This window comes from Mesoplodon bidens, assembly GCF_964165515.1.
Source record: "Mesoplodon bidens genome assembly, chromosome: 7".
In the NCBI taxonomy this organism is placed as follows: Eukaryota; Metazoa; Chordata; class Mammalia; order Artiodactyla; family Ziphiidae; genus Mesoplodon; species Mesoplodon bidens.
The window spans coordinates 85202791-85346969 of record NC_138164.1 but is presented as its reverse complement, the minus strand read 5'-3'; the positions used below and the strand labels follow the sequence as shown (position 1 = coordinate 85346969).

Sequence of the window (144179 nt, the reverse complement as noted above, 5' to 3'; positions counted from 1 at the left end):
GACCAAATGTCTTAAGGCATTTCAACTGTATCCTAAGAGTGTTATGCTAACAAGGATATCAAGCAGGAGAATGACAATCCTTCTGTCAAGTGTGGATAGGATCGGATGGGAACAAGATGAAATTTGGTAGATTGAGGAAAGAGGCAGGTTCCAGAGGATTCTTGCTTTGTGGGTTATTCTAATAAAAAGAGGAGGAATGATCCTCATCATCTCAAAGCTCTTAGTGGGGGCTTCAGCCACAAAGATTGCTAGTCTGGGGTGGTCATCTCTCCCCCGATTACCAGGAAAAGGTGGTGTCCCAGGGAGAGGATCAACAAAGAAAGACCCTAGCTTTTCACCTTGAATAAATATCCCAGATAACTGAAACATCCCTTTAAAGAGACATGTACCAAAATATTCATTGCAGCTCTATTTACAATAGCCTGGAGATGGAAACAACCTAAGTGTCCGTCATCGGATGAATGGATAAAGAAGAGCTAAATTCTCTTTTGGATGAAAGTCTCTTTCAATTCAATACAAATTTAGCTACCTTCTCACACTGGGGCCTGTTAGGTATAATACAACCCTTTTGTAAACTGAGCACTATCACAAGAATATAATTATTCTTTAAATGAACACCAACAACCGAAAAGAGCATCAGTATTAATTAATGAATGGGGTAACAATATGAGTTGTATAAAACAATTTGCTCCCTATTTTTTTTAAAAGATAAGACCTGATACTTGTTCCTCATGATATGGTTTTCAAAGGATGTTTGCCTCCATGATCTCATCTGATCCTCACAACACCCTGTGTGTCAAGTCAGGGCCTCCTGGAAGCAGAGGCTAAGATGAAATTAAAAGTGCAAGAGATTTATTGAGGGAAATGTCTGTGAAAGATGATGGAGAGCGAGAGCACAAGTAAGCAAGGGGAACCGTCAACTGAAATGCAGGTCTGACAGCCGTCAGTGGACAAGAGGAGGAAGGAGGTTTGGGTAGGAAGAGCCTCAGACTGCAGTGTAGCTCTGCGTAGGTCTCTATGGGCTGACGGGGACCTCCACGGAGGAATCCTGTGACAAGCAGAAATGGTCTGGCTCTAGTTCACTGCCATACTCAGTCGCTAGCTAGAAGCAGCCTGGGGAGGGTGTGGCCCTGGCATGAATACTATCACAGATGCTCAAGGTGCAGCTGCTGGAAGTTGCTGGCTAGTTGTATTCCTCCTGGAAGTTTTTCTTCTTTAAGCAAGATCTTAGCAACAATGCTCCATGGCTGCCACACACTGTGAAGTAGGCAGAGCAGGTACTACTAGCCCTATTTTAAAAAGGTTTCAGATAATTAAAGACGTTCAGTGTGATAATGGCAGATTCCCAGGTTTCATGGTTGTCTCGTTAAGCAGATTTTTAAAGTATTTTTCAAAACCCTGTTGTGATAGATGGTCTTCAAAGATGGCCACCATCTATTACTTCCATTGCTGGAGGTCAATCAGCTCCTTGCATCCAGCTCCTCTCCTTGAATCTGGGATGGCTCTATGCCTTGTTTTGAATGCAGCCAAGTGTTGCTTGGCAGGCTTTAAGAGGACTGGCAGCTTCTCTCTTCCTTCTTAGAAGCCAGATATCATGTATGTAGTTTGACGGTATTCCAATTATGAGGAAACATCAGATAAAACCAAATTGAGGGACGTTCTACAAAATAACTGACTAGTACTTGTCAAAAGTGTGTGAAGAGCATGAAAGACAAGGCTGATGCACTGTTACAGGTTGGAAGAGACTAAGGAGAAATAATAATTAAATATAATGTGGGATCCTGGATAGGATTCTGGGATAGAAAAAGATCATTAGTAGGTCAACTGACAAAAGTTAAATAGTGTCTGTAGTTTAGTCAGTAGCATTGTACCACATTAGTTTAGCTGTGGTCATGTATTAAGGTTAGGGGAACCTGGGTGATGGGTGTGTAGGAACCCTCTATACTATTTTTGTAACAGTGTCAGAGTGACCTGTAATGTATCAGTAGATACCTGAAACACCAGAACAGAGGCAGCAGCTCAGGTCACTCCAGCAGGGTTCTTCTTGAGTTGCGGATCTTGGAAAAAAAGTGCTGAACTCAAGATTGGGTAGTTGGTGGCTTTTCTGTAATGTTCTCTAAGGGGGCCAAATGATGTTTGGTTTACAAACAACCTCTTCACTGGTCTATTTTGAAGCTGAAATTCCTATTCTTCTGGTAACCCACTAATTTAAGGCAAGTATCATAAAAGGCATCTAGTGTGACATCAATTCTTGGAGATTCATCACAAAAGAAAAATGTTTGGTTAAATGTTTGGAAAATAATTGCACAGTTTACTATTTCTTGAAGATTATCTATGAATATTAGTATGTGAAAGGCTCTGAGAAATTCTGCAGTAAAGAAATCTATGTAACTATTTAACTTAGCAGTTATTCTCCAAATGTAACCAACCACGGAATCCTAAATGTGTATATGCAAAAATTTTCTTATGGAAGACATGTTAGGGAATGCCAGATGAAAACATTGTGTACTGTGAAGGATTTCAAGCAGCAAAAGTGAATCCCCTTTTCCTAGAAGGAATAAGAAGGAGGCTGAATGTCAAGATTACTCTAAAAAGTTCTCTCACATTAGGAGATAGTTCAAATTCCGTAACCTCTACATATTCTTTCCCACTTCAAAAGTCTGTCAGCCAGTGGAAGCATGTGTATTAGTCAAGAATCTTAGTAATAAATAGCAGAATCCACTCTGGGAATGGGATTTGTTATAGGACATTAATAAGTTTATTACATTTACATGAGGTCCAGGAAACTTGTTTTAATGTTACACAGCTGGAAGAACATAGCAAGGAGAAACTCCCAGCTGCAAAATGAAGTCATCTAGAAGAAATTCCCTTGCCAGTGATGTCTGGCTCTTATCATCTGAGATGCCAGAACCTTAATTATAGCTACCCAGAAGGACCAAGTACCCCAGATATGGTCTCATGGAGTGCGATGACTATACAATGTTACTCTACCTTGTGTCGTTTCTGCTTTCCAAGGACTGATCTCATCTGATCCTCACAACACCCTGTGTGTCAAGTCAGGGTTCCTCATCTGTAAAAATGATGATAACAATAATATCTACCTGACAGGATGCTGTAAGGATTAACATAATTAATATTTAAAAGTGTTTAAGGAGAGGACCTGCCACGTAGTAATATATGTAAAAATTTATTGTTATTAATAACAATATAGTTATAATATAGTTATGTAACTGTTATCTATAAGAGGGGTATTCATGAATACATATTTTGTACTTTGGGTAATAATCTAATACTATGTTATTTTGATGAAAGTGTTCCAGCTTTGGCCATTGCAAGCTCTTTCAGTTTGACTCCTGTTTTTTTTTTTAATTTTTTAAATTGAAGTATAGTTAATTTACAATGTTGTGTTAGTTTCAAGTGTACAGCAAAGTGATTCAGTTACACACACACACACACACACACACACACACACACACACATATATATATATATATATATATATATTCTTTTTCAGATTCTTTTCCCTTACAGGTTATCACAGGATATTGAGTATAGTTCCCTGTGCTATACAGGAGGTCCTTGTTTATCTATTTTATATATAGTAGTGTGCATCTGTTAATCCCAAACTCCTAAATTTTGACATACCTCCTCCCCCCACCCCTTTTTTTTTTTGTTTTTTGTTTTTTTTTTTTGAGCACTTATTTACTTTCTGTCACTGCAACATTCTCCACTTCTGCAGATTCTCCAAGACCCACTTTGTATTTCCCCTGCCCCACCTCTGGAATTGGCCATTCCACCAAGGAGCCCTTGTTCTTTTACTGAAGAATGGTATCTGAAACCAAGGTGTGAGGGCTGGAGGAGCCACTAGATTTTAATGCAAATACTTCTGCTCTCATGTTAATGTCTGTTAAATTAAACACTAAGTTGAGTGGGTCTGAGAGGCCCTGTAGGGCAGGGTGTAGGATAATAATATCAAGCCAGGGTCCAAGAAAGAGTATTTACTGGAGCTTGAGTATCTTCCAAAGTGAACACTGCTGAGGGGAGTCTGTGGAAGAAATTGAGCATATTTTTGTAGCCAGTGTGAGGCATGATGGTTGTGTAGCAGTGACTACCTTCTAATGATTCCTGACTTGTTCAGTATTGGTTTATGTCTTTCATTCTGTTCCAACCACCTGCTGCTGTACAGTAAATTACTCCAAAACTTAGTGGTTTAAAACAACAATTATTTTATTATTTCTCTTGGTTTCTGTGGGTTAATGATTTGGGGGAAAGATTCTGTTGAATGGTTCTGGAGCCTTTCCTTAGGTTTCAGTCACTTGGCAGCTGCCGCTGGAACAGCAGGGGCCTGAAGCAGCTGGGGACCACTCAGGTATCTCTCGTCCTTGTATCCCTCCTTCTTGAGAAGTCTCGGGGCTTCTCCATGTGGTCTCTTCACATGAACTAGTTTGGTTTCCACACAGCATGGCAGCTTCAGAACAGTTGGGCTGCTTGCACACTGACTAACAGCCCCAGTGCAGGTATTTCAGTGGACAAGGCAGAGGGAACCTCACCTTTTCTGAGCCAGCTTTGGATTTACTACCATTGCATCCTATTGGTTCTGAGTCACAGACGACGCATATTCAAGGGCAGGGGACATAGACCCACCTTTCACTGGGTGAAGTCACATTTTAAGAAGAGTCTGTGGAATGACATGGTTTTGGTTATCTTTGCAAAAAAAAAAAAATTCTGCCACACATTCACCTCAGCTATGCTGCCAAAAACTAGCATTTGTAAATGTGCCATAAACTCACAAAAGCTGAAAGCTGCTGCCCTAAAATTGATGGGTTTTTATCTGATGTATTTCTGTATTTCTCTCCATTTTCACACCTTCATGGCTTCTTAGAACTCCTTCCCTACCTACTATCATTCATCTTCTTTCTCATGTCGTGTTTTCTGATTCTCCCTTGGTGGGCGAAAAGATTTCCTTTAAAAACGCTTCTGCTTGGGCTTCCCTGATGGCGCAGTGGTTGAGAGTCCGCCTGCCGATGCATGGGACACGGGTTCGTGCCCCAGTCTGGGAAGATCCCATATGCCACGGAGCAGCTGGGCCCGTGAGCCATGGCCACTGAGCCTGCGCATCCGGAGCCTGTGCTCCTCAACAGGAGAGGCCACAACAGAGAGGCCCGCGTATCGCAAAAACAAACAAACAAACAAAAAACCCCCCAAACCCTTCTGCTTTTCGTGTGGCTAAAAGGAGGCGTGTCAAATAAAGGAAGCACGTAGATGGAGAGAAAAGACACGAACGATTAATGGGAAACACAAGTAGAAACAATGAAGGGGAAAACAGAGTCACTGGTGTTGAATGATATGTGAGAGCACACGAAGAAGACACTGAAAAACAGTGAAGGGTGGAAGTGAGGAAATATTAAAGAACGGGGAAAACTGCACCAGTGCTAAGAATTGTCACAGGCATATTATTTACAGAAGAGTGAGCCTAGAGATCTGGGATGGTTTGGGGAGGCATCCTGAAACCATCAAAATTGTGTACCAAATTATATATATATATATACACACACACACATAGAAGAAGAGGGTCCATAGCACTTAGAACTGCCAAGTGGTATGTGGCCAAAGAATCTTTGAAATACACTGATGGAATGTCAGAAGCTCAGTCAGAGAAGGATGTGATCACAGTCACATGCAGGTAGGAGGAGGGGGGCTCTGGAAACCCGAGGTCACTTGCTCAGGGCTATGAATCACACATGTCCTGGCTGATACTGGTCGCATTTCGGCCACACTCTGCTTCGCAGTCCTGCGAGGCACCATGCTGTCCCTACCCTGAGTGTTTGTGTATCTACTTGTATCTCATTGCCCACTCATTCATTCTCATTCATTCCTTCTCCTGTTTTTCTTACTGATCTGTATCCTACATCCCCACCTTTAGCAATTGCCATAGCCCACTCTGTTTCGCAACTGAACTCGTCCTCGGCACACCCCAGCCCAACAGACACACAGACACACAGACACACACACACACACACCACTACATACTACAAACACAATACACACCCACACAGCTTTGCTCCTCTAGGTCGTAGAAATCACTTTTCTTCTATGTGCAAAGAGGTAAACTGGATGACATCACCATGAATGAAGAGGGTATGACAAAATCGAGAGGTTAAGAAATCTTCAGTCCTTAGGGATGGAGGGACAGGGTCCAGTGGGTTCAAGGAGAACTCTGCCAGGCAACAAGAGAGAAATCTATTTTTCTATTTGCAACAAGTTTGTGTAAGGAAATTGTGTGTGTGTGTGTGTTTGTGTGTGTGTGAGATCAAGGCTGTGGGACAATTTCCAGGGCAAACCACTAGATGGAGGTCTTGCCTAAAGAACACACTCGAAGGCCCAGGCACTGCAATCTGCAAGCTTCCTCCTCTAGATGGAAACGTGAGTTGGGGGCACCGGGTGAAGCCCTAATCTACCCAAAGGGCCCTATGATCTTGTTTCATCGTGGAACACACTTCCTCTCAATCTGCTTCAGCAAGTCTCCATTTTCTTACTCAGAAATTGCTCTAAATATGGGTCATTTGGTGCCACATGGTTCATTACACTTAGACAACCATAAGAATGTTTACTTTTTCCATGCTTTATTCCTCTGAATGTCAGAATGGCCAGTTTTGTCTTTTATTCTCCATTTTATGAGCTTTAAGTGCTCCCTGTGTAGCGTTCTTTGTTCCTTGAAAGGAAACCTTGCAAACGGAGGTAATTCTCTCAATATGAGAATTTTGAGTGCAAGCAAGGCAGTAAATGAACTCAGATAAATCTGAAGGTAGCTAACCTCTCTTTCTGGGGGTTGAGTTGAGTTTTCTTGACTGATGCCAATTACCCCATAGCTAAGGAACTCGGGACAGATTTTATTTTTATTGCGAGCATTACTAGAAGCAAGTGCACATTTATTCTGCAAATAAAACCCCATAAATTTAAACATACTATAGATCGATTTAATGAGCTATAAATTCAGAAATATTTGACACTTTTTCCAACAAAAAGCTTCAAACTTGAGATTTATGAGTGAACTGACAATTCACAGGGTCTGCCTGTTTCCCTTTTGTGTGTCAGAAAGTGACAACTTTACACTTGACAAAGAATGATTTGTTTGCTTGCTTAGCCTGCTGGAGAATTAGGTTACATTAATGTTAGCCAGGGGAAATATTATACCAAATGGCCTCTGAATCCCTCTTTGCTGGGCTGACCAATGTCAAGATGGCTGAAAGACAACGGGGGACTGAAGATGCTTCTTTCCAGTGTCCTCAGTGCTCAGGTAGGGTCCCTGCCACTGTTTTGTCTCTCTTTATCTCGTTACTTCCTGCAAGTCAGCAGCAGGGGACATGGTTGTCAGTTGCATGATCACTTCATTCCCTGTCCAAGGCTGGGAAGAGGGCAGCAGTATCCTACCATCCCAGCCAACTAGACCAGGGCAATACCACCAGGATCTACCAGGATAACTTAAGCTACTCTGAGTTCATATTTAAAACATAGAAAACAATTCAGGTAATTGGTTACACAAGTGATGAAAGAGCTATGATGCCTAAGAGGGAAGTAAGGCAACCCAGAGATCAACAATAACAAGAAATCATTACTATCCCCAGGCTGGAAGGAACAAAGAGAGAAGGTGGTACCTGAGCCCAAGGGCTAGGATCACCATTCAGAGCCTGGAGCCAGAGAAGGCTGACAACAGGAGCCTGAGCCATGGGGAAGAGGCATACCCCATCTGAGATGATACCCAAGGCAGAGCAGGATGGAGAAATACCCTGGCTTTTCCCTTCATTGGCTCTTCAGTCTCCCAGTAATGGCTCCCATTGGCTGAACTCACCATATGCCAGAAGCTGGCAAACATTTTCTGTAAAGGTCTGATAGTAAACATTTTTGGCTTTGTGGGTCTTATATCTGTACAGAGGTCTTCTACCCCTGTAAGCTTGTAGGGTTAATTTATTTGCTTCTTAGATATTTTCTCTCCTCCCCTCACCCACCCCCCGCCCCAAAAAAGATTTGCATCACTGTGTGATAAGGAAATATGTGACTGCTATGCTACATAGTTGCAAGCTCTCAGAAGACATGGCACCTGTGACAGGGCTCGTTTTCTGGCCCCTCCATCTGTCCACTGACTCTGCCTCTGGACCTAGTCTCACTGAGGACTTGATATTCTATAAACACTTATGGCTCCTTGCATGACCCTAAATATTAGTGTTTCCTTGAGTTCTCTACTAGGTCACCTTCTTTTTCTCTTCCCCATCTCCTGACACAGGGTCAGTGTTCAGTAATACTTGTAGAATAAAGAGGGGACAATAGGATCCCCTTGATTTTAGAACCTGAAATTCTTGTTGCCTTCCTAAAGGTGAGCAGCTATGGGGTCATGGAAATAGTCTTGGACCTGGAGTCTGGAGATCCAAGTTTTTATTCCCATTCTACTGCTTATCAGCTGTGTGATCTAGGCAAGTAGTTATATCATTTGGATCTCAAGTCCCTCATCTGTTGTAAGGGGTTGATAATTGGAGTTGTTGTGAGGACTAGTTGAGGGACTGCTCCTAGCATAGTGGCAGCTGACCTTGAAAAGACTCTTCTCTTTTCAAGAGTCCTGCTCTTCTGTTAAAAAAGTCTCAGTGTTTCTTGAACAGGCCTCATGCTGTCATGGGGCCTCTAGAAGTCTCAGTGCTCAGACCCATAAATCTAAGCTGTAATAGGATATACGCCTCCAGTACTGTGTGCTTTCCTGTCTCACCACCTGGGCTTAAGCACTTCCCTTGTCTTCAGTCTCTGCTGATCAGAAATGCATGTCTTTATCCCAGATCTAAGTCCATTTCTTCTAGACTGTGTTGGGTTTGCTTACAACAGACCACCTCCCTACAGAAAAATACTAGAAAGGGTGGAAGATGTTTTAAAAATCTGTTTTAAGGGATCAGATTGTTACTAAAGCAGTCAGGACTCAAGGAGCCAAGATCCCAGAGAGAAGGGAAGCCCATGGAGGTGGTCAAGCATTCTAAATTGCCTTTCCCCTGGAGGTCTTCACTGATTTCTAAGTGGCCAGATAGAGAGGCAGAGAAGTCAAGAGAAACATGCATCTAAGGGGATGAGGGGAGAAGCAACAGCTGTTGGCAATCTTACAGTGCTGGTGCTGGGGATATAGAAATTAGACATAGAGTTTGCCAAGGACTAAATGTTCCAAATGAAAGACAAAATCATAGGAGAAACTGAATGGTGTTTGGTAATATCTTGACTTTGGGAAGAATATTTTTGAAGGAGATTCTAAATTTTAATGGGGTATGTTTGTATTCTGTTCCAGAATGGAGTAAAAACAAGAAGGCCTATAATTTTGTAGACTCTAAATTTGGTGACACATTCAAAAGAATCAGAGACAAGTTTTTTGATAACGGTTGCCTTATAATAAAATATTTATCAAATAAAGATGATTTAAATAGAGGCAAAAATAAAGTGCCTTTGGTCACATTTGGGCTGAACTTTTATACATTTAATAAAAAATAAAATGCTAATGTTCTCTATTTAGTAGATTTTGCCCTGAGTTTTCTAGGAACCTTAGCACCTGTAGAAAAAAAGTATTTTCAAATTAAATATATGACGACCTACTGAGAAGAGTCAGTTAAGCTATTATCAATTTAATAACCATAAAATGCTACTTTGAAGTTTTCAGACAATTTTATGAAAAAATTCAAACTAAGATTATGCAAAACAAAGTGTTCAGTAGCATATTGTGTGACACAGGATTAGACCCAGGTGCATATTCTTAGAATATTCTGTTCATTTTTTTTACAGTTTCACATTATCAGTTTAAAGAAGATTTAACAATTGTTGCATGTACACAGACAAATGTCATGTTAGCTTTTTAAAATGAATTTAAATATAGTTTTAAAATTAGTCTATTTTATAGATCCAGTCATGCAATAAAACCAATTTGTTGATCAATCAATAAGTATTAAAAAATAATCAGACTCACTTTTCCGAAGAAGGCCTTTGTGGCAGTCAGGCTCAGAAGTGTGCTTTGTTGACTCTGAGCTCCCGACAGCACCCGCAGGGGAAGGTCATAGCCTCTCATCTCATTGTCCCCTTAATTCTAACCACTTATGGACAGTTAATCTCCACAGGAAGGGGATTCAAGCTCCTAGTTCTCAGAGAGAGACTCTGTATTGCACTTTATTTTAGTTTTCCACACTGAGAGCAGACAACTGGTAATTCTTACTAACATCTCAGAAATTACCCACAGAACAAATTGGTAGGTCCCTGGAGAGGAAAATATATTCCACTTTTCTTGCTTGGACTATGGGTTATTCCTGCAGATGTTAGCCTTATACTTTCCAATTATGTAACTTAGAAAACCAGAAAGGATAAAACACCTTCCTAAATGATCCTTTTCCTTGTACCTGAAATTTAGGAATTGACACAAGCTTGTTTGATGTGCCTGGTGGATTGGTTGTAGCGAGCTGAGCTGCACAGCTGAGATGGGTCCAAGAACAGGATTTTCTCATCAAGGACACAGGGAGCCCTGCTGGCCTGGTGTGAGTCAAGGCTGATGGGGAGGTGAGGAGTGGGGAGGATAGTCCTGCAGAAGCCTTGGCTGGGCTGGGTTTGCTGGAGCAGATGGAGAACGCTCCCAAAGGGGAAGAAAGATGCAGAGCACAGCACGATCCTGGGCTGGCCCCCGCTTCGTCCAGCCTCTCTGGTGGTGCCTGGGCATCTCTGCATATCTGCCTCTGGAGCAGGGGCCACAAGCACAGAGCTGGCATGGTGGGTCTGGTCATCTACGGTAAGACCCAAAAGACCTGCAGGCGTCTTCAGAGTTGTGCCAGCTCTGGCGTGAGGGACCGTAATCATTTCCTATTACTGCTATAACACATTGCCACAGGCTTAAAACAACACAGATTTATTATTTTACAGGTCTGAAGATCAGAAGTCTGAAATGAGTCTTATGGGGTTAAAATCAAGGTATAGGAAGGGTGAGTTTCTTCTGGAGGTTCTAGGGGAGAATAACTTCCTTGCCTTTTCTAGTTTCTAGGGACTATCTGTGCTCCTTGGCTCCTGGCTCCTTACTCCATCTTCAAGGCCAACAACATAGCATCTTCAAATCTCCCTCCTGACCTTTCACCCCCTCCCTTTTTCTCTCTCCTACCTCTGCTCCCTACTTTGACCCTCTGGAATCCCTCTTAGAAGGGCCCTTATGATTAGATTGGGCCCACTTGGGTCATCCAGGATAATCTCCCCATCTCAAAATCCTTCATTTAATCACATCTGCAAAGTTCACAGGTTCAGGGGATTAAGATGTGGATAAATTTGGGGGTCTTTATTCAGCTTACCATAAAAGCACTTATCCCTTGTCATTTCAGCAGGTGGTACAGTGTTCTGGAGAATCACCCACACTGAAGATGGCTGTTCTCCAGCTCCTGGTCCTCAACACTCTCTTGGTGGGGGCTGAAGGCAGGTACTGCCTTGTGGCTTCAGTAAATGATGAGTGATTGAGCCAGCTGCTTTAGGGCCAGCTTGGGGATCCACTTTCTGTTAGAATTCTCAGCAGCTTAGGCCCCTGGCTGCTTAGGAATAGGGGCACTGAGGGTCGAGTGTAAACTTCCTAGTACCAAACATGTTCATTGAATAAAAGTATTCTCAGTCCTTATGGGTATTGAATGCTAGGCCAGGAAGCTGAACCTCATTGGTCAATTAGACTGATTGCTCTCAGATTTTATTGATTTTTGCTTATTTACTCTCTCCCCATGTGTTAGAATCTAGGCTGCATTAGAGCACAGATTTTATCTTATTCACTATTAAACCCCGTTGCTCAGCTTTTCAGGAATATTGATGGTAAATTCTCAATAAATTTTTGCTAAATTAGAAAAAGATACCATCTTTGACTTCAGTGAACTAATAGTTTAATATGCTGAACTGGGTGGGGGGGGGGTGTTGGAAAAATCTGGCCCTGGGCCAAACCTGGCTCACCACTTTGGCTCCTAAGTAAAGTTCTGTTGGAACAGGGTTACACCCATTATTTATTTACATTGTCTTTAGCTGTTTCATGCAACTTTAGTAGAGTTGAGTGGCTGCAACAGACTGTGTAGATTGTGATTTGGGGCTAAAATATTTACTATCCGGCCCTTTACAAAGAAAGGTTGCCATCTACTGGGCTGACAAATAAATAGTAATTGCATTGAGAGTAAAAACAGTGAAAGGAAATATACTGTAGGATGCCTTAGGAGGGCATAAGGGAGGCAACAATTTAGATATTCTTGAAGCATCCCATGCTTGCAGGGTCATGCCATTACTGAGGCCTCTTAGGGTATCAGTCATGTGTCCACAGTGGTTGTCATGGAGAACCCATTGCTTCAGCCTTCATGGTTCCCGCGCGTATGCTGCTTTCCCGTCACCCAGGAGAATCTTTGTTGAGGTGGGAACTCTAGTGTCTAGGATCCGGATTCCCAGATTAAGCCGTTCTGCTTTCCTTCTCAAGGTCTTTCCACTTTCTTGCTTTACTGTTGAGGTGTAGGGCTTGGATCCCTACTGTTCAAAAACTTCTCTCCTTCCCCCCAGTGTCCTACAATTGTTTCCTGTGACTTTATCACTTCCCCCTTCCCCTAACCTTCCAGGAAGTCTAACATAATCTAATTTCTTTAAAAGTTTAGACATTTACAAAACACTTCAGCTTCTAATTTTCTTCCTTGGGAATTCCCAAAGCAAGAAATTACAAAGCTTGGTTACCTGTTTGGATCAAGCATTAGGTGGAAATGGTAATAACAAACAAAAGTTGATATTTTAGGAAATTATCTTGCCTTATTTGTATTGCTAAGCAGTTTGGACTATATCCTGAAGGCAATAAATCTTAGATAAGAGAATGGTTTTAAGGAAGAGAGTGACAAGATTAGCAATCCGGCTGATATTCAGTGTTTAACAACTGGTAAAATGCAGTGACCACTCAGTCTGAAAGAACTGTTATGGCAATACGGCTACATAATAGCTAAGGATGAGCTGGATTTGTGTGTTGTAAGTTGACCTAGCTGTTAAGGGCAGAATAGATGGGGGGGGCATCCCTACAAGATTCAAGGGAGGCTGGGGAGGAGAGTATTAGACTAGGAAAGAGATGATGGAACCTCTACTTGGGAAGTGACAAGGGGAATGTAGGAGAGTGTGCAGAGTTTAACTCCATTTTAAATGTAGAATCAAAGGGGTTTAGGTAAGTGATTGGATGCTGAGATTGAGGGAGAGGGAGAGCCATGGAATTGCTCCTAGGGCTTGGGCAATGGGATGAATGATGGAGTTCTTCACTGAGTTAGGAGACAGGGTAAAGAAGCAGGTATGAAGTATGCAGGGAAGATGTAGGATTAACTTGGCTGGGGTATTAGACCTTCTGGCAACCTCTGGGGTTCTTTCCTTTAATGGCTTAGTGAATAACTTAGGTACTCAAGGAAAGGGAAAACCCCTTATGCAGGAATGGAAAAGATCTCTGCATCAAGGGTACCATTTTGTGCAAGTCCATCTTAGGGGGCTTGTAATTGTGCCTACTGTGATGGGGACATAACTGTTGACTAAGACCCTTTTTGCTAGTCTGCCAGCACTTCTGTATGTAGGTTTTGTTTTATTAAATTTGGAGCCCTCTAGTCTAATCTCTTTCTCCTTTGTATTAGGTCCAGATAGTTCTTAGGTGGCATTTAAGATCACTTAAAAAAAAACTTTTCCATTATGATTCTATTAAGAGTTATGTTTTCTTTATTTTTTTCCTTCAAAATAAGTTTTTATAAACCCTATTAAATACAACATATGCTGGTTTCATTTGCTGTGATTCTACAGAGAGATTTCTTGATAGTACAACACAGATAAGGCACCTGGCAAAATTGGCCTATATTTTTTCCAAATGCAAATATTATGAAAAAGCCATTTTCCATAAGGACGGGATCTGACAATTGTAAAATGGTTATTTTTAGGCTATCAAATTATAATCTGTTGTAGAAGCCGAGGGCAAAGTTATAAAAAGAGAGTACTTAAAACTACATTTTCCTTCTTTCTCTCCTTCCCTCCCTTCCCCACGGGGTCCTTCTCTTCCTCCCCGTCTTCTTTCTTCCTATATCAGTATGCACTGATGACCACACAGTAGCCTAAACACCTTCTCTACCTAGAATTCCCCAAATAGAAAATCAGGGAGTGGTTAAGGGATGCATTTATAAAGAATCAAATGATGGAAACTGTTCAAACCTCTTCCAAATAAAATTTAGTTTCTGATTCAGTCCAGATTCTTTTTCATTTAAGTGGTTGGATCAAAGTTAGGACCTCTTTAAATAAAATATTAAAAAGCAAAATCTTGGGAATTTAACAATACTAGAGCCTGCTGTTTTTGTATTTCCATTAGACCCATAGCTAGAGGAGGACAGATGTATTGAACATGTAAATGTGCTTTTAGAGTTTATTTATTATTTTTTAAATTAGTAAACAATTTTTAAGAGTTCTAATTTCACAGCACAATGGAGTGGAAAGGACAGATCATTCCTCCTCACCCACAGCCTCCTGCACCGCATGGTGCATTTGTAATAATTGATGAACTAACATGGACTTGTCATTGTCACCCAAAGCCCATAGTTTACATTAGGGTTCACTCTTGATGTTTTACATTCTATGGGTTTTGACAAACATATAATGACATGTATCCACCCCTATAGTATCATACAGAAAACTTCCACTGTCCTCAAAATTCCAGAAACACCTTCAAAGACTCACTCAGAGATACTGTCTTACCAGTTACCTGACATCTCACAGCCCAGTCAAGTTGGCACAAAAAATTAAGTATCACAAGAATATTTGCCTTAAGTATTTATATGTATTTGGAGGACATTAAGAAAGAAAACTTGGATTTTAATTTACTCAGTTTTTACTATTTTGGATGCTTTTTGCTCATTCTTAAAGAACTGTGTTTTCCTATGTTATCAAATCTGTTTAGTCTGAAGAAGTTATTGTAGTACCTCTTCCACTGTAGATTTGCCAGCAATCAATTCTCTTAGTTAATGTTATAAAAAAGTGGCTTTTTTTCACTTTCAATCTTGAAAAATGTGTTCATTGGCTATAGAATTCTAGATTGACAGTTTTATTTCAGTGATTTAAAGATGTTGTTCTACTGGTTTCTGGTCCCCATAAGTTTTGATAAGAAGTTCTTGGTTATTTGCATCCTTGTTTCCCTTTATGAAATATATTTTTCTCTGGTTGCTTTCGATTTTTTCTCTTTATCTTTGGCTTCAGGTGTTTGACTATTATATGCCTAGATGTGATTTTATTCATACTTATCCTGTTTAGTGTTTGCTGAGGTTCTTGAAACTGTGGATCAGTACATATATCCTCAACTATGGGAATTTTTCAGTATTCTTTCTTCAAATAAGTTTTTCTTCTCCATTCTCTCTTTTCTTCATTTGGATTAAAATTACCCACATGCTAGGACATTTTAAGTTTTTCCTACAAGTTCCTAAAGCTCTGTGCATTTTTTGCCAATTTTTTTTTTATCTCTTCTTCAGCTGGGATAATTTCTATTAATTTATCTTTAAGTTTACTGAGTATTTTCTTTGTTATTACCATTATAATCATAAGCACATTCAGCTAATTTTATTTCAGATGTTGTATATTTTGGTTCTAAAATATCAGTCTAGTCCACTTAAAATTTTTCTATTTCTCTGATGAGATTTCCTCTTTTTCTTTTTTTTGCAAGAGTAAAGTTTTTTTTTTTAATTGAGGTATAGTTGCTGTACACTATTATATAAGTTATACAATTAGTGATTCAAAAATTTTATAGGTTATACTTCATTTGTAGTTATTATAAAATATTGGCTCTATTCCCCATGTTGTACAATATATCCTTGTAGCTTATTTTATACCTAGTAGTTTGTACCTCTTACTCCCCTACCCCTATATTGCCCCTCCCCCCTTCCTTCTCTCCCCTGGTAACTATTAGTTTGTTCTCTATATCTGTGACTCTGTTTTTTCTTATATTCACTAGTTTGTTGTAGTTTTTAGATTCCACATATAAGTGACATGATACAGTATTTGTCTTTCTCTGTCTGACTTATTTCACTCAGTGTAATGCCCTCCAAGTCCATCCATGTTGCTGCAAATGGCAAAATGTTTTCTTTTTTATGGTTGAGTAGTATTACATTGCATGTATATACCACATCTTCTTTATCCATTCATCTATTGATGGACATAGGTTGTGTCCATATCTTGAGATTTCCTTATTTTGATTTATTAAGGCATATTTTCTTTTATCTCTTGAGCATAGTCATAATCGTTTTTTGAAAATCATTGTTTGATAATCCCTGAATCTAGGTCATTTTGGGGTTGACTTTTTTTCTTACAATTTTATTGAGATATAGTTGACAAACAGCACTGTATAAGTTTAAGGTGTACAGCATAATGATTTGACTTATATTCATCATGAAATGATTACCACAATAAGGTTAGTAAACATCCATTATCTCATATAGACATAAAGTAAAAGAAAAAAAATTTCCTTGTGATGAGAACTCTTAGGATTTACTCTCAACAACTTTCATATATAACACACAGTAATGTTAATTATATTTATCATGTTGTACATTACATCCCTGGTACTTACTAAAGTATTTACTAAATCATGTAGCAAGTTCTGGGAACACCAGAGGTACAAGGCCAAGGAGTTGAAATCTGGACTTTAGAGTAGAAAGACTGGGTTTCTCTAGCAACTCTCCACCTGAGTCACCCAATGACCATGGGCAAGCTATTTAGCATCTGTTTCCTTACCTGTTAAGGATAATTTAAAAACATAATGTGGAATGCTAAACAGTGTTTTTCACATTAGATGTACTCAGTATATGCTCGTTTCTCTCACTTTGTATGGCTCCACCAAGTAAGGGGGATTACATATATGAGGTAAAATGAAATAGATTTTAACAGAGGGTTATACAGAGGAGCCATGAAGAAGGACTATCTCCCAGAGTATGGAAAGAAATGGGAGTGCTTCTTGGAGAAGATATGTCCAAGCTGAGGCTTAGAGGATGAGAAGGAAGGACAGACTCAAAAGCACAGAGGTTCCAAAGCATATGACATATCTGGGAGATTGGAAATTGTTATACGTAGAGTATAGGGGTCATAGGTGGTAGGGGAAGGATTAGAAAATGTGGCTTTGATGTTTGTTCAGGATTTTAGACTTCATCTTGAATGTAATGAAAAATCAGAAAATTTTAAAATAGGGAGTTGCCATAACTGTTATTTTGGAAAGGAAATTTTGTCATAGTGAGACTAGATGGTGGTGAGATTAGAGGTAGGGGGTCAGTTAGGAATTTCTTACAGTATCAATAGTTACCATATACTGAGCATTAAGTATGGTATATTAATATAAGTATTAAGTATTTGTACTATCATAAGTATTCAGTGTTAAATATTTATATTAAGCATAAGGATTGAGACACTGGGCTAATTTTCAAACAAAATGTCATTTGTTTCTTGCATAATATCTAACTTGCACAATAATATCTAGAGGTAAATATAACAATATTAACCTCAGTTTACAAGTGAGGAAATTTAGGCTCAGAAAAGCTAAGTAACTTGCCCAATATCACACAGCCAATAAGAAACCAGAGTAAAGAACTGAATCAAGTTCTGACTGATTCCAACAGTTCAGGTGAGAAATGATGAGGACATGAGTTAGGATGGAATCTTTCCTTCTTTGTTATTTGAATAAGATATGGTTTTGTTAGCCTCAGAATCATTCTTCCTTCTTTCTTTTAATTCATTATGCCACAGAATTAATCTGCTGCAATTTAGTAACAATTGCTTAAGAACCACTGTTGAAAGAGACGTACAATTCTTGAGAATTCCCACCTTCCCACTTCCTTCTCCAGAGGAAACCTCTGGCAACAATTTAGTTGTATCTTTTTAGTATATGTATATATTCATACACATATAATACATATATTATTTATATATGTATACAATGGTTACTAAACATAACTCATAGATAATCATAGAGCAATTTTATTTGTATTCCCACTGGTCCTTATCTGGGGAGCTAGGTCTTCCCCTGCCCTGGATGAGAGCGCATTTAGGTCTTGTGCCTTCTCTAGTCAATTCAAGTCACAAAATACCATCTCAGTGCACTAATTACCATGCTAAATTCCAAGTAATAATACAAAAATCTGGCTTTGATTTAAAGTTGAGGCTTCATCCCTATTTCATCTTGGCCTTCCTTCAGGAAAGGAAGCGTGGTTGTTTTTATTCATCTTTCCTCATCTAGAACTTCTGCTTGTCCTCCCACATCTCACCAGCCTTGTCTTTCTGACTCCTCTGGGTAAGAGTATCCTTTTCCTCATTTCTGACTCATTATTTGATATTAGTCTTTTAAAAAAATTCTGCCAATCTGATAGATACAAATATCTCACTGTTGTTTAATTTATAATTTCCCAATTACTAGTGAGATAGAGTATTGTTTATATATTTATTGGCCAATCACATTTTTTCTTCTGTGAGCTGCTTGTTCATGTCTTTTTACCATTTCCTTATTAGTAATTTTTAAGAAATGATTTGCAATTTTTTATATTTTCCCTATAATGTCATTTGTTAAATATTTTGCAAATATTTGCTTTCAGTCCGTCATCTGATTTTTGTCTTTGTGTATAATGATGTTTCTTGTATAGAAGTTTTACATTTTGGGGAGGTCCAATCTTTCTTTTATTTTCCACGTTTTGTGTCTTGTCAAGGAAGGTCTTTCCTCCTCCATGGTTATAAAATATTCTCCTATAGTTCTTATTATATGTTCATATTTTGTGCATTTATCTTAACCCCATAATGTATCTGGAGTTTAGTTTTGTATACAGAGTGAGGTGGGGGGGTGTCTAAATTTAATGCTTTCAAAATGGATGGCCAATAGTTTTTGATGCTACTTATTGAAAAGAGCATATTTTCCCCATTGATATGAAATGTCACCTTTATCACAAATAAAATTATAGATATGTTTCTGGAATCTATCTTATACCATGAAAGAGTCTTCTTTTCTTGTGTCAATACCATTGTTTTTGTCACTACAACACAATTTGCTTTGACATCTGGTAGGGAAGAATCCCCCTTCCTCCCCTTGTTCTATTTTTAATGTTCTTGGCTATACTTACACATTTTATCTTTACATAAATTTTAGAATTAACTTGTCACAGTTTATAGGTGATCCAGTTGGAATTATGGTTCTAATTGCATTTTATTATGAATTTATTAACTGGAACAGAACTGACATTTTTATAATATTGAACTTTTATATCCAGGACCATGGTATCTCTACAGTGTTCAGGTCTTTTAAAGCATTTTAATGAAGTTAACATTGCTTTTTATCTAAATCTTTCATGTTCATTGCTAGATTTATTTATTCCTATATAGTCTAGTTTCCTTTTAAATTGTCTTCTCTAAATGGTACTGCCAGTCTTGTTTCAGCAAGATTTTACTCACCTCAGATGAACTAATTTGTTTGAGTTATATAATATTCTGTCATGCTGAACAATATGGTAACATTAATTCTAAGTAGAAGAAAACATGCTAGATTTAGAGTCATGAAACATGAGATTGCACCCACTATTTATTATATGTAAATCATTTACATATAATATGTAATCATAAGGTTTTTTTGTTAGATTATTATCTGTAAAATGGGAGAAATAATTTTAACTACACACAGGGTCATTATGAGTATCCAGTGAGATGGTATTTGGGAATATGCATTATATGAATGTAAAGGACTGTCAGTAGAAATCTTTTCACTAAAACATTTGGGAAAATGGTGAGTTAGCACACATTTTTATGGACTTAATAAACTCTGGAAGATTCCTATAACTCAAATATCCCTGTATGTTACAATATCCTTTTAAGTTAAAGAGAAGTAAAACTTGTCAGAAACCTTTTTCAAAAGTCCATTAGAACCACTGCATAGGTATATTATGAGAGCTTCAGGCTGTAAAATAGCTATCATTTATTGAGCATCTTCTAGATTCTAGTCACAGCACAAAGCACTTTACACATATTACTTAAATCTACAAGGTAGATATTATTATCTTCATTTCAAAGATTCCTTCCTTCTTTCCTTTCTCCTTTCAAATTTACTGAAAAGTTGCAAGAATAGTAAAAAGGAAATCTGTATAATCTTAACTCAAATCCTCCAAAAGTTAACATTTTACTATATTTATCTTTTCATTTTTCCTCTATGTATTTAATTTATAATTTTTATTATTGTATTATTATTTCTCAAACATTAGAGGATAAGTTGAAGATTTAATGCCTTATTATTCTTAAGTGCTTAAAGGACCCCCTCCTACAGAACCATTGGACATCTATTAGAATCAAATAACATTGATATAATACTGCTATTCAAACCCAGACCCCATTGAAATTTTGGCAATTGCCTCAATAATGTGTTTGTAAATGGCACCCTTTCCTTTTTCTCCAGGATCTAGGATCAACTGTTGCATTCAGTTGTGATCTTTTTAGTTTCCTTCATTCTGGAAGAGTTTCTCATTTTTACCTTGTTGTTCATGACGTTGGCATTTTTGAGAAGTAAAAACAAGTTACTTTGTAGAATGTTACTCAGTTAGGGTTATCTAATATTTTCTCATGTTTAATTAATGTTTTACACTTTTTGTCCTTGGGCACGTATATCACAGAATGATGCCGTGTTCTCATTTCTTCATATAAGGAAGCAGATGGTGTCTATTTTAATCATCACTTTTGATATTGACTTTTATTACTTGGTTAAGATGGTGTCTGTAAGATTTCTCTATGTTAGAGTCTACTTATAAGTATTTTACTTATTAATCAATAAACAATTATATTCATAAGTAATTAATAAATAACCTATAGGAAACTACTTTGAGATTATGTAAATATCCTGTTCTTCAACAAATTTTCACCCATTAGTTTCAATATTAATTGATGATTTTTTATCTGAATCAGTTATTACTATCATAGTAGTTTTCTAATTCCATTATTCCTTCTACATTATTATTATTTTTTTGAGAAGATCATTTTTTTTTTTTTTTTTTTTTTTTTTGCAGTACGCGGGCCTCTCACCGCTGTGGCCTCCCCCGCTGCGGAGCACAGACTCCGGACACGCAGGCCCAGAGGCCATGGCTCACGGGCCCAGCCGCTCCGCGGCATATGGGATCCTCCCAGACCGGGGCACGAACCCGTATCCCCTGCATCGGCAGGCGGACTCCCAACCACCGCGCCACCAGGGAGGCCCGATCATTTTTTTTTAATTCTATTTTTGGCTGCGTTGGGTCTTCGTTGCTGTGTGTGGGCTTTCTCTAGTTGTGGCAGGTGGGTGCTACTCTTCATTGCAGTGTGCAGGCTTCTCATTGTGGTGGCTTCCCTTGTTGAGAAGCATGGGCTCCAGTCACATGGGCTTCAGTAGTTGCAGCACGTGGGCTCAGTAATTGCAATGCATGGGCTCAGTTGTGGTGTGTTGGCTCAGTAGTTGCAGTGTGTTGGCTCTAGGGCATGTAGGCTTCAGTAGTTTTGGCCCATAGGCTCAGTAGTTGTGGCTCGTGGGCTCTAGATCATGGGCTCAGTTGTTATGGCATATGGGCTTAGTTGCTCCATGGCATGTGGGATCTTCCCAGACCAGGGATTGAGCCCATGTCCCCTGCATTGGCAGATGGATTCTTAACCACTGCCCCACTAGGGAAGTCCCCCTTCTACGTTATTAATTGACATTCTGTTGCAATGTAGAGATTTCCATTAATCTCCATCTATTTATTTATATTAATAGGGACTCAGATATTACTCTTTATGCAATCTGTCACCATAATAATTTATTTGATACTCAAATCGTCCCATATTGTCAGTGGAATCCTTTCGAGCTGGCTCTTATATCACTTTGACATGACTATGATGCTTAAAGCATGTCTTTCTTTCTGGCACAAGATATTCTAGCTTAACCTGTACTTTCCCTCTGGATCTGGAATTATTTTTCTCTGATGGCTCTGGAATCAACCACTTTTCCTAGAATTCCTAATTTATTTTAGTGGATAATGACACTCAGCTGTGAGCTGTTAGAAGCTAATACTCTTGGTAATGGAGTGAATGAATGTCTTTTTTCTGAAGGGGAATATTGGTGGTGGTCCACAGTGTATACTGCTATGCATACGTTAGTATAGTGCTCCTCTTTGTGTCTTGTGGGTTATTTTGGTCTTAAACACTATTTTTACAGGTTGTTGTCACATTTTATTTTGTCCAATATCTTCTTCATATATCATTTTTTCATTCTTTCTGTGTTTTTTTTCCTTTTAAATGTCTTTGATAAATGACATATTGTTAGATTAAAAAAACTTTAAAAATTCCCATTTGAGGAGATTGGTTCAAGATGGCGGAGTAGAAGGATGTGTGCTCACTCCCTCTTGAGAGACACTGGGATCACAACTAACTGCTGAACAATCATCGACAGGAAGACACTGGAACTCACCAAAAAAGATACGCACATTCAGAGACAAATGAGAAGCTGCAGTGAGATGGTAGGAGAGGTGTAATCACAATAAAATCAAATCCCATAACCACTGGATGGTTGACTCACAAACCGGAGAACAATTATACCACAGAAGTCCACACGCTGGAATGAAGTTTCAAGCCTCATGTGAGGCTTCCAAACCTGGGGGTCCGGCAATGGGAGGAGGAATTCCCAGAAAATCAGACTTTGAAGCCTAGCGAGTTTTGATTGCAGGAATTCAACAGGACTGGGGGATACAGAAACTCCACTATTGGAGGGCACACACAAAGTAGTGTGCACATCAGGACCCTGGGGGAAGGAGCAGTGACCCCACAGGAGACTGAACCAGACCTATCTGCTAGGGTTGGAGGGTGTACTGCAGAGGTGGGGGGTGGCTGTGGCTCACTGTGGGGATAAGGACACTGACATCAGAAGCTCTGGGGAGTACTCCTTGGCATGAGCCCTCCTGGAGTCCGCCATTATCCCCACCAAAGAGCCTGTTGCCTCCAGTGCTGGGTTGCCTCAGGCCAAACAACCAACAGCAGGGAACTCAGCCCCACCCATCAGCAGACAAACGGATTAAAGTTTTACTGAGCTCTGCCCACCAGAGCCACACCCAGATCTACCTACCACCAGTGCCTCCCACCAGGAAGCTTGCACAAGCCTCTTAGGTAGCCTCATCCACCAGAGGGCAGAAAGCAGAAGCAAGAAGAACTACAGTCCTGCAGCCTGTGGAATGAAACCACAATCACAGAGAGATAGACAAAATGAAAGGGCAGAGGACAATGTACCAGATGAAGGGACAAGATAAAACCCCAGAAAAACAACTAAATGAAGTGGAGAGAGACAACCTTCCAGAAAAAGAATTCAGAATAATGATAGTGAAGATGACCCAGAACCTCAGAAAAAGAATGGAGGCAAAGATCGAGAAGATGCAAGAAATGTTTAACAAAGACCTAGAAGAATCAAAGAACAAACAAACAGAGATGAAAAATACAATAACTGAAATGAAAAATACAGTAGGAGGAATCAGTAGCAGAATAACTGAAGCAGAAGAACGGATAAGTAACCTGGAAGACAGAATGGTGGAATTCACTGTTGCAGACAATAATAAAGAAAAAAGAATGAAAAGAGATGAAGACAGCCTAAGAGACCTCAGGTACAACAGTAAAAGCACCAACATTCACATTATAGGGGTTCCAGAAAGAGAAGAGAGAGGGAAAGGACCCAAGAGAATATTTAAAGAGATTACAGTTGAAAACTTCCCTAACATGGGAAAGGAAATAGCCACCCAAGTCCAGGAAGCACAGAGAGTCCCAGGCAGGATAAACATAAGGAGAAACATGCTGAGACACATAGTAATTAAACTGACAAAAATTAAAGACAAAGGAAAATTATTAAAAGCAACAAGGTAAAAAAGACAAATAACATACAAGGGAACTCCCATAAGGTTAACAACAGATTTCTCAGCAGAAACTCTATAAGCCAGAAGGGCGTGACATGATATATTTAAAGTGATGAAAAGGAGGAACCTATGACCGAGTTTACTCTACCTGGCAAGGACCTCATTCAGATTCAACAGAGAAATTAAAATATTTACAGACAAGCAAAAGCTAAGAGAATTCAGCACTACTAAACCAGCTCTACAACAAATGCTAAAAGAAGCTTTCTAAGTGGGTAACACAAGAGGAGAAAAAGACCTACAAAAGCAAACCCAAAACAATTAAGAAAATGGTAATAGGAACATACATATCGATAATTACCTGAAATGTGAATGGATTAAATGCTCCAACCAAAAGACACAGGCTCACTGAATGGATACACAAACAAGACCCATATATATGCTGTCTACAAGACAGGCACTTCAGACCTAGGGACACATACAGACTGAAAGTGAGGAGGTGGAAAAACATATTCCATGAAATGGAAATCAAAAGAAAGCTGGAGTAGCAATACTCATATCAGATAAAATAGACATTAAAATAAAGAATGTTACACGAGACAAGGAAGGACATACATAATGAACAAGGGATCAATCCAAGAAGAAGATATAACAATTATAAATATATATGCACCTAACCTAGGAGCACCTCAATACATAAGGTAAATGCTAACAGCTACAAAAGAGGAAATCGACAGTAACACAATAATAGTAGGGGATTTTAACACTTCACTTACACCAATGGACAATTATCCAGACAGAAAATTAATAAGGAAACATAAGCTTAATGACACAATAGACCAGATAGATTTAATTGATATTTATAGGACATTCCATCTGAAAACAGCAGATTACACTTTCTTCTCAAGTGCAGATGGAACATTCTCCAGGATAGATCACATGTTGGATTATAAATCAAGCCTTGGTAAATTTAAGAAAATTGAAATCATATCAAGCATCTTTTCTGACCAAGATGTTATTAGATTAGCAATAAATTACAAGGACAAATAATGTAAAAAACACAAACACATGGAGGCTAAACAATATGTCACTAAATAACAAAGAGATCAGTGGAGAAATCAAAGAGGAAATAAAAAAATACCTAGAGATGAATGACAATGAAAACATGATGATCCAAAACCTATGGGAGGCAGCAAAAGCAGTTCTAAGAGGGAAGTTTATAGCAATACAATCTTACCTCAAGGAACAAGAAAAATCTCAAATAAACAATCTAACACTACACCTAAACACTACAATCTAACACTACACCTAAGCAATCTAACACTACACCTAAAGGGTCTTTTTTGACCCACCCACTAGAGTAATGGAAATTTAAAAAACCAAACAAATGAGACCTAATGAAACTGAAAAGATTTTGCACAGCAAAGGAAACTGTAAACAAGATGAAAAGACAACCCTCAGAGTGGGAAAAATATTTGCAAGTGAATTAATGGACAAAGGATTAATCTCCTAAATATGTAAACAGCTCATACAGCTCAATATTAAAAAAGCAAACAAGCCAATCAAAAAATGGGCAGAAGGGCTTCCCTGGTGGCGCAGTGGTTGGGAGTCCGCCTGCCGATGCAGGGGACACGGGTTCGTGCCCCGGTCTGGGAGGATCCCACATGCCGCGGAGTGGCTGGGCCCGTGAGCCATGGCCACTGAGCCTGCGCGTCCGGAGCCTGTGCTTTGCAACGGGAGAGGCCACAACAGTGAGAGGCCTGCATACAGCACACACACAAAAAAAATGGGCAGAAGACCTAAATAAACATTTCTCCAAAGAAGACATACAGATCGCCAAGAGGCACATGAAAGCTGCTCAACATCACTAATTATTAGAGAAATGCAAATCAAAAGTACAGTGAGGTAGTACCTCACACCAGTTAGAATGGGCATCATCAGAAAATTTACAAACAACAAATGCTATAGAGGGTGTGGAGAAAAGGGAACCCTGTTGCACTGATGGTGGGAATGTAAATTGGTACAGCCACTATGGAGAACAGAATGGAGGTTTTTTAAAAAACTAAAAATAGAATTACCATATGACCCAGAAATCCCACTACTGGGCATATACCCTGAGAAAACCATAATTCAAAGAGATACATGCACCCCAATGTTCATTGCAGCACTATTTACAATAGCCAGCTCATGAAAGCAATCTAAATGTCCATCGACAAACGAATGGATAAGGAAGATGTGGTACATATACACAATGGAATATTACTCATCCATAAAAGAACAAAATTAGGTCATTTGTAGAGACAAGGATGGACCCAGAGACTGTCATACAGAGTGAAGTAAGTCAGAAAGAGAAAAACAAATATTGTATATTAACACATATGTGGAACCTAGAAAAATGGTACAGATGAACCAGTTTGCAAGGCAGAAATGAAACACAGATGTAGAGAACAAACGTATAGAAACCAAGAGGGGAAAGTGGGGTGGTGGGGTGGAGGTGGTGGGATGAATTGGGAGACTGGGATTGACATGTATACACTAATATGTATAAAATAGGTAACTAACAAGAACCTGCTTTATAAAAAAATAAAATTCAAAAACTTAAATTAAAAAAAATTCCCATTTGATAGTCCCTTTTTTTTAAATTTGTGAGCTTAATCCATTTATATTTATTCTTTTTTTAAAATTTTTATTTTATTTTATTTTTTTTTGCTTTATAACAAATTTAATCAGTTATACATATACATATGTTTCCATATCCCCTCCCTTTTGCGTCTCCCTCCCACCCTCCCTATCCCACCCCTCCAGGCGGTCACAAAGCACCGAGCTGATCTCCCTGTGCTATGCGGCTGCTTCCCACTAGCTATCTACCTTACATTTGGTAGTGTATATATGTCCATGCTGCTCTTTCACTTTGTCACAGCTTACCCTTCCCCCTCCCCATATCCTCAAGTCCATTCTCTAGTAGGTCTGTGTCTTTATTCCTGTCTTACCCCTATGTTCTTCATGACATTTTTTTTCTTAAATTCCATATATATGTGTTAGCATACAGTATTTGTCTTTCTCTTTCTGACTTACTTCACTCTGTATGACAGACTCTAGGTCTATCCACCTCATTACAAATAGCTCAATTTCATTTCTTTTTATGGCTGAGTAATATTCCATTGTATATATGTGCCACATCTTCTTTATCCATTCATCCGATGATGGACACTTAGGTTGTTTCCATCTCTGGGCTATTGTAAATAGGGCTGCTATGAACATTTTGGTACATGTCTCTTTTTGAATTATGGTTTTCTCAGGGTATATGCCCAATAGTGGGATTGCTGGGTCATATGGTAGTTCTATTTGTAGTTTTTTAAGGAACCTCCATACTGTTCTCCATAGTGGCTGTACCAATTCACATTCCCACCAGCAGTGCAAGAGTGTTCCCTTTTTTCCGCACCCTCTCCAGCATTTATTGTTTCTAGATTTTTTGATGATGGCCATTCTGACTGGTGTGAGATGATATCTCATTGTAGTTTTGATTTGCATTTCTCTAATGATTAATGATGTTGAGCATTCTTTCATGTGTTTGTTGGCAGTCTGTATATCTTCTTTGGAGAAATGTCTATTTAGGTCTTCTGCCCATTTTTGGATTGGGTTGTTTGTTTTTTTGTTATTGAGCTGCATGAGCTGCTTATAAATTTTGGAGATTAATCCTTTGACAGTTGCTTCATTTGCAAATATTTTCTCCCATTCTGAGGGTTGTCTTTTGGTCTTGTTTATGGTTTCCTTTGCTGTGCAAAAGCTTTGAAGTTTCATTAGGTCCCATGTGTTTATTTTTGTCTTTATTTCCATTTCTCTAGGAGGTGGGTCAAAAAGGATCTTGCTGTGATTTATGTCATAGAGTGTTCTGCCTATGTTTTCCTCTAAGAGTTTGATAGTGTCTGGTCTTACATTTAGGTCTTTAATCCATTTTGAGCTTATTTTTGTGTATGGTGTTAGGGAGTGATCTAATCTCATACTTTTTCATGTCCCTATCCAGTTTTCCCAGCACCACTTATTGAAGAGACTGTCCTTTCTCCACTGTACATTCCTGCCTCCTTTATCAAAGATAAGGTGACCATATGTCCGTGGGTTTAACTCTGGGCTTTCTATCCTGTTCCATTGATCAATCTTTCTGTTTTTGTGCCAGTACCATACTGTCTTGATTACTGTAGCTTTGTAGTATAGTCCGAAGTCAGGGAGCCTGATTCCTCCAGCTCCATTTTTCGTTCTCAAGATTGCTTTGGCTATTCGGGGTCTTTTGTGTTTCCATACAAATTGTGAAATTTTTTGTTCTAGTTCTGTGAAAAAGGCCAGTGGTAGTTTGATAGGGATTGCATTGAATCTATAGATTGCTTTGGGTAGTAGAGTCATTTTCACAATGTTGATTCTTCCAATCCAAGAGCATGGTACATCTCTCCATCTATTTGTATCATCTTTAATTTCTTTCATCAGTGTCTTATAATTTTCTGCATACAGGTCTTTTGTCTCCTTAGGTAGGTTTATTCCTAGATATTTTATTCTTTTTGTTGCAATGGTAAATGGGAGTGTTTCCTTGATTTCATTTTCAGATTTTTCATCATTACTATATAGGAATGCCAGAGATTTCTGTGCATTAATTTTGTATCCTGCAACTTTACCAAATTCATTGATTAACTCTAGTAGTTTTCTGGTAGCATCTTTAGGATTCTCTATGTATAGTATCATGTCATCTGCAAACAGTGACAGCTTTACTTCTTCTTTTCCAATTTGGATTCCTTTTATTTCCTTTTCTTCTCTGATTGCTGTGGCTAAAACTTCCAAAACTATGTTGAATAAGAGTGGTGATAGTGGGCAACCTTGTCTTGTTCCTGATCTTAGTGGAAATGGTTTCAGTTTTTCACCATTGAGGACAATGCTGGCTGTGGGTTTGTCATATATGGCCTTTATTATGTTGAGGAAAGTTCCCTCTATGCCTACTTTCTGCAGGGTTTTTATCATGAATGGGTGTTGAATTTTGTCGAAAGCTTTCTCTGCATCTATTGAGATGATCATACGGTTTCTCTCCTTCAATTTGTTAATATGGTGTATCACGTTGATTGATTTGCATATATTGAAGAATCCTTGCATTCCTGGAATAAACCCCACTTGATCATGGTGTATGATCCTTTTAATGTGCTGTTGGATGCTGTTTGCTAGTATTTTGTTGAGGATTTTTGCATCTCTGTTCATCAGTGATATTGGCCTGTAGTTTTCTTTCTTTGTGATATCCTTATCTGGTTTTGGTATCAAGGTGATGGTGGCCTCGTAGAATGAGTTTGGGAGTGTTCCTCCCCCTGCTATATTTTGGAAGAGTTTCAGAAGGATAGGTGTTAGCTCTTCTCTAAATGCTTGATAGAATTCGCCTGTGAAGCCATCTGGTCCTGGGCTTTTGTTTGTTGGAAGATTTTTTATCATAGTTTCAATTTCAGTGCTTGTGATTGGTCTGTTCATATTTTCTATTTCTTCCTGATTCAGTCTTGGCAGGTTGTGCATTTCTAAGAATTTGTCCATTTCTTCCAGGTTGTCCATTTTATTGGCATAGAGTTGCTTATAGTAATCTCTCATGATCTTTTGTATTTCTGCAGTGTCAGTTGTTACTTCTCCTTTTTCATTTCTAATTCTATTGATTTGAGTCTTCTCCCTTTTTTTCTTGATGAGTCTGGCTAATGGTTTATCAATTTTGTTTATCTTCTCAAAGAACCAGGTTTTAGTTTTATTGATCTTTGCTATCGTTTCCTTCATTTCTTTTTCATTTATTTCTGATCTGATTTTTATGATTTCTTTCCTTCTGCTAACTTTGGGATGTTTTTGTTCTTCTTTCTCTAATTGCTTTAGGTGCAAGGTTAGGTTGTTTATTCGAGATGTTTCCTGTTTCTTAAGGTGGGATTGTATTGCTATAAACTTCCCTCTTAGAACTGCTTTTGCTGCATCCCATAGGTTTTGGGTCATCGTGTCTCCATTGTCATTTGTTTCTAGGTATTTTTTAATTTCCTCTTTGATTTCTTCAGTGATCACTTCGTTATTAAGTAGTGTATTGTTTAGCCTCCATGTGTTTGTATTTTTTACACTCTTTTCCTGTAATTGATATCTAGTCTCATAGCATTGTGGTCGGAAAAGATACTTGATACAATTTCAATTTTCTTAAATTTACCAAGGCTTGATTTGTGACCCAAGATATGATCTATCCTGGAGAATGTTCCATGAGCACTTGAGAAAAATGTGTTTTCTGTTGTTTTTGGATGGAATGTCCTATAAATATCAATTAAGTCCATCTTGTTTAATGTATCATTTAAAGCTTGTGTTTCCTTATTTATTTTCATTTTGGATGATCTGTCCATTGGTGAAAGTGGGGTGTTAAAGTCCCCTACTATGAGGGTGTTACTGATGATTTCTCCTTTTATGGCTGTTAGTATTTGCCTTATGTATTGAGGTGCTCCTATGTTTGGTGCATAAATATTTACAATTGTTATATCTTCTTCTTGGATCGATCCCTTGATCATTATGTAGTGTCCTTCTTTGTCTCTTCTAGTAGTCTTTATTTTAAAGTCTATTTTGTCTGATATGAGAATTGCTACTCCAGCTTTCTTTTGGTTTCCATTTGCATGGAATATCTTTTTCCATCCCCTTACTTTCAGTCTGTATCTGTCCCTAGGTCTGAAGTGGGTCTCTTGTAGACAGCATATATATGGGTCTTGTTTTTGTATCCATTCAGCCGATCTGTATCTTTTGGTGGGAGCATTTAGTCCATTTACATTTAAGGTAATTATCGATATGTATGTTCCTATTCCCATTTTCTTAATTGTTTTGGGTTCGTTATTGTAGGTCTTTTACTTCTGTTGTGTTTCTTGCCTAGAGAATTTCCTTTAGCATTTGTTGTAAAGCTGGTTTGGTGGTGCTGAACTCTCTCAGCTTTTGCTTGTCTGTAAACGTTTTAATTTCTCCATCAAATCTGAATGAGATCCTTGCTGGGTAGAGTAATCTTGGTTGCAGGTTTTTCTCCTTCATCACTTTAATTATGTCCTGCCACTCCCTTCTGGCTTGTAGAGTTTCTGCTGAGAGATCAGCTGTTATCCTGATGGGGATTCCCTTGTGTGTTATTTGTTGTTTTTGCCTTGCTGCTTTTAATATGATTTCTTTGTGTTTAATTTTTGACAGTTTGATTAATATGTGTCTTGGCGTATTTCTCCTTGGATTTATTCTGTATGGGACTCTCTGTGCTTCCTGGACTTGATTAACTATTTCCTTTCCCATATTAGGGAAGTTTTCAACTATAATCTCTTCAAATATTTTCTCAGTCCCTTTCTTTTTCTCTTCTTCTTCTGGAACCCCTATAATTCGAATGTTGGTGCGTTTAATGTTGTCCCAGAGGTCTCTGAGACTGTCCTCTGTTCTTTTCATTCTTTTTTCTTTATTTTGCTCTGCATCAGTTATTTCCACTATTTTATCTTCCACCTCACTTATCCGTTCTTCTGCCTCAGTTATTCTGCTATTGATCCCATCTAGAGTATTTTTTATTTCATGTATTGTGTTTTTAATCGATGCTTGATTCATCTTTAGTTCTTCTAGGTCCTTGTTAACTGTTTCTTGCATTTTGTCTATTCTATTTCCAAGATTTTGGATCTGGGAAATAGAATCTTGGATCATCTTTACCATCATTATTCTGAATTCTTTTTCAGGTAGACTGCCTATTACCTCTTCATTTGTTAGATCTGGTGGGTTTTTATCTTGCTCCTTCTCCTGCTGTGTGTTTTTCTGTCTTCTCATTTTGCTTATGTTACTGTGTTTGGGGTCTCCTTTTTGCAGGCTGCAGGTTCGTAGTTCCCGTTGTTTTTGGTGTCTGTCCCCAGTGGCTAAGGTTGGTTTAGTGGGTTGTGTAGGCTTCCTGGTGGAGGGGACTAGTGCCTGTGTTCTGGTGGATGAGGCTGGATCTTGTCTTTCTGGTGGGCAGGTCCACGTTTGGTGGTGTGTTTTGGGGTGTCTGCGGACTTTTTATGATTTTAGGCCACCTCTCTGCCAATGGGTGGCGTTGTGTTCCTGTCTTGCTAGTTGTTTGGCTTAGGGTGTCCAGCACTGTAGCTTGCTGGTCGTTGAGTGAAGCTGGGTGCTGGTGTTGAGATGGATATCTCTGGAAGATTTTCGCCATTTGATATTATGTGGAGCTGGGAGGTCTGCTGTGGACCAGTGTCCTGAAGTTGGCTCTCCCACCTCAGAGGCACAGCCCTGACTCCGGGCTCCTCAATTTGGGATGATGTGTTGTCTATTCCTGTATTCCACAGATGCAGGGTACATCAAGTTGATTGTGGAGCTTTAATCCGCTGCTTCTGAGGCTGCTGGGAGAGGTTTCCCTTTCTCTTCTTTGTTCTCACAGCTCCTGGGTCTCAGCTTTGGATTTGGCCCCGCCTCTGCGTGTAGGTCGCCGGAGGGCGTCTGTTCTTCGCTCAGACAGGACAGGGTAAAGGAGCAGCCTCTTCGGGGACTCTGGCTCACTCAGGCCGGGCGGGAGGGAGGGGCACGGAGTGCGGGGCGAGCCTGCAGCGGCAGAGGTCGGCGTGACGTTGCACCAGCCCGAGGCGCGCCGTGCGTTCTCCCAGGGAAGGCGCCCCTGGATCCCGGGAACCCGGCAGTGGCGGGCTGCACAGGCTCCCGGAAGGGCGGTGTGGGCAGTGACCTGCGCTCGCACACAGGCTTCTTGGCGGCGGCAGCAGCAGCCCCAGCGTCCCACGCCCGTCTCTGGGCTCCGCGCTTTCAGTCGCGACTCGGGCCCGTCTGTGGAGCCCCTTTAAGCAGCGCTCTTAATCCCCTTTCCTCGCGCACCAGGAAACCAAGAGGGAAGAAAAAGTCTCTTGCCTCTTCGGCAGCTCCAGAGTTTTCCCGGACTCCCTGCCGGCTAGCTGTGGCACATTAGCCCCCTTCAGGCTGAGTTCTTGCCGCCAGCCCCAGTCCTCTCCCTGCGCTCTGACCGAAGCCCGAGCCTCAGCTTCCAGCGCTGCGCGCCCCGGCGGACGAGCAGACAAGCCTCTCGGGCTGGTGAGTGCCGGTGGGCACCGATCCTCTGTGCGGGAATCTCTCCGCTTTGCCCTACCCAGGTATGTGGGGAGTTTCTTGCCTTTTGGGAGGTCTGGGGTCTTCTGCCAGCGTTCAGTAGGTGTTCTGTAGGAGTTGTTCCACGTGTAGCTGTATTTCTGTTGTATCCGTGGGGAGGAAGGTGATCTCCGCGTCTTCTATATTTATTCTAATTGCAGTTAAATTGGGACTGATTTTTGTCAATTTCATTTAAAAATTTTACTATATTGTCTTTTTATTTCTATTTAATTGAATTGTCCTAATGATGAATTCCCTAGTTTATTATTATTATTTTTTTTGCGGTACACGGGTCTCTCACTGTTGTGGCCTCTCCCGTTGTGGAGCACAGGCTCCGGACGCACAGCCTCAGCGGCCATGGCTCACGGGCCCAGCCGCTCCATGGCATGTGGGATCTTCCCGGACTGGGACACGAACCTGTGTCCCCTGCATCGGCAGGAGGACTCTCAACCACTGCGCCACCAGGGAAGCCCCCTAGTTTATTTTTAACTGAAGTCATCCTGCTGTTTGTCTCATATATTATGCTCTCAATTTTAAATACTGTGTTTATTCATATCTGTTATTTTTCTTAATATCTTTTTATGAATATTATTATTACTCTATTACTACTATCTTTCCTTATCTCCTTAAATATATATTTTCATTTTTATTTCAAATTATTAGCCATTTGTTCTGGCTGTTTCTTTAGTTGCTGCCTTTCTTTTATAATGGCCATATCTTCAGGTGACTTATTATTTTATCTTGTGAGATCACATTGACCTAGGGATAACAATTACACTGGAAATGAATATTAATGAAGGGCCACAGGTCAGGTCCTAGTCTGTGTCCACCTCAGTGAGTTTGAGGAGAGGGGAAGAAAGAGGGCTTACAACATAGCACCATAAGATCATTCTTGTTTAGTGCCACTCTACCAGGTAACTTCTCTTTTAACTCTTAGGAAAAAATAGCATGGTGAGGATGTCAACACTATAGGTGGTAATATTGCCAATCCTGGGGTTTTAGAGTAGAAGGATAGCATCTGGCAGCTGTACCCATTTTCAATAATTCTTCATCTCATTATGGCTACTGAGCTGCCATAAAATCAAGATTTTACCTAGCTGACCCCTGTGGCTGTGCTATTGCTGTAGATTTGGGTGTTGAAGGGACAGGCCATGACTTTTTCAAAGTAACAGCCTGAGAACAAGAAGAGAACTTTAAAGATTTTCTCCAATTTATCTTCTCACTGCTTTTCAGACCATCTTTGGCCCCAGGCTGCATTGATCTGTTTCTTATACAATCGGGTCAAGACAGTCATCATGCTCTCCAGGGTTTCTCACGTTTTCTTGATGATTCTGGGAATCCATATTTCCTTCTTATGTCTATGGTTTTATCAAGTTTGACATTTGGCAAGAAGCCAGCAACAACACCTGCTGGTTTTCTATTCAGACAAAAAACTTGTAAAATTTTTTCTACATAGTCAAATGGCTATAATTTCTATTTTATAACTTCTGGCTTTTCAATGCAGATTGTGCATGCAGTTTCCTAGGTTTATTTTCAAGATTTTATTCTTTTTAAAGAATTAAAGTCATTTATCCATCTATAATTTATTTTTGTGGATGATGTAAGATTAGGATAGGGATGTCTCTATTTTATTTTTCCATAAAGACAGTCAGTTGTTTTATCATCACTTAATAAGGTATTGATCCTTTTATTTCTGTTTGACTATTTCAGTACCAATACCATAATAAATAAAGTGGCTTTGTTATTAAGCTCTTGAATCAGTAGTAACTTAGCTGCAGTTACTCTCAGGACAGTCCTATCACCAAGAATGAGACTCATATCCAGCATCACTAATGTTGGCTATGGCTCCCTATTTTAATTGGATATACTTGCTGAATCATTTTTTATATGCCAAAATATTTAAAATAAAATTTACCAAAAATTAGCTTTTGATGTAAGGGTCATCTAGTTTGGTTGACTTATTGATAAGTGAATCATACCTTTTTCTGTTTTTCTTTTTAAATACCACATTGTTTTTTAAAGTTAATTTAAAAAGCTACATTATTAGTGGTTGCTGCTAAGGAAAAGCAAATGGTATCTTAGATTGTCTTATTTAAGAGGCTTTCCAGTTGGATCCTGGTTCAGTTTCTTCAGCAGATAATCCCAGTGGGGAACACCTTGGTGATGGCTTCAGATGTGGGCTTCTGTAAACTTGATATCAGGTGTTCCTTTGGTTCCTGGGAAAGAAGGTACATTATTTATCACCACCAATAATTTCAGTGGTATCCAAGAAAGAGTGCAGGACTTTCCAGAAATCATTAAATGATAGCTTTCACAAGGGTTTCATTTTAATGCTGGTTGAATCCCACATTTCAAAGACTCTGCCTAAAATTTGAAAGCAAATTGTATGGGGGAAAACAGAAACCACTAAATACGGTTTCTTTTCATGTGCATATTTATATTCATTGCATCCTGTTGCCATCTGTCCCTGACCCACTACTGGTCCAAGAATTAAATCTCTCTATGTATGTCTTAACTCGAAACAACTAGGACTGCAATTTTGCCCGTGTATTAAAAAGGAAATGCTTGATTTATGTCTTAAAATGAAAACACATATCTATATGAATTGCATCTTCTGTACCCTGCTTCCTCACTACCTAGCTCCTTATGATGATTTAGGTTTCTCTGAATATGACTTAACCTAGAAAATCTCAGGTGGTAAGATCTGTAATTTTGCATAGATGTATTAAAAGGGAAACCTTGTGATTTGTATTTTTAAATACATAATGAACACTAAGCAGCTGGGTCAGCACACTGCTATTTCCTGGAGAGAAACCATAGCAATATTTGGGCTCATCAAGCATCATAGACAGTGATATTTTCCATATGGTCTCCAAGGAATGTAAAGCTTAGCTCAGTGCCGCTGCTTACATCATACATAAACAAGCCAAAATACCATTTTTGCATGCATGGTAAATGTTTTTTCTTTATATAGATTTCAACAATTTGAGAATATTTATAACCAATATCTTCCAGGCCATATCACAGTATCACATTTGGAAATGTCACTTTCTCCAAAAATAAAAGGAAGGGAAATTTTCTTCTCTCTACCTACAAAGTGTGAAATTTGGATCATTTTCAAAAGTTTGTATCCCAAAGTGATACTCTGCTTGTTTATTCGGCAACCCTTCATTGAGTGTCTTCTGGGTGCCATGTATACTGTGTATTATGAGTATAACGATGTCCAGGGGGGAAAATAAACCCAAATAATTAATTATTCAGAAAACCCTGTATTGCAGCTATGGTAAATGCTTCCAAGGAAATGTTCAGTTTATAAAGAAAATGTGTGGTAGACAAGAGGCTGAGGAAGAAATATGACTTCTTGGGGCTGACAGACAGATGTAGTTGCTGACATCTACTAACATAGAATAGGGTAGGGAGACCCTCTCTGTGATACTTCTTTTGCTACTGGTATACCAAAGGAAAATAAAGGAAATCTTTGAGAGAGGACAGTGAAACAAGTGCAGACAATGTGTGGCTATTAAAAGTCCCAGAGGCCTTTTCAGTCAGGGTTGCAATGCCTCCTTTGGGCCATGTGTTCAGAACAGTGTTTCTTAAAGTGTGATCCATGGACCACCTACAGCCAGTTCCCTGGTATGCTTGTTAAATATCAAGACTCCAAGACCTAGGTCTACTGAATCTAAATGGGGGTGTATCGGGAGTCAGCATTTTACACAAGCTCCCCAGTGATTTTTATGTGCTCCATAATTTGAGAATTTTGCACTGATTTAGATTCTCATGTTTATTAGACCCTCAAATGACCTTTGTGCCCTTTCACTTTTGTCTCTGAGTCAATTCTGGGATTACTTCACAGGGAAAGTAAAGTGAAGCCATTGGTCAGAAATCTGGAAGCAGCAAGGAGCCAGCCTAATTCCATGTGAAACTGAAATCCTCACAATGTGAAAAAGAAAGAAACCTGAACAGGAAACCAAAATATCTGTTTGAATTCTGGCTCTGTCACTCATTATGTATAACCATGGAAAGTAATTTCTCCTCTCTTTCTGTTTGCTTGTTCATAAGATGATCCACATTTTCCCAACTTCAGTCAGTGGAGTATCACCTTGAAAATAGTATCACCTGTGCTATTAGAAATATTTTTTCTTGGGCTTCCCTGGTGGCACAGTGGTTAAAAATCCACCTGCCAATGCAGGGGCCACGGGTTCGAGCCCTGGTCTGGGAAGATCCCACATGCCGCAGAGCAACTAAGCCCGTGAAACACAACTACTGAGCCTGCGTGCCACAACTACTGAAGCCTGCGCGCCTAGAGCCTGTGCTCTGCAACAAGAGAAGCCAGTGCAATGAGAAGCCTGTGCACCACAATGAAGAGTAGCCCCTGCTTGCTGCAACCAGAGAAAAGTCCGCATGCAGGAACAAAGATGCAATGCAGCCAAAAATAAAATAAATAAAATTTATTTTAAAAAACCCCACAAGAAAACACAAAAAAACAAAATCCCAATCCAAGCAACTTAAAAAAATAGAAATATTTTTCTTTTAATTGTTATTTAAGTTTAGTTTGAAAAGAGAACTTCATATCATTACCATAAATGGAAAACCAATCATCACTATAATTAGAAAGTTGTAAGTATAAAATATATAACAACTAAAAATTTAAAAAGTCTATCCCTGAAGTGCTAAAATAATCAAATCTACTTTTAATATTATTGTTACCATACATGGGGAAACAGCTAATTAAATGGTATTTAAGACCATTTTCTGTTTTATAAATCTAAGGACTTATTGGAGTGTCATGCAAATTATTTCATTATTTCTGGGAGGAAAAAGAAGTTTAAACTTTAGAAGCAGTTTCTGAAAAATCAACCTTGGGTGATTATCAGGCAAAAATTTCATAACAAAAGCTATGAAAAAAATGACCTTTTTTTCCTCAAAATAAATGGCATTTAATGCTACTCAAATATTTAATTAAATGCTTATATTAAGTATACAGTATTTAAGCAAGAAATATTTTCCTTAATTACATCTGTTAACTCCATCTGTTTCTTTTTTCAAATGATTAAAACTAGAACAGAATTAGAAAAAAAAATTACAGTTTTAGCATAAATGAAATTTGAAATCTGTTCACAGTATACTTGTGCATCATTTTTTCAGCTTTATTGAGATATAATGGACATATTGTGTAAGTTTGAGGTGTACAACATATGGATTTGATATGCATATATTGCAATATGATTACCACCATAGTGTTATCTAATGCTTCCATCACATCACATAATTAACATTTCTTTTTGTAATGAGAACATCTATGATCTAATCTTTTAACAACTTTCAAGTAAATATTAATAATACAGTATTGTTATCTATAATGACAATGCTGTGTATTAGATGTGGTCTATATATATATATATAGACCACATCTTTTTTATCCATTCATCTGTTGATGGACACTTAGGATGCTTCCATATCTTGGCTATTATAAATAATGCTGCTATGAACTTTGGGATGCATGTATCTTTTCAAATTAGTGTTTTCATTTTGTTCAGATATATACCCAGGAGTGGAATTGCTGGGTCATATGGTAGTTCTACTTTTAGTTTTTTGAGGAACCTTCATAATGTTTTCCACAGTGGATGCACCAATTTACAACCCACCAATAGGGTATGAGGATTCCGTTTTCTCCACATCTTCCCCAACATTTGTCATTTGTGGTCTTTTTGATGATAGCCATTCTGAGAGGTGTGAGGTGATATCTTATTGTTGTTTTGATTTGCATTTCTCTAATAATTAGCAATGTTGAGTATCTTTTCATGTGCCTATTAGCCATTTGTATGTCTTCTTTGGAAAAATGCCCATTTTTTGATTGGGTTGTTCAGTTTTTTGATATTGAGTTGTATGAGCTGTTTATATATCTTGGATATTAACACCTTATTTGTTAGATCATTTGCAAATGCTTTCTCCCATTCAATAGGTTGCCTTTTTGTTTTGTTGATGGTTTTCTTTGCTGTGCAAAAGCTTTTAAGTTTAGTTAGGTGTTTATTATTGCTTTTGTTTCCTTTGCCTTAGGAGACAGATCCAAAAAAATTGCTATAATTTATGTCAAAGAGTTCTGCCTATGTTTTTTTCTAGGAGTTTTATGGTTTCAGGTTTTACATTTAGGTATTTAATCCATTTTGATTTTATTTTTGTATATGGTATGAGAAAATTTATTCTTTTACATATAGCTGTACAGTTTGAAGAGACTATCTTTTCTCCATTGTATATTCTTGCCTCTTTTGTCATAGACTAATTGAGCATAAGTGTGTGGGTCTATTTCTGGGCTCTGTACTGTTCCAATGATCTATGTGTCTGTTTCTGTGCCAGTACCATAATGTTTTGATTACTATAGATTTGAAGTACAGTCTGAAGTCAGGGAGCATGATTCTTCCAGCTTCATTTTTCTTTCTCAAGATTGTTTTTGCTACTCAGAGTCTTTTGTGTTTCCATACAGATTTTAAAATTATTTGTTCTAGTTCTGTGAAAATGCCATTGGTATTTTGATAGGGATTGCACTGACTTTGTAGATTGCTTTGGGTAGTATGGTCATTTTAACAATATTAATTCTTTCAGTCCAAGGACATGGTATATCATTCCATCTCTTTGTGTTGTGTTCAGTTTCTTTCATCAGAGTCTTATAGTTTTCCGAGTATAGGTCTTTTATCTCCTTCATCAAAGGAATTCATTTTGGTTCTGTAATAACCAAACAATAACATAATAATTGGTTTATTTAGTAAAAATAAAAAGGATAGTCAAAACTACCTATGGTAAAGACTAACAACTCTCTATGGGACTGAATTTTTTTCTGTTAACTGGCAGTATTGAAAAAGTAAAGAGGAACACAAATTCATCTTATTTGGATGTAGTGTTCTACTAAATAAGATGAGAAGGCTGTATTATCTACTGGGAAAAAGGTAGAACAGTTTCTGCCTTTTTCAGAGAACTGTTGGGGGGATAAGATAATAGGTTGAAAGTGTTTTCAAAAGTTTTAAAAGACTAATAGCCTAAGAGACTATATATTTTTTTCTTTTAAGGACATAATGAGAATTTATAAGAATAGTTCCTTAATTTTTACAAGGGATCTAAGTGATCTATGAAAATCTGATAAAATTATGATCCTTTGACTCAGAAAAATGTGCACACATACCACACACATAAATACACCCAGACTTTTACATATACTTTCAGGGTATTCATGTAATTCTCAAAGTCAAATCACTGGACCTAGAAGTCCATGAAAGAGACAGTAAGATTCTTTGGTTTTACAATATAATGACTAGAGTCTGATATCAACAGGCTAATACTATAGCCCTGTATCAACATTATCAATATGGAAAGCCCTCAGTGCTATCTACTTATATTAGATTCAAGAAAAATGTTTTGTGAGAAGATGATTGGATCAAATTGTTTCAGGTCCTGACTAAAAGAGTCTAGTAAAAAGTGGACTCTCATCAGAGACAGAGGCTGAGGGATTAATTTAACCAAATACTTGAGGACCTACCTGCTGCTTCAGGTGCTGGAATATTATATTTGACCTTCACTTATCCATTCTCCAATGCTCTTCCTTTATTTCTGTAGAGCTGAGTGTCTGACATATCATTCTCCTTCTCTCTGGAGAACTTCTTAACATTCCTTGCAAGGCAGACTACTTGCAGCAAATCTCCTCAAATTTTGTTTGTCTGAGAAAGTTCTTACTTCTCCTTAATTTTTGAAAGAAAATTTTGCATTCTGTAGAATTTTAGTGTTTTTTTTTTTTCTTTTCAACCCCTTAAATATTTCACCCCAATCTCTTGCTTTCATGGGTTCTGAGGAGTAGTTACATGTAATTCTTATCCTTACTGTTCTATAGGTAAGTTGTTTCCTTCCTCTGGCTTCTTTCAAGATTTCTTCTTTTTCTTTGATTTTCTGAAGTTTGAATATGATATGACTGTGTGTAGTTTTTTGATATTTATCCTGCTTGGTGTTCTTTGAGCTTCCTGGATTTGTGGTTTGATGTCCGACATTAATTTGGGAAAATTTCTTATTCCTTATTGCTTTAAATATTGTTTCTATTCCTTTCTCTCTTTCTTCTCCTATTTCCATTACATATATGTTATATCTTTTGTAGTTGTATCACAGTTTTGGGATATTCTGTTCTCTTTTTATTCATTCCTTTTACTCTTTGATTAATACTCTTGGAAATTTCTATTTTCATATCCCCAAGCTCAGAGATTCTTTCCTCAGCTGTGTCCCCTCTACTAATGAGCCCATCAAAGATATTATTCATTTCCATTATAGTATTTTTTATCTCTAGTATTTATTTTTGATTGTTTCTTAGAATTTCCATCTCTGTGCTTATATTATCCATCTGTTCTGGCAAGTTTTCTCGTTTTATCATTAAAGCCCTTAGCATATTAATCATAACTTTAAAAAATTCCTGGTCTGATAATTCCAACTGCCATATCTGACTCTGGTTCTGATACTTGATCAGTCCCTTCAAACTGTGTTTTTTTCTTTTAGTATGCCTTGTAACTTTCTGTTGAAATGTGGTCATGATACACTAGGTAAAAGAAACTAGTAAATAGGTCTTTAATAATGTAATGGTAAGATAGTGAGTGAGGAAAGGGTTCCTTAGTCTTATGATTAGGTCTCAGTCTCTTGGTGAATTTATGCCCCTGGACTGTGAACTTCACCAGTATATCTCAGTTTCACTCTCTTAGGTGAGACAGGTTGGCTGGAGGGGTCTGGAGCTCTGTGTTTCCCTTCCCTCAGGTAGGTTAGGCTCTGATATAGCACCAACAGATTAGGCTCTGGTAACATAGTTTCCCCTGAGGGAAGGCTTTGTTAAGAACAGAATAATCTGGCACATTTTAAAATGGTTCCTTTTCCCTCCCCCTGCTGGAAGAGCAGGGGATTTTTCTCTGATATTCACTATGAGAACTTGTAGAGCTCCTGAAGGTAAAACTCACAAAAATGTGAGGACCTCCCTATGACTGGGGTCCCCTAGAGATTTTGCCTCTTAGATATGTCCACTCTGAGCCTCCAACAATTTGTCAATTATAAATTAGGGTTTCCTACCCTGGCACTGGTCCTGTGGATATTTCTGCTCTTATAAGCTGTGATTTTCTGTACTTGCTTGTTTGTCTGTAGAGTTTGTCACAGCAGTTTGCCCTGTGACCTCACTTGTTTGATGGATCTAGGAAGTGTTGTTGATTTTTCAGTTTGTTTTACTTTTTACTTGTTGTAAAGAGAGCAAGGGCTTTGAAGCTCCTTGCATGCTGGTCTGAAAACTGAAAGTTCCCTGCTGGGATGTTTTAAATTGGTGAATGGACTGATCCTGGTAGAGAATGAAAAAGCTTCTGAGGCTAAAATTGGGTATGTGCACAGATAAAATGCGTTATACAAGTGGAAGAGGGAAAAGAAATGAGGTCCCACCTGGCACAAAAACTGAGGTTTTTCTAGATGACTGAGGTTCTGGGGTTGTGACCTAGGATATAAAATGGAGAGTACTAGTATGCCCTAGCTTCACTCATTTATTTCACATACTTAGGCACTGGGGTTACACTAATGAAATATATCTCTGTCTAAAGAGTGTATAATCTATTGGACACTGTTGGTTGGCTACTCAGCTTCTAAACTCATGGCGCTCATCTATTTCTTCAGAGGTACCATATTGCCTTCCATATCAGAGCCCTTACTCTTTTTGGTCTGCCTGCCATGCTCTCCTTCCCTGCTTTTCTCCTTCACCTAGACAAGTCTCTCCTATCTAGAGCAGACACTGGTGGTTGCCTACACATCATCTAACCTTAATCTTCATCCTGATGTTTTAGTTATTTGCTCTTCTCCACACAACAACCTGCACCAGTGATAGAGACTACCTCCCCTGTCCAAGGGCAGATACTGATTCATCTAAGTTAAACATGGAAATCTCATTTTCTTTTTCAGTCACTAGCTTAGGAGATTGTATTTGACACAATTGTGGTTGAGAAGGCATGAGAGGAAGCCTGTAGGGGGTTCTAGGAAAAGTTTCTCTGCTTCCAAGAAAGAGAGCTTTCTAGGAAAAGTTTCTCTGCTTCCAAGAAAAATATGACTTTTTATTCCTTTTCACACAGCCATGTCTGGATGTGATGCCTGGAACTTCTGTAGCCATTTTACCAACTTGAGGATGAAGCACACATATGAAGTAAGGCAGAAGCAAGAGAGCTACAGAGGAGTGGGACTGAGGAAATGTGATATGGGGAGACTGCCTCATTCCTGGACTTCATGTTCTGTGAGATAAAAAGTTTCTTTATTTTTAGATTAAGAGTTTCTCTTGATGTCAAAAGTACCATTAGTGTATATCATTCTTCATCAAACAACTCAAAAGTCAATTCCTCAAGGAAGGCTGAGCCCCACTCCCTTCAAATTAGTCCTATTCTCTTATTTTATGCTTTTGTATCTTAGACTTTTCACCTATAGCATTTACTACAATTTGTAATTAATTACTTCTGTGATTACTTGATCAATGCCTGATATTACCACTAGGCCATTAGCTCTATGAGGGCCTTTATGTCTGTCTTGCTCACCACTGTGTTACCAATGCCTTGAATAGTGTCTAGCACATAGTAGGTGCTCATGAATATTGATAGAATAAATAGATGAATATACAAACATTTATGTAAAGCTCACTGGGAGCCAGAGGAAAGGGTGCTTAAGCCTGACTGGGAGAATCAGGGAAGGATTCACAAGAGAGGTGAAAGGAGGAAGACGAGTTTTCCTGGCATAAAAGGTCGTAGGGAAGAATAGTCCAGACAGTTGGAAAAGTATGTGCAGAGACACCGAGGTATGTTCTAAGCCATTTAGTCTGAACAGATCACATTTTCATTGCAAGAACTTTTGGTTCAAATCTATCCTCAAAATGATATTTAACATAAAATGGTATTTTTGTTCATAAAGTGTCTTCTGTTTCTTAGTTTAAATTCTGAACAGAGAAATTACCCTCAGTGTCACTCAGCTTTTCCATGGATTTCCTTCTTTTGCATAAATTCCCTCTAATGAAACTCACTTATTTACCTTTTAATGGTCCATTGGGGGGGTGGGTGGGAAATAGAGAACAACAAAGATACCTTGTGACAGGTCATTCTGGTGACCTGTGAAGTTATTCTGATTAACCAGCCAAGAAGCTAATATTCTGCAAGTCAAATCTGAGAAATAGAACAGACAGTAAGAGTCCATGCTGCCAAATAGGGGTAAATTCTAATCCAAGTTGCATCAGATCTATTATGAGTTTGGAGGAAAGTCAAATCTTTAGACTATTATATCCAGGAAACCTAATCATCTTCAGTCAGCACCAGCTGCCATAGCCCATAATATGTCATGTCCTATATAATGCTTCAGAAATTGTTGCAATGGCATCCAATCCTTTTGTCCCTTCTTTCCAAGGCAGAAATAATTTTTCAGCAGAGAAGGAAGCAGCCAGTCCATGGGGAGCTGGTTTGGAATGTTGTCGTCTAGTGACAAAATACGATATGTAAGAGGTCTAGCTGATTTTGAATGTAAGCCACCGCTGATATGTTCAGGGTGTAACTGATTCCACAAACTAGGCCAATATCATTAGTTTATCATCATATCATGAGGCTTGTAATTTTGGTCATGATCACTAAATGTCTCCAGGAAAACAATAATGATTTCATCCATCATTTATATACTTTCCACATGCAGATCTCCAGTCCAGGTCTCTGTCCTGAGCTGTATGTATATACAGAGCCAACTGTCAAATGGACTAGTCCAAGGACAATTCAAGTTCAGTCTGTTCAAAACTGGATTCATTGTCTTACCCACAAGCTTTCTTCTGCTCTTGTGGTTTCTCTTCTTAAGCATGGAATCACTGTTAATCCATTTTTCTTAACTAGAAACCCAGCAGGCATCCTGGACATCTCATTCATTCTCTACATACAGAGAGGCACCAAGTTCTCTAGATTTAGCCTTCTAAGTATCTCTCTATTCCCTCTCCTAGCATTCTGATTCAATCTTTCTTAACCTCTCATCTGGCTTCCTACAGTAAGTAGATTTATAACCTCATAAGTGGATGTATAGCTTCTAGCCTTGCTCATTTACAATTTCCTCCACAATGTAGCCAGGTGGATCTTTAAAAAAATGAATATCTGACCAAGGCACTTTATTGTTTAAAAACCTTTAAATGGCTCCTCATTGCTTTCAAGATAACATGTCAGCTCTTTAGTGCAACATACATTTTGACATTTCATGACTTGGTCCCTATATCCCTCTCTGGCATCATATATCTCTTTACATCCTTATCTACCCTCTCCCTCTACAACCTCTGTTATTATATCTAATTATAGTTAACATCTATTGAGTGTGTACCCTCAGCTAGGAACCATGCTAAATGCTTTACATTAATATTTTCCAAACTTCTCTGCTGATGCCTATCACCTGGGATCTTTGCTCAAAATACAGTCCCTAGTTCTTAGCCCAGATCCACTGAGTCATAGTCTTCAGGGACTGAGTCTGGGAAGTTGTATTAAACACACACACACACACACACACACACACACACACACGACTCTTATCATCTGAGAAGCTTGGGAAAACACTGCTCTACATGAACTTTTACTTAATCCACATAAAAATTTAATGAGATAAGAACTGTTATTAGTCTCATATATAGACAGAAATCTGAGGCTTAAGGGAAGAAGTTATTTGTCCAAAGACACATAGTTAACTGATTATCATTATTACAATTTGAACCTAGGCATCCAATCCCAGGATTTACAACCCTGCTATGTTCTACTCTCTCAGTGCCTGCACTGTGACCACTTTCAATTCTCTGTGCCTTTTCTGCCCTTTGACTTGGAAAGTCATTTTCCCATCTTTGCCAGGAAAACTACTGTTAACACTCATTCAATTTACACTGAAGCTTTCATTAACCTCCCCAGTATTGGTTGCCTTCCTATGAACGGTTCTGTTAACATAATACATCGTCATCTACATCCTTATCTGTTCCTCTACCAGACTATAAGCAGGAACATCCCAAGTCCTTCTATGTCCTTAGTCTAGCAGTGTGCCTGATATATACCAGGTATGTGATTAAATATCTGTCGAATGAATAAAAGTGTAACAAGTCACTTTAGTGTTGCAAGTGCTTGTGGTTTAGATGCTGTAAATGGATGGAGCTAGGGTTAGTCCAGAAACTTATTTGTTTTCAGGTATTGAATGCAGCCTCTTCAAATCAAGCCATGCCCCCATTGAACTTACCTGTTTTCATTCTAGGAGTCTCTTAGGAGAGGTGGGACTGAGAACCCAACCCACTTCATTTGAAGTATAGAGGAATCAAACATGTGTGGTGTACTATAGTAGCCTCAGGCAAGACCAGATGATGGGAAAGGACAAAGAAGGCCCCAGAAAAGGGCAGCGTTCCAAGAGAAAGAGGAGCCTTGGCAGGCGATGTGGACTTACTACCAGAGTTCAGAAAATAGAGGAGTGTGCTGACATAGGCCTAAGACACTTTTGATCCAGACTCCCAGTGCCATGGGCGCACTATGAGTGTGAAACAAAAGTTAAAGCATGGATGGATGTAGTGTTTTCACTCGGTCTTAAGGTGACAGGTAGAGCTCTACAGCGGTGGCAGTGATTAAGACTTTTGAAATAGGAGGCTTGGTTAGGTCCCAAAATGTATGGACTAAAAATCTATGTACTACCAGGATTTCAGCAAATGGAAATGCTGAGACTCCCCTTTTCGGCAGAGGTAGGGAAGGGACTGGGCACAACCGGAGTGGAACTTTCATGGCTGGTGGTGACACCTGTGTTCCATCACTGGAGGCAAGGCAGTGGCCATAAAGAAGCCAAGACCAGCAAGTCAAGCTGTCCAGAGGTTAACAAACATCATGTCCACTTATGAGTGTTGCATGCATCTTGGTTCTACCTTTTCTAGTTATTAGTTAAAGGCAAGGAGTGAGGAGAACTGATCCACGGACAGGGGTAAGCTATGCTGGCAGTGCTTGGGAGTATTTATTTGGGGCAAGAGCAACTTGGTGGGGGGTGGAACTAGATTTTCTTTTCATTTGGCATATTCTTGGATTTGGTATCATAATTTAGGTATTAAAAGAAATGCTGAGATCACCAGGTTGGTGAGGTCTGGAAATTGGGGTCATGTAATTCTGTAATAAGAGTAAACAAAAGAGATCTTTGAAAATATGAAGCCTCTTCCCAAGCATGCTAAAGACAGTCATATGAAGTCATGGAATATGAGACCCTCCAGGCAACAGAGCAGAAATATGTTTTGAGACAAGTTTTGTTTGAAACACAACCTTTATTTGAAACAAAAGCTTTATTTAAAAGAAGCCTTACTTGAAGAAAGACTTTGATACAAAACTATTTGAAGGCATTCTGGAGACTCTCACAGATGGGCAAAATAAATTAGATCATATAAGCAATTGGACAGAAGAGATGCTTTATTTGAAAAAGAGAGAGCATGGCTACAACATCTAAAAAGTTGGCAGTGTATATGACTACAAAGAAAAGAGAACTCTTGTGTTAAAGAAATTAATGTGTTACTGACATGGCTCATGGCCTGTGAAGACAAATAACCTTGCCATATCTTATAAAATACACTCACTGGAATCTTATCGACAGGAGATTCAGTTTCTATTCCGGACACTCTGCCTTAAGATACGAAGCCTTGACATGACCACATCCCAGTCGGCATAAGCTCCTTCTAGATGGCGGGATATCTCAGTTCCTGCTTCATAGCTCCGTCGGCCATGAAGTAAGCGCCAGTTATCAAAGGTAATCACATCACCTAGACAGAAGATTTTTTTCAATATGAATATAATTCTGTGTGTAAATGATTTGCTGAGCTAGAAAATGTAAACTGCAAAACAGCATTGCTACTTGGTTCACATCAAGACGCAACATGTTTATTTCTTTACATAAAACTGCACATTTGCTTTTTCATACAAATCAGGCCCACTGAATGGAGACTGCTTTAGACCTTTTGACATTTGAACTACATAGCTTGGGGGGTCCTTTTAGACACTTTTTATAATTCTTACTTAAAGTATTATCTCTGTATAAAACTTTTGAATTGTTCTTCCTGATGGTTACTTATCTCTTACTCAGAAGTGCTTTTTTTTTAATTGAAGTATAGTTGATTTATAATATTGTGTTAATTTCTGCTGTACAACAAAGTGATTCACTTATATATACATTCTTTTTTATATTCTTTTCCATTATGGTTTATTACAGGATATTGAATATAATTCCCTGTGATATATAGTAGGACCTTGTTGTTCATCCATTCTATATATAATAGTTTTCATCTGCTAACCCCAAATGTCCAATCCATCCCTTTCCCCAACCTTCTCCCCATTGACAATCACAAGTCTGTTCTCTATGTCTGTGAGTCTGTTTCATTTGTGTCACAATTTAGATTCCACATATAAGTGATATCATATGGTATTTGTTTTTCTCCTCCTGACTTAAGAAGTATTTATTTCTACTTTAACAGCTTCAAACAATTATAAGGGTAGTGACATTCTTGGTTTGTCTTTCATGTTCCTAGTATTTTATGTACATAATTTCTTTGCCTCATAAAAATCTTGAAAGGAGAGTATTATCTCATATTTTCATACATGAGAAAACTGAAGCTCTGAGCAGTTGAGGCACTTGCCATGAGACACACTGCCATTGAATGGTGAAGCTTGAATTCCAACTCCTATTTTGGGGGTATTTTTCTCCCATGGTATTTCCATTTTACATGTTGCTGCTCTTAAACTCAACTTGGTGTTGACTTCATAGCAGCGGATTTATGGAGATTTCTAGTATTATCTTATTATACCAAAGATCAATTCAAAAAATAATCACACATGAAAAGTATCTTCCACTTGGCCCAATCAGCAGGAGGGAGAAATTATGCTTTTTATTTTAGATATCAAAAGCCTCAAGTTTGATGTCACTTTATTGAGTAGAGATGGTCCAGACAAACCATAGTGCTTTCTGCTCCTTTATCCAAGTGGCTGGAATACTTCAAGTACTACTTTATTTCAGGTAGCACCATGTTTACCAGATCAGATAAGAGTAATGAGTAAACCCTACTCATGTACTTTAGAGTGAGGCTCATGGAGATAATTTTATGTATTTGCCAAGATAGAAGAATTAAGTACAGGTTTCAGTTTGTATTGATTGGCTATCAAAATAGAAAATATAAGTCATCAGTCTTAATATCAGGCATGAGATTTTATTTGGTCTGTAGCTTGTCTTTCAATATTTATTCTTTAGGTTAGAGGTTATTAAATTTTGGTGTGCTTAAGGATTACCTAGGGACTTATTAAAATAAGTATTTTAAAGTCTGGAGAGTCAATTTAGAGGAAGGGTAGGGGCCAGGAGTCTGCTATTTAAGCAAGTTGGCTGCTCACCAAGACTCTGTTGTTAGTGTTCCACATGCCATGTTTGAGAAACACTGCTCTAGATATTGTGCTAAATGGTTAAGGTTGAAGAAAATCCATTCTTTCAGTTGTCTGAGAAAATGTGTTCACTGACCTGGGTTCATCTTGAAAGTAAACTTGAATTCTTTACAATTCATGAGGTCAACAAACTCCTTCAGAGCAGCATAAAAAGGCTGAACTCTTTCAACAGGTACGTCAAATATTGTGTCTCTAGTTGCATTATTGAAGTTGATGCGAGCCACTTGGCCTTTATCATCTAATCTATTTTTCAAAGAGAAAAAGTTAAAATATAGAAGTCATAAAGTATCTGTTTCCATTTGTAAGGGTCATTTCATCTTGGAAGATATTTCTGAAATACAATATTAAAGAATCCAAACACATGTACAGAAGATATTAAGGTTATCTGTGGTACAATGTACTCATTTGTTTTTTTCACATATTCATTTAGCAAGAATTTTTTGAAATCTTACTACATAAGTGCCAGAATTGATTCAAATTAATTTAAAATAAATGTTTCTGAGAAATTCCAGCTAAAATTTGTTTGTTTAGAAAATAAATTCATTCTTTATTCTTTAAAATAGTAGCTTTTACATATTAAAATATTTTTGTTACAGTTCATAGGTCAATCACTTTATATGTTTCATCTATGGAAGTTTTAAATATGATTTTACTGGAACAATATGGGGAAGAAAAAATTGTTTTTTTTTTTTTTTTGCTGTACGTGGGCCTCTCACTGTTGTGGCCTCTCCCGTTGCGGAGCACAGGCTCCGGACGCGCAGGCTCAGCAGCCATGGCTCACGGGCCCAGCTGCTCCGCGGCATGTGGGATCTTCCCGGACCAGGACACGAACTCGTGTCCCCTGCATCGGCAGGCGGACTCCCAACCACTGCGCCACCAGGGAAGCCCTGAAAAAATTGTTTTTTAAAAATTGGAAATACTCTGTTCTATTTCAATCCCTAGTTTATAGATGGGGAAACTGAGGCACAGAGAAAGAAGAATCTAGCCTGAGGCACATTCTTTGGATCTTTCCATCTATACTATGTATCTTGGTGTATAGGCTTCTAGAAGACTGATACTGAATGTCATTTAACGTTGTATTCCCAGCAATTAACATAGATCCTGGATATAACAGGCAGTTATTAAATATTTGTTGCATATATAACTTTGTATGTATTTTTTCAGTACATTTAGAGAGTACCAAGGTCTTTTTAGTAACTTGGGAGATCCTAATATTGTGATCTCTATATTCTTTCTTAGAATATAAATCATGATCATGACAATGTAACATAATACTGTTTTCAATGTAACAAATGATAACATTATTTCTAACTTTAAGTTTGCTGGTTATAATTAGTGAGGCATGCCCATTTAGACACAGAGACAAAAGGAAGAGACAAAATTTTTTTTTTAACTTATTCGGAAGGTGAACTTTTCTCCAGTTCTAAAACATCAACCAACTTTACCTTTTCTTTAGGTACAGGAGGGATGGATATAAACTGAAGGTGGGCAAGGATGGTGACAAAGTGCCAAGAATTACTCCTGGGCCAGCTTAGGAGGTGGTAATGTGAACCAACAGCTGACTGATGGGTCAAACCGAACAGACTGTCACACGTTGCAGGGGTTGATGACACTGATTTGGGGTCTAGGTTACACTTAGCTAGCTGCTCATACAGAGTGAACCATTATCAACAAGCTAGGTTATGGGAGGAAGGATGCAATGGCCTGTGATACACAAAGTATGGCTATCTGGGCCCCTGTGCTTTGTGCCTCAGATAATAGTCAATCCTCTGAGCCAATGGCAAGTGTAATGATAAACTCTAAGAAATACTGATTAGCAGCAACTCTTTGCTTATTGAATAGTGACTGAAAACTACCTATTGAACCATATAGGGAAAGAATGTAAGAAAGGAACAGGTTTTCAGAAAAGGCTCTTAGAACTTGAATTTATATATATTGATAAAATACAAATATGACTGAATAGGCAGTGAAGGGCCCTCCCCTGTTGCCCCATCTTCTCCACATAGATAAAGAATGCTCTGTGGCCTGCAGGTTGTGGCTTTATGAACAAAGAATCAAGGAAGAGGTCAGTCAGCAGAAGAGACTGTGGACCTCTGGGTTTGAGGGGTACAAAGGGCAGTGCTTGGCCTTTCAATTGCCCCATTAGTGTTCATACTGCTGGTTTCAGACCCCTTTCACAGTTTCTGAGGGCATTTTGCCTTTTCATCTTATCTTTAAAGTTCTAGCCTGACTGCTCCTGACCCACATTCCCTCCTCTCCCCCTGTATTATTTTCTGTACATATACCAATGACACCCTTTGTGTCATCCTCCATGACACTGACAAGTTTGTCACATCTTTGAAACTTCTTGGGGTCTTCCATCCCAGCCACTCTGGTGATGTTTTTTTTTCCCACTAACACCGTAATTCTTGCATGGGAATGGTTATGCTAGTTATGAGCTCTCTCTTTTGGAGTCCAGGTATGTATCCTCACATATCTTTAAAGGAACTTCGTGATTCATTAATCTCATGAAATCAGAATTGTGTGTCCCATGGTACATTGTATTAAGTTTTAACTTCCAAGAGTTCACACATGTGGGCAAAAATAAGCAATTTCTCTGTGTGTGTACATGTGTGTAACACAGCCTCTGTCTCTTTTCACCTGGTATCTACTTTCTATATGAGAAAATAAGAAACACATTTTTTATTTAACATTCTCAGTAATGACCTGAGGAGAAATAGAAAGTAAATTTAGTTTTGAGGTCTAGAGATGTTATCCTGAGGATTGAAGAATGTTAGGGGAGATGAGTGGCTAGCATCTTGAAGATCAACCTAAAATGCAAAATTGAATCTTAGTAAGCAGGATATTCTGTGTGCAAAAACAGAATGAAAGGAAGGTCTTGATGCAGGATTATATGCTGAGGAAGGGTGAAAAGCCCCCAAAGATAAGGAATAACCAGCTATGTATTAGCTATGCATAAAGGACAAGCATTTAAACAGAAACAAACAACATGGTGACTGCAAATTAGTAAAAGCAAAACATCATCAGTGATGTCAATAAAAGAACCCAAGGAAAAGACTGTAGAATCATCTTCTACAATCCAAGTGGATGCTGTGGATACGACTCATTAGTTAAAATATTATTTCTCATTGAGAGATGTGATGTGAATTTGTTGTGAGAATATCACTATGGTCTTGCCCACCACATCACATTTTATGCAAGAAAAATTTATTTCAGACTTTAAAAGCATCTCAAATCTTGCAAACAGATTATGTTCCCTCCTTGCTTTGGTCTTTAGAAACTCAGAGCTGAAATTAAAATCTATCACCAGTAAATGTGTTGGATTATGAAAATTATGGCTAGCTAAAATTTATTCTGCCCTTTCTGATCCAGGCACTTTGACAGGGCTATCTGTATATTATCTCTATAACTCCCACTATAATTGTTATGTAGTAAGTATTAATATCACTTTTTCTTTTTTTTTAACTGACAATTACTCCTTTTCGTGGCTTAGCAAGAATAAGTCACTTGACCAACAACTCACAGACAACAAGAGGAGTTGTGTTCATGTGACTGAATTTTTAACCAGTAGGATGCAACACTGTAGCTTAATCTCACTATTATTTTCGTCCTAGTTACTTTGTTTTTTATTGTACTGCATGATACTTAACTTTCTCAGCAGCCTCCAAGATCTTTTTGTATTAGATAGGACATAAGCATCTCAAAAGACTTAAAAGATTTAACCACCAGGAAAATTAACCCAAACACTCAGGGGACTGAGGCCCTTGATTAACTGAAAACTCACTTTGTTTCATCTCCTGTTGTTAAAAATACATTTTAAGTGAATTAATGTTAACCACTTGATATTCTCTATGGATATCCCTGAGACCTTGATAATGGCCAAATTCTAGAATGTTATTGCAAAAAATAACAAAAGCAAATTATGATGATAGATATTCAGTTAATCTCACTCAAGGAGACCTTCAAGATGGCGGAAGAGTAAGACGCGGAGATCACCTTCCTCCCCACAAATACATCAGAAATACATCTACACGTGGAACAACTCCTACAGATCACCTACTGAACGCTGACAGAAGACCTCAGACCTCCCAAAAGGCAAGAAACTCCCCACGTACCTGGGTAGGGCAAAAGAAAAAAGAAATAACAGAGATAAAAGGATAGGGATGGGACCTGAACCAGTGGGAGGGAACCCTGAAGGAGGAAAGGTTTCCACACACTAGGAAGCCCCTTCCCGGGCGGAGACTGCGGGTGGCGGAGGGGGGAAGCTTCGGAGCCACGGAGGAGAGCGCAGCAACAGGAGTGCAGAGGGCAAAGCAGAGAGATTTCCGCACAGAGGACCAGTGCCGACCGGCACTCACCAGCCCGAGAGGCTTGTCTGCTCACCCGCCAGGGTGGGCGGGGCTGGGAGCTGAGGCTTGGGCTTCTGTCGGTGCGCAGGGAGAGGACTGGCAGCGTGAACACAGCCTGAAGGGGTTAGTGCGCCACGGCTAGCCGGGAGGGAGTCCGGGAAAAAGTCTGGAGCTGCCAAAGAGGGAAGAGACCTTTTCTTGCCTCTTTGTTTCCTGGTGCGCGAGGAGAGGGGGTTCAGAGCGCCGCTTAAAGGAGCTCCAGAGACGGGCGCGAGCTGCGGCTGAAAGAGCGGACCCCAGAGACGGGCGTGGGACGCTGGGGCTGCTGCTGCCGCTGCCAAGAGGCCTGTGTGCGAGCGCAGGTCACTGCCCACGCCCCCTTTCCGGGGAGCCTGTGCAGCCCATCACTGCCAGGGTCCTGGGATCCAGGGACAACTTCCCCGGGAGAATGCATGCCGCGCCTCAGGCTGGTGCAACGTCACGCTGGCCTCTGCCACCGCAGGATCTTCCCGCATCTGTACCCCTCCCTCACTCCAGCCTGAGTGAGCCAGAGCCCCCGAATCAGCAGCTCCTTTAACCCCGTCCTGTCTGAGCGAAGAACAGACGCCCTCAGGCGACCTACACGCAGAGGCGGGTTCAAATCCAAAGCTGAATCCCGGGAGCTGTGCGAACAAAGAAGAGAAAGGGAAATCTCTCCCAGCAGCCTCAAGAGAGGTGGATTAAATATCCACAAACAACGTGATGTACCCTGCATCTCTGGAATACCTGAATAGACAACGAATCATCCAAAATTGAGTCAGTGGACTTTGGGAGCAATGATATATATATATATATATATATATATATATATATATATATACACACACACACACACATATATATATATATACATATACATATATATATGTATATATATATATATTTTCCTTTTTCTCTTTCTGTGACTGTGTATGTGTATGCTTCTGTGTGTGATTTTGTCTTATAGCTTTGATTTGACCATTTGTCCTAGCTTCTGTCTGTCCATTTTTTTTTTTTTTTTTAGTATAGTTTTTAGCAGTTGTTATCATTGGTATATTTGTTTTTTCATTTGGTTGCTCTCTTCTTTCTTTTTCTTTCTTTTTTGGTTACTTTTTAATTATTTAATTTTTAATGATTATTTCTTATTTTAATAGCTTTATTTTATTTTATTTATTTTATTCCTATCTTTCTTTCTTTTTTCCTTCCTTTTCTTTTGAGCCGAGAAGGTGGGAGAGCTGAGGTCAGGACACTGGTCCACTAGAGAACTCCTGGCTCCACATAATATCAAATGGCGAAAGCTCTCCCAGAGATCTCCATCTCAACATTAAGACCCAGCTCCATTCAACAAACAGCAAGCTACAGTCCTGGATATCCTATGCCAAAAAATAGAAAGACAGGAACACAACCTCACCCATTAGCAGTGAGGCTGCCTAAGATCATAATAAGGTCACAGACACCCCAAAACACACCACTGGATGTGGACCTGCCCGCCAGAAAGACAAATCCAGCCTCAACCACCAGAACACAGGCACTAGTCCCTTCCACCAGGAAGCCTACACAACCCACTGAGCCAACCCTAGCCACTGGGGGCAGACACCACAAACAATAGGAGCTATGAACCTGCAGCCTGCGAAAAGGAAACCACAAACACAGTAAGTTAAGCAAAATGAGAAGACAAAGAAACACACAACAGATGGAGGAGCAAGATAAAAAGCCACCAGACCAAAGAAATGAAGAGGAAATAGGCAGTCTACCTGAAAAAGAATTCAGAGTATTGATAATAAAGATAATCCAAAATCTTGGAAATAGAATGGAGAAAATAGAAGAAACGTTTAACAAGGACTTAGAAGAACTAAAGAGCAAACAAACAATGATGAACAACACAATAAATGAAATTAAAAATTCTCTAGAAGGAAACGGTAGCAGAATAACCTAGGCAGAAGAATGGATAACTGATCTGGAAGATAAAATAGGGGAAAAAACTACTGCAGAGCAGAATAAAGACAAAAGAATAAAAGCAATTGAGGACAGTCCCAGAGACCTCTGGGACAACAATAAACTCACCAACATTCGAATTATAGGGGTCCCAGAAGAAGAAGAGAAAAAGAAAAGAATTGAGAAAATATTTGAAGAGATTATAGTTGAAAACTTCCCTAATATGGGAAAGGAAATAGTTAATCAAGTCCAGAAAGCACAGAGAGTCAAATACAGGATAAATCCAAGCAGAAACATGCCAAGACACATACTAATCAAACTATCAAAAATTAAATACAAAGAAAAAACACTAAAAGCAGCAAGGGAAAAACAACAAATAACCTACAAAGGAATCCCCATCAGGTTAACAGCTGATCCTTCAGCAGAAACACTGCAAGCCTGAAGGAAGTGGCAGGACATATTTAAAGTGATGAAAGGGAAAACCTACAACCAAGGTTACTCTACCCGGCAAGGATCTCATTCAGATTTGACAGAGAAATTAAAACATTTACAGACAAGCAAAAGCTAAGAGAATTCAGCACCACCAAACCAGCTTTACAACAAATGCTAAAGGAACTTCTCTAGGAAGGAAACACAAGAGAAGGAAAAGACCTACAATAACAAACCCAAATGAATTAAGAAAATGGTACTAGGAACATACATATTGATAATTACCTTAAATGTAAATGGATTAAATGCTCCAACCAAAAGACAGACTGGCTGAATGGATACAAAAACAAGGCCTGTATATATGCTGTCTACAGGAGACACACTTCAGACCTAGGGACACATACAGACTGAAAGTAAGGGGATGGAAAAAGATATTCCATGCAAATGGAAATCAAAAGTAAGCTGGAGTAGCAATTCTCATATCAGACAAAATAGACTTTAAAATAAAGACTATTACAAGAGACAAAGAAGGGCACTACATAATGATCAAGGGATCAAGCCAAGAAGAAGTTATAACAATTGTAAATATTTATGCACCCAACAAAGGAGAACCTCAATATATAAGGCAAATGCTAATAGCCACAAAAGGGTAAATTGACAGTATCAGAATCATAGCAGGGGACATTAACACCCCACTTTCATAAATGGACAGATGATCTAAAATAAAAATAAATAAGGAAACACAAGCTTTAAATGATACATTAAACAAGATTCACTTAATTGATATTTATAAGACATTCCATCACAAAATAATAGCATACACTTTCTTTTCAAGTGCTCAAGGAACATTCTCCAGGATACATCATAACTTAGGTCACAAATCAAGCCTTGGTATATTTAAGAAAATTGAAATCATATCAAGTATCATTTCCAACCACAATGCTATGAGACTAGATATCAATTACAGGAAAAAAATCTGTAAAATATACAAACACATGGAGATTAAACAATACACTACTAAATAACCAAGAGATCACTGAAGAAAACAAAGAGGAAATCAAAAAATATGTAGAAACAAATGACAATGAAAACACAACGACCCAAAACCCATGGGATGCAGCAAAAGCAGTTCTAAGAGGGAAGTTTATAGCAATACAGTCCTACCACAAGAAACAAGAAACATCTCAAATTAACAACCTAACCTTACATTTAAAGCAATTAGAGAAATAAGAGCAAAAAACTCCCAAAGTTAGCAGAAGGAAAGAAATAATAAAAATCAGATCTGCAAGAAATGAAAAAGAAATGAAGAAAACAGTAGCAAACATCAATAAAACTAAAAGCTGGTTCTTTGAGAAGATAAACAAAATTGATAAACCATTAGACAGACTCAAGAGAAAAAAAGGGAGAAGAGTCAAATCAATAGAATTAGAAAAGAAAAAGGAGAAGTAACAACTGACACTGCAGAAATACAAAGGATCATGAGAGATTACTACAAGAAATTGTATGCCAATAAAATGGACAGCCTAGAAGAAATGGACAAATTCTTAGAAAAGCACAACTTTCAGGGACTGAACCAGGAAGAAATAGAAAATATAAACAGACCAATCACAAGCAGTGAAATAGAGACAGTGATTAAAAATCTTCCAACACACAAAGCCAAGGACCAGATGGCTTCACAGGCGAAAGCTATCATTTAGAGAAGAACTAACATCTATCCTTCTCAAACTCTTCCAAAATATAGCAGAGGGAGGAACACTCCCACACTCATTCTACGAGGCCACCATCACCCTGATACCAAAACCAGACAAAGATGTCACAAAGAAAGAAAACTACAGGCCAATATCACTGATGAACATAGATGCAAAAATCCTCAACAAAATACTAGCAAACAGAATCCAACAGCACATTAAAAGGATCATGCAACATGATCAAGTGGGGTTTATCCCAGGAATGCAAGGATTCTTCAATATATGCAAATCAATCAATGTGATAAACCATATTAACAAACTGAAGGAGAAAATCCATATGATCATCTCAATAGAGGGAGAAATATCTTTCAACACAATTCAATACCCATTTATGATAAAAACCCTCCAGCAAGTAGGCATAGAGGAACTTACCTCAACATAATAAAGGCCATATATGACAAACTCACAGCCAACATCATTCTCAATGGTGAAAACCGGAAATCATTTCCACTAAGATCAGGAAGAAGATAAGGTTGCCCACCCTCACTACTATTATTCAACATAGTTTTGAAGTTTTAGCAACAGCAATCAGAGAAGAAAAAGAAATAAAAGGAATCTAAACTGGAAAAGAAGAAGTAAAGTTGTCACTGTTTGCAGATGACATGATACCATACATAGAGAATCCTAAAGATGGTACCAGAAAACTAGTAAAGGTAATTAATGAATTTGGTAAAATAGCAGGACACAAAATTAATGAACAGAAATCTCTTGCATTCCTATACACTAATGATGAAAAATCTGGAAGAGAAATTAAGGAAACACTCCCATTTACCATTGCAACTAAAAGAATAAAATACCTGGAATAAACCTACCTAAGGAGACAAAAGACCTGTATGCGGAAAACTATAAGACACTGATGAAAGAAATTAAAGATGGTACAAACAGATGGAGAGATATACCATATTCTTGGATTGGAAGAATCAAAGTTGTGAAAATGACTATACTATGCAAAGCAATCTACAGATTCAGTGCAATCCCTATCAAACTACCAATGGCATTTTTCACAGAACTAGAACAAAAAATTTCACAATTTGTATGGAAACACAAAAGACCCTGAATAGACAAAGCAATACTGAAAAAGAAAAGCGGAGATGGAGGAATCAGGCTCCCTGACTTCAGACTATAGTACAAAGTTACAGTCATCAAGAGAGTATGGTACTGGCACAAAAACAGAAATATAGATCAATGGAACAGGATAGGAAGCCCAGAGATAAACCCATGCACATATGGTCACCTTATTTTTGATAAAGCAGGCAAGAATATAAAATGGAGAAAAGACACCCTCTTTAATAATTGGTGCTGGGAAAACTGGACAGCTATGTGTAAAAGAATTAAATTAGAACATTCCCTACACCATACAGAAAAATACACTCAAAATGGATGAAAGACCTAAATGTAAGGCTAGACACTGTAAAACTGTTAGAGGAAAACATAGGCAGAACACTCTAGGACATAAATCACAGCAAGATCCTTTTGGAACCACCTCCTAGAGAAATGGGAATGAAAACAAAAATAAACAAATGGGACCTAATGAAACTTAAAAGCTTTTGCACAGCAAAGGAAACCATAAACAAGATGAAAAGACAACCATCAGAATGGGAGAATATATTTGCAAACGAAGCAACTAACAAAGGATTAATCTCCAAGATATACAAGCAGCTCAGGCAGCTCAATATCGAAAAAACAAACAACCCAATCCAAAAATGTGCAGAAGACTTTTAAATAGACTTTTCTCCGAAGAAGATATATGGATTGCCCACAAACATATGAAAGGATGCTCTACATCACAAATCATTAGAGAAATGCAAATCAAAACTATAATGAGTTATCACTTCACACCAGTCAGAATGGCCATCATCAAAAAATCTACAAACAATAAACGCTGGAGTGGGTGTGGAGAAAAGGGAACCCTCTTGTGCTGTTGGTAGGAATGTAAATTGATACAGTCACTATGGAGAACAGTATGGAGGTTCCTTAAAAAACTAAAACTAGAACTACCATATGACCCAGCAATCCCACTACTGGGCATATACCCTGAGAAAACCATAATTCAAAAAGAGTCATGTACCACAATGTTCATTGCAGCTCTATTTACAATAGCTGGGACATGGAATCAACCTAAGTGTCCACTGACAGATGAATAGATAAAGAAGTTGGGGCCATATATACAATGGAATATTAGTCAGCCATAAAAAGAAACAAAACTGAGTTATTTGTAGTGAGGTGGATGGATCTAGAGTCTGTCATACAGAGTGAAGTAAGTCAGAAAGAGAAAAACAAATACCATATGCTAACACATATATATGGAATCTAAAAAAAAAAAGTTTCTGAAGAACCTAGGGGCAGGACAGGAATAAAGATGCAGACGTATACAATGGACTTGAGGACACGAGAAGGGGGAAGGGTAAGCTGGGACGAAGTGAGAGAGTGGCATGGGCTTATATATACTACCAAATGTAAAATAGATAGCTAGTGGGAAGCAGCTGCATAGTACATGTAGATCAGCTTTGTGCTTTGTGACCACGTAGAGGGGTGGGTTAGGGAGGGAGGGAGGGAGGAAGACGCAAGAGGGAGGAGATACGGGGATATATGTATATGTATAGCTGATTCACTTTGTAATAAAGCAGAAACTAATACACCATTGTAAAACAATTATACTCCAGTAAAGCTGTTAAAAAAAAAATCTCACTCAATAGCTAAGCATTTTTTTCTTTTCGTTTTTGTTTTTTCCCTCTCTTCTCTAACCCTGAAGAGTCTGCAACAATATTGTGTCACAACAAAATGGTAATTTGCCATAGGGTTTTAAGGTAACTTTTTTAAATTGTTGTATTTAGCCCATATATATTTAATGTCATTATTGATAAGGTCATGTTTAAATCTACAATCTTACCATTTATTTTCTCTTTTTTTTCTTGAATTTTATTATATTTTATTTTTTATAAAGCAGGTTCTTATTAGTTATCCATCTTATACATATTAGTGAATGTATGTCAATCCCAATACCCAAATTCATCCCACCCCCACCCCCCCTGCTTTTCCCTCTTTTTGTCCATACGTTTGTTTTCTACATCTGTGTCTCATTTCTGCATTGCAAACTGGTTCAGCTGTACCATTTATTTAGATTCCACATATATGCTTTAATATATGATATTTGTTTTTCTCTTTCTGACTAACTTCACTCTGTGCAAAAGCTTTTGTTTCATTTGTTCCCATTTTTTAATTTTTGTTTTTATTTCCATTACTCCAGTGGGTGGGTCAGAAAATATCTTGCTGTGATTTATGTCAAAGAGTGTTCTTCCTATGTTTTCCTCAAAGTGTTTTATAGTGTCTGGTTTTACATTTTGGTCTTTAATCCATTTTGAGTTTATCTTTGTGTATGGTGTTAGGGAGTGTTCCAATTTCATTCTTTTACATGTAGCTGTCCAGTTTTCCCAGCACCACTTATTGAAGAGACTCTCTTTTCTCCATTATATTTCCTTGCCTCCTTTGTCATAGTTAAGGTGAGCATAGGTGCATGGGTTTACCTCTTGGGTCTCTATCCTGTTCCATTGATCCATATTTCTGTTTTTGTGCCAGTACCATACTGTCTTGATTACTACAGCTTTGTAGTAAAGTCTCAAGTCAGGGAGTCTGATTCCTCCAGCTCTGTTTATTTCCCTAAATATGGCTTTGACTATTCGGGTCATTTGTGTCTCCATACAAATTTTAAGATTTTTTGTTTGAGTTCTGTAAAAAAATACCATTGGTAATTTGATAGGGATTGCATTGAATCTGTAGATTGCTTTGTAGTATAATCATTTTCACAATATTGTTTTTACCAATCCAAGAACATGGTATATCTCTGCATTGGTTTGTATCATCTTTGATTTCTTTCATCAGTGTCTTATAGTTTTCTGAGTACAGGTCTTTTACCTTAATAGGTAAGTTTATTCCTAGGTGTTTTATTCTTTTTTTGCAATTCTGAATGGGATTGTTTCTGTAATTTTTCTCTCTGATCTTTCATTGTTAGTGTATAAGATTGCAAGAGATTTCTGTGCATTAATTTTGTATCCTGCAAATTTACCAAATTCATTGATCAGCTGTAGTGGTTTTCTGGTGGCATCTTTAGGATTATCGACATATAGTATCATGTCACCTGCAAACAGTGACAGTTTTACTTCTTCTTTTCCAACTTGTATTCCTTTTATTTCTTTTTCTTCTCTGATTGCCATGGCTAGGACTTCCAAAACTATGTTGAATAATAGTGGCAAGAGTGGACATCCTTGTCTTATTCCTGATCTAGAGAAATGCTTTCAGTTTTTCACAATTGAGAATGATGTTTTCTGTGGGTTTGTTGTATATGGCTTTTATTATGTTGAGGCAGGTTCCCACTGTTTGCCCACTTTCTGGAGAGTTTTTATCATAAATGGGTGTTGAATTTTGTCAAAAGCTTTTATTGCATCTATTGAGATGATCATATGGTTTTTATTCTTCAATTTGTTAATATGGTGTATCACATTGATTGATTTGCATATATTGAAGAATCCTTGCATCCATGGGATAAATTCCACTTGGTCATGGTGTATGATTCTTTTAATATGTTGAATTCTCTTTGCTAGTATTTTGTTGAGGATTTTTGCATGTTTATTTATGAGTGATATTGGTATATAATTTTCTTTTTTCGTAGTATCTTTGTCTGCTTTTGGTATCAGGGTGATTATGGCCTCATAGAATGAGTTTGGGAGTGTTCCTTCCTCTACAATTTTTTGGAAGAGTTTGAGGAGGATGGGTGTTGACTCTTCTCTAAATGTGTGATAGAATTGTCCTGTGAAGCTATCTGGTCCGGGGCTTTTGTTTGTTGGAAGATTTTTAATCACAGTTTCAGTTTCATTACTTGTGATTGGTCTGTTCCTATTTTCTCTTTCTTCCTGGTTCAGTTTTGTAAGGTTATACCTTTCTAAGAATTTGTCCAGTTCTTCCAGGTTGTCCATTTTATTGGCATAGAGTTTCTTTCAGTAGTCTCTTTTGATGTCTTGTATTTCTGTGGTGTCCCTTGTAACTTCTCCTTTTTCACTTCTAATTTTATTGACTTGAGTCCTCTCCCTCTTTTTCTTGATGAGTCTGGCTAATGTTTTATCAATTTTTGTTTATCTTCTCAAAGAACCAGCTTTTAGTTTTATTGATCTTTGCTATTGTTTTCTTTGTTTCTATTTCATTTATTTCTGCTCTGATCTTTATCATTTCTTTCCTTCTACTAACTTTGGGATTTGTTTGTTGTTCTTTCTCTAGTTCCTTTAGGTGTATGGCTAGATTGTTTAATTGAAATTTTTCTTGTTTCTTGAGGTAGGATTGTATTGCTATAAACTTCCCTGTTAGAACTGCTTTTGATGCATCCCAGAGGTTTTGGATCGTCATATTTTCATTGTCATTTGTCTCTGGATATTTTTTGACTTCCTCTTTGATTTCTTCACTGATCTCTTTGTTATTTAGTAACGTATTATTTAAACTCCATGTGTTTGTGTTTTTAACGTTTTTTTCCCCGTAATTGATTTCTAATCTCATAGTGTCATTGTCAGAAAAGATGCTTGATATGATGTCAATTTTCTTAAATTTACCGAGGTTTGATTTGTGACCCAGTAAGTGACCCATACTGGAGAATGTGCCATGTGCACTTGTGAAGAAAGTGTAATCTGCTGTTTTTGGATGGAATGTCCCATAAATATCAATTAAATATATCTGTTCTATTGTGTCATTTAAAACTTGTATTTCCTTATTAATTTTCTGTCTGGATGATCTGGCCATTGGTGTAATTGAGGTGTTAAAAGTCCCCCACTATTTTTGTATTACTGTTGATTTCCTCTTTTATAGCTGTTAGCATTTGCCTTATGTATTGAGGTGCTCCTATGTTGGGTGCATATATATTTAGAATTGTTATATCTTCTTCTTGGATTGATCCCTTGACATTATGTAATGTCTTTCCTTGTCTCATGTAACATTCTTTATTTTAAAGTCTATTTTAACTGATATGAGTATTGCTACTCCAGCTTTCTTTTGATTTCCATTTGCATTGAATATCTTTTTCCACCCCCTCACTTTCAGTGTGTACGTGTCCCTAGGTCTGAAGTGTGTCTCTTGTATACAGCATATGTATATGTCTTGTTTTTGTATCCATTCAGCTAGTCTGTGTCTTTTGGTTGGAGCATTTAATGCATTCACATTTAAGGTAATTATTGATATCTCTGTTCCTATTACCATTTCCTTAACTGTTTTGTTTTTGTTTTTGTAGGTCCTTTTCTCCTCTTGTGTTTCCCACTTTGAAAATTTCCTTTAGCATTTGTTGTAGAGCTGGTTTGATGGTGCTGAATTCTCTTAGCTTTTGCTTGTCTGTAAAGCTTTTGATTTCTCCGTCAAATCTGAATGAGTTCTTTGCTGGATAGAGTAATCTTGGTTGTACGTTCTTTCTTTTCATCACTTAAAATATATCGTGCCTCTCCCTTCTGGCTTGTAGAGTTTCTGCTGAAAAATCAGCTGTTAACCTTATGGGAGTTCCCTTGTATGTTATTTGTCGTTTTTCCCTGTTTGCATTTAATAAATTTTCTTTGTCTTTAATTTTTGTCAGTTAGTTTACTATGTATCTCAGCGTGTTTCACCTTGGGTTTTCCTGCCTGGAACTCTGTGCTTCCTGGAGTTGGGTGGCTATTTCCTTTCCCATGTTAGGGAAGTTATTGACTACAATCTCTCCAAATATTCTCTCAGGTCCTTTCTCTCTGTGTTCTCCTGAAACCCCTATAATGTGAATGTTGGTTTGTTTAATGTTGTCCCAGAGGTGCCTTATGGTGTCTTCATTTCTTTTCATTCTTTGGTTTTTTTTTTTCTGTTTTGCAAAAGTGGATTCCATAATTCTGTCTTCCAGGTCACTTATCTGTTGTTCTGCCTCAGTTGTTCTGCTATTGATTCCTTCTAGTGCATTTTTCATTGCAGTTATTTTATTGTTCATCTCTGTTTGTTTGTTCTTTAATTTTTCTAGGTGTTTGTTCTTTAATTCTTGTAGGTCTTTGTTAAACATTTCTTGCATCTTCTCGATCTTTGACTCCATTCTTTTTCCGAGGTCCTGGATCATCTTCACTATCATTATTCTGAATTCTTCTTCTGGAAGTTCACTTATCTCCACTTACTTTAGTTGTTTTTCTGGGGTTTTAGGTTGTTCCTTCATCTGGTACATAATCGTCTGCCTTTTCATTTGGTCTATCTTTCTGCGAATGTGGTTTTTGTTTCACAGGCTGCAGGATTGTAGTTCTTCTTGCTTCTGCTGTCTGCCCTCTAAGTTAACTTTTAAACAGTGAAAGTTGTCCTGTTAAAACTGGGAATCTCAAGAGCTAGTTTATCATTTTCCCACCTCAATGACCTACCTCTCAGGGTATGTTATTATGAACTAGGATTTATTTTTGACATCTTTCTCTCACACCGTCATTCAATCTGTCATGAAAATATGCTGTTTCGATATGCAAAATATATCCCCAAGCACACCCTTCTCCATACTGCTGCTATCACCACCTGGACCACTCATGTTCAAGTTACCCTCATCTCTGACCTCTGGTTGTGTAGGAGCTTCCAAGCTGGTCTTCCTGCTTCTGTCCTTGCTCTTAAACACTATATTCAGCACAGCAGCCATGGTGATCCATTTAAAATGTAATGACTTTATATAAATATAGATGCCTCTCTTTTGGTCAAAATCTTCCAGCAAGCCATTTTTTCACTAAGAATTAAAGCTAATGTTATTACAATGACTAGGAAGGCTCTATATAAACTTACCCCCACCTGGTCTCCTTTTGTAATACTATCCCCCCATTGGCCTCATTGCTGTCCCTTGAACACACCAAGCATCTTCTTAGGGTTATCCTAGGAAGTTTTCTCTAGCTGTTCATCTTCTGGACAAACTCCTTCACTCCTTTAAGTTTTTGCTCAAATATTGCCTACTCAGTAAAACTTATCCTTGACACACTATTTAATGATACAAATTTTGTCCTCCCTAAGTCTTTGGCTCTACAGATTCCCCTGCCCTGCCTTACTTTTCCTTTTTTCTTAAGCACTTAAGATGTTTTAACATTCATTGCAATTTACTCATCTATTTTAAAATTCCTAATTCTCCCCTCCCCTGTTAGAAAGTAAGCTACGTGAAGGCAGGAATCTTTGTTTTGTCCACTGATGTATCCCAAGCACCAAGAAGAGTGACTGGCTTCAGTAAATAGTTGTTGAATGAATAAATGAAGATCATATGTGTATATTAGAAAGCTGAGTTAGTATACTGAGGATTTGATTATTTATTAAATGAGTTTATTTTCATATTATGTGGTTATTTCTCCTAAAAGAAGAATACAAACTCAGTTATAAAATTGGAAAACACCCCAGCATTCATTAACTGAGGTTGGATTAAATAAAACGTCCTAGAAATACAATGTAGGATAATTCTCATATAAGATAATAAATGTGTAGCCCTTGTAGATACTTGAAAAATTATTGTGAAATAATGTTAAATGAAAAAAGCACACAAAACATTCTGTGTAGGGAACATATGAGTTTTGGGTATCAGTCTGGGGAGATGTCACTGTTTCATTCTCAGCCGTTTTGGTTCATGTGAGGCTGACCTTACTCCAAAGATGAGCATGTGATCCAGGGACAGCCAGTCAGAATTCTCTGACTTCCTAGCCATGGTGATTGCTTCCAGTATAGACTTGAACACATGTTGAGCAGCGAATCTACATCTTTGTGTTAGCTATTGGGAAATAAGTGTTTTCTGTGTGCTGTGATTACCAGCTCTAATAACAATGAAAACTTGGAGCTTCTATTGATTATCTCTGAAAATGAAGCCAACACAGAGAATATGTTGGCTAAGAGGTGAAGGAAAAAAAGAGATCAATATCAGATGATATTTTTAAACTCCTGGACCTACCTAATTTGAGTTATATTTTTTCACTTCTGAAAGGGTCCTGATTAGCATACAATCACACTGATTATAACTCTGTAGAACTTATATTTAAAAAATGAAGAATACATGAAGTCTTAGTTATTTTCTTATATTGATTAAGAACAGGGAATTTGATAAAGAGTTTTTTTTAATGGTGATACTGTTCTTTTTTCCTCTTTCATTCAAGAACTGGATTAAACAGTTAATAAAAACTAAAGCTCGGGAGTTAACTGAATTTTTCTGTTGTTTAAACTTTAGGTTAATGAAGCCTTTGCTGTCAACAGTTTTACTGCTCTGAGACATTTAGAAACAGTACTTACTCTATAATTTTGTGTTTGGATTGTACGGAGAAATCGCAGTAGTCCACTCCAATGTCTGTAAAGTCCACAAAGGTGGAGGACAGAATCTGGAATGCCCAAGGATTTTTTTCCTTGAGCTTTTGGCATACGTTAAATCCATCTACAATTTCTGAATCACCCCCAGTGACTGTTTGCTTTATGCAGTGCAGAAGCTGAACCTATGAAAAGCAACAGAGAACTATGTTTTTAAATGGTATACACTTAACACTTTTGACAGTTTTAAGGAAAGATTCATAAAAGTAATTGAATTAAAATCAGCAAACCTTTTATATCTGTCTCTTTGGTGACAACAGAGAAAGGGGTTAGGGAGAAAAAGTTGCTTGTAATCAATAATTTATAGTTCAAACATTGTTACAGTTGAAGACAAGAGCACAGGCATATAATGTTCATTAGTAAACAAAAGGCACAGATCATAAGAGCAGTGATCTTTTGAGTGAGCACTCTGTGTTGACTTTACAGAGGAGATGGGATTTAACATGGGCAAAGGAGGATGGATAAAATTTTGGATACATAGAATGGAATGGCAAGAGCTAATCAGATGGCAGTGTTGATGGATATGCAGAAATGCATACTTCACTGGGTCTCAAAAAATTTGGCTGCAGTAAAGGGTCACAACTGGGAATAGTAGATCCAGCTGGAAAGATAATCTAGGATTTCATCAGGGAGAGTCTGGGATGTCAGATGAAAGATATTGGACTTTCTTGTGCACAGAGGGGAATTATTAAAGTCTTTTGAATATGGAAGTAATGTAGTCAAGACTGAGTTGGAAATTATTAGTCTAGTGATGTTGACAAGAGGTACATTTTTTAAGGGAGGGGGAACTAGTGAGAGAGTAACTACTTGAGAATCTAATGCAGTAGTTCAATCATAATGATAAGGGAATGAGGAAGGATGTGGCTATGAGGATGAATAAGCCCAAGATACACTGGGAATGAGAAACCAAAAGGAGTGTTAGTTACTTTTACTAAGAGTTAGGGAAAAATGTTTAACATTATTTCATTTTGAAAAACTAAATGTAGTAATATTTTAACAATATTCTTTTGAATGGAGTTGATTTGTTTTCCTTGGTTATATGATTCTTTTTGGTAAGTCAGCATGGGTGAGTGATTTTGAATACCTAAAGTTTTAATACCTAAATTTAGACAGTAATTTTTCTGCTTAAAGAAATTAACACTATTCAGCTTAAAGAAACTAACACTATAAACTAAAACTTCCTCTTTACTGAATAAAATAAAAATAAAAGCCAGTGTCTTGTTCTTGTAGAAAGGAAGAGGCAAATATAATCAAATACTCAGACTAGGAGGATATCAGTATAAGTGGGGAAAATATCTATTTGGCTTGGTTATCTCCGTAGATGGTTAGGGCAGTGCTGTCCATTAGAACTTTCTGTGTTGATGGAAATGTTCTTCTCTGCCGCCCAATATAGTAGTCCCTAGTCCTATACAACTACTGTGCACTTGAAATGTGGTTAGTGTGACTTAATTAGCTTAAATTACAATGTAAACAATCATAGGTGATTAGTGACTACTATATTGGATAGTGCAGATCTAGAACACAAATTCTGCCTCCTCCCAAGTCCACACAAAATTTCTCAATATTTAAAATTTTATACATACTTGATCTTAAATTATGATGTTATAATGCATATTTATTAATTCCTCACAACAGTCCTTAGAATTTGATAATTTCATCTCCATTATATAGATGAAGAAACTGAGAGTCAGGTGTAAACACTGGCCAGCTGGTAAGAACTCTGCTAATACATGGCAAAGCTAATGTTCAGACCTCAGCCTATTTGCTTCAAAGTCCTCATACAGCAAGTTCCTTTCCTGTAATAGGAGAAGTCCCTTTATAGTACTCTTACTAATTTGATGTTATGTGGTGTGTGTGTTTATGTGTTTTGTAAACTTAAACTTCCATTACAGGTTGATAATACCTTATTTTTTGCTATTAGGAGATAACTGATCTAAATTAATAATGGTTCAGTTCTTAAGCTGATGCCTTTTTTTTTAAGCTTGAAAAAATATGTGCATAAGCTGACCAAGTCATTGTACAGAATTATCTCATCTCCAGGTCAATGAGGGGTGAAACAGCATGATTAAAAAGAAGATGAAATGGAAATATCAAACTCAAGTCTTCCAAACTCCAAGAAGGCAAAGCAATAGCATAACTTTGTCTTTGGGAGAATCTGAGTGTTCTTTAAATCCTTTTATACTCTGCCATAATGAAGTCACAGAATATTGCAAATACAAATTAAAAAAAAAAAAGGTCAGCTGATGTCTTTTACATGTGGCAAGGCCAACTAATAATCTTCTTTTGTACATTTACATGTAATGCCATCTTATGAAAGAAAAAAGACGATGGAGCCAGACAATATTTTCATCGTGAATTCAAAAGGTAAATATACGCCTGATGTGTATAAAACCAAATTTGATGTCATGTAAGTCATTCAGAACCCAAAATATTTTCTTTTTAAATGTTACTTTATGGCAGCATGTGACTTTTGGCCCAGACAAAGACAGTGAAGGAAGCAACATCTGTGTTTCATTAAAGATGTCTCCTTATCCTCCCCCACGTGATTGAAATTGATCAAACTGAACTCTCAACAGGTAACTCATTATCCAGATAATTTCATCTGTACTGAAAAGAGCATTGATTTATTTTATTTGTTATAAAAGAGCTCAAACTTTGGTTTAATCCCTGAATAATTCAAAATGGAAATTTAAACTATAGCACAAGCAGGTGGCTACATTTTATTCATTATTTTACCAGAATCTAGACATTTCAGGAATCATTTTTTATTTAAAAATCTCCTATCAGGTCACTTAGATTTGGATATTGCACTTGCTGATAGAGATTGGTACAATTTTGTGGCATTTTTAAACCTCTTTTTGGCATATTTATTAAGTCTCTATTACATGCAAGGTGCTGGGTTAAGTCTTGAAATTTATGGAAGTATAAGATTCAATTCCTGTATTTCAAGAGTTTGTAATATATGACAATGTCTATAAATAATCAACATTTTATAGAAATTATGGTAATTAGAAAGTCCAACTCAAGATCCCTATGGTGTGGTGAAAAAACTTGATGGAGGCCTGGTTTCAAGTTCAAGTTCCCTATCAGATGTCACCCTGTGAAAGTATTTAACCATGCTGGGTACCATTTCGTCATTTAACATAAAAAGACATGATGGCTCCTGTCTACCTTAAAGGAATTCTAAGAGGCATCAAATAAAGCAATATAAGTAAAAATGCTTTGAAAGAATATAAAATGCAGAAAAAAATAATATAAAATGCTATGAAAATGGCAAGCCTTATACTTCAGGGACATTTATGAAGTCATTTAATCACTTTTCCATAGGCTTTCAATTTTAACCCAGAAACAAACATAAACTCATAAAAAGCAGATAATTTAAAAATTCAAATAGAATCTAGTTTTCTAGTCTAATTTTAAAAACTTTATTCCATTTAACTTCTCCAACCTGTCTTTGGCAGATGAACTGAGCTGATTAGTTTGGCTTTTAACCCTCAGGGTTTTAGAAAATTTCTGGACCACATTTAAAACGAATCACATTGTGTGACTTCCCCTCAATCCCTACCCAAAAAGGTGACTATTGAGGGTCATTTCACTGTTGTCATTTAGTTCAGAGAAATCATGTGGTGTTTTATAATCAACAAAATAAATACGTAAAGTCAAATACTAGACTAGCTTAGTTAATACTGATGAGGACAATGGGGTAACAAAGGCACAGGGAAAATGTGTCCAGTCAATATGATGAAAAACACAGGAATTTTGATTTTCCCCCATTTCACCTTCATTAGCTAGAGAACTGCCCCCAAATTTCCACTTACCTTTGAAGATATAAATTTCTGTGTGGCTATTTCATTTAGTCTCATTTAGCTCTAAAAATAGGAACAAAATATCTTTTCAAAGGTAGTTTCCTGACCATTTATTTCTTGGTTTAACAAAATGATGCTTTTGTAAAAATGTAGCTGGTTTAGTAAAATGGTAATTTTGTAACAATGTAGTGGAAGAGGAGGCTTCCAGAAAATCTGGAGGATTTGTGGTTCCATGGTGAACATCCCCCTCCTCAATGAAGTATCTGATAGCTGGGAGAGTAGATGATTTCCACAACCAGACAGGGTTATTCTGCTTCTTGTATTCATACTCCTTTGTAGTACACCTTTGCAGCTTCTCCCATAAAAGGTGGCCTCTATTTCCTCACCCCTTGAATCTGGGCTAAACTTATGACCTGCTTTGACCAATAAAACATGGCAGAGATGACATTCTGCTGATTGAAGGGAGAGGATGACAGATCAGATGGAGCAGGGGCAAGTCACCTCAGCTACCACCTAGGTCAACCAGTCCCTAGCAGACTCAGCAGCTGCAGAACTACCCAGCTGAACATAGATTAAATTGTAAAGACATGAGCTAAGTAAATGGCTGTTCTTTTAAGCTGTGAAGTTATGGAGTGGGTTTTTTTTTTTGGGTTTTTTTTTTTTTTTTTTGCAACAATAGCTAACTGATATGAATGGTAGCCATGTGATTTGTGGGAAAAACTCTACATTGTGTTCCCTGGTTTTATTTTCTCTTTTAACTCTCTTGGGAATGGTAAATGTGCAAAAAGACCTCAAGATGTACAACTGTGGTAAAATGTCTTGGCGAAGCAACAAATGCCAATAGTTATTTCCAGGGAGAAATGAAGAAATGTAAAAAAAAACCCAAAAAACAAAAAACATGAAAATCTTCTATTCCTTGGGAATATGAGGCTATTCAGGATTTAAGTACAGAGATTTTCTGAGTTTGGATTGTGTTTGGAAAAAGATCTACATAAGACAAATTAGCTAGTGAAACATATAATCTTCTAGGCTCAAAATGCAGGAGGATATTAGTCCTTGGCCTGCCTTGTGGAAAATATGTTGAGGCTCACCTTACCCCAGGTGGATGATGGAGGGCTGGATAATCAGTGTGAAAGCTTAGCTTCCCAGTTGTGTAAGCCACATTGTTTGCATCGATTTTGTCTTGCACTTGCCAAGTGTGTCTGTAAAATACAAGAAACGTGTTTAAACAGGCTGTCACTACGCCAGAGGAAATGTGTTAGAATGAACTTGAGACATGGGGCAAATGGAAACTTCATTTTATGAAATAATTACCATAATGACTATGAGTCAGGAAGAGTCTGACCTTTCTTTGTCCAAAGTAACCGTTTCAGAATCAGCATCTCCTCATTTCTCTTCTCCTCTCCAAAAAAGAGTGCAGAATTTATAAAGAGGTGTATATGGGTGTAGGTTATGTTTTTTAATAGCTTAATGCATTTGAAAAAATGATTTATTGAGGCAAAATTTACAGAACATGAAATGAACCACTTTAAAGTGAACACTTCAGAAGCATTTAGAACATTTACAATGTTGGTAACCAACACCTCTTTCTATCTAGTTTCAAAACACTTCCATCACTCCAAACTAAAACCTCTTACCCATTAAGCAGTTTCTTCCCATTCTGTCCTCTTTCCAGTCTCTGGCAAACAACAATCTGCTTTCTATCTCTATGGATTTACCTCTTTTGGCTATTTAATGTAAATAGAATCATACAATATGTGACTTCTTGTGTCTGGCTTCTTTGACTTAACATAATATTTTTGAGATTCATCCATGTTGTAACATGTATCAGTACTTCATTCTCTTTTATGGTTGAATAATGTCCTATTGTATGGATATACCACAATGTTTCTATCCATTCATCATTTGATGGACATTTGCGCTGTTGCTACTCTTTGGTTATTGTGAATATTCCTGGTTTGAACATGTGAACATGTTCAAGAACATGCATTTATTTGAATAACTGTTCTCAAATTTTTTGGGGGGGTAATACTTAGGAGTGGAATTATGGAATTATGTCATAATTATATCTTTAACTTTTTGAGGAACCACCAAATCGTTTGCCACAAAAGCTGAGCCATTTTACATTCTCACCAGCAATGTGCAAGGGTTCCAATTTCTCTACATCCTCATTACACTTGTTGTCTGTTGTTTGTTTGTTTTTTAATTATTTATAGCCATCTTAGTGGGTGTTAAGTGGCAGCTTGTGGGTTTGATTTGTGATATCCTAATGACTAAAGATGTTGAGCAACTTTTCATGTGCTTGTTGGGCATTTGTATATCTACTTTAAAGAAAAGTATTCAAGTATTTTTCCCATTTTAAAATTGTCTTTTTTATTAAGTTGTAAGAGTTCTTTATATATCTGAGATACTAGATCCTTAGATACATGATTTGCAAATTTTTTGCCTCTTCTGTAGGTTGTCTTTTCATTTCCTTGGAATGTCCTTTGATGTTCAAAAGTTTTTAATTTTGATGAAGTCCTATTAATTTATATTTGTTGCTGTTTTTGGTGTTATATGTATGAATCCACTGCCTAATTCAAGGTCACGAATATTTACCCCTATGTTTTCTCTTAAGAATTTAATGATTTTAGCTGTATAATTGATCCACATGGAATTATTTTTTTATAAGTGGTGTGAGTAAGAGGTCCCAGTTCATTCTTTTGCATGTGGGTATACTGTTGGCCTAGTACCATTTGTTGAAGAGAGTATTCTTACCCCATTGAATGGTTTCAGTACCCTTTTTAAAAATCAATCAGCTATAGATGTATGGGTTTATTTCTGCACTTTCACTTATATTCCATTAGTCTATATGTCTATCCTTATCCCAGTACCACAATATTTTGATTACTGTTGATTTGTAGTAAGTTTTAAAATCAGGAAGGGTAAGTCCTCCAACTTTGTTCTTTTCAATATTGTTTTGGCTATTCAGAACCCCTTGCAATTTCCTATCAATTTGAGGATTGGATTTTCCATTTATGCCAAAAGACCATTGGAATTTTGGCAAGGACTGCATTGACTCTGTAGACCACTTTGGTTAGTACTTATATCTTTAACTATATTATGTCTTACAATTCATTAATCTAGGATGTCCTTCCATTTATTAGATCTTTAATTTCATTCAGCAACATTTTGTAGTTTTCATTTTACAAGTCTTTCACCTCCTTGGTTAAATATATTCATAGGTATTTTATTCTTCTAGATGCTATTGTAAATGGAATTATTTTCTTAATTTCCTTTTCAGACTGTTCATTGCTGATATACATAAAACAACTGACTTTTCCACATGGATCTTGTATCTTCCAACTTTGTTGCATTCATTTATTAGCTCCAGTAACATTTTTGTGCATTCTTTTGGGTTTTTTACATACAGGATCATGCCATCTGGGAAGAGAGATAGATTTACTTCTTCCTTTATCATTTGGATGCCTTTTATTTCTATTTTTTGCCTAATTGCTCTTGTCGAAACTTCTAGTACAATGTTGAATATAAGTGGTAAAAAACAGCATTCTGTCTTATTCCTGATCTTAGGGAGAACTTAATGAATTTTTAATTACACTCTTGTAACTTCACCCAGATCAAGAAACAGAACTTTAAGCTCAAACATATGCCCTGTCCCAGTCACCATCCTTTCTCTCTTCTCGAGAATAACCATGACCATGACTTCTATATTTATCATTTCTTTACATTTTTATTCCCTGAACGTGTATCCTAAGACACTATGTTTAATCTTGCCCATTAAAAACAATTGTTATGTCTTTTAAATCTCTTAATCTATATGTTTCTCTTCCAGCCTATACTTCTTACAATTTATTATTTGAAGAAGTTAGTGAATTTGCCCTATAGAGCTCCTCACAGCCTGGACTTTGCAGATTGTATACTCATGGTATAGTTCAACATGTTCCCTGTCCTCTGTGTTTCTGGAAAATTGGCAGCTAAATGCAGAGGCTTGGGCAGACTCTCTCTTCTCTCTTTGACAAAACTATAGATGTGATTGTGTTCTTTTATTACAAGGCACAGAATATCTAGATGTCTTTCTTTTTGTGATATTTGTTGCTCGTGCTCAATGGCTAGACCCACTAATTCATTGGGGATTCCAAACAGTGAAATACCAAATTAATACTTTCTTTTTTATTTATCAGTTGGAATACTTTTAAAAAGACTCATTTTCCCTCATCTACTATTTGTTTACCCCATATAATAGCTTAAATAGGGATGATGAGATAAATGCTTGACTCTTTCCTTTATTTACCATTTTGCTATGTAATGGGTTAGTTTTCTACCACTCCAAGATGAATAATAAGTTTTTTAAAAAGTAACGTCACTGATGAAAATGGATTAAAATTAAATAGAGGTAATGGTTTCACAACATTGCCAATGTACTAAATGACAGAGAAATGCACATGTTAAAATGGTTAATTTTATGTTATGTCAATTTTACCTCTATTACCAAAAAATAGCTTGACTTAAACATTATAAAAAGTTAATTAAGGGGCTTCCCTGGTGGCTCAGTGGTTGAGAGTCCACCTGCCAATGCAGGGGACACGGGTTCATGCCCCGGTCCGGGGAGATCCCACATGCCACGGAGTGGCTGTGCCTGTGAGCCATAGCCACTGAGCCTGTGCTCCACAATGAGAGAGGCCACAACAGTGAGAGGCCTGCGTACCTCAAAAAAAAAAAGTTAATTAAAATAATAACTAGAGATTACTTGCAACTCTGTGGCAAGAGAAGCAACCATTATTCAGATTTTGTAAGGCTTTTCCTTGGAAGATTGAAACAATGGGTAATTGGAAGGAAGCTGTGTCTCAAAATAAACTAAAGCTGATTTGAAAAGATGTCACTATACATGCATGCCATTTTATTGCTGTTATAATGTCTATTTGTTAATTTATGTTCATATTAAGTCATTTTCAATAAATATATATTGAAAAAACCTATTCTATTCCAGGTAGTGTTTTAGCATTAGTAATATAATAGGGAACAAAAAGGACAAACAAGTAATCACCAAATCTAATATCAGATAGAGATAAGTGCTATAAAGAAAATAAAACAAGGCAAGGAGATAATGTTTGGGGCCAGGAGAACATCATGGTGGAAATGATGCTTTGGGAAGTACTCTAGAAAGAGCTGAAATTTTTTATTGAAACCTGAATTAAATAAGGGAAGGAGAAATGTGAATGTCTGAGAGATGTATTTGAGGCAGAGGAATCTGAAATGAAAAAGTTGGGCTTCTTCCCCATTCTCTGGGACTGAGAATGAAACTAGCTATTTTGCTCTTTTTTTTTTTCCTCATTAAAATTTAGGGTGGAAAGCCTGGTATAACTTTCATTAAAATTAAAGAGCCATCCATATGTGGGCATGAACTGGAAAGAGACCTAGTGAAAGGAGAAAAGGGTATGTATAGCCTGCTGCAACTCAAGTATGAGTCAGGCAATCCATTATATTGTTATGACTATAGCCAAGAAATACATGTTCTCTATGAAGTTCATGTCATTCCATGGTCCATATATAATACAGATTCAGACTATTGTCAACATTAGCATTCCAAGAATAATCTACATATAGGAAGGGATTTAAGGATACAAAAAGAATAATTTCATCAAATTATAGAATATATAATGTCTTCTAAGAAGATGATGCTCTTGACACTGTCAGGAGGAAATGACTTTATTTAGATTTTCTGTCCAAGAGTGATGATGGTTTTGCTTTGATCCATCTACATTCTCTTTCCTGGTTCCTCCTATGATCAAGGGTAAATGAACTGAGTGCTGTGGCCAAGAGCTGGCTGAGATTCAAGGTGCAAGCTTTAGGCAGGGAACAGATCTTTTCTTTGACACTAACTGGCTTCTACAGGGATGGGGCTTGTGACTTGGCTTCTTCAAAGCAGTTCTCCAGCCCTCTGAGCTAATTGACAGGGGATGGTAAACATTTTATAGCCCTAAAGTGTCTTAGGCATGGTATGGGATGTATAGCCTAAAAGTCTATGCTCACATATAATGATAAATCCCAGGAAAGGAGTTTGCCAGTTCCAATCATAAAACATTCTCTTAATAGTTATAGCATAAGTCTGGAAAAATCTTAGAAATGTCATTTGATTTACCTTTCTACCTCCTTATAGAAATGAGTCATGCCAGGAAGGCTTCTATGACTATAAGCTTTCACTTATCCTTCTCAAATCCTAATCTCCAATGAAACATAGCAGAAATAAATGCAAGCATGATCCATTGGCCTGTGTAGAAAGCATTTTTAAAAAGTCTGCTTGTGGGGCCTTAGTGAGATTACGGTGTACTTACATGCACCTCTTATTAGTGACATATTCTTAGGTTGTTCTAAGAAAGGAAACAACTCAAGCAGATTATCAGGGGTAATGAAATAGAGGTGCAGGACCAGATTGTTCTAAAGCAGAGGAAGCAGGCTCAGTATAGCATCTAAATCTGATGGTGTAGACTTGCTTGGAATTGTACTGGGGCAGGTAATTGTCAGTGTACAAATACTGCTTTTGCCAAAGATGTTATTAAATAAGCCTAAGTATTTTCACTGAGCTATTCACGTCATTCTCAACATTTGATTAGAACTTTCCCTATTTTTCCTCATCTATTCAAGAATTTTATCAAAATCTTCTGTACATTAAAATTATGATGTTAAGGTAGCACTGCATTTCATGGAATTGGTTTGAATGCTAATTTACTAGATTCACCCTAATCTAGATGGCCAGTCATAGATACCATGCCTGCACAGAGGATTGGTGCTGACCAGCACTCACCAGCTCGAGAGGCTTGTCTGCTCACCCGTCAGGGTGGGCGGGGGCTGGGAGCTGAGTCTCGGGCTTCAGAGGTCAGATCCCAGGGAGAGGACTGGGGTTGGCTGCGTGAACACAGCCTGAAGGGGGCTCGTGCGCTACAGCTAGCTGGGAGGGAGTCTGAGAAAACCTCTGGAACTGCCTAAGGGTCAAGAGACCATTGTTTTGGGGTGTGCGAGGTGAGGGCATTCCTTCCCCGAGTGCCCACAGAAGGCAGAGCACCACCTAAACGAGCTCCAGGGATGGGCATGAGCTGTGGCTATCAGTGTGGACAACAGAGACGGGTATGAAATGCGAAGGATGCAGCTGCAGCCACCAAGAATCCTGTGTGCAAGCACAGGTCACTATTCACACCTCTCCACCTGGGAGCCTGTGCAGCCCACCACTGCCAGGGTCCCATGATCCAGGGACAACTTCCCCAGGAGAACACACAGCGCCCCTCAGGCTGATGCAATATTATGCTGGCCTCTGCTGCCTCAGGCTCACCCCGCATTCTGTACCCTTCTCTCCCACCCCCCGGGCTGAGAAAGCCAGAGCCCCCAAATCAGGTGATCCTTTAACCCCCTCCTGTCCGGGCAAAGAACAGATGCCAGAGGGTGACCTACATGCAGAGGCAGGGCCAACTCCAAAGCTGAACACCCAGAGCTGTGCGAACAAAGAAGAGAGAGGGACATTTCTCCATGCAGCCTCAGATGCAGGGGATTAAATCTCTACAATCAACTTGAGGTACCCTGCATCTGTGGAATACCTGAAGAGACAACGAATCATCCCAAAATTTAGGTGGTGGACTTTGGGAGCAACTGTAGACTTGGGGTTTGCTTTCTGCATCTAATTTGTTTCTGGTTTTATGTTTATCTTAGTTTCGTATTTAGAGCTTATTATCATTGGTAGATTTATTTATTGATTTGGTTGTTCTCTTCTTTTTTTAATATATATATGTATATATTTTTCCTTTTTCTCTTTTTGTGAATGTGTATCCATATGCTTCTTTGTGTGATTTTGTCTGTATAGGCTTGCTTTTACCATTTGTCCTAAGGTTATGTCTGTCCATTTCTTTTAGTATAGTTTCTAGTGCTTGTTATCATTGGTGGATTTGTTTATTGGTTTGGTTGCTCTCTTTTTTAAACGACTTTTTCATTTTTAAAATTTTAATTATATATTTTTTAATTTTAATAACTTTATTTATTTTATTATTTTATCTTTCTTTTTTTCCCTCCCTTTTGTTCTAAGCCCTGTGGCTGAGAGGGTCTTGGTGCTCCAGCCAGGTGTCAGGTCTGAGCCTCTGAGGTGGGAGAGCAGAGTCCAGGACATTGGACCACCAGAGACCACCCAACCACATGTAATATCAATTGGCAAGAGCTCTCCCAGAGATCTCTGTCTCGACACTAAGACCCAGTTCCAATCAACGACCAGCAAGCTACAGTGCTGGACACCCCATGCCAAACAACTAGCAAGACAGGAAAACAACCCAACCCATTAGCAGAGAGGCTGCCTACAATCATACTAAGTTCACAGAAACCACAAAACACACCACCGGGTGCAGTCCTGCCCACCAGAAAGACAAGATCCACCCTCATCCACCAGAACACCGGCACTAACTAGTCCCCTGCACCAGGAAGCCTGCACAACCCACTGAACCAGCCTTACCGACTGAAGGCAGACACCAAAAACAATGGGAACTACGAACCTGCCACCTGCCAAAAGTAGATGCCAAACACAGTAAAGTAAGCAAAATGAGAATACAGAGAAACAAACAGCAGATTATGGAGCAAGGTAAAAACCCACCAGACCAAACAAATGAAGAGGAAATAGGCAGTTCACCTGCAAAGAAAGAGTATTACAAGAGACAAAGAAGGACACTACATAATGATCAAGAGATCAATCCAAGAAGAAGATATAACAATTGTAAATATTTATGCACCCAACATAGGAGCACCTCACTACATAAGGCAAATGCTAACAGCCATAAAAGGGGAAATCTACAGTGACACAATAAGAGTAGGGGACTTTAACACCCCACATTCACCAATGGACAGATCATTCAAAATGAAAATAAATAAAGAGACACAAGCTTTAAATGACATATTAAATAAGATGCACTTAATTGATATTTATAAGACATTACATCCCAAAACAACAGAATACACTTTCTTCTTAAGTGCTCATGGAACATTCTCCAAGATAGATCATATCTTGAGTCATAAATCAAGCCTTGGTAAACTTAAGAAAATAGAAATCATTATCAAGTGTCTTTTCTGACCACAACCCTCTAAGACTAGATATCAATTAGAGGAAAAAATACACACACGGGAGCTAAACAATACGTTACTAAATAACCAAGAGATCACTGAAGAAATCAAAGAGGAAATCAAGAAATACCTAGAAACAAATGACAATGAAAACATGATGACACAAAACCCATGGGATGCTGCAAAAGCAGTCTAAGAGAGAAGTTTATAGCAATAAAATCTTACCTAAAGAAAGAAGAAACACCGCAAATAAACAACCTAAACTTACAGCTAAAGCAATTAGAGAAAGAAGAACAGAAAAGTTCAAAGTAGCAGAAGGAAAGAAATCATAAAGATCAGATCAAAATAAATAAAAAAGAAATGAAGGAAACCATACTCAAGATCAATAAAACTAAAAGCTAGTTCTTTGAGAAGATAAATGAAATTGATAAACCATTAGCCAGACTTATCAACAAAAAGAGGGAGAAGATTCAAATCAATAGAATTAGATATGAAAAAGGTGAAATAACAACTGACACTGCAGAAATACAAAGAATCATGAGAGATTACTACAAGCAATGATATGCCAATAAAATGGACAGCCTGGAAGAAATGGACAAATTCTCACAAAAACACAACCTTCTGAGACTGAACCCAGAAGAAATAGAAAATATAAACAAATGAATCACAAGCAGTGAAATTGAAACTGTGATTAAAAATCTTCCAACAAACAAAAGCCCAGGACCAGAGGCTGCCCAGGCGAATTCTATCAAACATTTAGAGAAGAGCTAACACCTATCCTTCTCAAAGTCTTCCAAAATATAGCAGAAGGAGGAACACTACCAAACTCATTCTACAAGGCCAGCATCACCCTGATACCAAAAACAGACAAAGATGTCACAAAAAAAGAAAACTACAGACCAATATCACTGATGAACATAGATGCTAAAATCCTCAACAAAATACTAGCAAAGAGAATCCAGCAGCCCATTAAAAGGATGATACAGCATGATCAAGTGGGGTATATCCCAGGATGCAAGAATTCTTCAAAATACACAAATCAATCAATGTGATAAACCATATTAACAAATTGAAGGATAAAAACCATATGATCATCTCAATAGATGTAGAAAAAGCTTTTGACACAGTTCAACACCCATTTATGATAAAAACCCTCAAGAAAGTAGGCATAGGGGGAACTTACCTCAACATAATAAAGACCATATATGACAAACCCACAGCCAACATCATTCTTAATGGTGAAAAACTGAAAACATTTCCACTAAGACCAGGAACAAGACAAGGTTGCTCACTCTCACCATTATTATTCAACATAGGTTTGGGAGTTTTAGCAACAGCAATCAGAGAAGAAAAAGAAATAAAAGGAATCCAAGTTGGAAAAGAAGAAGTAAAACTGTCACTGTTTGCACATGGCATAATACTGTACATAGAGAATCCTAAAGATGCTACCAGAAAACTACTAGAGCTACTCAATGAATTTGGTGAAGTAGCAGGATACAAAATTAATGCACAGAACTCTCTTGCATTCCTAAACACTAATGATGAAAATTCTGAAAGAGAAATTAAGGAAACACTACCATTTACTATTGCAACAAAAAGAACAAAATACCTAGGAATAAACCTACCTAAGGAGGTAAAAGACCTGTATTTTAAAAACTATAAGACACTGATGAAAGAAATCAAAGATAATACAAACAGATGCAGAGATATACCATCTTCTTGGATTAGAAGAATCAACAAAGTGAAAATGACTATACTACTTAAAGCAATCTACAGAGTCAATGCAATACCTATCAAACTACCTATGGCATTTTCCACAGAGCTAGAACAAAACATTTTACAGTTTGTATGGAAACACAAAAGACCCTGAATAGCCAAAGCAACTTTGAGAAAGAAAAATGGAGCTGGAGGAATCAGGCTCCCAGACTTTAGACTATACTACAAAGCTACAGTAATCAAGACAGTCTGGTACTGGCACAAAAACAGAAGTATAGATCAATGGAACAGGATAGAAAACCCAGAGATAAACCCACACACATATGGTCACCTTATCTTAGATAAGAGAGGCAAGAGTATACAATGGAGAAAAGACAGCCTCTTCAGTAAGTGGTGCTGGGAAAATTGGACAGCTACATATAAAAGAATGAAATTAGAACACTCTTTAACACCATACACAAAAATAAACACAAAATTTATTAAAGACCTAAATATAAAGCCAGACACTATCAAACTCTTAGAGGAAAACATAGGCAGAACACTCTATGACATAAATCACAACAAGATCCTTTTTGATCCACCTCCTAGAGTAATGGAAATAAAAGCAAAAATAAAGAAATGGGACCTAATGAAATGTAAAAGCTTTTGCACAGCAAAGGAAAACATAAACAAGATGAAAAGACAACCCTCCGAATGGGAGAAAATATTTGCAAATGAAGGAACTGACAAAGGATTAGTCTCCAAAATATACAAGCAGCTCATGCAGCTCAATATCAAACAAACCAACAACCTAATCCTAAAATGGGCAGAAGACCTAAATAAACATTTCTGTCAAGAAGATATACAGATTGCCAACAAACACATTAAAAGATGCTCAACACCACTAATCGTTAGAGAAATGCAAATTAAAACTACAATGAGGTATCGCCTCACACCAGTCAGGATGGCCATCCTCAAAATGTCTACAAACAATAAATGCTGGAGAGGGTGTGGAGAAAAGGGAACCCTGCTGCACTGTTGGTGGGAATGTAAACTGATAATTCAAAAAGAGTCATGTATCGCAATGTTCATTGCAGCACTATGTACAGTAGCCAGGACATGGAAACAACCTTCGTGTCCATCGACAAATGAATGGATAAAGAAGATGTGGCACATATGCACAATGGAATATTACTCAGCCATAAATAGAAACAAAGCTGAGTTATTTGTAGTGAGGTGGATGGACCTAGACTCTGTCATACAGAGTGAAATAAGTCAGAAAGAGAAAAATAAATACTGTATGCTAACACATATATATGGAATATAAAAAAAATGGTTCTGAAGAACCTAGAGGCAGGACACGTATAAAGACGCAGACGTAGAGAATGGCCTTGGGGACATGAGGAGGGGGAAGGGTAAGCTAGGATGAAGTGAGAGTGACATGGACATATATACACTAGCAAATGTAAAATAGATAGTGGGGAGCAGCAGCATAGCAGCGGGAGATTAGCTTGGTGCTTTGTGACCACCTAGAGAGGTGGGATAGGGAGGGTGGGATGGAGATGCAAAAGGGAGGAGATATGGGGGTATATGTATACGTATAGCTGATTCACTTTGTTATACAGCAGAAACTAACACACCATTTTAAAGTAATTATACTCCAATAAAGATGTTAAAAAAAAGAGGTATCAAATTACCCATGATATTTTTCACAAAACTAGAATAAATTATCCTAAAATTTATATGAAACTATAAAAGACCCAGAATTGCCAAAGCAATCCTAAGGAAAAATAACAAAGCAGGAGGCAAAACCCTCCTACACTCAGACAATACTACAAAGTTACAGTGATCAAAACAATGTGATATTGTCACAGAAACATACATATGGATCAATTTTACAGAACAGAGACCCCTGAAATAAGCCCACACTCCTACGGTAAATTAATCTTCAACAAAGGAGGGAAGAATATAAAATGGGAGAAAGACAGTCTCTTCGGCAAGTGGTGCTGGGAAAGTTGGACAGGAGCATGTAAATCAATGAAGTTACAATACACCCTAACACCATACACAAAAATAAACTCAAAATGGCATAAGATATGATACCATAAAACTCCTAGGTAAAACATTCTCTGACATAAATCATATCAATGTTTTCTTAGGTCAGTCTTCCAAGGCAATAGAAATAAAAACAAAAATAAACAAATGGGACCTAATCAAACTTACAAGCTTTTGCACAGCAAAGGAAACCATAAACGAAACAAAAAGACAACCTACGGAACGGGAGGCATGAGGTATCACCTCACACCAGTCAGAATGGGCATCATCAGAAAATCTACAAACAACAAACGCTGGAGAGGGTATGGAGAAAAGGGAACCCTCCTACACTGTTGGTGGGAATGTACACTGGTGCAGCCACTATGGAAAACAGTATGGAAGTTTCTTAGAAAACTAAAAGTAGAATTACCATATGATCCAGCAATCCCACTCCTGGGCATATATCCAGACCAAACTATAATTCAAAAAGATACATGTCCCCCTATGTTCATGTTGGCACTGTTCACAATAGCCAAGACATGGAAACAACCTTAATGTCCACTGACAGATGAATGGATAAAGAAGATGTGGTACATATATACAATGGAATACTACTCAGCCATAAAAAAGAACAAAATAATGCCATTTGCAGCAACATGGATGCAACTAGAGATTATCATACTAAGTGAAGTAAGTCAAAAAGAGAAAGACAAATACCGTATATCACTTATATGTGGATTCTGAGATATGGCAGAAATGAACTTATATATGAAACAGAAACAGAGTCACAGACACAGAGAACAAACTTGTATACTTACCTGGCAGGGAGGATACCATGATCACGAGAACAGACTTGTGGCTGCCAAGGGGGAGGGGGTTGGAGGAAGGATGGATTGGAAGTTTGGGGTAAGGAGATGCAAACTATTACATATAGAGTGGATTAACAATGAGGTCCTACTGTATAGGACAGGGAACTATATTCAATATCCTGGGATAAACCATAATGGAAAAGAATATTAAAAAGTATATATGTGTATTATTGAGTCACTTTGCTGTATAGCAGAAATTAACACATTCTAAATCAACTATACTTCAATTAAAAATTTTTAAAAATAAGGTAAGAACATTTGAGAGAACGTAACAAATTAAGAGGATAGGCAAAGATGATTTAATATATACATAATAGGTGCCCTCAAGAGAAGAAACTCAAAGTAAAGAACAGAACAAATACTAAAATCTACAACTCAAAAAAATTCTTGAAATTAAAAAAATGAGATTCGAAACTGCACACTGAAAGATCAACCCATATACTCCCTGAAAAATTTACTCCAGAGCAACCAACATGAAGAATTCGTCTATAAAATTACTGGTCTTTAAAGAAAATAAAATCTTTTGAGAATCTTGGTAAAAATATCAAATTATTTATAAGGAAAAGAAAATTAGATTACCAATAAAACCATACTGACATCTTAGAGATTCTGTGAGCCAAGAATTTGATATTCAGCCAAGCTGATTTTCAAGTATAAAGGTCTTAAGTTGCTTTCAATATGCAAGAATTCAGAGACTATTGTTCCCATGAGTTCTTCCTGAGGAATTTACAAGAGAATGGGCTTCAGGCAACCGAAGTGAATAGAAGTACATTGACATAGCACTGGTTCTGATTAATAAATTTATGTTTACAAATAGAACTGATTGTAGGTAAGGAAAAGAGATATCAGAAAACTAAAAAGTTGGGAAACCAAACTGTAGTGCTAAGGAAGTCACACTTGGGTGCTAATACTTTAAAGTAGAAAACCATGTAAGTGAATATGATAGTGAATACCTATGATAGTGAATACCTAGGGGCACTATTACATGTGGGGAGAAAAGAGAGGTTTGTGATTGGTTAAGACTTGTGGATGGGCTGCAGAGTGGCTGGCAATGTTCCATTTCTTTAACTGGATGGTATTTAAGGGTGTTTGCCTTAGTAATTCATTAAGCTATACATTTGTTTTATGTGATTTTTCTGTATCTATATTCTACCATGAGAAGTATTTTTTGAAAATTTATTTTTAAAGGTTAATAATACTCCCAAAAATAAAAATGAAGACAGGTAATGATAGAAAGATGGCAGTGGCCTCTAAAAACATAAAGAAAAACGTTACAGCAATTTGCTCCAAAGTTCCAAAGGCCTTCATTAGGAAAAACTTAGAATGTAGTGCATTGCAAAAAAAAAAAACAAAACTATAAGATTTCCACATTAAGCATATTTAATAGTTTTACGGGGGGTGAAAGGAAAACTGTGCTTAATTTATTTCATCAGAACAAGAATTGGAAGCTAGTTTAGATTATTAATGTGAAACATTAAAATATAAACTTTAGAAGCAAGAAAAACTACAATCCTGAAGCCTGTGGAATCAAAACTACAATGAGATATCACCTCACACCAGTTAGAATGGGCATCATCAGAAAATCTACAAACAACAAATGCTGGAGAGGGTGTGGAGAAGAGGGAACCCTCTTGCACTGTTGGTGGGAATGTAAATTGATACAGCCACTATGGAGAGCAGTATGGAGTTTCCTTAAAAAACTAAAAATAGAATTACCATATGATCCAGCAATCCCACTACTGGGCATATACCCAGAGAAAACTATAAATTAAAAAGACACATGCATCCCAATGTTCATTGCAGAACTATTTACAATAGCCAGGTCATGGAAGCAACCTAAATGCCCATCGACAGACAAATGGATAAAGAAGATGTGGTACATATATACAATGGAATATTAGTCAGCCATAAGAAGGAACGAAATTGGGTCATTTGTTGAGACGTGGATGGATCTAGAGACTGTCGTACAGAGTGAAGCAAGGCGGAAATAGAAAAAGAAATATCGTATATTAACGCCTATATGTGGAACCTAGAAAAATGGTACAGATGAACCGGTTTGCAGGGCAGAAACTGAGACACAGATGTAGAGAACAAACGTATGGACACTGGGGTGGGGGGGGAAGTGGCGGGGTGGTGGTGGTGGTGGTGTGACATATTGGACGATTGGGATTGACATGTATACACTGATGTGTATAAAATTGATGACTAATAAGAACCTGCTCTATAAAAAAATAAATAAAATAAAATTAAAATTTTTTTAAAAAAGAAAAAAAATAAACTTTATCTTCTCTTGTGACAAGTTATCTGTTTGTCAACTGTCATTTTCCCTTTGCATAAACAGTTGGCTATAATTTGAATTTAAAAGAGGGGAAAGGAATGAATAGTCTGGTACTGTCATTATGGTTTAGTTTGAGAACTTTCCACATAATCCTGTCAAATTATTCCCTTGCATCTGGGCTAGCAGTATGAGTCGAAGACACATTTGTTAGTCAACAATTATTATGGCATTAGGGATTATGGGAAAATGTTAATATCAACAAACCACCATAGTGGCGTGTTGTAAGGGAAAGATTACAGACTGCTGAGTCAAGTAAACCTGAGTTTGCAGCTGATTCTTCTGCCTCAGTTTCTTTACTTTTAAGATGGGGATAATGATTCTTATCAGAATTGGCAAGATTCAAGATCATGATGGTAAAGCATAGAGCTCAATACTTAGCACATAAAAAGTGCTTAATAGAAAATTATTTTCTCCCATCCCAATAACAGCAGCTGCCTGTCTTGGCTGTGCAGAGTATAACCAAGGAGGTAATGGGGATCAGAGGGCTTGTGTAAAAACAACTGCCTTAGTAGGGTAGCCTATAAACTTCCTCAAGTGATTTCTAGAGGAGCATCAGATACAGAAATTATTTTTCCTTTCATTCATGAGATGACCTCATACTCAAGTGGTTTTTTTGGCAGCTACTTTACCGTGAAACCTAAGATAACAAAGGGAACTCCAGAGACTGGCTCTTGGCTGATAACATAAACTGGGACTCACAATGGCCGAAAGAACACAGCTTGTTACTCTGCTTGGGAAACCCTAATACTCAGAGGAATACACATTTTAAAGCTTCCCCCAACCCAATCCTCAAATACTGTGATCAGTACTAAATCTAAAACAACTCATTAAGAAATCTCAGTGCAGATTTTTCACAAAGTAGGATGAAATTACAACTCAATTCAGAACTCAGACAAGTTTTCTTTGTTTTCTTCCCAAGTCTGAATTGCTTCTAGGTTAGTTTTTATTTTATAGCCATTTTTATTCAAGAAGGGCTGTGTGGTTTTCTCTAGCAATTGCTTGGCTAGAAACTTCAGCAAAATGGGTAAACTTGTTTTTTCTTTCCCTCTTCAGTCCCCACACTTCACAAATGTTTTCTAGTAACATGTATATCAAGCAAGTAGCAGATCTGGAGGAAGTAGTAATGATAGGAGCAATTTCTAAGGGGCCAGATGCCAAAGAATAATCATATTTTTCACTCATACATCCTCAATCTCTAATACAAGCTAATGTGTGAAGTGCTGCTGGGCTGGTTTACAGAAATGCTAGCAGAAATCCAGTGAATGCTGGAAAGGAGATATGTTTGTCCTCCCCAGAGGCTATTTCAATAATGTTAATTCTTAACTGGCTTGGCTGGTGCATTTGACAAACAGCCCAATAGAAACATTTGCTGTTTGACATTATTTTATTCATCTCATGAAGCCTGCATGCAAGGTACTCATGCAGATGCAAAACTCAGCAGCAATAGTAGCATTTTTTGATTTTTTCCAGCAAATTTTCATCCAAAGGCCTCAAAGGGCATGATAGGTATTAAAACACTCCTTTAGAAAGAGAAACAAGGCCTCAGTAGAGGAGAATCATAGAACTCTGGGAAACTAAAAGAAAAGTTTACACCAACTTCTCACCTACAAATAGCTGGTGGTGAAGCCATGATTAAGCTCTGCTTCCCTATTGGTCCCATGGGCAGCTCTCTGGGCAGTAAGGCAATACAGATGCTCTGGGGCATTGGGTCCTCAATTCTTTCCTAAACTTTTTGGAAGGAAGTGTTTCAAAGTGTTTATTTATTTTCCACTACAATTTGTGGCCTTATAAGTTTTATTCAGCACTTACGTATCTTTCATGCTGTCTCCACAAGATAAAATTTGACCACCACCAAGATTCATAAATTTCTTTGCTTTTACCCCTATTCCTCATTGTCTCTCATCATCTTTATTTTATTCCTGATATTAGTGTTTCAGAAAAATATATTTTTAAATTTTCACCTGATTATTCTTCTTAGTCTAATCCTTGTTACATGTGTTACTGCATCTTGCTTGTGCTAGAAAATAAAATATTCTTAGAAAGAAGAAAGAGGAAGAAAGAACTGAACTTCTGGGCTCTGATCTGGAAAAGAGGAGTTTTGCTAGCTAAGGTTGAAATTTGTATTTTTCTTCCTCTTGACTTTCTGATGAGTTGTTCATGAGGTAAATTTTCTAAAGACTGATAAATGTCAACAATGCTAAGAAAGAATTTTTGATGTCTTGATCAAATGGAATTTCTCAATATCACAGCATACATTCCCTTTCATTAACGTTTCCTGAGAGATAAGTGTGTGTGAGACACCAAGCTAGTACTGAGCAGGCCACCGTTTCTTCCTGAAAAGCGCTCAATATGACGGTGGCAATGGCAATGAGATATACATGCCTTATTTTCAAAGGTTATCCTGGCTAGTAGTCACAAGCAAGGTAACTAGTTAATACACAATATTAATGGCAAACACTAAAAAATATGATGTTGAACCCTCCTCTCCCACCCCATCTCTGTGTCACACACACACACACACACATATAAATAGTAATACCCTGACCTCACCAGTTAATTTAGTTGTCCAACTAATAAGAGAAGAAATTCTCAGGTTATGCTTTTGCCTTTTTAGGGAAGAGCATGTGAACTTCTCATTGTTGTCTTAATTACAGTCTCAAAATATGATGACTAGCAAATATTACTACAACCCAGCAAACTAACAGTAGTGATATTTTACAACACAGTAGTTTATCTTCTTTCACACTGCATGCATTATCCCTAAAAGTGGAATCTTCCACAGGAAACAGAAATTGCCTAACTAGATATTAGGAATATATGGGAGAGAAGAGAATTTCCACCTCTCTTTCTGGATGGGCAGTTCAGAATGCAAAACTGGCTCCTAGGATGAGTAGTAAAGTACTTATTTTGTTTTCTTGTAATGCCTGGGCATAGGGATGTGGCGCTGGGAGTGATCTCACAGAGCTGAGGTTGGGAGAGGGGTTCTCTCCCTTAAAACTGCAGAGGCTACCAGATCAAGGGAGGATGTAGCAGGGATGGTGGTTGGAACACAAGAGGGGGAAGATTAATAGGTCAAGCAACGAGGGCACGAAAGGCCAAAAAGCAGTCAAAATCAGAGGAGGACTTGGAACAGGTTGTTTGTAGACAGGATAAAGGAGATGGAAAAGTGAGGGAGATGCATGCAAGAAAGAAGGTGTTAAGTTGGAAGGGAGGAAAGCAATCTGAGCAACGTGAGAAAGGAACTATGGCTGTAGTTGTTCCCCATCAACTCTCTTTGGTGGATAAAATGGTTTGCATCTAAGTTGGGCTAGCTTGAGATGGGGGGGAGGAGCTGTATGGAATTATATAGTCATAATTAAATATGTATGTAGTAATGTCACACCTATTTATACAGTGGTAGCCTGTGTAAGTTTAAGGAGTCTGGTTTCATTCTCTCTAGTTGCCATATTGATAGCTGAATATCACCCCATCTTCACCATGCTTTCACCAGGCTGGCAGAGCATCACCCTTCAGCTATGTGCTACTTTTTATTTACTGTTGGCATGTATTGACTATCTTGTTCCCTCATTTGTAATGCCAAAAGTCCAGGGGTACTTTACAGTTTGTTCCTTGGTTTTATGGAATATTTATTGTTCCAGATGATCTAGATGAAGTCAACTCAACTCTTTATATTCACCCATATACAGCAATCACCAAAGATAGTTTTCCATAAAGTAGAAACCCAGATCTAGTTCAGAACAAAATGCCTGGCATGGTGCCTTGCATGTGGTAAAGTATTCAAGGAATGGTTGTTGTATGGATGAGTAAGATGACAATACCACCGACCAGGACATTCTCTTTTATTGACAATGATTGTACTTTCTTTAAGGTTTACTCTGTAGGATGCATTGTCGAACACATTATTCTAACTTGCATTCAGTCATTGAAGATGGCAGTGGAGTGTATTTACAATGACTATTTCCCATTGGGTTAAATTATGTCATAAAATTCAGATATTTTGTTCAATAAAGAAATGATCCAGAAAGCTATTTTTATTCCTTTTGTGGGGGCAGGGTGTGGTCAGGGATATGGGATGAGGCTTTTGGCCTCATTCTGTAAAAACTACATTGTTCCAAGTCAAAGGTTTAAATCCTCCTGAAAAGGTCATCTTTTTACATACTGCTCCACATGTATATGTATTTGACAAAATTGACAATGGAAGTTTCTTTACCAACTCTTATTCTTTTCTCCCAGGAAATATTTCATCATTAAGGCAGTAAGGTTACTGAGCATTTCATATGGCTACATGAAAAAATATTGCCTAGATGATGCACTGTCAAAAAATGACAAGTATCTGAGAAAATACAGCTGTGGAAAATGATGTAAACATTTATCCTCAAAGCTACTGCCATTTTGATTTAGTAGGTGAACATAATTTTATAATATGAAATGCTCTAATAATTATTGCATTTGTCAGCTGCTTTATAGTCTTTTAAAAACTAGGTGTGAATTTATTCATTATACATTTATTCCTTGCCTACCATATGCTAAAACTACAGAAAGTTCTGGAATCTACTGTTTTTGTTTATCCAACTAACAATCTAACAATGTAGATGGCAGCCAAAACCCCAAAATAGTCATTATAATTCTCACTTTAGACCCACTCCGTTTAAATTCTCTAAACTAGTAACCCTATTCGAATGGAAAAGTACTAGGTTAGTTTCCCAAGGCAAGCACGTGTGAAGTAGCATCAAGCTATTATTGTTTTTGGCATCTAAGCAAGAGCGGAAACCAGGCTCCTTGAAAAATCTATCCGGAAAACAAAGTTTACCTTTAACATTCCCCACTTTCCTTTCTCTGTCCCTCTCCTATTTCTGGCATTATTATTATTGCCTTCATTATTTATTGCCTTCATTTATTCTTTCCGTTCACTCACTCACCAACTAGTTATTTTTCAAACAAGAGTAAGGCCAGGGCTTCCCTGGTGGCGTAGTGGTTGAGAATCTACCTGCCAATGGAGGGGACATGGGTTTGAGCCCTGGTCTGGGAAGATCCCACATGCCGCGGAGCAACTAAGCCCGTGAGCCACAACTACTGAGCCTGCGCATCTGGAGCCTGTGCTCCGCAACAAGAGAGGCCGCGACAGTGAGAGGTCCGTGCACCACGATGAAGAGTGGCCCCCACTTGCCATAACTAGAGAAAGCCCTCGCACAGAAACGAAGACCCAACACAGCAAAAATAAATAAATAAATAAATAAATAAGAGTAAGGCCAGTGGAGAAACAAAGATATAAAAGGGAAAGACCCTGTCTAAGGCAGCTACTGATTCTGTTCTAAAGTCATGTCCAGGCATTACCACAGTACAAAGAAGAACATGACAAGTGCCATTTAGTCTACATAATTGTGAGAGTTCAGAGGATGTAAAGAAACCAAGCTCCATACCACCTGTGACCTGCCTTCTCTTGAACTACCTTTCCTCTCAACCAGAGGCTTATGACCTTTGCTGCAAATGAGTATCTCCTGAAGTGTTTCTAAAATTCCTGATACCCAGGCCAAATCCAAGGCCTGTTAATAAAATATTTCTGGAGATGGGACCCAGATGTCAGTATTTTTTAAATTGGTTATTCCACTGTGCAGCCTAGGTTGAGAAACATTGTCTTAAATATCTCCCTTTTTTAAATCTCATGTTACCCTAACAACAGTATAGAAAAGGCAAGTAACTTCGGGGAAAATATTCACTTTTCTCATTCTGTTGATAAACCACCCCCAAACAAGTAAGCAAACAAACAAAATCAAAGTTACAACAACAACAACAACAAAACCGTTCTCATCATTAAGTTCTTGAGGTAGGGAATTAGAAATTACCAAAAAAAAAAATTAAAAATTAAAAAAAGAGATCTTGGCAATCATTGGTGGAAGAAGCAGTAAGGTGGAAAAAAAGGCATTTTCTGGAGTGTGGTATAGTTTGAGAGATTTAGGGAAGAAATGTGATCAACTGCTGAAGGTGAAATTGTGTAGGTAAACTATGTGGTCAGATGCAAAGATCTTGGACAAAGGGAATGGAAGAATAGTAGGAAGTCTGATTTGTTTTGACAACAAACCTTTAGTATTCATTCCAATAAATTTCACAATATTAGATCAGTGGCCAAATTATTAAGCCTTTTTTAGGATTTGTAACAACAAAACAAAATAAAACACAAGTCATAAATCAGGACTAAGAATCTGACCCTTAATGTGATGGATGGGGGTGGAAGTTAGGGAACCATAACAAAGAGCCCCAAATTTGGCCACTGTAATAAAACTGTGAAATGTGTTGGCATCAGTGCAAAAAGTCTGTTGTCAGCAAATAAAAATGAAGTAAAAAAACTTAGAAGATATTTGAAGTGTTCTGTTTACCTCCAGCACCCTAAAGCATCTTTTCCATGTTCTTCCTTCATACTATGATTGATAGTGAGGTAGATTAGAAAGCCCAGGGATGGGACAGACACAGATTCCAACTCTGGTTCCTTGTTTACTATCTGTGGAAACTTGGGTTTATACTTTAATTCTCTGGGCTTCAGCTTCCTCATTAGTGAACTCAGAGATAATATCTATTCCAGAATGTTGTGAAAAATAAATAGAGAGAAAATAATACAGTTGGGGCTCTTAATAATTTCAAGACTCTTCCTCTTTCCTTTGTCTGCTGTTGCTGCTGTAATCTGTTAAGGCAGCTTAAATTCTTACAGATGTAGGGCAGATAAAAATGTTGTATGACACAAACTCGTTAATGGTAAAAGTTTGTTCTTGGGATGGGGGTGGGGACTGGGTCATCCAAGCCTAAACATGATAGAGTCTTCTACCATGAATAAACATGCTCAAATCATTGGAGGCAAGTGACTGAATATTTTTGACCTTCTGTTTACCTACAGACGAGGTCTTGCTCTAGATTAGCAAACCTAAGGGCAAAGTCAAAGGTTAGCAGGGCTCTTGCAGGTCTGAGGTGGGAGTTGGGGGCAGAATTCGTGAAATTGGAGAGTGAGAATATGCTCTCTTCAGGGCTCAGCCTTTTCTTACCTCCAGCAGGTTGCTGGCAAGCAGGGGTTTAAGTTCAGTTGTTGCTACGTTTGATTTTTCAAGAAAAGTCAACTCCATATTTAATGTAAAAGCTCCCAGTTTTTAAATGTTGATTCCATTTTTTTTCAACATCATGTGAGCCAAACAAAACACATCTGAATACTGCCCATGTGCTACCAGTTTGCAAACTTTGCATTTTGCAGGTCCTTTTCACTTTTAGTGCCCTCTACTCTGAGCCCAAGAATAAGTGTCTCCATCGCAAATGACAGGCTCACCCTAAAGATTAGAAATACAGTCGTACTCCCACTTCCAGGTAGTGTTTCCTGTTGCCAGTGTTTTCTTATCCATAATTAATGTTACCTCCCAGGCAATTCTTATGCAAACAGCCTCTTGTTCCAAAGTGAAAATCAATTGTATTTCCTGTTACTTGCTAAAGTGTGTAGACTTAATTTTCTGCATATTAGCTTTATTTAAAACATCTGGTGGCTGGTTTCATTTCCCCAGGGCCCAACCTAATTTTGTGCCAACTCTTGGGAGGTAAAACTTTAATAAACGTTCACATTTGTAAAGCTGAATATTTTTTAAAAGGCTTAGAGAAACAGTCTTCTATCCCACTTGGTATGGACTGAATTGTGTCCTCCCCAAATTCATATGATGAAACACTAAACTTCAATGTGACTACATTCGGAGAAAGGACCTTTAAGGAGGTGATTAGGGTTAAATGAAATCTTTTTTTTTTTTTTTTTTTGACCAGGGATTGAACCTGGGCCTTCTCCAGTGAGAACGTGGAGTCCTAACCACTGGACTGCCAGGGAATTTCCGATTAAATGAAATCTTAAGGATGGGGCCCTAATCCAATAGGACTGGTGTCCTTATAAGAAGAGGAAGAGATAACAGGAGTGCAGGTACCCTGAGGAAAGGCCATGTGAAGGTACAGTGAGAAAGTGACCAACTGCAAGTCAGGAAGAGAGCGCTCACCAAGAACCAAACCTGCCAGCACCCTGATCTTGGACTTCTGGCCTTCAGAACTGTGAGGAAATAAACTTTTGTTGTTTAAGCCACCCAGTCTATGGTCTTCTGTTGTGCGGCCCTAGCAAATTAATCCTCGACCTTTAACTATCCTGTCTTTGGCAACTGACCTCATTCCAGTCATTCTCAGAGAAATCCCACTTTTAGATTCTCATCTGACTTCCTGTCAAGACATTGTGGAAATTTCTATATCATTAATCAAAAGAGTCCCCTGTCTGGAAAGTATATCAAATCCTATATATCATGGCAGAATACCAACTATTTGGTGACTCACCCATAAAATGTGAGATAAAGGAAACCAATCCTTTTCCCAAGTTTTAAAACTTCTCCTCGTTTGTCAGATGCTCCCGTGAGTCGCACTATGCCGACTTTCTTGAGCCTGGAGAGCCACCTGTATGCATGCTCATCATCTTTTAAAACATCTTCAAAATCCAGAGTAGGTAGCTGGAACTCTGAGCCCCAGTACTGACATTCTGTGAATTAAGAAAAAGAAGAAACCAGATGGGATTGCACTGTTTTTAACATACAGTGAGAACCTCAGAGAAGGGACTAGTTCATGGAAGCTGACCTTTGTTCTATCATGGAATTGATTAAATTTTAGTCATATTAGAAATGCCCAAGTTACCAGCTCTTCTTCCCTGGACCCAAGCCAGTCTACTCTATGCTTTCTGCCTACAATTGTGGAAGATCCATGACAGGTATTCACTATAGCACATTTGTCAAGAGAATGTTGTTTAGCTTGCAATAGCTCCTGATACAGAGATCCTTAGGGCTTCTCTGCCTGGACATTGCTTAGAAATAGCCTTGAAATATTGTGTATTTTAACAGCCAAGTTATATTGCTCAATTCCAAATAGAGATAAAATCAGAATCATGTGCTAGAACAGCTTATGCCTATCCCTGGGGGTCGGGGTGAGAAGTGTTTGCCATGGTAGGAACTGCTCCTTCTTCCTCTTATTTTACCTGATAAGAAGCTTTCTCTAGGGTCAACTTGTTCACAGGAGTCAGCAAAAACTGTCCATGGGGAGGAAAAGATGAAAGTTGTGCTCATGGCACACACAAACACTTTGGTGACAATACCACATGAGATAAAGTCAAATACCTTTCTTTATTTTCTGATTCCTCATGATTTATGGCTCATAAAAATGTTTACTTGAAAAAACAGAAAGGAAAACAAATGTAGAAAATAATTTGCTTACAAACCAGACTCTCTCAAAGGAGGTAGAACACAGAGGAAACATAATTTTGTCAAGGAAAATAACTCAGATATTAACAATTATATTCAGCAAAGACCACTCTAGCTAATCCACTTGATTTCTTCATTTTGGGGGAAAGAATTTGCCTTAGGAAGGCAAGCCTTCCTAACAAGTGACAGAATTAGGTCTTATGATCTCAAAATCATCCTATGCAATGCCTCCCTTTTCTAACTGGGAAATATATGTCATGTTACAGAAAACAACGCCAGAGCCTCCAATTTAAGACAAAAGATTGGGTCAGTGTTCCCTTGTAGTAGTTGTAAATTGGGAATCATTTCTTCTTTGATGTCAGCATGGCTGTTTCTGCAGAACCAAGGATTTCTTAGGAGTCAGATGTTGGTTTAGTAGTATCTAAGATACTTACAGGTGCAGGAAGCCACTTCCTGATCTCCCATCAGCGAGTTGCATGAGGACATTCACAGAGATGAGCAGGTGTGTACCAGGGCGGGGAGGGGGCACATATATTGCCAAAGTTTGCATAATATTGCATAATGCATAATGAGGCAGAATTTTCAGGACCTAAATTGCAAACTCTAAATGAGTCCTCCCTAGTGGCTGCATTCACTATTTTGGACAATGTTAATATTCTTCAGTATTGAATACATTCCAGGTGACTTACTGTATCTTCTCAGGAAGTCGAGTTTATATTCAGCCACTGGTTCCTAATTTTTGTTTTAACTCTTCTCTTTGTGGGACTAACCGTAACTGAAAGAACTATAGCTGTTCCTGTTCCTTTTTTTTTTTCAGTGTTTCTTATCAAGTGCTTTTAGAGAAAAAACTTAGAATTTACTATTAAACCAAGTCAGCTTGGCAAAGAGAAGCAGCTCAGTACATGGGCCAGAGCAATTTGGCTAAAGCGATAACAATGGGGTGTGAAGGGTTTGGGATATAATCATAATTTTTTTTGGAGGGTGGATGGTGTAAAATACAGGTTCTTTGTCTTCCTTGATTCTATTAGCTACCCAATAATTTTTTGTTGGTTTATTTTTTCAATAAGTCTAATATTTTACCATGTCGTGAGACACTGTGATAGGCAGTAGGTTTTCAGGAACTCATAGTCTATGGGAGACTTGGACAAGGAAACTGACAATTAAAACATAATATGCATTTCTCTAATGATTTGCATATTATGTTTTAAACACCAGTCAGAATGGCCATCATCAAAAAATCTAGAAACAATAAATGCTGGAGAGGGTGTGGAGTAAAGGGAACACTCTTGCACTGCTGGTGGGAATGTGAATTGGTACAGCCACTATGGAGAACAGTATGGAGGTTCCTTAAAAAACTACAAATAGAACTACCATATGACCCAGCAATCCCACTACTGGGCATATACCCTGAGAAAACCATAATTCAAAAAGAGTCATGTACCACAATGTTCATTGCAGCTCTGTTTACAATAGCCCGGAGATGGAAACAACCTAAGTGTCCATCATCGGATAAATGGATAAAGAAGATGTGGCACATATATACAATGGAATATTACTCAGCCATAAAAAGAAACGAAATTGAGCTATTTGTAATGAGGTGGATGGACCTAGAGTCTGTCATACAGAGTGAAGTAAGTCAGAAAGAGAAAGACAAATACTGTATGCTGACACATATATATGGAATTTAAGAAAAAAAATGGTCATGAAGAACCTAGGGGTAAGACAGGAATAAAGACACAGACCTACTAGAGAATGGACTTGAGGATATGGGGAGGGGGAAGGGTAAGCTGTGACAAAGCGAGAGAGTGGCATGGACATATATACACTACCAAATGTAAAATAGATAGCTAGTGGGAAGCAGCCACATAGCACAGGGAAATCAGCTCAGTGCTTTGTGACCATCTAGAGGGGTGGGATAAGGAAGGTGGGAGGGAGGGAGACTCAAGAGGGAAGAGATATGGGAACATATGTATATGTATAACTGATTCACTTTGTTATAAAGCAGAAAGTAACACACCATTGTAAAGCAATTACACTCCAATAAAGATGTTAAAAAAAAAACCACTGGAAAGATTCGAAACACTGAAAAATAAATAACATAATATGGTAGATGCTATAGTTGAAGTACGTTCAGGATACCATAGAGATATCAGATCTTCTGATCCCTTACCTAATGCTCCTTCTACGATGCCAGCTGCTCTTTTATATGCATGAAGTTCCTCAGGTCTGTCCCTCATGCCTCAACTATTTCTTCTGAAATCAAAGTTGGTTTTATGGGCCCAGCGCGGTTCTGCTGCACTACTCTGCTCTCTAATAAGAGTTGGCTTTATATGAAAGAGCTTTTGTTCAAAGAGGCAATCTATTCGACTTTGTTTTGAATATTGGATTATATGGTTGTTTGCTTTGCCACTCCCATTTGCCCATTTCATTTACAGTCTCCAGATTGTAATATCTGATACTAATCAAAAAGGTCTGTGAAAAGAAGGTGATACATATCATAAATATTGCTTATTGGCTACTTAGCTAGAAAAGTCATTTGGCTTCCAGTTAAGAGAAAAATTTCCTGGGCAAAATATCAGTGTTAACGACATAATAAATCACTATCTCCTCTTTCCAAAGCTTACACCTATGTAGACTACACCCAAAAACTTAAAAAATATTGAAAACAGCTTTAAGCTTGTTGAGCCCCAAATGAAAGTTATAGGTCCATAGAGTATTAGAGGTAGATGAGAGGTGGAGACTCATCTTGCATTTTCACATTGGCTTTAGGATTTCCCATCACCATGGGTTCTTATTATTGAATAAAAAGATCATCTAGACTACAGCTGAGGATTCTCCTAGTTCTTGGGCACTGTGATGATCTGGCCAAGGGCAAATTTTTCATTCCTGTGTAGACTGTTAGATGGATTAGATATGATCTACATGGCCATCTATAGCAATGTGTTGTCTTTATTACAAAGGGTTAAGTAATTAATTGATGAGCCTTTTTATAATAATTAAAAGAAAAAAAATTTTTGACCTATTGAGAGCAAACCAGACTGGAGAGATAGTATGGTCTAGACTGCAATATTGTCAAATAGAACAGATGAAGGAAATATTCTCTATCTGTACCACCCAGAATCATAGCTGCTAATAACATGTGGCTATCAAGACTTGGCATGTGGCTAGTGGAACAAAGAAACTAAATATTTTCCTTCATTTAATTCAAACTGATTTAAATTTAAACTTAAATAGCCACATATCACTGACACTGTATGAAACAGGACATGAATAGAATAAAGAACATGGAGCTAAAGAGGCCTGGGTTTGAGTCATTGTCTTGCTTCTTACCAGCTTGTTTCCTTATCTTTTCGCTGATCCTCCATCTCTTAATTTATAAAATAACCATACTTATATTTACCTTGCAGATCATATGTTGATCATGCAATGAGATTATGCAAGGAGCTTGGTACAGTGCCTGACACATAGTAGACTAATAATAATAATAATAATAATAATAATATAATAGTTAATATTTGCTGAATACTTTCTAGGTGTCAGGCACAGTGCTAGGTGCTCTCCATACCTTATTTCTTTCAATGTCCGTAATAAATATATGCGATAGATGCTTTCAGTATTCCCATGTTACAGAGAAGGGAACAGAGATCCAAGTCTTTCAGCTAATGATTTGCAGAGCTAGTTAGGCAAATTCAGGTGACTAATTCCAAAGTCTGTAATTTCAACAACTACACAGAAAATAAACATTTAATGCCTTGAAATACTGTTGTTACATGTATTCTTAAGTCCTATGTCTGAATGTCCACAGCTTATTCTATCCCCTACAAAGGAAATCTACTTTCTAGATGAAAAAGAAAGCAGGGTAAATTACAATTAGGAACACTCTGTCTGGACATGTTCAAGCATGAGTGTTTAAAGATAAACCTTGGTTCCCAGTCAGGATTTTCTTTCTTTCTTTTTTTTTTTTTTTTGCAGTACATGGGCCTCTCACTGTTGTGGCCTCTCCCGTTGTGGAGCACAGGCTCCGGACGCACAGGCTCAGCGGCCATGGCTCACGGGCCCAGCCGCTCCGTGGCATGTGGGATCCTCCCGGACCTGGGCACGAACCCACGTCCCCTGCATCGGCAGGCAGACTCTCAACCACTGCACCACCAGGGAAGCCCTCCTAGTTAGGATTTTAAATGCAGAAAAAGCTTTATGACTAGGTTTCATGGCACAACTCTTTGACAGCATTGCTATTCATTGCTTTTGTGAAATGAACCAAGGCTTAAAAATCAGCTAGCTTCTTTTTTTAAATTTATGCCAGTATATGTCAGTGATCCATGCCAGTCTGGTTTTACTTAAGGTCTTTATCACTTTCCAGAGAGTTTTAGTGACAGTGTAGCAGGGAAATGTAATAAATAGAGATGGAAAAAACACTTTCACAAGATGTAAATATTTTCAAAACTTTCATAGTTTGAGCATTTTGTGGATTCAAGAAGGCTCTGTTAAGGGAACACACTATATACATCTATATATAATTATAGCATATTTTAATGAATTTTTGTTTCTACATGAGTCATTTTCCCATTATAGAATAACACACACACACACACGCTCTCAAACACACATGCACATACACACACGATATTCTTTGTTTCAAAAATACAAAATGAGTTAGATTCTTTTAATAAATTTGTTACTCTTTACACGTGTAAAATTAACCATATTCACACAAAGACTCAGTATAAAACTCAGTATAAGGCTGTTCATATCATACATAGCATAGTCTGTACTATACATAATTTCAAATTCATAGGATTTTACAATCAGGGGTTGGTCACAATACCTTTTAAATTCTACAGAGTTTACAGTTTTCCAAATATAGCTCCTATTTTGGTGTACCTTGGCAGGAGCTTTGAAAAAATCAGTGACCAAGGGCCACAACCCATCACAGGATCTGTGTCCTAATACGAGCCACTCACAGACTCAGTTATGCCAATTGTGACTTTCAGAGACAGCACTATGACTAGCCAGTTTCCAAATTCATCAAAACATCCCTGATATAAAATACTCCAATTTTCCGGGCAAAATAACCTACATCTTCTTAATAAATCCACGAGTAAGATCATTCTATGATTTCTGTACAGAAACTTTGCCATTGAAAAAGTAATTTAGTAGCATTTTCCCAGTCCCCCCCCCCACCCCAACTGCAAAACTTCACTACTGGGGACCATAAGAAAACATGCTGACCTAGAGTAAATCATTTGTTGGGTGAATACATTAAAAGAAAATTTAAATTTCACACTTGGGTCTGGAAACATAAACAGTATGGAAAATGACGGAATATTTAAGGCATGAACCACCCTTTCTAATTTAACTTATGGACTTACTAATAAATACTTCCTTGAACATGTGCTTCACACATCATAAAATTTATGAACAGGCTACATGCTGGCTTTCAAGACACCATTTGTACAAGGCTTCCTTTTCAGGGTTAAGCCTCACATTCCTGGATCCTGCGTTGTATTTCAAAAAAGGAAAAGACACAAAGAAGCTCTTCAGTTAAAGATTCATGAGTACAGCATGCAGGGTTGCAATGTGTTATTTCAAGAGTTTAGGACCTTCTGTCTATCTGCACCGAACTGTGCTGTTGGCTCTGAAACAGCTCATCTCATGGGCTGATGATCAGCTGATTGCTTACTATCTTTCCCTATAAAGATCCTGCAGGGGCCCAGCCATAATCAAAATCTGAGCCCCAGATTTTGGGACTTTGATTCTCTTCTCTGTACTAATGAAATCCTGCCCTTTTGGAAATTCTTTTACCTCTTGTCTAGTGAACTCGACACACCTTTCAAAATTCTGGTCACTTGTCCTTTTTTAGATTGAGATCTTCCAGAAGCTGACCTTGAGATGAGGATTTGAATGCAATTTTATTAAGGAGGTCTCCCTGGAGGCACCAATAGGAAATGGGTTAGTGAGAAAGGGAAGGGGGCCTCTGGAGGGTGTTTCAATGAACGGGTTACTGCTTTTGCAGCTGGGGCTCAGCACTGCTGGACCTCATGGCAACACTGTAGACTATACTCAGATACAGAATTGTCCCACCCAGGGACAATGAAGCTGAGATGCAGAGGCCACCCACACCTACCCCTTATTGGTTGAGAGCTGCTTCTGGGTGTTCACTCCTTGGTCTTTCTGGCCTTCCCTGTGTGTTGGCCAAGCATGTTCCCTCAGGCAGAGAGAACCCTCCAGGAGCTTGGCAATCTTGCAATAGCAAACTGTTGGCAAGTATGGGAAGAGTGCTGAGGAGGTCTGATGGGGCAGTGACAGCCTCTGCAATGCCCTCCTTCAGGATCTCCAAGACTGGGTTAGATGGCTATCTTCTGTGATCCCCAGCACCAATACACACCTGAGTCCCTGTGCTCACCACCTTATGCTGAAAGGATCTTTCACTTACTCCACATGTATTTGCCGAAAGTCTGGCTATGCGAAAGAGGTTGCATTGGTGAATAAAAATAGATGTGATTGCTGCCTTTGGGATGGAAAAAGTGAATAAACAACAAAGCAAACAAATAAATACATAAAAATAAACGTTGTAGCAAGTGCTGTGGGCATAACGAATGGGGTATATTGACAAATAATCATTGGGAGTGGGATGGAGAACTTATTTGTTTAGACATGACGGATAAGAAAGGTGTAACTGAAAAGAAGCTGTTTAAGCCACATCCTGAGAGGTGCGAGAAGCCAGTCACTCAAAGGGTAGGGAAAGTGTCTAACAAGGAAAGACAGTAGGAAGAGGGGTGATCTCTTAGCTTGTTGGAGGAACTCAAAGTCACTGAAGCTAGGACCCATGAGACAAAGGGGTGGGTGTTGCAGATGAAGGGAAAAAGTAAGCAAGTGTGGGTCAGGCAGGTCCTTATCTTTCTCTCTCTGCCACTGGACTGTATGATCCTTGCAAACTATAGAGATCCTGTTGCTTATCTTTATTTCCTCACCACTGTTGCCCCCTTACTCTTCCTCCCCCTGGTATATAGCCTAGGGCTTGCACCCAGTAGATTTTCAGAAAACTGCTATGTTCTGTATCCTAAACAAATCTTTGCTTATTTCCTAATGATGACTGCAAACAAGAAGCAACCCCTGAAAAAGGAGTGTTTGAGCACACTTTAGTATTTTAAAAGATGGAGAAATCCATAAAACCTTTCCTCTAGGTGATAATCTCACCAAACTTGAAAAGTCTCCCTGAGGATGTTCAAAAGATGTTTCTAAACAAGTTTACGTTGTTTGAAAGAAGAGAAACACATTTTTGTTTTGAACTATTAAGTACCCGGTAATATATATATGCTCAGCCCTATGACAAGAGTGACAATTTAGTTGGAAAAAACAAGAACTCATGAAATAATGAAGCAGCACTAAAGGGGAGTGTGTGAAAAACATTTGAAAAAATGAGAGTGAACATTTATTGGGCATTTGTAATTCCAGGCACCCTTCTAAGCACTTTACATGGAGTGATCCCTGTAATCCTCACAACAACCCCATAATAGAGGTTCTATCTTATTCCCCCTTTATAGATTAGACAGGCATCAGGATCATACCTAAGTTATGCAATGTCACACAGTTAATATATGTCAGAGCTGGGATACCCACACGAAGAACTAGACTCTGGATATTCAGACAAAAATTTGTCAAAGGATAACAAGCACCAAAGGATGTTGAGAAGGGAGATTATTATCTCAGACTTCATTGGAATTGGCAGAACTAACAGAAAGTTCAGTTTTACCCTCTGTCCTTGTTGTGACTATTCCCTCTGACATCTCTTAAAAGGTTACAGAACACCCTCTTGATGGCTTTTAATTCCAGAGCACACATCTCTCTATGGCACAGCCCATCCTGGTTCCAGATGGCTCCAATCAACACAATCTTCTTCCTTATGCAGAGGCACATCTACCTCTGTCACCTTCTTTTAGGCACTAATTCTGTGCTCCAGAATCACACAGAATATGGCAGTCTTGGAGATGTGTATAAAGACAGGCACTGAGCTAAGTTTTTCTTTCCAAGGCTAAATAGTCTCTTTCTCTCCCATATTTTTCATGTTTTATGGCTCCCAAGCCCTGCACTATGCTCTCTGCTCTCCTCTGGATGATGCTTTCAAGTTTGCTGATGTCCCACAGCAGCCTGGGCATCTCAGATCAGACATAATACTATAGGCGTGCCAGCATGGTGGGCTCGCTACTACATTTTTATTCAGGCAGCCTAAATCTAATTAACCTTGTTTTGGCAGTCTCAAGTCTGTTGACACATATTAACTTTTCGGTCAACCAGAATGTGTAAGAATTCCTCCTCAGCCAAGTTTCCAAAGCTAGTTCACTGAGAACATACTAAGCACATAGAGAGTTGAGGATGTGGGTCCAATTTTTAGTATATGTGCTGCCAAAGCGAGCACAAGGATGCGGGTCCAATTTGATAGGGACTTTGTGTCAAAATTCATCACTCAAGGTTTGAAGGTGACAGATGTGGATTCAAATCTGAATTCTGATACTTTCCGTCTACATGACCTTCAGAAAGTGATACATTCTCTCAGTTCAGTTTCTTCATCTGGAAAATACAGAGTTAAACAACCTGCAGGGTTGTTGGGAAATTTAAATGAGATGACACCTAGAAAGAACTTGACATTGTATACTTAATTAAATCTGAACTTGACCCAGAGCAGCTGAACATGGCTGGAGGAAAACATACCATGATGAGCGATTTTATTGCACACCCATTAATCTATAGTTAACTCTATCTTGTGCTCCCCTAGCTGTTTCTCACGTTCCCTGTCCTCAAACTTCCACACTTCCTCCTCCTATTCATGCTTAGCTGATAACTTTGCTTCCCATTTCAGTAAAAAATTAGAAGGACTCCGAAGAGACTTCCATACACCCCAATGCCACATCGACCAACCTGCCTGTGCCCAAGTCCTTATGGCCACTTGACTTAATGTAGATAAATTTGTAAATTTTGCGATCTCTTTCTCTACCAAAATGTAAACTCCTTACAGATAAAGTCTACCTCTGTTTTGTTCATCACTGCATTCCCAGTACCTAGAACAGAGGCTGGTACATAGCTGACACTCATTAAGTACTTGCTGAATAAATATAATGCATGGAAGATGTTCAATAAATGGTACCTGTTATTTTTTTATTTTTATTTTTTTTGCGGCACGCGGGCCTCTCACTGTTGTGGCCTCTCCTGCTGAGGAGCACAGGCTCCAGACGCGCAGGCTCAGCAGCCATGGCTCACGCGCCCAGCCGCTCCGCGGCATGTGGGATCCTCCCAGACCGGGGCACGAACCCGTGTCCCCTGCATCGGCAGGCGGACCCTCAACCACTGCGCCACCAGGGAAGCCCGGTACCTGTTATTAATATTAGCTATTTCGCTGGATTCCAATTGTCTAGTGGGGATGACAGTCAAATACACCGACATTGACCCTTCAGTGCAATAATTGCAGCGACACAAAAAGAGTAGCTGGCACAAATTGCTGCAAGCACATAGAAGAGGTGGAGGATGACAGAAAGGCATTCAGTAAAGCAGATGTTCTTCAGTCAAATCTTGGCTCTGTTACTTCTTTGCCTCTGATTTTGGACTAGTTACTTACTTTTATCAGCCTTATTTTCCTCATGTGTAAACTGGTTACAATGATAGTGCCTTTGTAAATTTGTTGCTAGGATTAAATAGAGTAATACATATTAAGCATTGAGCTCTGTGCCTGGCATATAGCAATGCTTTAAAAATATGAAGAAGGAAGACTGGCAAAGGAGTAGGGGAAGAGGAAGGGGAGGAAGAGGGCGTATGCTGTTGGTAGTTCAGATGGAGGGTTGGTGGAGGAGGTAGTGAGATGTGGATGGATTCTGGATTGTTTGGTAATAGGGCTAGTAGATTTTCTTGACACATTGTGTGTGTAGCTTGTATAAGGGATAATGAGGAGTCTAGGATGGTCCTGCTGCCTGAGAGATGGAGTTGCCATCAACTGAGATGGGAAAGACTGTGTGTGAAACAGGATTACCTAAGACCATCTGCTCCCATCAGAGGATTCACATTTTCTCTGGTTTTCCTCATTTTTTCTTATTGCTCCAAGTAAATCACTTTATACATCTCCTTTTTGGTTGTCCATCATATATTGTGCTTGACCAATTTATTCTGGGCTAGAAACTTCCATCATGTCTCAGTGAAGTTAGAGTTGAGAGACTCTGCTTCCTCCTTGCATGAGCACATTGTTCTCTTTAGATACCTTTCCTCTATCTTCCTTATTCATATTATCTGTTTTCTATATGGTGATGAGACTGTATCTAGATGGGTCTGGAATTTTTTTCATCCAAGTATCTAGGTTTGTGCATGAAATATATCTGCTGAGTGCTGGTATTTTCATCTGTAGTGATCCTTAACTAACTAGTAGATAACTCACCACTTTCCCCCAAGTTTGCTGATCATCCCAGCTTCAGTAAACATTTTTACAGCACTGATTTGAATTAGGGTCATAGTTGACCAGCCTTTTCATTGTCTTCCTTAGTATTATTTAAAGGAAACTATCCGTCAGGTAGGTAAAAATTTGGCCCATACTTCAAACCAATGTCTGAATAACTAAAATCCTTTTCGTGGCAATAATTCACATCTGAGTCACTCTCAGGTGTCTAATAGGGATTATAACATGATTATTCGTCAAGTAAGGGGAACTCACGCATAAGAGGTGATCATGCCACTGTTGTTTCTCTCTTCTGTCCTTCCCTAAATGCTCTTTACTATGCCTCTGCTATGTTCGTGGCTCTCTAAGTAGAAGGAGAAGGGAAGGGAAAGGACCTAACAGGGTTTGAGCATCCACAGTGTGGCAGGCAAAGTACTTACATTTTTCCATTTATTCTTCACATCCTGGAGCTAAGAGGCATTGCCTCTTTTACATATGGAAAAAGTGAGAGTCAGATCATTTATGACAATAGGTCAAGTTCACAGAGAAGAAAGTCAAAGCCCCTCTGCTGACTCTAAAGCTGTTCTCCTTTCAAAACACTGTGTTGTTTCACAGGGGGAAGCGCTTTCCTAGCAGACCACATTCTTTCACTTCTTCTCCTAACAAATTCTAACAAAATTCTTTTAGAAAAATATATATGCTTCCATTGTTACATTATAGCTCTGCATTTTAGTGTTACCAGTGAAATTATGTCCATTTCCTGGGCTTTCTTTCTTTCTGGTCTCTATTTTGTAGTTTGACTTGGGGATAAATATAAATATAGGGTAGGTTGGTAAAGGGCTTCTTTGGGATGTGAGTTGGACCTTGTAGGATGGAAAGGTGAAGTTTGGCCAGACCGAAAGAATAGAATAAGTGATCTGAGAAACTAGGAGTTTGGACAAAATTAAGAACCCACATGCTTGCTGAGGGGGCACTACATTGTGGGATGATTAGAAAGTCCCAGGGAAGACTTTGGACTTTATTGTGCTGCAGTGAAACACCAGAGCCGGGGGGAAGAAAGATGACGGTGGGAAGAAAGATGACGGTGGGCATCGGGAAGATTACCCTGCAGAGTTGTGCATGCTGGGAGTGAACACAGAGGCCATGTTATTTCAGTAATTCAAGTGTAAGATAATAAAAGGTTTCAGCTAAGTTGTTGGCAAGAAGGACAACCTATACAACATTTTCCCCCTAAAATCTTTTCAATGTCAGTCTTCTCTGGGCAAACAGGTGATGTGCATGGAAGCTTGACAGCTAATGGAAAAAGGAGAAAGAATTTTACTAATAGAATTCTACATTTTTTCATTTCCTTTGTTTCATTGAACAGTAAACATATACTGTTCAAGAAGTTCAAGAAGTCTCTCAAGGCTGTTCTCTGTAGTTATTTACAACTGCTTTCAAGGGAAATTTGTGAAGATGAAGTGAGTTAATATGTAAAGTGAGTCATTGTTTTTCTCTCAACATGGCGCTACTCAAGGTGATAAGTAGGTACCATCATGCAGTTAAAGATTTAGGGGCATAGACAGGTTAAGTAAATTGCTCAAGATCACAGACCTAGAAAGAACTAAGTTCAAGAGCACTTTAAATTTCAGTGCTACACTGCTCTTTTGATTAAGAGCAAAGTTACAGATTGAGAAATATATATAATTTTGAGGAAAAGAATAAAGTTAGAGAATTCATTCAATGGAGCAGTGATTAAAAATTATTTACCTAATTTGCTCAGCTAGATATTATGCAAATACACAGAATGGGTAAATAGCAACATCAAAATTCTTTTTAAAAATCAATTTTTTCCTACAGGGATAGAAAACTTTAAAAAGAAATTAAAAATCAATTTTTTCCATGGGCATATTTGAAAGTTTGGGACTGGAATATTAAGGAAGAAATTTAAGTATGATGATCTACTATCCCAAAACTATAGTTGTTCTGCTATGTTCTGTCATCTTGAAGAACAAAGTAAAACCAGAAGTGAGAAGTAATTGTTTATAACTTATGTGTAGGTTTGGTAAAAGTGAAGCTAGCATATAAAGCAATCCAACTTTACTTCTTGAAATTGCCACACTTTGGAATTTTCTAAATTTATAAATTCTGAATTTGCAGTCCAATTGCCAATGTTATAAAACTTATTCCTGGGCTGCAAGAAAAAGTAAGTCTTGTTTGTGAGAAATGGAAGTTCTTCACTCACTGAAAAAAAGCCCACTCTACCCTGTTTGAAAAGAAAAAGGAAGGAAAAGAAATAAATTTACTTTAGTGTAACTCTAGAAAATTACTTTTCCAAGAATTAAAAATGTTAGTATATTTTTCTTAATTTTTTTTTTTTTTCCTTTTTGCGGTACGTGGGCCTCTCACTGTTGTGGCCTCTCCCGTTGCGGAGCACAAGCTCCGGACACGCAGGCTCAGCGGCCATGGCTCACGGGCCCAGCCACTCTGTGGCATGTGGGATCTTCCCGGACAGGGGCACGAACCTGTGTCCCCTGCATCAGCAGGCGGACTCTCAACCACTGAGCCACCAGGGAAGCCCTTTCTTAATTTTTGATGTGGTAAATATACTGAAAAAATATGAAAAGGGAATACAACATAATAATTCTTCCTTAAAATAGATTTGTTTTAGGTTCTCAAAAATATCCTCAAACTTTTTCAAGTCTTTTAAAGATATCAGCTTTTGAAGACACCAGCTTTTCAAAATACTATTTCACACTAACGTTGGATGATGGCATGATACTTTGTTTTATGAAGTTGTTAAGTAATAAAAAATGATTTTTTACAAAGAATATAATGTTTCTTACCTAAAAATTATATTTAAAAAAGTAATAGATGTAGTAAACAGGCCTTTTCCCCCCCAATATTTCTGTAACGTATCTAGTTGTAAAATAGACATCTTTAATATTGGGTTGGACAAAAAGTTCGTTCAGGTTTTCCATAACATCTTACGAAAACCCGAACAAACTTTTTGGTCAACCCAATACTTATCTCTGAGTATGTGGTTATGTATTTTCTAATTGGAGGTATGGATGGATATGAGAGAAGGCAAACGAAAAAGGATCTGACCTAGAGTTTACAAGTGGAATCAAAAACTAGGCAGATGGCTGTGGGAACAACCTGTAGATTCGGGGCCTCTGCTGGGTACACAGTACAGCAGGGTACTTCCCAGGCTGTGAATCTCCCATCTTGGACTCACTGACTCACAGCCCATGGAGGGATATTAGACCCTTTACATATTATGCCCACGTTTACCAAGTACAATGCAGAAACTGAGTGGGATAAATGATATGTAATTCAGAAAAGAACAAGACACATTGGAAGACATCACTATGGCACAGAGAAAAAGTGAAACAAAATATGCATTTGTAAACTCACAAGCATTTAAGATACTTGTATTCATTTCATCAAAACCCCAAAGACATTTCTCTGAAAGTCAATAGGTTCATTTCACATATGGCAGGCAAAGTAGAATAGAGACTGGCTCCTTAAACTTACGAAGACTTTGAACCATTCTCCCACCTGTGCATCAGACAGTGTGAGCCTGGATGACCTCAGGGAAGGAATTTTTATAAGGTCTTTCTTGGGAAGGGAATGTATTTTGGTACATGACATGGTGAGTTGATTGCTCTAATGCAGCTGATTTAACAGAGCTCTTCTGAAGCCATTCTGACCTGGCAGTTCTGATACAGTTGGAACATCCTAAGGCAGCTTGAAACAAACAAACCCCCAGTCCTTTTTATAATTACCAAGTAATACGTGAAAAAATTCCCTCACCCATCCCTGACATGCATTGCAGCTTCCCACCTCTAGGGGTTTAAGAAAGGGAGAAGGATGGGGTAAAGCTTAGGGACATGGATGAAATATTACATGGGAGTTAGGCATGTTTATTGTGTACATTACTTGTTAATTTTTTTCAAAGTTAGTGATTTTTTCTCTTTTGGAAAATTTCTGTAAAATTAGCCTAGGTACCAAATCAATTCTGTTCTTTGCACTATAATAGAAAGCTTCATCTTCAAGGAAACACATGCCCTCTGTAAGAAAGGTGAAGCTCTGTTTTTTGGTTTGTTTTTTTTCACCATGTGCAAGGCACAGAGATCTTAGAGGGACCTTATATCTCCTTGAGAATTTTCACCTCTCTTGTAGCATATTCCTTTTGAAACAAAGGAGGGAGTCATAGCTATGTACCGAAGGGTTGTAGTCTGATAAACTACACAGGTGAAGACTTGCTCTGCTAAAGTGGGGCATATCAAAACAAGGGGAAATATCCTTTTCTGACCGTGCAATGTACTCACTCCCTGCACTGCTGAGAAAACTGAGCAGACTCCTTCCATAGAACAAAAGATTTTCTTCAAATTACCACATTTAAAATCTCAGTTTACAATGACAAATACTACTGATGTCAGAGAATAATATACAAACATTTCAGTACCAGTTCAAGGAGATAGATAGGAAAACAAGCATTCATTCTGCCTCTGAGTGTTAATAAGAAGAACAGATATTTAGGTTCATATATATAAGATCATGCTATGTATTGATTTTTTTCCCATTTTAGTCTTATCAATTTATTTTGGGAATTTTGCATCATGAAGTTAGTCACAAAAATGAGTGTATAATGTAAATTTCACATGGAGGCTAAAATACAATTATATTAAAAAATCTTCATATTGCCAATGTTTTATTAAAGTCTTCCATTTCATCCACCTATCTGGAAACACTCACATGCAAGGCTTCAACAGTCTGGTTTTAAATTGGTAGAGATTAGAGGGCCAGCAACCTCCTGTCCTCCAGGTCAGTATATGTTTCTCTTGAGTACAAATTCTATCCCCATCCTCTCTGCTACTTCCCTAGTTTAAGTTCTTAATGGCTCTTACAGGACAATTTCTAGGCCATGCTATGGTTACCCTGCTCCCAGGCACTCCCCATGCTAATCCATCCAGCACAGATGACCATGACCAAGACCTTTCTACAACACAGAACTGATCACTTCACCGTCTTTAGTAAGATAAGCACAAACCAAGAACCAAAGGGGTACACTGGAGGCAGAGAGAATGCATCAAGAGAAAAAGGAAGCTAAGAAGACATTCACAACCTTGTAGGCATTTACGAAATTATATACATTTGGTAAAAATCAGAAAGCTACAACTCTGAAAGTATAAAATGCATCCTAATGAAAATAAGTAAAGTAATCTTCTCAAGCTTATAAAGACCTTAAACTCATTTCTCTAGAATTTTAGGAAGAGAATCAGCCTGGGAAACTAATGGAAGGAAACATACTTGACCTCTGTGCTGAGCAAACTTCCTTGCCTAAGGGTTTAGGGCTGAGCTTCTTAGTAGGGTACTTAAGCCACTTCCTTCCTTGTTGCCTAACAATTTTAACTTCACCCATATTTTAAACTAATTGCAGTTTCCTACACCTACCCTGCCCTTTTATGCTTCTCTGATTTTCTACATACCCTTTTCTCTGTTGAGAATTTCCTTTCCTTCTATCTTTGTCTGACAGACCCTTCAAAACCCAGCTCAAGTATTAGCTCTTATTTGAGTCCCATTTCCTTGTTTCTTCAGAGTCCTTCTACATTCTAATTAACCTTCTATGCACACTTTCATGTACTTAAAATGATGTACTATACTTATTTTTTTCCATGGCTAGTGTCCCCTCCTAGACTGGATAAATCCTTTAGGACAGAATCCATGTCTTTTTAAAACTTGGTATTTCCTTACAGCTTCCCACACAAGATAGGTGCGTGATATACGTGCAGTTGAATAGAAATTTATGATGGAATGATTGTTACCCATGCCTTCTTTCCAGCTGTGGCTGTCCCATGACAAGAGTTTTTTCTTGCTGATGTTTTTTTTCATTTTTGAGTTCAACATCTAGTGCCAAGCGAAGATCAAGGAAAAGTGATCTGCATCTTGACGCCAGATTTTAAAAGTCTTTCCTCACTCTAAGGAAAGAGCAGCAGAGGAAACATTGCTACTGAGGACTAAAAACAAAATTCTTTGACAAATGTAACTGAGTTTGTTTACTTGTTCTGAGTATGAATGTTTGAAAATATGCAATGGCAGGGAAATAAGGTGTCAAATTCTACAGGCAAAAAGCCATAGAAGCAATATTTCAAAAATGGTCCATTAATTTCTTCTTTCACCTACCAGTTGCACAGCTTGAGAATATATTTTCAAAATCTGATCTTGTTTTAAACCATTAAAATAGTTTCCAGTCCTCCTTATATTATTCATGATTGCAGCCTGTCAGTGTGACTAGTTTTTTCCACTGTTTAACTGAATGTAGTATCATTTCCATCCTGCTACTGCCTGATAGTACTGAGAAATGTAAGCTATAAAACTGAACCCGTCGAGAAATATTAATGGAGGGGGTAGCCATATACTTTTACAATGCTTAGAAGCATAAGCTGTAATAATAAAAAGTTGGTTTTTATTCCCTGAAAATAATCAAAAGAAGAACTCAAAGGAAATTAAAGTAAAATCCAACGGGATTACAAAGTTAGGGCAGAGTTAAGGAAAAATATTTTGAGTACCAGAAGAAATCTAAAATAAATAAAAAGTAATAATATACTTGTGATATTACTATTTGACCCAGACAGTTGCCACTCAGTTTTGTAATTGAAGACTCTTTGAAGAATCTAGTAAAGCACTCACTGGGGGAAGGCAGGAAAAACATCTTTCCCTGGATATCCAACTGGATTCTACCAGCTAGCTGGACTAGATAAAGAGGAAAATGGATTCCTGGTGGTTTAGACAGAAAGCACTAGAGCAAAACATTGTCAGTTGTCAGAATGTTGAGATTAAGAGAATGGAGGAAGCTAGCTCTTGATAAGACTGGACTATGCTTGAACAGGAAGGGGACCACGTCATACCCTATTGATAACCATGGGACAAGGTGAAGCTGTGGGGCTCAAGTTGGCTATTTAGTAACATCTCCACACCCAGTAAACTGTTGTAAGTCTAACATTGAAAACCATGCAGTTACCACACACGTCTGAGAATTTCAGATTTGAAAGGAGTAAGGTAAAATCTCTATCTTGGTGTATGACCCAGAAATCCCAGAAGAGGTGTGTATAAAATCCAGCAAGGCTGGTCAGTTGTCCAAAGGGACAGTGGCCCAATATATCTGGTAAACAGTGGAAAAGAATGTTCAGGGAAAGTTGGCTTGTTAGTGTGTTTGTAGAAGCCAAGGTTCTAGTAAATACATATGAATCAGCATGTTTTCAGAATTTGAAAACATGAATTTGTGGGCCTTTGACCCACATCATATGACACAAATCTTCGAAATACAGAGAGAGCAAAGTATTAATACTTCCCACTTCTCCCCAGCACCTCTGTTTGAGCTGTATTACTGTGTCTCTCCAAAAATCGTATTTAAAAATTAACTTTTAATCTATATTAACTATTTACTTTGTCTCTCAGATCAAAAATTAAGTCTTCTTCATAGAGAACAGACTCGTAGTTGCCAAGGGGGAAGTGGAGGAAGGATGGAGTGGGAGTTTGGGGTTAGCAGATGCAAACTATTATGTATAGGATGGATAAGCAAGCAACAAGGCCCTTCCGTATAGCACAGGGAACTATATTCAATATCCTGTGATAAACCATAATGGAAAAGAATATAAAAAAGAATGTATATATATATATGTATAACTGAATCACTTTGCTGTAGAGCAGAAATTAACACAACATTGTAAATCAACTATACTTCAATAAAAAAAGAAAAAAGACTGAAAGGAAATTAAAAAAAAAAACCAACAAAGAATAAAGTCTTCCTTTTTGACCGAATCTGTTTACTGGAGATTTTCTGAATGTTTCTGTGTTCACAGGTTCCCTTGGGATTCAGATAAACTCTCCCCAAGCAATTTGCTGTGCACAAGCCTGACACATACACACACACACACACTCACATGCACACACACACGCTCACATGCACACTCAGTGTTGTCAATGTTGTGTATATCATTTTATGAGGTTCATAGATCACATAGTTTTATCTGATGCCAGATTAGGAATTTTTGCCTTGTTGATTCTGTGTGGTTCTGGCCTTAGATAAAATTATTAAGGGCAAGTCTGCCTCTGGTTCATCCTGCTGCTTCGCAGGGAACACTTGTGGAGTGTCTATGGTGTGCCAGTTTTTGTGTTAGATGACGAGGATAAATATTTGCTGCATTTCTTTTCTTTCTGTCTCTTTAGAATGTCTAGAACTGCTCTATGTTTCTTTCCATCTCTACCTACATGATCTGTGTTGGTAAATCATTAAACATTCCACATAAATTACAATAATATTTTAACCAAAGCACAAGGGTTTTAATTTGCTTCTGAGCAAATTGCTTACCGGACAAATTTTAAAGGACATTGAAGACCATAGCAAGGTTACCTGGCAAAAACAATTCTCTCTGGAGCTTTTCTCTGGCCTGCAGTGAAAAGCATCTTTTCTTCAGCCAGTCAGCTTCATATTCACTGTAGTGGTCGTTTGGCCACGTGATATGAACCTTATAATACAGAAAGCAAATATCACGTAAACGTATACTATGCTTCTATGTACTTTGGTTCTCCACTCTTGCTGTTTCTGAATGTTATTTAAGGTTATCAGGGAATCTAATTAGCCCTTGCTCTTTTTTCTTTCTGTTTTTTAACTTATATACTCACAGGCATAGAATAAGCTTTTGGAAAACAAGGAAACTGAAAGCCAAGGGGATACAGCTGAGATCTGAGGCCCTTTAACTATCACAAAGATATAAAACCTGGCTAGATCTGAGTTCTTGTTCTATATTCTGAAAACCTGTGGTCCTTAAACTTTCTGTGATGACTTGAAGTTAGAGATCAATTAATATTCCTGCCAAGAGTGTCAGAAATAGTAATGATGATGATGAGGCAGATAATAATAGTAAGAATAACACCATTTTGAGTGTACACTATACAATGAGCACTATAAATATAACCCACTTAGTCCTCATACAACTTGAGGGAGAAGCAATAACTAATATTCACATCTTTCAGGTGAGCAAAGTAAGAGGAAATAACATGTCTAAGGTCCCACAGCTAGCAAGCTGTGAACCCTGGGGGTAAAGTTCTTAATTCGAGATGGAGACAGGAGTGGGAGACGATGACCTTGCTGGTCACACTTGCTCTTCTGATAACTATCTTAGCAAATTTGGAAGAGAGAAACACAGGGTGAGGCCACATCTAGTTTGTGGTTTTGAGAGCTATGCTTTCAGGAATCCCATACAAAGCCTTACACATTTACTCACGAATTTGACTAAAAATATTCATCAATACAAGTTTTTGAGTGCTCACCATATGCCAGCCACATGCTAAGATTTTTATCCGTATTAGCTCATTGAATCTTCACACCATCTCTAGGAACAAATTTTGTTAGTATCCCTCATTTCCAGATGAGTAAACTGAAGCCCAGGGGCATTCCTTTTATTAGAGACATAGTTTGATTGTGCCTTCAAGGCTGCCACTCACTGAAGGAATAATGAGCAACACTGTACATTTTATTAAAATAATAGCAGCAGTAATAAAAATAGTAATAATAATAGCAGAAGCTTCCATTTAGTGAGCATGTGGACTTTGCACCAAGGACTATGCAATCACGGTTTTATATATATGAAATATGACCAAATAAAATATAATTCATTATGTAAATTATTGGAGACTAGTTCCTTTATTTAAGTTGAGAGAGAAGGCAGAGATAATTTAGAGATAGTTACCTTTTTCCTGTCAAACGTCAAGCCTTTGATACCGATGTTCACATCAAGAGCTTCGATGAGAAGTTTCCGTGCTTTTGCAGAATCCAGGTAGCAGTCAGGACACTGACAGTTGTCCCTCAGCCACACAGCGGGGTAGACAGACTCTACACCATCTTGCCAGAGGATTCGCATCAAATGAGCCCCATCCAGCGCTTCTGCCTTTTGGATGGCACAGTGCATGTTTCTGGTCCTTGAGGGTAAATCTTGTCAGCTACCTGCTATGACAAATCAGTGTTAAAAGGACTCTCAGGAAGATCCGCTCTGAACTTGACTTCAATTCAAATGGACTCTGGCTTCTGCTATTTGCTTGAGTTTGTGGTTTCACTTATCTATGCTAGAACCTTTGTTCTGATGAGAGTATTTCATGAGCTGTAAACAGAAACACAGTGACTAAAAGTAAACAAGATAAACGTGCTGAGTCAGGATCCAGATGAAAAGAATTCCTTGTTTTTCTCACAGTAATTTTAGATAATAAGTTCAGAACCAATGACACAGGCACTTTTGTGTTTGCATAAAAACTCTGGAAATTTTTTAAGGGAGAAAAATACTCCACAAATTGAAAGTGTAATCATACCTGTGCTATTTTAACTATTTGCCCAAGTACACTGGCTCCAGCCAAACTAAATATTTTCTATCGTTCAACCTCCATACTTTCAAATCTCAGTTCCTCAGCTCATTCTGTCCCCATTGTTTGGAATGACCTTTCACAAACTTTTCTTTTCATGAGCCAACCTATCTGTATCCAGATGATCTGACAAATAGCGGCTTAAATAAGCAAGGAGTTTATTTTTCTTGTGTGAAAAGAAGTCCCAACATGACTGTCCATTAATGTAATGTGATTTCACAGAACCATGGGAAGCCCAGGCTACTGGTAGATTTTCTCCTTCTACTTCTTGCCTCATGTTTGCAAAATGACTGCTGCATTACCGATACCACATCTACATTCCAGAGAGGAAGAAGGGAAAAGGGAAAACATCATGTGGCAGCTAAGTCTACCTCATTTTTAAACATTTCCCCATCTAGCGACTTCCAAGTATATTTCACTGACCAGAATTATATCACAATCTAACCTTAGCTACAAGGGAAGCTGGGAAACATAGCTGTTTACTAGTCACATGCTTGCTCTGCAGAAATCAATGTTTTATTAATGAGGAAGGAGAATAAGATAGAGTTAATATGCATTCAGCAGCATTGATCACACCCTTTAAGACTTACTCATATAGACATCTTTAAGGAGGCATTTTGGAGCCTTTCAGACAACTATCAATGCCATTTGTGCCCAGTCTTCCTTATTTTTTGTTTACTTTCATAATTATCTCACTTTTTTTTGAGGTCTGAAACTTCATGGTGATCTTTGTATTCTCTAGTGCAGCAGACACATAGAAGATATTTAATATATATTTGAATGATAACTCTAGCTTTACATATGGGGAGGAAAAATAGAACTCTATTCTGTATTTAAGTAAGATTGTATCTACTGAAGTAAAAGCATGGCTTACATAACTTGATCAAGGACAGGCAAACCGCTGCCTGTGGGCCAGAAGTTTTTGTACAGCCCATGAGGTAAGAATAGTTTTTACATTCTTATAAGGTTTGAAAAAATAAAACAAGAACATGTGACAGGGAATGTATACAGCCTGCAGAGCCAAAAAATATATTTGCCCTTTTACAGAAAATATTTGCCAACCTCTGAGCTAGAGAAAAGTTTATTATGTTTACTCTTTTTGTTCTTATGTGTTGTATGCTATTTAAGGGTCTGGTTATAATATCCCAAATTAACTGGAACCATCACTGCCCAGTGAAAAATCTATGGCAATTACCCAAGTAAACAGCAGGAGAAAGAGGTTGGGGAATATCAGAATACAGATGATACCATCTTAAGTTCTCCCAAGTAGTAAGACAATTAAGGAAAAAAATCCTTCTTATTTTTATCATTAAACTTTCATGTGTATCAGTGTATATTCTAAGCTTAACTCATTGTCAATAAAGTGTTTATTAATGAGCTTGAAAATGTCTTGGTGGAAAGGATTTTTATAAATTTCACACATTGAATTTTTTTAAACATTTTTGTTGGGATATAATTGCTTTACAATGGTGTGTTAGTTTCTGCTTTATAACAAAGTGAATCAACTATACATATACATATATCCCCATAGCCCCTCCCTCTTGCATCACCCTCCCACCCTCCCTATCCCACCCTTCTAGGTGGTCACAAAGCACCAAGCTGATCTCCCTGTGCTATGCGGCTGCTTCTCACTAGCTATCTATTTTATATTTGTTAGTGTATATATGTCCATGCCACTCTCTCACTTCATCCTAGCTTACCCTTACCCCTCCCCTGTGTCCTCAAGTCCATTCTCTACGTCTGTGTCTTTATTCTTGTCCTGCCTCTAGGTTCTTCAGAACCATTTTTTTTTTTTTAGATTCCATATATATGTGTTAGCATATGGTATTTGTTTTTATCTTTCTGACTTACTTCACTCTGTATGACAGACTCTAGGTCCATCCACCTCACTACAAATAACTCAATTTCGTTTCTTTTCATTCCTGAGTAATATTCCATTGTATGTATGTGCCACATCTTCTTTATCCATTCATCTGTCGATGGACACTTAGGTTGCTTCCATGTCCTTGCCATTGTAAATAGTGCTGCAATGAACATTGTGGTACAGGACTCTTTTTGAACTATGGTTTTCTCAGGGTATATGTCCAGTAGTGGGATTGCTGGGTCATAACACATTGAATTCTTAATGGATACATTGTTTGAAAGGTGCATCTCCTACCACAATAAATACTGTTCTGCACTTAACTTGGCACTGTGCCAAGTCACACTAACTCTTGAGCTGATCACACTAATAGATGTATCTGCACTAACAGACACTAATTACAATCCAACCTTCCCTTTTAGGCTTTCTCTCTCTTTTTTCTTTCTTTTTCTTCTTCTGCCTAGAAAATTTGAACTGGAGAGGGAAAGTGCATTCCCAGGTATTAGGGGAAACTGAGACTCTTCCCCCCAGCCCTCCTGAAATGGATGTTCTGAGGAGGGTATTTTGAGAACGGTGGCCACATCAGGAGGGTGGTTGATGGAGGCTGCCTGAGGCACCTGGGAGAGGGTGGTAGAACTGGAAAGACCTGGGTGTTGCTGAAGTTAAATTGTTTGGGTATCTATGAAGGAACTTGGTGGGTTATTTTTACACTTCACAATTCCTTTCTCAACTTCATGACAAATGTGAATGGTAATCCAAACAAAAGCAGGGAGCAATGGGAAAACAGTTTCCCTCTTCAACTTTTCTTGATTTATTTAAAGCTGTATTGGGGCAAATGGGCTGAAAATTTAAACAGGAAGAAACCATCAAGTATCATCAGAACTTGAAAGCAGATTCTTCATGAAAATGAATAGGCTTGTACATGTGTGTGATTTGTTGAAATCTGTTTTTCAATTTGACTTGTTAAAATTGAGCCCTGTTAGCGAGATCAGCTCAGAGCTTTGTGACCACCTAGAGGGATGGGGTAGGGAGGGTGAGAGGGAGATGCAAGAGGGAGGGAATATAGGGATATAGGTATAAATATAGCTGATTCACTTTGTTATACAGCAGAAACTAACACAACATTGTAAAGCAATTATACTTCAATAAAGATGTTAAAAAAAAATTGAGCCCTGTTGAAGCATAATGACCATTTAGTTATTTGATAAACTATTGTGTTTCTCTGAAGAAAAGAGAAAAAAAGAAAAAGAGAAAGATTGATGCTCCTAGATATGTATGTATATATATATATATATTATATATATATCTATCTTTATATCTATCTCAGTGTGATCTTTTTGCTGAATTAAAGAGGTCCTATAAAATGAAAATGTTTATTTATTTTATACTTAACTATTCTGCTTATTATTCACAAGTATAATTTCGTTTATGAAATATCAGCTTGAGTTTTGTGGGAGGAAGTAGTTTTACCTATCCTGGAAAATAGACCTTGGATTAGGGTCAGGGGGGATTACTATCTGATGGGACAGATTTCTTTTAATTTCATCCCATCACTTGATGCGTATGTGTTGTTTTTGTTGTTTTCCTTCCAAACTCACTTACCATATTTTTCCCCTTCAGAGTTATGGAAGTGTGTTTGTCACTCCTGTTTTGCACAACTAAATTGTTTTAGAGATTATCTTACTTAAGCCATGGGTGCAATTTTTGTCATCTTTAAAATTTTATAAACTCAAATTTTGTCAGCTGGTTTGGAAAATCAAGAAAGTAGCTCTGAAAGTTACCTTATGTATTGATCTTGGAAATAAAAGAAACTTAGAACTAGAACTCTCAGAGCTGGAAAGAAACAATCTTCAATATCACGGGGTTAAGTAGCCTCTTTTTTTCTGGTACGTGGTCCTCTCACTGTTGTGGTCTCTCCCGTTGCAGAGCACAGGCTCCGGACGTGCAGGCCCAGCGGCCATGGCTCACAGGCCCAGCTGCTCTGCAGCATGTGGGATCCTCCCGGACCGGGGCACGAACCCGTGTCCCCTGCATCGGCAGGCGGACTCTCAACCACTGCGCCACCAGGGAAGCCCAGTAGCCTCCTTTTTTATGCAAGGAAAGTGGAAGCACAGAGATGTTGGGTATGATTTGTCCAAGCACATACTGCTGGCTAGTGGGAGAGGTTGCCCCAAACCTGGATTTGCCAGTCCAGTACACACATAGAAAGTGAACAGCTTCTGGTTCTATACAAGAGAGTGCAAAAATTCCTCAAATGTGAATTACAACTAATTTGAATCAGAGGTTTTAGTTAGGATGCTCAGGAAGTTGATGTAGAAACTACATAGTTACCATATATAAAATTAAAATTGCTGGAGATTAATAATATGCACCTGAGAAGGCTGATTCATCTGCTAGATTACTCACCCTCCAAAATAAAAGGCTGTCATTTTTGGACTGATTTTTATCATGGAAGACCAGATAGAGTGGACTCATGTTATCAAATGTCAGGATCTATTAATATCTATTTTCTCTTCCTCTGGTAAGTCATCAGACTTGTCATAGAATAGGATTCTCTGTGTTTGACCTCCTGCTTTTAGGTACTAGGATCAAAAAAATGATCAAAATGCAAGAAACATGCAAATCATATGGGTAGGTGTGTGAGGTATATCACAAAACCATGTATTTAGCACTTTTTATGCTCTAGCTGCTCTAATGATACTTTTGATTGCATAAACCTTATTTAATCCTCCAGAAAACACTGTGAGATCCATTCCATCACTCCCCTTTTACAGATGATCTTAAGCTTCAAGAGGTAAAGAAACTGATTTGAAGGCAGAGGAAATAGAAATTGTGACCACTACACAGGACTACCTCATGGAGAATCTGTGGCTGAATAATTTTCCAGGCAATAACTTCAATTTACCAAAAAGGTACTATTAAAATAACAGCTAACTCTCAGGATTATTGGTTGTTGGTTGACCTCACCATCCGACATTTCATCATTGAAAGGAGAGAACAGGAAGAAGTTTTCAGACATTACACCATAAAGGCTTAAAATATTATTATTCCTTTATATACAACCTTTAAATCATAAAACTCAATTTCCACTTGGTAAGGTAGAAGTTGACCAAACTGTATTTGTAGTGTGTGAACCTTAATATGGTTTGAATACATACATACTCTCCTCATTACATTTGCTACCTAAGTCCTTTTAACTTTTAGAAGTTATTGCTTTTTTTCTCTAACTTGATTTAATAAGTGGCTGAGTTACTTAATAATTCATGAATATACTCTCATGGGAATAATGAATAATATGAAACCATTAGTAAAACTGGCCCATTCTCTTGAGTAGGTTTACCCTTCTGTCTGCTCCCTTATTTAAAGTACCACATTTTTTTTAAAGTATCACATTTTATGCAAACACTTCCTTTCTAAATTATAAAAAGGAAAATTTTAGCTTCAGTCTGGTGGCACTACTACATTCAGAATGAAACTCAAATTATCAATTCATTTGTTTACCAAGGTAAAGCAGAGTACTGGGTCTAGATTTTAAGGTTTCTAAATCTTTGAAACAGAACATATATTCATTATGAGAATTTCTATGTTTTCAAATAAAATCAATTCAAAATACCTGTCATATGTCTTCTTGAGCTATATTCAGGAAGCAAAATAATTGAAAGAGGGCACAATAGCCTTAATTGACCAATATTCTAAAAAAAGTATGTTACATTCAGTTTGGGGGCTTAACAAAGGGCCAAAGTATAATATACAGTCACTTTCCTTGGGCTGGGTTGTGGATTAGTTAGTGAACATTTCCAATTTCCAGCCAGAACCCTCCCTCCCCCTTCACCCAGTCTACTTTTTAGACAGTATCCTCTCTGTGCCCACTGTATGCTTCCTGGATCAGTTTAGGGACTGCAAAGTAATTTGACTACTAGACTAAGCCAAACATAATTGGGAAAAGGAAGCTGCCAAGAAGCAATCAGATCCACTGCATTCCAAAATCAAGCCTATTCCTAATGCCTGATGGACCATCCCCGTCTCAGCCCACATGGTTGTGAGATGCATGTGACTGGATTTCCAATTGGATACTCCCCCCACCCCACCCCCAATCCGTAGACCCGAATCCACAAGCCCTTCAAAATAAGGGAAAGTTGAGCTCAATTATACCTGTTCTCAGATGTGCGTTGTGTGCCAAGTCATGCAAAATTTACCAAGGAAAGAAAACATCAGCTTTGATCTTCAATGTCCTTTGGGCAGGTAGCCTCTTGATGCCCGTCACCTTCCAGATACATCTGCCCCCAGTTTCCCTACGTCTGATGTAGTGCTCTGACTTGGAAGCCTTTCTTCCGGTTCCTGGCAACGCCACTGCTGCCCTGCCCCCAGACACAGCTGAGGTTTGCAAATGAGGAAGGATGTCCCAATCTGAAGGTGTAACAACTCCTGACGGGTGCTTGGAGATTAAAAAAAGAAAAAAAAAAGAAAAGTAAAGAGCTTTTATGGCCTAGAGGAGAAGGAGTTAGTTAGAAAGAGAAAATACTTTAACTTCTACTAGTGCCTAAAACCATAAAACCCCAGGACTCAGTGCAATGCATTGCCATAGTTAGAATCTTTCCTGGTAGAAGGAGAAGAGTTCTCACCTGTCTTATCTCCTGCCCCTGAGCCAGCAGCAGCAAGTGAAGGAACTCCTTTACTCCTGCCCCACCTGTTCACAGCAACAGCTTTATTGTTGAAAAACGCACTTGGAGAAAAGACATTGAGATTCACATTTAACAGGGAGGAGTTACTTGCTCCCACCTGAGCAGAGATGAGGCGGTACCTCCGTGTCCATAGAATATTCCATATGGTCTCTTTGGAGGGAGCTTGACTAGTTCTCAGGGGCTAGTAGGAAGGCTGGGATGGTCCCCCTGAGCCCAATGCCCTCCTTTCTCTGCCGCTTTGGCTGGAGTGAACAGTAGCAGCCAGAGAGCATGGGGCTTTTCTGAAGGCACCTGGTTGCCAAGTGACTTGACTCCCAACACACAGCCCTTAAGGCAACAAAAGGGAAAGACCGGGGTGGGCAGCCTGCCAGGGACCCAGAGCCTGGCTGCCAGGCCTTCAGTAGGTGCATGCGCGGTGCAGGCGGAGGGCTGGTGGGCTGCCAGGCCTTCAGTATGTGCATGCCCGGTGTAGGGGGAGGGCTGGTGGGCAAGTCTCAGGTCCTAGTTCTTAACGGGGGTCCAGATTCCATTAAAAGAAAGTCTGCAGGTGGCAACTGAAGTCCAGGAAAGTGACCTATGAGTCCTCTGCCCTCCTCTCACCAAACACCACCCTTCCCAGGAAGACACCCAAACAGCCTCAGCCCACAACTTGTTGATTCTTGCCTGAAAGACTCCACAGCTGTGAGACTCAGACAGGCAGCCACAAAAGAGCTAATGAGAGAGAGAAGAAGAGAGAAAGAGAGAGAGAGAGAGACTGCAGATCCATTCTCCGTGGCCTCTTCTAAGGTCTCCTGCCCAGGACAACTCCCCCCTTCCAGAACTGCAGGATCCCCTCCATTAATGATGCCCTGTCAGCTCTTTCACAGTAAAAATTTAAGCTGTGTCCTTTCATCAGTGGTCCCCTCCTCCATCTTCCTCCTTCCCTCCCCCAAGTCTCCAGGTCAAAAGACTGACACACAGGAATCCAGTGAAAATCAGGCAGGTTTTATTTCCCACATACAAGAGGAGAAGGTGTGTGGACATAGGGGTCCTCCATCAGTGTTGCCAGCACTTTAAACCCACAGTAACTGAGGTGATAGGTATGCCAGAAGCAATCAGTTAATTATATTTTAAGCATTCAGATGACATAATATTGTAGAAATACACTCCACTGACTTTTTAAAATTTAACTTAATTTATTTTTTTATACAACAGGTTCTTATTAGTGATCCATTGTATACACATCAGTGTATACATGTCAATCCTAATCTCCCAATTCATCACACCACCACCACCGCCCCCTGCCGCTTTCCCCCCTTGGTGTCTGTACACTCCACTGACTTTTATTTCACACTTTGTGCTTTAGTAACAATTACTGGAATAAATTAGGTAAATTCTGTTCCAGCTTTCAGAACGTTGTTGAAAAAAATGGGTTGCATGAACACGGTTTCTAACAGAAGAGTGAAAGAAAACAAAATGACAACAATCAACAAACAAACCTGTTAAGGTTAAAGTTTAAACACCTGCACATAAAGAATTAATTCCCACATTGAAAACAAACAGACAGACAAATCCTACTCTTGACTGTGAGAAGCCCCTTTAAGATTGAAAAAAAAAATAAGCATTTCCCTGAGGCCTCTCTTCTATCTGTATTAACCCTTTACAGTTTTCAGCTTGTTTTCATATATGGTCTCTCAGTGTACTATCCTGGCGGTGGCAAACGATATTAAAATTCTGGGTTTCAGATAGAGGAAATGAGACTGTAGAGGTTCATGGACTACAGAAAGTCACAAAACGCACAAGAGGTGACATCCATACCAGAGCCAGAAATGTTGATAGTTTGCCCATGTGTTTCTTTTAAGTTTAAGCTGAAGAAAAGTTTATTTTAAAAGTTAACTCCATGTTAAGGACAGCTAATTGAACTTAAGTACAGCCAATGAGTTAGACGTGAGAAACACATTGTAATTCCGTTTTTATTTTAAACAGAAATAGAATGAATGATGCCCTCATTTCAGTCAGCATGCACAAATGAAAGATGGTCTTGATTACTTGAAAGGCTTCTTTGGGGTTGTCCAAGTGGCAGAATTTGATGAGACTGAGCAAGATCTCACTCGCAGATTTGAAGGTGGGTGGTGTTTCCAGAGGAGGAAAGCCACTGGAGCCTGGAGACTCCAGTGGCAACATACCTGTATCATATGTAGCATCTGGTGATGCTAAAGAGGGTGACTTGGGCTTAAGAAAACATTGTTAACTGGCAGAACTCTTTAGTTTTAGTGAAATCTAGTGCCCGTGGAAAGATTCTGCTGCTTACACCATTTCCACTTATGAAGGAGGAAAAACTAACAGGATTTACACATGATACTTCCTATACAGTCAATAGATAGTAGCGTTCTTTCTGTTTAAATTGTATTCATTTCATAAAGGTGGAAAACACACAAAAAATTTAATGATATTAAAAAGACTATAATTTATACATACTTCTCTATAAAGAAGAAAACCAAAATGGCCCATAATCCCACTGACCTCATATTATTATTAAGAAAAATATGGAAATACAATCAATAAAAAGCCTTCCTTCTCTTTCTTTTGAATTACTTTTCCCAAAAGTAATAGCTGTTAATAATTTGTTTTAGTCTACACTGAAGTATTTACCATACATATGTGTAACCCAGTGATATGCTTGTAAGCACTGAAAACCCAGCTCTCTGTGTCCACAAGTTTCTAATTTTCAGGTAAATAACAAAAATACTTTCATTATCTAGGGTGATGGGACCCATGAACAAGGAGCAAGCCCAGCCAAGAATCTGCAAAAGGACTCATTCAGGTAGGTAGAAGGAACACTTATATCGAGTGGGAAACTGTCCTGGGTTCTTCCTCAGACATCATAACAAATACTGTGATGAAAAGTAAATATTGGTAATCATTTTGTGAACTAAAATCAATAGCCAAGCTCTGAATTTTGTCATTCAGTCTCTAAGAACTTAGTAAGTTCTGAATAAATAATCTGTCCATAAACAGTCACTATTAATCTTATGATTAATTGTCACTACTAGTCTTAAAGAGGGGTGGTAATATAACCAATTTGATCTTGAAAAGAATTTGTTTTAAATATTTAAATATTTGATATTTAAACTATTATATGTCCTCTTAGTGAAATATGAGCTCCATGAGGACTTTGAGACTTCTGTATTTAGTATCATTCTTAGAACAAACAATAGAGGACTCTATGCTGTGCCCTGTGTTTTAGGGGGCTCTACTCTGGCCCCTCTCCATCCATACCACTCCCCATAGGTGATTTCACATGGGACCAGGGGACCCACCTGGCACCTGTACCATCCCTACATTCTAGATGATGCTCTGTGAACCCAGACCCTGACATTTCAGACCTGCAAAGACTTGTGTCTGCTACAAGGGTCTGTAACCATTCTCTTCTCTTCTGCTAAGCCACTGAGGTTGTACAGCACCCCTGACATGAAAAACCCTAGGCCCAAGGTGTGGTCCAGGGGCAGCTCTACCTGTGTGTGTGGTGTACAGATAGATGAGCTTACATGTGTTTTCTGGAGTGTCCACATGATCTTCCTCCCAGTGAAGGGTGAAACTTGAGATTGATGAGAAGTGGACAGAGCTGTGGCCTCAGGCTGCAGGCTGGGGGCTAGAGTCTATGGGCTGGCTCTCCCTTCCCTGTCAAAGTCTGGTGCAGAACAACAGGAATCTGGGAATTATAAATTCAAACTTGGCCTCCTAGATTATTTTGAAGGTATGTTTTTCAAGTTTGGGGGATAGAACATATTTTGTTCAACAGTTAGGTTGTCACAAGCAGTGGTATGCTGGTAAATGTTTAACAAGAGGCTCTCTGAAAACAACAACAGCAACAACAACAATGAACCAATTTGTAGTGTTTTCCATTTGCCATGGTGTAAATTCTCCCACCACGGCCAAATTCAAACTGCCAATGCAACATTACTGAATGTGAATTTGGGAGGAGATGCATACAGTTGGCTGTATGCAGGAACCACCCATTCTTCTTGCATGGCTCTGCAATAAATCTTTCTCTTCTCCAAACTCTGATGTTTCCGTTTGTTTGGCCTCATTGTGCATAGGTATCATTTATATTTTAAATATTTAGCTGTGTGGTATAGGAGCCTCAATTTGTACTCCCATTCTTGGACCCCCCCCCCCACAGCCAAATGTTAATGATGCACCCTAGTGCATAGAAAAGTGCTGGAATATAGTAAACCTTAATAAATCTCTTGGATAAGAGGCTTTATAGGTGCATGACTTTAGGTAAGCCATTCAGCTATAAATTCATCTGTACTTTATAGAGTTCTTGACCAAATGATACAGTTCATGTGAAAACATCTAGCACAGTTCTTGGCACCTTATATACAATCAATAAATGTTGTTGAAAGAATGAATAATAGACTTTCAATAAATTTTCATATGTTTTTTATTATCATATTTGGGGAAAATTCAAGTTTTTTAGTTTAAACTGTTCTTAGGTTTTTGTAATTTTCTGCAGTTGTCTATAGGTCAAGACAAATGCCCATTTCTTTGAGGGTTTTTCTTGGAGAATCAATTGTGACAGACATCTCATTTTCATACAGTTCCCAAGGGAACAGTGCTTACACAATGTTACTCATTTTAGAAAGTTTGGTAAAATTCCATTTGGCTACAAGTCTGTTATTCGAGCTTAGGGAAGGAAAGGCTGTGTTTTATGCTCTAACTTTGTTCTCAGCTGTATTTTGTATCCTGGGATAGTGAAGAGAAAAAGGGCTTTGAATTAGTAGTTGAGATTTAGTCATTCCATATACTATCCTCAGTGAGGAATTCAAGATGAACATGTGAGAAATAAGGAAGATTCAGCAGAGGCATTCTCCCTCTCATTTGCTTGGCTAACTGAATAAATCTTAATGATGAGTAATCACTTCTGCTGAGAGAGTTGTTACCTGTGAAACATAGTCCATTGACTGGTTATTGATACACTTAGTTTAAGCATTGCTTTTTCTCATTCATTCCTAATAGCAGATATTTTACTTTTCATGAGGGTGTTTTCTTCCTCCCCAAATATTTCAGTATTGCTCCCATGTACTCAATGAACCATTTTTTCCCTCCTCAATATTTTTTAGCTGATAGCCATGTTTTCTTTCTTTTGTTTTTAGGTGTAATTTTTCTTCCTTTCCTTTTTTTTTTAAGCCATGTTTTCTTTTCATAGTATCACCAATAGCTTTTTGTTTTACCTCCCAATTTCTATGAAAAAAGTTGAGTGAGATCTGTTTCTATAAACTCAAAACTCTGGGAAAGAAATCTCTTGTAAATAGCAAAAATCTGTCTGGGAATCTTCCTTTACACTATCAAAAAACCCCACAGTTCTTTCTCCAAAAGATCTCCAAAAAGGAATATCCTAGGATCAGACCACAAAAGTGTTGAAAACTCATCTGAACAGGCTGCTGAATGGAAACACAGATTGATCCATATGCACATGGACCTAAAGGTAGAACTCAGGAAAATCATCAGTAAATGTAGAGGTACAATTGCAGTTGGGAAAAACCTTAGACATCTTCTGATCTAAAATCTCAATTTATAGATGGTGAATCTGGAATACTTCTGCAGGAAAGAAAAAACAGATAACATCAAGAGTGATATCATCTAGGTGTCCTCTAGAGATTTTCATTTCTATGTTAGTGAAGATGGGTTGGGTTATGGTGCATAAATAAATAACTGCAAAAGCTGAATGGCTTAAAGAAACTGTGGGGTATTTCTCACACACATGACATGCCCATCATGTTTGGGCAGTGGGGTCTTCTCCATGAACTTGGGGATCAAGACTGATGAAGTCTCTACTACCTAGCACAACACCAGATGCTGTAGCAGAGGGACAGTAAGCATGGCTAATTATGCCTGGAATTTAAAGACTCCCATCTGTAAGTGTCACATACCACTTCCACTCATTTTATTAGTTAGGCAAGTCAATCATCACACATCCCTTCAAGGAGGTAAAGAACTGCAATCCAACCGTGTTATTGGGAGGACGAAACTGGAATATTTTTGAACTGTCCCAATGTCTGCAAATCCTTATCACTCCTACAGTCACTGACAATTTTCAAGTGTGTGAACTCACAGACATAGATTGTAAACATAATATATACTAAGGCAAAATAAAACCTTAAAGATAAGATGTTTTGAGAATACAATTATAGAAAATTCATTCTAGGAAATTAGCATAGAACTGAGTGGCTGAAACATTTCTTCCAACTCTCACCCGTCTGAATTAGTAAGACCCAAGCAGTTGCAAGATAAATGATATTAAGATTACCTAAGGAAAGTGACAATTGGAAGGTGAGGAAACATTGAAAAACAGGAGTTAGAAGAAGAAAGCTGATAGCACCCCTCTAGCACCACCAAAGGATTTGGTAGTGCAGATGGATGCATTAGTGTCTGACAGCATATATCCAGTAACGTTTGAGACCCACAAACAGTTCTCCTTGACTACCAAGATATTTTTATATCAAAATTTGTCTTTCACAGATTTTTTTTTCATAGAGGGGGAAAATGGACAGCTTAGGCTAATAGGAATATTTTCCATTTCAAAGTTAAGATTTCTTGTTCTAATTCAACAAATTGGTCTCTAGTTTATATGTTTCAGTGTGGACATTGCAAGGCAGTCTCACTTAGTGTTATCAACTCTGAGAAACTGACATTTTCTGGGTCTACAAGGCCAATACTTGATTAAGATAAATTCACCCAGGAAATGCTGCTGGATAAGACCTTCTCCTCGCTAATATCTGACCTCGTGTCTCAACCTCTAAAAGACAGTTCTTGCCTTCTCCATTGGAAACAGTCTTCAAACTATGATGTGCAGGGTGCTAGTTAACTTCCTTTCTTAACATGATCCCTTTTCTGCCAAAAGAAACCACACTAGTAATAGGCGTCCCATTGATTGAAAGGCAAGCGTCTTCTCATTAAGATTCAGACTCTTCCTGAGATCTTTTCAAATGCAAATATCCTTTGAGAGAAGCACTACTTTGTCACTAATGTTTACTGAGCATTTCTTGTGGAGCAGACACTTTAATCAGTGTTTTATGTTCTATTTTGTTCAACCTTCACAAAACCCAATGAGGTAGACACTATTATTCTTACTTTACAGGTGAGTAAACTGGAGCTCAGAGAAGGTTGTTAATTTGCAAAAGTTTATTCAACTGGTAATTATCAAGGCTTGAATTCAAATACAGTTCTGACTTCAAAACCAGAGCTCCCCATCACTATGTAGCAATGAAGAGACTAAAAGTAATTGCAATATTCATTTACTCGCTTCTTCAACAAGCATGTTTAAGAGCCCACCATAAACACTTCGAGATGCTCCTCAGGGAGCTATTATTCCACTGAGGAACATAGACAATAAGGAGGAAATAAATTAATGAGCTAATTTCATAATGAGATAATTTCACCAGTTAGTGGTAAGTGCTGTAAAAAATACTAAACAGGGGAATGAGGTGGAGAGAAATTTGAGTGAAAATATATTAGTTGTGGCGGTCAGGGAAAGCTTTTTTTTTAATGCAGAAAATGCTCAAGCTGAGAAGTGAATGATGAGAGAGAGCCAGCCTTTGGGAGAGGATGAAGAACATTGCAGGCAGAGAGAACAGAGGACAGGAGAGTATAAGAACATTCCAGGCAGGGAGAAGAGCAATGGAAAATGGTTTGAGAGGAGAGTCAGTATGGTGCCCTTGAGGAACAGACAGGCCACTGCAGATGCACATGGTGATAAGGGGAAGAACTGGAGGAGATGAGGTTAGACAGGTGAGCAGGAATCATTTAGGGCAGAAGATGGGAGGCAGGGAGCAGCATCTGCTCTTGGATGAGAGTAAAAGAAACAAGAGGGAAAAATTGAGGAGTCTTGGAAGACAGGTTTAAAAAAATATTTCTTTCAAGGGACCAATCTTACTCCCAGAGATTCTTACTTTGTACCCACCCCGCCAAGACCTAGTGACATGTACTACAGATTTGGATTTAGCTATGCAAACCATTGTATTCGTTCAAGCACCTGTTGAACACAAGACACAACATTGTCTATAGCATTGAGCACAGTTAGGTCAAGCATGCATTATTACAAACAGCTGTTTGTAATTAAGATTTTTACATTTAGAAAGATGTGTAACACACTGGTGGTGGTTGAGGTTAAAACAAATAGCTGGAAATAGGACTAAATAAATGATACCCATGGATTTGAGGACATAAACTGATAAACATGCCTTCCTAAGATTATCAAATGGTTCCCAAGTCAACACTGTAACATGGGTCTGAAGCCTATAGGTCCACCTTGAAATTAGGGGGTTTCTAAGGCAAAGGTTCAAGTGATCTCAAAGATGGAACATGTTTCTTATTCTGTGGCTAAATTCTAGGAGACCCAGGGGGATCCAAGGGAACTTTCCTTGCTGTTTTCTTGTGAGTGTATCTCCTGCATAAACTTTTTCTGCAAGCCAGCAATCAAATTCAACAAAGTAACAGATAGTTCTGTTTTCTGATTTGTTGTTTAACAAATAAAGTGCTCTCCAGGCTGTTTGGATACCTCAACAAAAGACTTAAACATATGTGTGGATAAATGGATTTAGGATTTGATAATATACTGTGGAAGATGAATTTAGAATGTGACTGGAAGAAAACATATACTACACTGAAATGTCTTAAAGAACCTGGTCCAGTGTGTGCAATTTGTGGACAGACTTGCACTTGAGAAAGTATATTAAGTGTCTTTTGTTCCTTTGACACTAGATTCTAAATCTCACATTCCTTTCTTATCCAGATGTATTTACAATACTTTTTATTTTTTCTTAGCTTTGTAGGGTTCTATAACATTCTTTGTTTTTCTTTCATGATCATTTTTCCAATTAGCTCACAAGGCTCTGATGGCATTTTTGGCAGAAAGAGGGTAACTCCTCACTCACTACATGATTTGAACAGTGGGAAAAGAGAGTTAACACACCATTTATATAAAACATTTGGGAAACAATGATTTGTGGGTTCATTATTTGTCTAGCCAAATTTCAACTTCTCAAAATACTCTATTTTTTCCTACTTCAGAGAATGTCCTCTTGAGTAACAAGAGCCACTAAAAAATGCTTCATCCAGACATGTGTCCTTGATTTGCAAACGTAGGAGTGAGTTTTAACTTTGAGTTCCTTTTAGACAGATAAACTAGAGCTATAAAAACATCTCAATGGAAAGGCTTTACTCTTCTAATAACTTACTTAAAAGGGTTGGGCTGGCCCATTAATGGCTTTAAAAAAATTAATAAACACAGAGCTCTGAGACTGAAATACAAATGGAAATCTGGAATTCGTTTGTTTTATAGTACACTAACATTCCAAATATTTTTATTATAACTTACCATATTTGATATATTACTAAGTTAAATAACATTAATAATAAATACCAGGCACAGAAGAATTGTGACGTATCATATGAATATACTAACTTATTGATTTCTTAGTGAGTTTGGAAATAAAAGAAATCATTAATGGAGATTATGGCTGTATAATTCTGGATAATGAAGATCTTTGTTTTATATTTAAGGAAATATTTTTTATCTGTTTCACTTTCTTTTCTTATAAAATCTTACATGATCATAAAATTTTAAACAACATGGACCTATGTAAAGTACACGACTGAAGTTCTCTCCTTACTCTCTTGTCCCCAAATTAATTTGCCAGAGAGAATCATGGTAACAGTTTGGAGAATACCTTTCCAGGTTTTTAATGTTTATCTAGATTTACATAAAGGCATGCCTACACACACAGTTACATACATACATACATTTATACAAGAGGCATGTATAAGTTCATACATGTTATAAGAAATGAGATTATACTATATACATAGTCCTACAACTTGCTTTTTCACTTGGATTGTGGAAAACTTTCCCTATGAGCACATGGAGTAATGCCTTACTATCTTCAACCATGATATTGAAAAAATGAGATTTTGTTTTTTCCTCTTGGCGTGGTAAAATTGGAAAAGATTGTTAAGGCCTGTCTTTAGGAGGGCATGGAGAAACAGGTCCTCCTAGGTCCAGTGGGTGAGAATGTAGATAGTGATGATATGAAGAACTCTAACAGCTTTCCAGGGAATTTAAGCAGTATATAACAAAGTTTTAATGTGCAGTGTCTTTGGCTCAGAAATTCCTCTTTAGTTTTCTAGCATATAGAACGAATTTTCATATGTACAATGATATAATCAAAGAGATATTTATTGCAGCACTCTCTGAATTTAAAAAATTTGAGGAGGTAAACAACGTAATGCCTATAAATATGGTGGAATGGCTACATTAACTCATATCCATCCTTTTATTTCTCACATTGTGCCAGTTGGTTGGGCTCCAGCAGTTCTAGACTGGGCTTGGCTGTAGTTCATGAGTTGGGTTCATATCCTCTCCATGGGTATCCCATCCTCTTTGGACCAGTGACCACCTGAGACATGTTCTTCTCATGGTAAAAAGCAGAAGTGCAAAAGGGCCAACCAATCCATATAGTTCTAGTTGAGTTCTTGCCAACAATCCATATGCCAAAGCAGGTGCCATAGCTGAGCCCAACATGAATGCAGGATTCATGCCATTATCTTCCAGTCTATGGAGGAGGTCAAGGGGGAGGGAGTGACCATTTGCAAACAATCTAATGAAATCGAATAATCTAAACAATTTTAAACAGATCCCACAGGTTTCCAGTAAATTTTAGGTACAAAGAAGTCCAATCCAGTCTAAAGCTTCAATATCATATTCAATTTACTGCTTATGTTCTACTCTTCTACATCCAACTTCAGCTTGGTTTAGGGCTGGGACACCTGTTAGATCTCTCTCTTCTTTATCTGCCTTTTCTTGTTCTCTCTAGTATGGAAAAAGACGGAATAGTACAAGCATCGCTAACTGAGAGGTCTCAGCAATTCTCCATGTCTCTGGGCAATCTCTGAGTCGCTGGCTAAGATGGACTGGCTGCTGATGCCCCTGTAAGGCAAACATGCCGACTCTATTGTGGGGTACAAGAGGCCCCTTTGAGCTTTCCTTACTGTCTAGTATTTTATTATGAGATTCTTTCCAGCTTAACTGTTTTGAACCCATGCAGCGTGTGCTCCTGGCAGTTTATCCCACAGCTTCTTGATGCTCTTGATATCTCACTGGGTGCCCAGCCTTCCTGGGTGTGTTACCAGCAAGATATTTCCTGTTCAACCACCTTTTGACATGTCCACTTAACCTTGAAAATTTCACACACCTTTGCCAAATCTCACCGTTGATGTCCCTCTCTTCATGCTGCCATCTCTCCCCAGTCCCTTTGCCTTGCTCAAATAGGCAGATTAACATGATTATTGCCTAAGCAAAGGTCCAACCAGGGAATGCGATAACAATTTCATGTTGCTGTGGACACCCTCAGGCTCTCAGATTGTCTTCTATGTGCCCTCCTCATTAGCTTTGGGGTAAAGTTAGGAGGCACATTTCCCTTCTCCAAAAGAAGCTGGAGTTGGGGAGTCAATGACTCTCTACTCCCACACACCGCTAACTCTCTGTCTTTTTATTTAGGCTGGATGTTGTGGCAGGGAAGAGAGGAAGATGACTCAGGTAGCTGAGACATGGTTGGGTTTGGAAGAGCCAGATCTACTGCTTCTAAACAAGCCTTGGAGAGAATTTGGCTCACCTTTGTTTTTTGCTCTTTTTAAAATGTGGGGTACTTGTCACTTCTTTGCCATCAACAGAGGCTCCCAAGAGTCAATTCTAAGGAAATGGGGAAAAGTCCATTCGATTTCATATTACTTAGTATATGTGAAACTGGGATTTCCAGTCAAGAGCAGCCATGCTACTAGGGAAATTATTATACTTGCAGGATATAATTTGAGTGCCCTGGAAATATCCTCTCTTGGATAAAAATGCTCCATCTTAAAATTCTTAGTTGGTGGGATCCTAGGGATAAGCATTGCTTCCAAAATGACTAAACCAAGAGAACATCTTAATCTCTTCTATCCTCAGTTCAGCTGTCTGGCACCCTATGTCTGAGTGGGTCAGAATTGGGTGGCTAATTGGAACCACCCTGAGAGGCAAGATGCAAGGATATAACTTAAACTTACCATATATAGTACCAGCTGTAGCCTTCCCAGTAGAAACTCTCTAATCAAAATAAGGAAATCATCATTCTTTTTGACACCTTGTGAATAACATTATTGACTCTGAGCTGGACTTCTGGTTACTGATCATGATGAGGTAGAAGAAGGGTGCTGGAATCAGAGAGATCTACATTCTAATTCTGATCTACTCCTTCCTAGCTGTGTGACCTTAAGCAGTTAAACCAAGTTCAGTGTCTTCATCTGAAAACTGGGAATCCTAATAGCGACCTGGTACCATTATTGTAGTTAAATGATCTAATGTATATAAAGCTATTAGCACACAGTATGTGCTTAATAAATGGCCACTCTTATTTAGAAAAACATGAAAGCAGATAACTGATTGAGTTAGTATGACATATACATGTTTACTTAGAGAATATCTGCTACTGCCCTCTAATAACTTAGTCACACTCTACAGAAATTTTTAATTTTGTTTGAAAAACTCTTTTTTACAAGTCCTAATTCTGAAGAACCTATAAATAATATTGGTAATTCTTTAATAAATCAGTCTCTAATGGACTAGCCAAAATTAAAAACAAATTTAAAATATGTTATATTTTATGAAGCAAAGCCCAGAAAAGATGGTCTTGGATGACAACCAACATATACTGATTTTCAACATTATGATTGTTTACATTTTTCACTACTTCCTTATATTCATGCCAATGCACACATACCCACTACATTAGTCAGTGCAGTTTTTCTCCTATAGTTACCAACTGAAGGATGGCCAACTCTATGTATAATGCAGTTGTTTTGTTTGTTTGCTTTTGTGTTTTTGCGGTACGCGGGCCTCTCACTGTTGTGGCCTCTCCCGTTGCGGAGCACAGGCTCTGGACGCGCAGGCTCAGCGGCCATGGCTCACGGGTCCAGCTGCTCCGTGGCACGTGGGATCTTCCCGGACCAGGGCACGAACCCGTGTCCCCTGCATCGGCAGGTGGACTCTCAACCACTGTGCCACCAGGGAAGCCCAAAGCAGTTGTTTAATATGCATCCATGGATTTAAGCATAAAGAGGAAGCACCTCACACAGCTTCGCTTGGGATATGTTTCTTTTATACTCTAGTAAAATGAATACATTTGTTCAGGGAGCACATGTGCCCTAGCATCACAGAACTTGTGGCTCATGGCCTGCCATTTTCTTCGAGGGAAGCAATCTATTACATTGGAAAGATTGGAAAGAGCATGAGATCTGGAGCCTGTGGTGGAAATCACCATCTGTCCACCCAAATTCACTCTTCCCACATTTCCCAGCCCCGCTCACAGTTAAGTGTGCCCATGTGACTTCATTTTTGCTAACACAGCTTGAATAGGAATAATGAGTATCCCTCTAAAGCTGGCCTATATGACTTCCCCAATCTGTTATTCCATGTTCTTTCCTGTACATGATGATGAAGATTTAAAGGGTTATAGAACCACAAGACAGAGAGGTTTAGTCCATTGATGACCACATAAAGGAGAGCTGCCCCACTGACTCAAATGATGCTCCTGGGACACTTATGTGAATGGGAGGCTTCTATTGTGTTAAGCCAGTAAAAGTTTGGGGACTAGTATCACTGAAGCTTAATCAAACTAATACATAATCAGGTAGACTTAAGTTCAAATCTGATACTTACCTTTTATTAGATATTTAGTGTTGGGCTCTTCACTTATCCTCTCTGATCCTCTCACTTTGTATGAAATATGGATACAAAAATAGCTACATTACAAATTCGTATTAAGACTTTAGAGAAAGTAGGTAAACCATCTAAGTTAAAGCTTGAAAACCAGTTTTTCCTTCTATTTTGGACCCAGGAGCACAGGATTGGATTAATCATAGTCTTTACCTATGAAGCACTCTCATCACCGGCTCATGAATGGTTTCATTTGTTCTGTTGTTTGTTTATAATTATTCATTTATTTTCAATAATACAATAAACACTTGAGGACTCACTGTTCAATATAAGAACTAGAATACTGCTTGAAACTACCCTTTGCTCACCCATTATGGGATAGATTACAGTTATTTCACATAACCAGATGTCGGACTATAGAAGACCCTGGTTCTTGGGTTGTGGGCTTTTAATCTCTATGGTTAAGCGTGCTCCAGCTCCTCTCCCAATGTGGTCAGATTTCAGAATAAAATAGCAAAGTAATATAGCAAAACTTTTAGTCCAGCCCTATCTTGCTAGTTGAGTCTTCTCAGTAGAGGGTACCATTAGCCTTTCCCTTGCAGTGATCAGGAGGTCAGGGTCCCAATCTATCAGTTGCAGCTGTATGATGATGTGAGTGAATGGAAGAATTTGTCATCTGGCAAGAGTATTCATGTTCACAGAAGCACCAGTCCATCATGGGACATCATCAGTGTGCTGGGGTCTAAGCCTTGAGGTTAACCGGGATTGACGTCATCTTAAGTATTTGACCGATGCTCGTTTCTATGAAGTTTTGCAGGAAGTCATCTCTTTTTCTGGGAGATCAGCCTGCAGTGGATTGGTCTCAGAGAGTTAATATGTACCTCTCAAACCTATTATCTAAGTTCTTTTCAACACTTGGCACTTGTCAAAAATTATTACTACTATTATTATTTTGCCAATCAAAAGGGTCTAAAATGACATCTTATGTTGTAATTTGTATTTTCCAGATATCTGATGATACTGGATCTTTCTCTGTATGTATATTGGCAACACGCATTTCCTTAACCTCGAGGTGTGTGCTCATGCCTTTGACTATTTGTTAGTGTGTTATTTGTCCTTTCCTTATGATTTCCAAAAGATTTTTATATGTTGTTATCAATTTTTTATTGGTTATACATGTAGAAAATATCTTCTTCCAGTTCATAACAGGTATTTTCACTTTCTTTAATGTGTCTTCTGATTAGCAAGTGGCCTTAATTTTAATATAGTTAAATTCATCCATTTTTTCACTTACATCAGCACATTTTGTATTTTAAGAAATCCTTTCTACATTGAGGTCAGAAAGAAATTCACTTATATTTCCCACTAAAACCTTTACTACTTTTGACATTTAGTTCTCTAATCCATCTGGAATTGATTTTTATGGGGCAGGCAGAAATCCAATTTTATTTTTCACTGTATGGATAACCAATTTGCGATGGTCTTTCTATTACATCATTTGTACTTAAGGGATTTGAGTTTGACATTCTACCTGGGTTAACATCATGCATGATATAGAATGGGCCTCATTATTTCTTCCCTTAGACAAATTCTCCCCATCATAACTGAGTGGGAAAAGGTTCTGTCCTCACCAAGGTTAATTTTTTTTATTTTTTAGTGAAGCTGTTTAAACTGTTTTTTATATTTTTCTTAGTGGCAAAATTATTTGATTTGCTTTGCTCTAAACCATTTCTCTTAAGTTCTTCAAACTGGGCCATATTATTGCCTCCAAATCCTCCCTCCCTGATCACAATCAGTGATGAAAGATGAAGCATGTGTGCCTTGAGTGTCTCGTCTCCTTCGGTAGAGGTTTCATCCAGGGTATTCAAGGATCACTTTGAAGAAAGTATAGGTTTAAGTGTTCTGCAAAGCTGGGGAAAGACACACTGGTTCAAAAGTGAAAAACTGTTGAGATGGTATGTTCTGCATGGCATATATGCACCCAGTACAAGTGTGTGGTGGTGTTTAGTGAGTTCCGTGGCCTCATTGATGAAATCCAGATCTCTGTGGTCAGCAAGATCCGGTGGTTTCCAATGATGGTTCTCTCCATGGAGAGAGGTTCATTTTCAGGAAAAAGTAAAAATACTAGTTGACAAAGTTAGCATATAGTCTTGTTTTGGTAAACTTTTGAGCCACATAAATATGGACCACTTTTTTAAAAAAATCAAAGTCTATTCTTATTATTTTAAAAAGTGTCTTATTGAATAGGTTGCTTAAGAAGAAGTGTTTTCCATGAGCATAACTCTGATCTCTCATTTTTATTTAACAATCTTTTGCACAACTGCCAAATAACATTGATCTAACGCTGGATAAGGGAGGTACTATAGAAACCCAGTAACAGAGAGAGAAAACATTTTTTTTTTCTGAGCTTCAGGAGGAAAAAAACCCAATCCATGTGCTGTTATCTGCAATTCCTATTCAGCTTACATTACTCCATCTGATTCTGCAAACCAGTGTTGCCATTGAGTCAGAGTCTGTGGTTAAACCAGAGCCCCAACCTACACTGCAGTCTGTTATGGCCACTTCACGATGACACACCACCTACAAACACAGGTAGTTTCTTTGGAATAACATTTTACTTGGAAATCCTTGACAGAAATCCTAGTAATACAGTGCAACATGTCATTTGTCTGAGAAGTGTTTAAATAAGGGGTTCCTGAAATCTTATCTGTCAAGATTCCTGTGAGCACAATTTTCTGAGTGGTGGTCAAATAATCTAGTTTTATAGTTACTGTGGGTCTGAGAAAAAGCCTGTCCAATTCATTTCAATTTGATTCGATTCAGGGCAATTCAATTCAATTCAACTATAGTTGCTGAATAACACACAATAGTTCAATTATGCGGACTTTATTGAGAACCTATTATATATAAGGCAGTGTGCTGGGGGAGGTGAAGAGAAACCATTTTGCTGTATTCATTTTACACGAGGAGACTAAAAGCCCCTTGGTAGCAGGCAAAAAAAATCCCTCTGTCTACTTTAAGCAAAAGGATTTAGTGGAAGTGTTCAGGGGTCATAGAACACAGAATTATTATATCTGGCCATTTACAGCACTCATATAAGCAAATAGCCATATAAGCAGAATTCAGACAACCACGGATGACTTAAATGTACACTTATCATTGTACATTTGTCCTTATCCCCAGATATTCATTTTTGTGAGATATACAACAAAATAAACATCAAAAGTTTATAAAAATGACTCTGACAATACAGATCCTTGTTTATACCTTTTAGAATTTAGATTAAAAATTTTGAGAAACCATGCATAAATGTTATTATCCTTGAAACAATTTAAATACTATTACTGAAGGACTAAAGAACAGGGGGCATGTAGAAAGTTAGTCTTTTATTGTTTTCTTCTATGTATTAAGAATTTCAGGGGCTTCCCTGGTGGTGCAGTGGTTGAGAGTCCGCCTGCCAATGCAAGGGACACGGGTTCGTGCCCCCGTCCGGGAAGATCCCACATGCCACAGAGCGGCTGGGCCCGGGAGCCATGGTCGCAGAGCCTGCGCATCCGGAGCCTGCGCTCCGCAACGGGAGAGGCCACAACAGTCAGAGGCCTGTGTACCGCAAAAAAAAACAAAAAAAAAAACAAAAAAAGAATTTCATTGGTTTGTCTTGTAGCTAATGAGATAGTTCAATGTGAAAAACTGAGTACAATATTGAAATATTCATTGTGCTTGAGTTTGTGGTTTTGATTAATCCCATAGCTGGCCATGGTGTTATGTCAGAGAAACCTGATTTCTCATGCAAGGGAATTACCTAGGCAAGACCTCAAACTCAAGATTTTTATTGAAAATGTCCTTAAATGCAATAAAATGGTAGTAAGTAGACTAGGCTCAGGAACAATAGGAATCAATGTATAATATAATATAATATAATATATAAATGTATTATGTAATAATAATATGTTATATATTATATACTGTATACATTATATAAAAATATGTGTATAATATATTTATCAATCCAGAGGCCAAAAAAAATGCAGGAAGATTGGACCATTTAACAAATATCTCCAGCAAGACCAAGAATCTTGTATGCTGGTGATGTTGTAGTCATTGCCACTTCATCCTCCCCATGATAAGAATAATTGTCCCTCAAAGTTCCCAAATCATCTGATTAGTTGTGTTTTGGTCACAGACCTATCATGGCTAAACCAGAGTCTGGTCCATAATTGGAGGTGTGCATTTGCAAGCCAGGAATTACCCTTCTATCAACTTCAAAAACAATGGGAGGAAGATTATTCCTCCCAAAGAAATTGGGTACTATTGAGAAAAGGGATGATGCTGGGGAATTCCTAGAGCAGGCAAGGTGGACTTTGTCATATTGCTTAGAGAGGAAGGAGAAGGAGGACGGAGAAGGAGGACCATAAAAGGGCCGTTTAGTTTGAAAGTGTATTAGAAGGTCATTATTTTTGGTGATAAATGGGGCAACAATGAAGTGCCCTCTAAAAACACACACAAAATGAAATAAGATGGCCACATGAGAATTAAGCTATAACATGAACACTTAAGGTTTGATCCATTAGAGATGGTCAAAGCTACATAAAGAAGAAAGAGTGCCTTTCAGGCCAGTAAGACAGGACTGAAACTTGACTGAAGGAGTTACCTTATCTAAGGAAAGAATGTGTCTTTTCAGAAGGGATTTTGACCAGCAAAGAGAAGCAGAGAGACACAAGCCAGAGGGGAGAGTGCTCTGATTAGATGGTATAAACATCCATTTCTCACAGGCAGCTGCATCCTTATCCTGGAAGCAGACATGCTGGTGTCTCAATAAAGAGATGGTTAGATGAAGCCAGACTGCAGTGGATTAGAGCATGAAAGTGTCTTAATAATAACACTCCTCTATGTTTGTGTAGTGTCTTGTAGTTTTCAGAGCACTTTCCCTTATATTATCTCATTTGACTATTTTGTGAGGGAAGCAAAGATTTCAAAACCTACTTGAAAGTAAGGATGCTGGTATTTAGAGATGAAGTGATCCACAGGTGAGAACTGGCAGAGAGAGAACTATTTCTCCTACCAGTCCAGTGTTTTCCCATTGGTCTATACTTTCTATCATTTCTTTAGCATTGTGCTACTCACCATGGACTTGGAAAAGGTAAGTGAGACACTGTTTGGCTTTCAAAGAACAGGCAGTGCTACAAAGCTACACACTTACATAATGTATTTTGTATTTAAGCTTTAAGAGGTATCAATTCAGTCATTCATTAATCTAATCTAAGCATTAGAACTATGGTGAACAATAGGCAACTATGATCTTTGCCCCCATCAACCTTTCAAATCTGGAAGATATTTGTTGTCTACTTTCTGTTTGCTTCAAGGCCAAGGGGCTTGGAACTCCAAATTATTGAATGCCTATGATGTGACAAGCACAATCCTGGAAACCTTATAAGTATTATTTTACAAAATCCTCTCAACTACTTTATAAGGGAACTTTTCTTAAAGATTTTTGAGGAGATTCCCGGCTCATTTATAATTTACTTTCCAGATGTCTCTTTCTCTGGCTAAAATCTAAACTCCATGAAGGCAACAGCTAGCTGTCTTGCTCCCTGCTGTAGTGTCAGAACCTAGCATAGAAGGTTCTTCAAGCATAGAATATTTCTTGAACTGAATAGAAAGAACTTGTTCTTTCTTTATTATTTTTTCCTGACATTAAAATTTTATATTATAGATATGTCAAACATATACTCAAGTAAGGACAATAGAACAAAAAAGTCATCTGTATCCAGTTTCAAAGACTGCTAACTCATGGCCAATTTTATTTCACCTCTATCCACATCCCCTCCCACCTCATGACCTTTCCTATTAGATTATTTTAAACCCAGTCTCAGACATCATATTATTTCATGCATAAATACCTCAAAACATTGAAAGAACCTGTCCTTTAGAGATAAAAGATTAAGTAGTGTTCTCAGTTTCTAGAGATTGTAAGTGGTGGATCAAAGATTCAGACAATGGTCCAAATAAAGCCAGAGTCTCTGTTTACCTGTTGATCTGAATCTCGTTGTCTTTCTGTGTGCCGAATTGATAGTGTGCTTCTTTTCAAACTCATCTCAGAGTCTTATAACCATGAATTTCTCTTCCTTTCATGCTGTTTATCTTTTTCCATTAAAACAACCCAAACCAAGCTTAAACAAAGATCAAAAGAGTAATTAAAAAAAATTTAAAACAGATAGAAACTCAAGATACACGTATATATTTATAGATATGCATGCATGTATATGTGTGTGTATAAAACTAACATTTATAAAATACATACAACTATAAGGAAGAAAATAGGTTTAATTCTACCACACACTCCATATATATTTTACACATATAGCAAAATTGCTATCAGCTCCATTATTTCCTAACTGTTTTCATTTTTATCCTTTTCTCTTTCTGATCTTTTCTTATCTTCATCTTTTGGTTTTGAAGGAAGGGTCTCAGCTGCTTACTCACCAACTCACTCACAGCCCTGAAACTATGTGTCTACAGCATTCTGGTTTGGTTCATGCAACTCCAGAGTTCTTCTGATTTCCTGTTTCCCAGCAAGGAAACATTTTCCAGGAAGAAGGAGAAAAAAGATCTTTCCATGTTTCTCTCTCACTGACTCTCTTCTTTAAGAACTCTTTCTCTTTCTTTCTTCCTGTAAAGTTTCTCAAATGGACTCTACACTTAGGAAACACA

General features: G+C 38.1%; 1 protein-coding gene across 2 annotated transcripts; it reads right to left on the bottom strand.

The window, feature by feature from the left end:
- Nucleotides 1–47330: 47330 nt before the first annotated feature.
- On the bottom strand, nt 47331–123723 carry BBOX1 (gamma-butyrobetaine hydroxylase 1). Of its 2 annotated transcripts, XM_081239627.1 has the most exons (8): nt 123210–123723; nt 116533–116789; nt 115194–115308; nt 95471–95669; nt 72210–72315; nt 67236–67432; nt 49569–49735; nt 47331–47829 (listed from the first exon to the last, which is right to left on the bottom strand). In XM_081239627.1, exons 2-8 carry the CDS (start codon nt 116749–116751, stop codon nt 47669–47671), a joined length of 1164 nt encoding a protein of 387 aa, XP_081095753.1. In that variant the 5' UTR covers nt 116752–116789; nt 123210–123723; the 3' UTR covers nt 47331–47668. The 2 variants fall into 2 exon arrangements, with proteins under 2 accessions (XP_081095753.1, XP_081095752.1); XM_081239626.1 differs by lacking the exon at nt 123210–123723 and having other exon boundaries at nt 116533–116837.
- Nucleotides 123724–144179: the final 20456 nt, after the last annotated feature.

Bases quoted from the DNA above. Each gene is read 5' to 3' on its own strand.
- BBOX1 (XM_081239627.1), bottom strand. From the start codon at position 116,751: ATGCACTGTGCCATCCAAAAGGCAGAAGCGCTGGATGGGGCTCATTTG. The intron at 72,316-95,470 runs GTGAGTCACCAA...TGTATTTTACAG, and splicing joins CTTTATCTCACATTTTATGG to ACACACTTGGCAAGTGCAAG. The intron at 47,830-49,568 runs GTCAGTGAACAC...TCTTCTGTCTAG, and splicing joins TACTTTCAAGATGAACCCAG to GTGATGTGATTACCTTTGAT.